This window comes from Chlorocebus sabaeus, chromosome 15 (genome assembly GCF_047675955.1).
Source record: "Chlorocebus sabaeus isolate Y175 chromosome 15, mChlSab1.0.hap1, whole genome shotgun sequence".
Lineage (NCBI taxonomy): Eukaryota > Metazoa > Chordata > Mammalia > Primates > Cercopithecidae > Chlorocebus > Chlorocebus sabaeus.
Window position 1 is genome coordinate 53572993 of NC_132918.1, and position 144179 is coordinate 53717171.

Consider the following 144179-nt stretch of genomic DNA (forward strand, 5'->3'; position numbering starts at 1 on the left):
TTTCCTTTATAAATTACCCAGTCTTGGGTATGTCTTTATTAACAGCATAAGAACAGACTAATACACCTGTTTTCCTCTGTGACTGCCAGCAACATTCAAGATGGTAGATACTCCATCAGCTTGCTTTCATGAGTAAGGAGGCATGGTGCAGAGTTCCCAGCCAACCTGTGATGGACCTGTAATATGAGCAGGCAAAAGACACTTATTATTAAGAACTACTAAGCCTTTGCTGTTTGTGTTACTGCAGTCTAACCTAACTCATCCTAACACATTTCTCCCTGAATAATACAACACATAAAAATTTAAATGTATAATTAATTACTTAGTGGAAATAAAAGAAAATAGAGTCCTTTTTAAGACAAGCAATTATAGTCATGTGCCAGGTGATGACATTTCAGTCAACTGCATATATGAGGGGTCTTAAAAATTTATGACAATGTGTATTATGAAAAAACTATGCATGGACAATTTTTTGTAACCAAATAAACTTGTGCTAATTTGTTATAACATGTCTAAATAGTATCTAGTTTGAGGAACTGAAAATAATAAGACCTCAGTTTGAAAAGATCTTCTATCAGAAAAACATGAGTTCTGTTAAAATTGGAGCAAAAACAAACACCAAATTTATGGTGAAATTTGGGTGGAAGAATGGTGAAATTGTTATTCATTTATGAAAAGTTTATGGGCACAATGCCCCAAAGAAATCAGCAGTTTACAAATGCATACCTCATTTTAGGAAGGGATGAGACAATGTTGAAGATGAAGCCTGCAGCAGCAGACCATCCACATGAATTTGTGAGGAAAAAATTCACCTTGTTTGTGCCCTAATTGAAGAAGACTGATGATTAACTGCACAACAATAGCAAATACAATCGACATCTCAGTCAGTTCAGCTTACACAATTCTGTCTGAAAAATTAAAGTTGAGCAAACTTTCCACTCGATGGGTTCCAAGACCATTGCACCCAGATTAGCTGCAGACAAGAGCAGAGCTTTCAATACAAATTTTAAAGGAGTGAGATTGAGATCCTCAAGCATTTCTTGGAAGAGTTGTAACAAGAAATGAAACATGGCTTTACCAGTACAATCCTGAAGACACAGCACAATCAAAGCCATGGCTACCAAGAGGTAGAAGTGGTCCAGTCAAAGCAAAAGTAGATTAGTCAAGAGCAAACATCACAGCAACTGTTTTGTGGGCTGCTCAAGACAGTTTGCTTGTTGACTTTCTGGAGGGCCAAGGAAAAATAACACCTACTTATGAGGGTGTTTTGAGAAAGTATCCAAAGCTTTAGCAGTAAACAATCAGGAAACCTTTACCAGAGAGTCCTTCTCTACCATGACAATGCTCCTGCTTATTCCTCTTACCAAACAAGGACAATTTTGTGAGAATTTTGATGAGAAATCATTTGACATCCACCTTACACTCTTGTCTTGTCTCCTTCTGCTTTCTTTTGATTTCCTAATTTAAAAAAATATTTAAGGAGCATTCATTTTTCTTCAGTTAGTAATGTGAAAACATTGCATTGACATGGCTAAATTCCCAGTTCTTTAGGGATGAACTAAATGGCTGATATCATTGATTACAAAAGTGTCTTGAACTTGACAGACCTTATATTGAGAATTAAAGTTTATATTTCTATTTTATCTTTTTATGCCATCTTTCACAAAATGTTGAATTCCCCTCCAAAACAATGGTCCCATAAGATTATAATGGAGCTAAAAAATTCCAACTGCTGAAGTCATAGCCATTGTGACATTGTAGCACAACACATTACGTTTTCTATGTTTAGATACACAAATACCATTGTGTTACACTTGCCTACAGTATTCACTACAGTAACATGCTGTACAGGTTTGTAGCTAGCAGCAATAGGCTGTAGTATATTGTATGGTGTATAGTAGGGTATACCATCCAGGTTTGTGTAAGCATACTGTATGACGTTCCCACAATGATGAAATTGCCTAATGAGGCATGTCTCATAACATCTCTGTTGTTAAACAATGCATAACTGTATCCTTGTCATATAAGTACAAATGGAATTCAAATTTATTAAATTATTCCCTGGGGGGTTGGTGGTCTTGCCTTCTATTTTATGGTCATCAGAGAATTCTAAAGCTTGGGATAATTCAGGGGATGTTCTGGTCTGTGATGTTAAAAAGGCCAAAGAAGAAATACAAACTTGGCCTCTTTAAGCACCGGACTGCATCAGACTGCAAAAACAGAAATGCTATAAAGCTCAAAGCAGTAAGGACTCAATTCATGATTAATTGTGTATAAGAGAGGAAAACAAGAAAATTCAGAGCAAGGCTGGTGGCCCTAATAGAGTCATGGTCCCAATAGACAGGATCAAATGAGAATTGAAGAACATGGCAGAATCCCAGCAGGCAGCAGGAAGCAGGCAGAAGTCTGGTCTCTTTTGCTTTCTTTTGAACCGGGCTAAGAAGCAGAGTAAAAACTGAATGCAAGGTAGTTGAAGAAACCAAGGTGAGCAGGCTAGATACTCCAGGTAAAAGCAGCCCTGTAAACAGATGAAGTGAGGCAGTTGACCCAAAAGAAGTGAAAGGCCCTGAGGGATTCTGTTTAAGAAAACAGTGATACAACTTCATGTTCTGCCACATACCAGGAGCAACTCAACCAGGGACTTCTCCTCCTCAGACCAGAGGCAGGGAAGTTGAATCTTGAGTGCCAGTAATCAGTTCATGAGGAAATAATCACAGGTGGTGATGAGGTACTGCTAAAGTTGAAAGGAAAGGCCCTATTAATCACTTTTTATATCAACAAGTTTCTATCTCTTTTCAGAGGAGGGGGGCTGTATCATGTAATGCTAGGTTTAAGAATTTGCTCTCCCTGGGTTAGGATCCTTCTCTGTTGGTGAACTTGACCAAGGTTCCCAACCTCTCTGACCCCCGGTTTCCTTCTCTATCCCCTCAAAGGATTAAATTGGATGAAAGGGAGTGTTCTTGCTGGCCAGAAGTGAGAATTGCATACTTTTAGATTGATGGTGACATCCTGTCTATGAACCCTCCTATACAATCTATTTGCATTTGAAGGATGTCTGCATTTGATTGGCAGAGAAAGAAAGAGAAAGAAGGAGTTTTTCAGTGAAGAGGTCCTAAGGGGAGAAGAACACAGGGAGTTTGGCGTGGGCGTATGGGTAGAGATGGTTTCTGTTCTCTGCTGGTCTTGAGGGTGGTAAGAAAAGGGTACTGGAGGAACTGCATGTAGGAAATCTGTTCAGGACAGAACAACCAATTTTCTGGATGTGGGTGACCAAGTGAAACCTAAAGTAGTGGCAAGGGGACCACTCTCTTCCTGTAAATCCCCATGCCCACTCTACCACATTTGTATTCACAGGATGGTAAACTTCAGAAGTTCAGACCACACAGACAACATATATAAATCACTAGGGCTGTGACTTCTGTAGTAGTTGCTCAAAAATTATGTGTTCCATTTAATTAGATCTTCCTTCAGGAAGTATTCCTTTTGAAATCTGGGCTTGGTGTCTTACAAAGTTTCTGATTTCTTAAAAATCAATCACGTGTATTTATCTAGAAAATCAAACACTAACAGATCTTGGGAACATCCCTAACTACTTTCAATTGTCTCATTCTGTAGCAGTTCTAACAGGAGAGAATTAGGACCACAGTGTGATGTTTTCTAAAACCAGTGTATGTCTAGGTTCCAGGCTGGCTGCTTAAGAACTATTTAGGAAATTTGTCAAACTTGGAGGTTGTAAAGCTCTACCTTGAAAAAATTTAGATTCAACAAGTCTAGAAGATTTCACAAGTCATTCTGGCCCAACAACCAGTGTCCCAAGCAATTTCCTTGTCCACCTATGACAATCAATAGAATTACAGACTTAGAAAAATGGGGAAAATATCCTAGGGATTTAACTTGCAAATCCAATCCATTTCAACAAAATGAAGGGAAGAAATGAGAGTTCAAATAAGTGAAAGGAAAGAAATTGTTTATGTATGAACATCTTGTTGACTCTTGATCTTGTTTCTGTTCTTCCTGAGGCTTACTGAACTGAACAAAACTCAACAATGTGTGTGATGGTGCAAATGTCAGCACTAGGGAATCACATAGGTAATATATTCTCACAAGAAATAAGACAGTTTATATAGGGACAACTCTCTAAAATCCAATGACGGTTTGAAGAAAAACTTGCACATGAAGTTTCTAGTTGTTTCATAATTAATCACCACATATTCTCTTAAAAAATATTTGTTGAGTACCTATTAAGTGCCAAGAACTGTTCTAAGCACGACAGCAAATAAGACAGAAAAAACTCACTATTTACAGATCTTACATTTTAGTAGAGGGAGACACACAATAAGCAAATAAGTGAAATAAATAGTTTACTAGATAGTGATGAGTAGTGTGGAGGAAAAGCAGGGAAGGAGAATGGGACATTCTGAGGAGGGTGTTGCAATTTTAAGCTAAGTAGTCAAGAATGGCCCACACTGAAAAGGTGATATTTGAGCACAGTAAAACACAAAAGAGGTCAGAGAGTAAGCCTCTGGTATCTGGCAGGGGACTGGGAGGGGAGGGCATATATGGCAGAAGCATTTCTGGAGTCTTTGAGGGATGGCAAAGAGAACAGTGTAGTTAAAGAGGACCTTATGAGAGGAGAATATGTGAGGAGAATAACAATAGATGATGAAATCAGAGAGTTATGGGAGTTAAATTGTTTAAGGTCTTGTAGGACAGTGTAAAGACTTTGGCTTTTACTCTGAGTAGGATGGGAAGCCCTTGGAGTGTCTTGTACTCAGATGCAGCATGATCCAATTTAGGTGTTCACATGATCACCTTGGAAGCTCTCTGGGGACTACTCCAAAAAGGGAAAGAGAGGGAAGAAGGAGTAATTTTTTAAATGCTTTGGGAAGAGATTGCAGTGATCTGGGTGAAAAGTAATGTTGGCTTTTACTGGGTAGTGGAAGTGGAAAAGGTGAGAAACAATCAGATTCTGGATACATTTAAAGGTAGAGTGAAAAGATGTGTCAAGGAAGTAACTAAAAGGAGGAGTCAAAGACGATCACAAGATGTCTGGCCTAACCAATTAAAAGAATTGGTTGCAAATAACTAAGATGGAAAATAATAGAGTCAAGTGTGAGGTTTGGAAATATCAGTAAGTCTCTCTATTATGACATAAGTTAATCAAGAGTTTATGCTATTGTCTGAAAGGAATAAGGAAAATAAACATTAGTCATATGTCCGTGGTTATTTTAAGATTAGAAATACTCTGTACATGCAGAAAAAATGTCTAGATAAGCAACTACTAATAATGGTCCCTTGTTAAGAATAGAAAAGGGAGAGTTCAAAAAATTTTCTTTTTTACTTTTGTATTCCTTAAATGTTTTACTATGAACATGTTTAAATTTTTTAAATTATATGTCAACATCACTCGACAATAACCAATAAGGAACCATTGATACATACAACAATATGAATGACTCTCAAAAATAGCATGTTAAATGAAAGAAGTCAGGCACAAAAGAGTAAACACTTTATTATGATTCCATTTATATTCATTTAATGTTAGACAAAACTAATTTATAGTGATAGAACTCAGAATTATGGTTGATTGTGCAATGGACAGGGTAAGAAATTGACTGGAAAGGTCAAGAGGAAATTTTAAACTAGACTCACGTTAATGTTTTTAAAATATTTCCTGGGAGTAATTGCATAAAGTACAAACATAGACGTTACTCTTTAGTCCACTAATCACTACATAATGTACATTATGGTCAGGAACCAATTAGATAACTTTTTTCAAAATCTGTCTGATTGGTCACAAAGACAGCAAAACACACAGACAGTAATTCAAGTAGCTGTATTGCCTTCTAGCTTCCTATCTGACGTTTTACAAAAATGGATAATTGAAGAGGAATTGGCCAAAAAAGACAAAAGTGAAAAACAGGAAATGGAAAGTAGTAACACTGGAGGTTAAATTTAAATCAAACATAAACAGAGTTATAGAAGACATAGCTAACTATAGGAATGATGACACTGCTGCCATTCAAGAAACTCTAGACATGCTGCCAGTGGAACTTGATGGCAACTTAGGGATACAAATAGGTCTTTGTGATGAAAAGGATGAAGATGTCCCAGAAGAACATCCCAGCAAAATCTTCACACTAAAGGAATTCTCAGAGATATTTTAAGACATTGAAAACAAAAAAGATAAGATATTAGGAGCTGATCCAAACTTAGAAAGGAGTATGTCAATTTGCCTAGGCATCAAAAAGATTCTCCCTTTGCATTTTAAGAAGTAAAGCACCATTCAAACTTCTCTTGATAGTTCTTTAGAAATAAATGAAACACTTTAAATGTTTCTAATGTTTTAAATTATAGAATAAATATTAGTTTTACTATTTTTTATTTCTCTATACATTTATAAACAACAGTAAGAGAGCTTTTAGTGTTTTGGCAACAATTTTTAGAGATCACGGAACAAACACATTTTTTCCATTGATAATTAAAGTAAACTGTGTAATTGAAGCATGCACAGTCACTTTTCGATCCCATGCTACCATGCGAAATGGGAACTACTTGTACTAGTATAACTTTTAAAAGATACACATTAAATTTTATTTATTGCTTAATCAACTTTAGACAGTATCTCTTGATACTCTAATTTGTGTTTAATGATGAAATTAATGTTCTTGTACTGTGCTCTACCTCTGTTCCTCCTCCTTCCTGGAATTCTGTTTTACCACTTCTTTTCAATTGTAAGAATAATATACTAGTAATTTGAATTTGTCCCTTATAGATTTTAAAATTGACAGCCAATAAATAATATTTCATTATTTTATTTTCTATTTTTTAAAAATTATACTTTAAGTTCTAGGGTACATGTGCACAACCTGCAGGTTTGATACATAGGTATACATGTGCCATGTTGGTTTGCTGCACCCATCAACTCATGATTTACATTAAGTATTTCTCCTAATGCTATTCCTCCCCCAGCCTCCCACCCCTCAACAGGACCCGGTGTCTGATGTTCCCCAGCCTGTGTCCAAGTGATCTCATTGTTCAATTCCCACCTATGAGTAAGAACATGCGGTGTTTGGTTTTCTGTCCTTGTGATAATTTGCTGAGAATGATGGTTTCCAGCTTCATCCATGTGCCTGCAAAGGACATGAACTCATCCTTTTTTATGGCTGCGTAGTATTCCATGGTGTGTATGTGACATATTTTCTTAATCCAGTCTATCATTAATGGACATTTGGGTTGGTTCCAAGTCTTTGCTATTGTGAATAGTGCCGCAATAAATGTACATGTGCATGTGTGTTTATAGTAGCATGATTTATAATCTTTTTGGCGTATACCCACTAATGCACTGTCTTCCACAATGGTTGAACTAATTTAGACTCCACCAAGAGTGTAAAAGCGTTCCTATTTTTCCATATCCTCTCCAGCACCTGTTGTTTCCCAACTTTTTAATGATCGCCTTTCTAACTGGTGTGAGATGGTATCTCATTGTGGTTTTGATTTGCATTTCTCTGATGCCGAGTGATGATGAGCATTTTTTCATGTGTCTGTTGGCTGCATAAATGTCTTCTTTTGAGAAGTGTCTGTTCATATCCTTTGCCCACTTTTTGATGGGGTTGTTTCTTTCTTTCTTGTAAATTTGATTGAGTTCTTTGTAGATGCTGGATATTAGCCCTTTGTCAGATGGGTAGATTGCAAAATTTTCTCCCATTCTGTAGGTTGCCTGTCCACGCTGATGGTAGCTTACTTGACATGCAGAAGCTCTTTAGTTTAATTAGATCCCATTGGTCTATTTTGGTTTCTGTTGCCATTGCTTTTGGTGCTTTAGTCATGAAGTCCTTGCCTGTGCCTATGTCCTGAAGGGTATTGCCTAGGTTTTCTTCTAGGGTTTTTATGGTTTTAGGTCTAACATTTAAGTCTTTAATCCATCTTGAATTAATTTTTGTATAAGGTGTAAGGAAGGGATCCAGTTTCAGCTTTCTACATATGGTTAGCCAGTTTTCCCAGCACCATTTATTAGATAGGGAATCCTTTCCCCATTTCTCGTTTTTGTCAGGTTTGTCAAAGACAAGATGGTTATAGATGTGTGGTGTTATTTCTGAGGCCTCTGTACTGTTCCATTGGTCCATATCTCTCTTTTGGTACCACTATCATGCTGTTTTAGTTACTGTAGCCTTGTAGTATAGTTTGAAGTCAGGTAGCATGATGCCTCCAGCTTTGTTCTTTTTGCTTAGGATTGTCTTGACAATGCAGGCTCTTTTTTGATTCCATATGAACTTTAAAGTAGTTTTTTCCAATTCTGTGAAGAAAGTCATTGGTAGCTTGATGGGGATGGCATTGAATCTATAAATTACTTGGACAATATGGCCATTTTCACAATATTGATTCTTCGTATCCATGAGCATGGAATGTTCTTCCATTTGTTCATGTCTTCTTTTATTTTGTTGAGCAGTGGTTTGTAGCTCTCCTTGAAGAGGTACTTCACATCCCTTGTAAGTTGTGTTCCTAGGTATTCTATTCTCTTTGTAGCCATTGTGAATGGGAGTTCACTCATGATTTGGCTCTCTGTTTGTCTGTTATTGGTGTGTAGGAATGCTTGTGATTTTTGCACGTTGATTTTGTATTCTGAGACTTTGCTGAAGTTGCTTATCAGCTTAAGGAGATTTTGGGCTGAGATAATGGAGTTTTCTAAATAAACAATCATGTCATCTGAAAACAGGGACAATTTGACTTCCTCTTTTCCTAATTGAATACCCTTTACATCTTTCTCTTGCCTGATTGCCCTGGCCAGAACTTCCAGCACTATGTTGAATAGGAGTGGTGAGAGAGGGCATCCTTGTCTTGTGCTGGTTTTCAAAGGGAATGCTTCCAGTTTTTGTCCATTCAGTATGATATTGGCTGTGGGTTTGTCATAAATAGCTCTTATTACTTTAAGATACATTCCATCAGTCCCTAGTTTATTAAGGGTTTTTAGCATGAAGTGCTGTTGAATTTTGTCGAAGGCCTTTTCTACATCTATTGAGATAATCATGTAGTTTTTGTCTTTGGTTCTGTTTATATGCTGGGTTATGTTTATCGATTGGCATATGTTGAACCAGCTTTGCATCCCAGGGATGAAGTCGACCTGATCATGGTGGATAAGCTTTTTGATGTGCTGCTGGATTCAGTTTGCCAGTATTTTATTGAGGATTTTTGCATCAATATTCATCAGGGATATTCATCTAAAATTCTCTTTTATATTTATAGTGTCTCTGCCAGGCTTTGGTATGAGGATGATGTTGGCCTCATAAAATGAGTTAGGGAGGATTCCCTCTTTTTCTATTGATGGGAATGGTTTCAAAAGGAATGGTACCAGTTCCTCTTTGTATCTCTGGTTGAATTCAACTGTGAATCCGTCTGGTCCTGGACCTTTTTTGGTTGGTAGGCTATTAATTATTGCTTCAATTTCAGACCCCATTATTTATCTATTCAGAGATTCAACTTCTTCCTGGTGTAGTCTTGGGAGGTTGTCCCAATTCTATGTGTCCCAAATATGTGTCCAGGAATTTATCCATTTCTTCTAGATTTTCTAGTTTATTTGTGTAGAGGTGTTTATAGTATTCTCTGATGGTGGTTTGTATTTCTGTGGGATCGGTGGTGATATCCGCTTTTTCATTTTTTATGGTGTCTATTTGATTCTTCTCTCTTTTATTCTTTATTAGTCTTGCTAGCAGTCTATCAATTTGTTGATCTTTTCAAAAAGCCAGCTCCTGGATTCATTGATTTTTTGAAGGGTTTTTTGTGTCTCTATCTCTTTCAGTTCTGCTCTGATCTTAGTTATTTCTTGCCTTCTGCTACCTTTGAATGTGTTTGCTCTTGCTTCTCTAGTTCTTTTAATTGTGATGTTAGTGTGTCAATTTTAGATCTTTCCTGCTTTCTCTTGTGGGCATTTAGTCCTATAAATTTCCCTCTACACATCGCTTTAAATGTGTCCCAGAGATTCTGGTATGTTGTATCTTTGTTCTCACTGGTTTCAAAGAACATCTTTATTTCTGCCTTCATTTCGTTATTTACCCAGTAGTCATTCAGGGGCAAGTTGTGCAGTTTCCATGCAGTTGTGCAGTTTTAGTGAGTTTCTTAACCCTGAGTTCTAATTTGATTGCACTGTGGTCTGAGAGACAGTTTCTTGTGATTTCTGTTCTTTTACATTTGCTGAGGTGTGCTTTACTTCCAATTATGTGGTCAATTTTAGAATAAGTGCAATGTGGTGCTGAGAAGAATGTATACTCTGCTGATTTGGTGTGGAGAGTAGATGTCTATAGGTCTGCTTAGTGTGGAACTGACTTCAAGTCCTGGATATCCTTGTTAGGCTTCTCTCTCGTTGATCTGTCTAATATTGACAGTGGGGTGTTAAAGTCTCCCATTATTATTGTATGGGAGTCTAAGTCTCTTTGTAGGTCTCTAAGGACTTGCTTTATGAATCTGGGTGCTCCTGTATTGGGTGCATATATATTTAGGATAGTTAGCTCTTCTTGTTGAATTGATCCCTTAACCATTATGTAATGGCCTTCTTTGTCTCTTTTGATCTTTGTTGATTTAAAACCTGCCTTGCTAGGTTGGGGAGTTTCTCCTAGATAATATCCTGAAGAGTGTTTTCCAACTTGACTTCATTCTCCCCATCACTTTCAGGTACACCAATCAAACATAGATTTGGTCTTTTCACATAGTCCCATATTTCTTGGAGGCTTTGTTCGTTTCCTTTTACTCTTTTTTCTCTAACCTTGTCTTCTCACTTTATTTCATTAATTTGATCTTCAATCACTGATACCCTTTCTTTCACTTGATTGACCTGGTTATTGAAGCCTGTGCATGCATCATGAAGTTCTCATGCCATGGTTTTCAGCTCCATCAGGTCATTTAAGGTCTTCTCTACACTGTTTATTCTAGTTAGCCTTTCGTCTAACCTGTTTTCAAGGTTTTTAGCTTCCTTGAGATGAGTTTGAACATGCTCCTTTAGCTCACAGAAGTTTGTTATTATTGACCTTTTGAAACCTACTTCTGTCAACTCGTCAAAGTCATTCTCTGCTCAGCTTTGTTTTGTTGCTGGTGAGGAGCTTCTGTCCTTTGGAGGAGAAGAGGTGCTCTGATTTTTAGAATTTTCAGCTTTCCTGCTCTGGTTTCTCCCCATCTTTGTGGTTTTATCTACCTTTGGTCTTTGATGTAGGTGACTTACAGATGGGGTTTTGATGTAGATGTCCTTTTTGTTGATGTTGATGCTATTCTTTTCTGTTTGTTAGTTTTTGTCCTAACAGTCAGGTCCCTCAGCTGCAGGTATGTTGGAGTTTGCTGGAGGTCCACCCCAGACCCTGTCTGCCTGGGTAACACCAGCAGAGGGTGCAAAACAGCAAATATTGCTGATCCTTCCTCTGGAAGCTTCCTACCAGAGGGGCACCTGCTTATATGAGGTGTCTGTTGGCCCCTACTGGGAGGTGTCTCTCAGTTAGCCTGCACAAGAATCAGGGACCCAGTTGAGGAGGCAATCTCTCCATTCTCAGAGCTCAAACACCGTGTTGGGAGAACCACTGTTCTCTTCAGAGCTGTCAGACTGGGACATTTAAGTCTGCAGAAGTTGTCTGCTACCTTTTGTTCCGCTAAGCCCTGCCCACATAGGTGGAATCTAGAGGCAATAGGCCTTGCTGAGCTGCAGTGGGCTCCATCCAGTTTGAGCTTCCTGGCCGCTTTGTTTACCTACTCAAGACTCAGAAATGGCAGATGCCCCTCCCACAACCAGGCTGCCGCCTTGCAGTTTGATCTCAGACTGCTGCGCTAGCAGTGAGCAAGGCTCCATGGGTGTGGGACCCGCCAAGCCAGGCACAGGAAGGAATCTCCTTCTCTGCTGGTTGCTAAGACCTTGGAAAAGCACAGTATTTGGGTGGGAGTGTCCCGTTTTTCCAGGTAGTCTGTCATGGCTTCCCTTGGCTAGGAAAGGGAAATCCCCTGACCCCTTGCATTTCCTGGGTGAGGCAATGCCACGCCCTGCTTCAACTTGCCCTCCATTGGCTGCACCCACTGTCCAACCAGTCAATGAGATGAACCAGATACCTCAGTTGGAAATGCAGAAGTCACTTGTCTTCTGCATTGATCACGCTGGGAGCTGCAGACTGGAGCTGTTCCTATTCAGCCATCTTGGACCATTAGAGTTTTTAATTCCATTTCTTTTTGTAACTGAGAAAAGAGATACAACATCTACATATCATAAGAATTCTCTTGCTTCTTAATCACAGTGTTTGCTCAACAGAGTTCACTTCCATATTGAAGACAACAGTTTTGGAGCCCTCTGACTTCGTACTCTAATTTGGATCAATTGATTTCTGATCTGCTGCATGACCATCATGCTGGAATATTTACCTTGAGCTAACTCCACAGTTTCTTGGAACTGTCTCACTTCCTTTTGCTGAACTACAGCCTCTTGTTTTTTGTTTGTTTGTTTTTTAAGAAAAAATGCATGGAATGATTATTTTGCAAGGTATAGAATTCTGATTCAACATGATTTTCTTTCTGAATATAAAGGTAATGCTTCATTGCCTTGTAAATTCAATATTACTGATGGCAGTAGGACTTTCATAGATAATATACTCTTATTCTATTTGAAAGCTTTCAGGGTTTTTATCCTTGAGCTGCTCATATATAATCAAGACACATGTGGTTATCCTGCTTAGCACTCAGATATCCTCTCAATGAAAGCTTGTCTTTCTTCGACTCTGAGATATTATTTTCTTATTATTTCTTTTAGTATTTCTTCCTACATGTGTATCTTCTTAATTTTTTTCTTTATGGAATTCCTAATAAATAGATATTGCCTTTCCTGGACTGGTCTTTTTTGTCATTTAACTTTTCCCTAGTACTTTTACCTGTCCATATCCTTCAAGTATTTTTAGCTGTTCTATATTCTACAAGATTTAATCTATTTTTTATTCCAGGATTTCTATTAATTTATGTTTATTTTTATTCAGATATAACTTGCATAACATAAAGTGCAACATTTTTAAGTATATGTAGGTTTATGTGTATACACCTATGAAACAATTGCTCAGTTATAAAACATATTCGGTATCCTAGTAGATGCCTTTCTGGTTCTACCAGTTGATGCTTCTAAAAGTAACTACTGTCCTGGCTTTTGTCACCATAGATTAGTTTTGCCTATTTTAAACTTCATATAAATTGAATCATAGTGCGTAAGGCAGAATAATGCCCTTTCTTCCACCCCAAATAAAGATGCCCAAGTCCTAATCATTGAAACCTGTGACTATATTGCCTTACATGGCAAAAAAAAAAAAAAAAAAAAAAAAAACAGACTGTAGATTTGATTAAGAATCATTAAGAATTTTGAGATGGAGGAATTACCCTGGATTGTCTGGGTGGGCCCAGTGTGATCACAGGGGCCCATATGAAAGAAAGCAGGAGGCAGGAGAGTTAAAGAAGGAGAGATGACGACAGGCACAGATATTGAAAAGGAGGAGAGGGAGAGAGAGAAGGTGATTGGAAGATGCTATGCTGCAGGCTTTGAAGGTGGCAGAAGGGGCCAGGAGCCTAGAAACTGGGAAAGGTAAGGGAACGAATCCTCCCCTCCCGCCTCCAGAAGAAACAGAACCCTGTTGACACCTTAATTTTAGCCCACCAAAACTGATTTTGGACTTCTGACTCTAGAACTGTAAGATAATGAATTTGTGTTGTTTTAAACCACTTAGTTTGTGGTAATTTGTTAAAGCAGAAATAGAAAACTAATATATACAGTATGTATTGTGACTGGCTTCTATTGCTTAACATTATATCCGTAAGATTCATCTATGTTGCTACACATATCAATAGATTTCATAGTTGTGAACATATCACAATTGACTTATCTATTATATGGATCATAGACATAGGCTGCTTTCAGTCATTAATCATTATGAATACAATTGTTATAAACATTCTTGTACATATATTTTCATGGTTAGAAAAGGTAAACAAGGCCAGGCACAATGGCTCATGCCTGTAATCCCAGCACTTTTGGGGACCAGGGCGAGAAGATCACTTGAACCTGAGAGTTTGAGATCAGCCTCAGCCAGGGCAACATAGTGAGACTCTGTCTCTATAAAAAATAAATTAAAAAAAAAATAGGCATGGTGGCATGCACCTGTAGTTGCAGCTACTCAGGAAGCTGAGGCAGGAGGATCACTTGAGACCCCGGAAGACTGAGTTGGCAGTGAGCCATTGAAGACAACAGTTATTGCGCCACTACACTCCAGCCTAGGTGACAAAGAAAGACCCTGTCTCAACAACAACAACAAAAAAAGGCAAATTTTGTTGGTTATATATGCCCAGAAGTGAAATCAATGAGTTATAGGGTATGCAGTATGAAGACAAGGTATGCAGTATTTGATAGTAGATAAACACTGCTGAGGAGTTTTCCAAAATGATTTTTTTCAATTTTTGTCACTCTAACAATGTATGAATTACAATTGCCCTACATCCTCATTGACCATGGGATTTGTCATTATTTCTATATCATCCATCCTCACAGGATATAGTCAAATTTTATAAGTTTTGTATATGCATGCATTCATGAAACTCTCAAGATAATGGAGATGCATTCATGAAACTCTCAAGATAATGAAGATCTCCATTACTCTCAAAAGTGTCCTTGCTCCTTTCCAATCCCTTACTCTACTCCTCCCTGCCCATAATCCACCCCGTTCCGAGATAATCACTGATTTTTCTTTCCATCACTATAGATTAGTATGCATTTTCCAGAATTTTCAATAAATGGAATCAGATGTAGATAGTCTTTTCTTTCTAGTTTTTTTCATCCATATTTATTACATGGATATTCATCCTTATTATAGTATGTTTCAATAGTTGATTTGTTTTTGTAGGTCAATAATATTCCATAATTTGGATGTATCATAATTTTTTTATCCATTCAACTATTGATAGATGTCTAGGTTGTTCCCAATGTGGGACTATTACAAAGAGAGCTGCAAAGTCTTGTATACTTTTGAATATACGGTTTCACTCTTGGGTAAATACCTAGGAGTGGAATAACTATATCATATGGTAGGTGAATGTTTAGCTTTTGAAGAAACCAAGTTTGTTTTCCAAATTGGTTGTGCCATTTTCTATTCCCATCAGCAGTTTATGAGGGTTCTAATTGCTCACATTTTTGCCAATACTTGGCATGGGCAGTCTTTTTAATTTCAGCCATTCTAATGAGTGTGAAATGATATCACCTTCTGGTTTTAATCTGCATTTCCCTGATGACACATGATGCTGTGCATCTTTCCATGTGCTTATTTGCTATCCATATAACTTCCATGGCGAAGTGCCTATTCAAATGTTTAGCCCATTAATTACTTTTTTATTTTGTTTTTTGAGTTTTTAATATTCTGATAAAGTTCTTTATCCGATATATGTATTAAAAATATTTCCTTCTAGTCTGTGGCTTGTATTGTCATTCTCTTAACAGTATCTTTCAAAGGTACAGCATCTTAATTTTGATGACATTCTGTTTATCAATTTGTTTTTTATTGGATTATGCTTTTGGCATGGTATCTAAGGAGTATTTGTTTAATCCAAGGTCAAAAAGGTTTTTTTTTTAATATATATTTTCTCCTGGAAACCTGATAGATTCATGCTTTAAATTTAGGTATATGGTTCATTTTGAATTAATTTTTGAATTATTGTGAGATGTGATTTGAAGTATTTATTTGCATATTATAAACAATTGTTTCAGCACCATTTGTTGAAGAGACAAAATCTTTTCTCATTGTATTGTCTTTGCACCTTTGTCCAAAATCCATATATGGTTAGTTATGAATTTTAACGTTTAAAAATTTAGAAAAAAATTTTTTAAAAACCCGTATACATCCACATATGTGTGAGTCTATATTTCTGGACTCTCTGTTATGTACCAATATTCTATTTGTCTATCCTGATATCAATATCACACTGTCTTAATTAATGTAGTTTTATAATATGCCTTGAAATGAGATCTCATTTCTCCTCTGATTGTGTTCTTATTTTTAAAAGTTGATTTGCTTCTTCTATGTTCTTCACATTTCTACATGAATTTCATATTTGATTTGTCTATTTCTACCAAAAAAAAAAAAAGCCTGCTGGGATTCTGACTTGGATTGCACTGAATCTGTAGATCAAGTTGGAGAAAAGTGACAGCATTATCAAGTCTTCCAACCCATAAATTCAGTAGATCCTCCCATTTGTTTATGGTTTTAATTAATAAAAGCCTTTATGGAATCTTCTTATTAATTTCTTTCAGGAATGATTTTTAGTTTCCAGAGTATAGGCTTTGAACATCTTTTGTCAGATTTATTCTTAAGTAACTCCTATTTGTTCATGCTTTTGCAAAAGGTATATTTATTTCAATTGCTCATTGTTTATTGCTAATTATATGGAATACAATTGATTTTTATATATTGATCTTGTATCATACAATCTTGCTTGATGCACTTATTAGGTGTAGCAGCTTTTTCTGTAGATTCAATCAGATTTTCTACATAGATGATGTCATCTGTGAATTAAAAACAGCTTTATTTCTTTCCTTCTCATCTAGATGCCTTTTATTTCTTTTTCTTGCCTTATTGTGACCCTTTAGTACAGTGTTGAATGGAAGTGCTGGGAGTAGACATCCTTGTCTTTTCCTTAACCTTAGATGGGGTGGGGGTTGAGGGGGAAGAATCACTTGGTATTTAACCATAAAGAATAATGTTAGCTGTAGGTTTCTGGTTGAAGGCTTTTATCAGTTCAAAGATGTTTCCTTCTATTCCTACTTTGCTGGAAATTTTTATTGTGAATTATTTTAAATACTATCAAGTGCTTTTCATGTCTGTTGAGATAATCATATGGTTTTTCTCTTTTAGTTTTTTAATTTAGTAAATTATTTTGGTTCATTTTCAAATGTTAAACCAAACTTACATTCCTGGAGTATGCTATGATTGGTCATAATATATTATGCTTTTTGTATATTATTGGATTCGAAATGCTAAAGTTTTGTTTAGAATTTTTATCCTCTGTCCAGTTCACGTGGTATATTTTTCTATAATTTTCTTTCCTTGTATTGTCCTTTTCATGTTTTAGGGGGCAGAGTAAGGCTGGCCTTATAAAATTAATTGGAAAGAATTTCCTTCTTTTCAGTTTTCTGGAAAGGTTCATGTAGAATAGGTATTATATGTTTGGTATATGGTGTAATTACCTGAGTCTGAAGTTTTCTTCATAGGAGAATTTTAAACTACAAATTCAGTTTAGTCAATAGATACACAGTTATTTATGTTCTCTATTTTTTCTTGAATGAACTTTGGCAGTTTTCATCTTTCAAATAATTTTTCCACTTCACCTAAATTGTTGGATTTTTTGGCAAAGCTTTTCACAATATTCCTTTATTATCTTTTTTAATATCCATAGAATCTTTAATAATATACTCTCTATCATTCCTAATATTTTAAAATTTGTTTTTCTTTTCCTTTTGATAAGTCTGGCTAGCAATTTATTAATTTTAATCAATCTTCTCAAAGAATCAGATTTTGATTTTCTTGATTTTCTGTATTTTTCTCTTTTCTATTTCATTTGATTCCTAATCTGAGCTTTATTATTTTACTTCTTCTACTTACTTTGAGTTTATTTTGCTCTTATTTTTCTAGCATTTTAAGGAAGAAGTATAGTCATTGATTTGAGACCTTTCTTCTGCCTACTTTGAGTTCACCTTGCTCTTCATTTACTAGTTTCTTTAGGTGAAAGATGAAGTTATTAATTTGACACCTTTCTTAGTTTCTTTTGTAGGCATTAAGTGCAATAAATATTGCCTAACTGCTCTGACTAGGACATGCAGTACCATGTTGAATAGGAGTGGTGAAAGTGGGCATCTTTGTCTTTTTCCAGTTATTAGAGGAAAAACTTTCAACTTTTCCCCATTTAGGATGATGTTAGCTGTGGGTTTGTCATATGTAGACTTTATTACTTTAAGGTATGATCCTTCTATGCCTAGTGTGTTGAGAGTTTTTATCATGAACGGATATTGAATTTTATCAAATGCTTTTTCTGCATCTATTGAGATGATCATATGGTTTTTGTCCTTAATTTGATGATGTGATGTATCACTTTTATTGATCTGTGTATGTTGGACAATTCTTGTTTCCTTGGGATAAATCCCACTTGATCATGTGTATTATCTTTTTTATGTGCTGTTGGATTCAGTTTGCTAGTATTTTGTTGAGGATTTTTGTATCTATATTCCTGAGGGATACTTGGCTGTAGTTTTTTGTTGTATCTTTTTCTGGTTTTGGTATCAGACTAATGCTGTTTCATAAAATGAATCAGGGAGAATCCCCTCCTCTTCAATATTTTGGAATCATCTGAGGAGGATTGACATTGGTTCTTCTTTGTATGTTTGGTAGAATTCTGTAGTGAAAACATCTAGTTCTGGACTTTTCTTTTGGGGATTTTTTTTTATTACTAATTCAGTCTCACTGCTCATTATTGGTCTGTTCAGGTTTTCTATTTCTTCCTGATTCAACCTTGGTAGATTTTATGTGTACAGGAATGTATCCATTTCCCTTAGGTTTTCCAGTTTGTTAGTGTACAGTTACTCACAATAGTCTCTGGTGATCTTTTGTATTTCTCTTATATCAGTTATGTTTCCTTTTTCATTTTTAATTTTGTTTATTTAAATAATCCCTCTTCTTTTCTTGGTTATTCTAGTAAGCAGTTTATCATTTTGGCTTTTGTATTAGTTCATTTTCTGATAAAGACATACCCAAGACTGGGAAGAAAAAGAGGTTTAATTGGACTTACAGTTCCACATGGCTGGGGAGGCCACAGAATCATGACAGGAGGCGAAAGGCATTTCTTACACGGCAGCAGAAAGAGAAAAATGAGGAGGAAGCAAAAGTAGAAAACCCTGATAAACCCATCAGATCTCATGAGAGGTATTCACTATCACAGGAATAGGACAGGAAAGACCGGCCCCTGTGATTCAATTAACTCCCACTGGGTCCCTTCCACAGCACGTGGAAATTCTGGGAGACAAAATTCAAGTTGAGATTTTGGTGGGGATGCAGCCAAACCATATCAGCTATTTTTTGGAAGCACCAACTTTTTGTTTTGTTGATGATTTGTATTTTTGTTTTTTAGTCTTTATTTTAGTTTACTTCTGCTCTGATCTTTATTATTTCTTTTCTTCTGTTAATTTGATGTTCTTGCTTTTCCAGTTCCTTGAAGCCTTGAAGTACGTCATTAGATTGTTTACTTGAATTCTTTCTGTTTGTTGTTGTTGTTGTTGTTGTTTGTTTTTTGGTTTTTGGTATTTTTTGACGGAATCTCACTCTGTCGCCCACGCTGGAGTCCAGTGGCCGATCTCCCCTCACTGCAAGCTCTGCCTCCCAGATTCACGCCATTCTCCTGCCTCAGCCTCCCGAATAGCTGGGACTACAGGCGCCCGTCACCACGCCCGGCTAACTTTTTGTAATTTTTAGTAGAGACAGAGTTTCACCGTATTAGCCAGGATGGTCTCGATCTCCTGACCTCGTGATCTGCCCGCCTGGGCCTCCCAAAGTGCTGTGATTACAGGCGTGAACCACCGCGCCCTGTCCTGGGTTTTATGTAGGCATTTATTACTATAATCGTTCCTCTTAGCACTGTTTTTGCTGTGTCCCATAAGTGTTGAGATGTCATTTTCATCTGTTTTCATTTTCTTTTGTTTCAGGAAATTTTCAAACTTCCATTTTAATTTCTTTATTGATCTGATGTTCATTCAGGAACATGTTGTTTAATTTCCATGGATTTGTATAGTTTTCAAAGCTCCTCTTGGTTTTGATATTTAGTTTTATTCCATTGTGGTCTGATAAGGTGATTGATATGACTTTGATTTTCAAAAAGTTGTTGTGACTTGTTTTGTCACCTAACATGTGGTCAGTCCTAGAGAATGATCTATGTGCTGATGAGAAGAATGTATATTCTCCAGTTGCTGAAATGAAGTGTTTTGTAAATGTATATTAGATCCTTTTGTTCTAAACTACAGTTTAAGTTCAATGTTTCTCTATTTTCTGTCTACATGATCTGTCTAATGCTGAGAGTGGAGTATTGACATCTGCAACTATTATTGTATTGAATTCTATCTCTTTCTTTAGCTCCAGCAATTTTTATTTCTGAATGTGGGTGCTCCAGTGCTCGGTGCATGTATGTTTAGAATTGTTACATTCTCTTGCTGGTTGATCCCTTTATCATTATATAATGACCTTCTTTGTCTTTTTTTTACTCTTTTTGATTTAATCTGTTTTATCTGACATAACTACTGCTGCTTGCTTTTGGTTTCCATTTGCATGGAATATCTTTTTCCATCCCTTTACTTTCAGTTTATATATGCTCCTTAACAAGTAAAGTGCATTTCTTGTAGGCAGCATATAGTTGTACCTTTTTTTAAAATCCATTCAACTAGTCTATATCTTCTAAGGAGAGAAGTTAGCCTGTTTGCATTCAGGGTCGTTATTGATATGTGAGGGATTTTTTCCTCCCAAATTGTTATCTGTTTCATGGTTGTTTTGTATATTCTTTTTCCTTTCTGATTCTCTTATTTCTTGTCCTTGTGGTTTGCTGATTTTCTGTGGTGGTACCATTGAGTTTTTTCTCTAGTGCATTTGTGTGTTTGCTGCAACGAGGAGTTTTAAATTTTCATGTGTTTTCATGATGGTAACTGTAGTCTTTTCACTTACAGGTTTAGGACTCCATTGAGCATTTATTGTAAGGCAGGTCTATCATTTATGAAGAATACTTGTGTTGTATACAATATCTTTGGCTGGCAGAGATTTTTTCTTTCAGCAATTTGAATGTATTTTGTCATTCTCTCCTGGCCTGTAAGACTTCTGCTGAGAAGTTCACTGTTAGTCTAATGGGGGCTCCTTTACAGGTAACTAGATTCTTTTCTATTGATGATTTTAGAATTTTCTCCTTGTCATTGAATTTAGGCTGTTTGACTATAATGTGCCATAGAGAAGACCTTTTTGCATTGTATCTAATTGGGGGTTGCTGGGTCCCCTATATTTGGATGTCTGAATCTCTTGCTAGACTTGGGAAGTTTTTGTCTATTATTTCATTAAATAAGTTTTCAAATTATTTCATTCTTTCCTCACCTTTGGGGCTGCCAATAATGTATATACTTGGTCACTTTATAGTGTCCCATATCTCATAAGTCTTCACTCATCCTTTTTTATTATTTTTTCTTTATTTTGTCTGAGTGGTTATTTCAAAAGACCTGTCTTCAAGTTCTGAAATTCTCTCTTCTGCTTGGTCTAGTCTATTGTTGAAGTTTTCTAGTGCTTTTTGTTTTTCATTTAAGGAATTTTTCAGTTCCAAAGTTTCTTTTTGATTCTTTTTTAATATATATCTCTGTTTGGTGTATTTCTCATTCATATCCTGTGTTCTTTTTCCGATTTCATTGTATTGTTTTTTGAAATTCTATTGTACCCCACTGAGCTTCTTTGGTATTATAATTCTGAATTCTTTTTCCAAGATTTCATGAATTTATTTTTTACTGGGATCTCTTGTTGTGGAATTGTGTTCCTTTGGTGGTATCATATTTCCTTGCTTTTTCATGCTTCTTGTGTTTCTTACATTGATATCTGTGCACCTGGTGTAACAGTCACTTTTTCCTGTTTTTTTGGATTTGCTGCTTTCATAGGGGAGGGCTTTTTCCGGAAGATGTATCAAATAAGTTGGTTGGGTAGGACCTTTTGCTTTGATTCTGGATGTGTACAGTAGTGTAGTCTCCGTATGATTTATTTGGTGGTAAACAGCACCATTGGCATCAGATTTCCTTGGTGGCTTTGGATGCAGTTATTAGTGGAGGCTCTATTGAGCTTTTATGGTGATAGAGATGCCTGGTGGGTCAGTCTTCAGACTCCTGTTGTGGTAGCAGTGGTCTAAGCATGCCTAATCTTGGGTCACAGGACAGCATCACTGCCTCCAGTGTTAGTGGAATCAGATGGGTGAATTCTTGGACCTCCGGGTAGCTTGCTCAGATGCAGGTATTAGCAGTGGTGGACCAGCTGGATGAGCAAGTTCTTGGGTCCCTGGGAAGTCAGTGTCATGTGGGCAATGGCAATAGAAGTGGCAGGAAAACCCTCTGTATTCTGAGAACTGCACACTGATTTTGGCAGTGGATATGGTGCAGGGTTGCCATCCACAGCCCCAGACACAAAACTCTCTGGTTCTCCTGCTCACTACTGCTCCATGCAGAGGTGCAGAGGTGGGGAGGGACCCCACCCTTTGCACATGAGTCCAGGCATGAAGGCCACATTGCCAGTGGGAGCACAGTGACCACTCACAGTCCCAGACAGGCAGCCCTCTGGCTCACCTGCCCCCACAGCAGTAACAGAGGCTGTGCCCATAGCAGTGTGTCCAGGGGGAAAAGGGGTTCCACTCTATGTGCATGAGACTGAGCACAGTGACTGTTCTGCCAGCGGGAGGGGATCATACTCTGCTTGTGAGGTTGATCATAGAGTTTGTGCCACTTCTGGGGGTGGGGTCACTTCTCACAGCCCCATACAGGGAGCTCGCAGGCTCTGGAAAACATGCATTTTGTATTCTTTTTTCCCAGGGGCTGCCTTTTTGGTGTGCTGCACTGTCCTTTCCCTAGGAAGCAGTATTCCCTGTGGGCTAGAGTACCAGGGACCCCACAGCACCTTTGGGTCTAACCAGTGCTATACCACTATAGCCCTCCAGGTGGACACAGGAAGATGTCAGTAGGGGCTCACAGGGTATGGAGATTTAAGGGTTGTGGTTCCCAGGATATGAAGCAGACCCGTGATGGCTATGCTCTCACAATGGTGCCCAGCTGCAGCTGCTTAGGTTTGGGTGGAGGGGGTGTTGAGTGACTCAACACAAGTTCCCTGTCTGGTGCAATGCCCTCAGAGTCTTCAGATCATCACTCATGCTACTGTCATGGTTTGTGTGGGTAAAGCAGCTCTCTTATGGTATGGATTGCAGCAGTCTTTGGTGGGGATGTGGACCATGAAATTCCCTCACTTACCCTTTCCCTGCAATAATGAGCTCCTCACGGCTCCCAGCCAACATGCTTGCTTCCCTCTTCTGTGCCTCAGGTGTTTCCTGAATGCTAGTGTTCTCTCTTAAATGTTCTATTTGAAGTATAATTAACTATTCATAATTTTGTTTCTTCTTTCTGGAGAGAGCAGGTGTCTGGTGTCTCTAGTCAGCCATCTTGAACTGGGACCTCAGATGACTATAATCAAAACAACTATTTTTTAAACTTCCTGAAAGAGTTGCTACAATTACTCCCATTTTTAAAGTGGGGACAGTAAGACCTAAAGAAGGTCATACAACAAGCAGGGGCCAAAACCATGACTTCAATCCAGGTCTCTGTGAGTGAGGTTTTGCCTTGTTAAGTACAGCATTGTATTCTTTTTGAATACAGACATACAGATACAGTTTTCTTATATTATACCTCCATCTTGATGCCAAGGAGCCTTGAGAGAGGACATGGTTAAGGATTCAGAAGATTGAGAGGACAGTGCCTGTATTGGGTTCTTGAGTGAGCAGAGAGAAATGGAAAACAGAGTAATTGTAAATTTCAATTTTTCCCACCATAACTATTCTTGTATGAGAGTTGGGTTAGGGCAGGATGCATTTGACCATCCTGGCTTTTCCTACAGGAGTTTCCTCATTCCTTACCTTGCCTGTTGCTCATGGCTTCCTCCACCACAAAGCATGGAATAGTATCCTTGGTGCTGTCCCATATTAGTAGAATTCATTCAGTTTCTTCCAAAATGGCTCAACAGCAGTGCACTGGATTGAATAATGTTTCCCCAAAATTACTGTCCACCCAAAACCAGTGAATGTGACTTTATTTGGAAATAGAGTCTTTACAGATGTAATCAAATTAAGAAGAGATCATACTGAATTAGGGTGGACCCTAACCTAGTCAGTGAGTGTTGTCATTATAAGAAAAGGGGAATCTGGACACAAACAGAAGATAGATGACCATGTGAAGATGGAGGAAGAGATTGGAATTATGCTGCCAAAAAACAGGGAACACTAAGGATTGCTGGCTACCATCAGAAGCTAGAAGAGGAAAGAAAGTCTTCTTCCCTGGAGCCTTCAGGAAGGGCATGCTCTGCTGACACCTTTATTTTAGACTTCTGGCCTCCAGAACTGTAGGAGAATAAATTTCTGCTGTTTTAAACTCCTTAGTTTATGGCATTTTTTTAGGAAGCTAATAGAAGCAGAAAACCTACCATTCCTCACCAATCTACTGCCCCGATGTCCCTATTCATCTAGCTCGGCTACATGAATAACGGTTCTTTCTAAATTCAGGAAAAGTACAAAACTCCATTTTTTGAGAGACTTGCATGTCAAGGGTTCTTTAACTGTCCAAAAGAGACATTAAATGGTTAAACAACTAGAAAGATAACTACATTTCAATAATTCTACACTTAGCTTTATATAAATTTTTCAGACTGAGTACAGTCACATGCATGAGCACATGCAAATATACACCATTTTGAACTCCTTTTCTTCTTCAAACTCTGAGGATTGAAATAATAAAGTCACATTTATTCTTACACCTTTAAATGATAGTTCTCAGAATAAACATGCAAGTTACCTTACTATTTCTTTTATTTTCTTTTTTGGTAATTATTCTTTGGCTAAAACATTTCAAAAATGTTGCAACAAAATGCAAAAAGAAAATTCTTCTTTGAGGGTTATTCTTAAATGAAACTCTCTGGACCTTTAAAATTTGCATAATGAAATTTATTTAATGAAATGAACCTGTTTTCCCTTGAATCACTAATTCTAGTACCCATATGACTAGTCTTTCCCATTTCTTCCAGTGTTTTTGATACGGACAGGAGGCAGGGAAATACTGGGTAGAAAAAGGCAGTCCCTGCGAGGACCTCATCCTCAAGCCTGGAACCACACCCCAAAGTGAGAATTTTACATTCCTGTTTTCCCACTTGAATGTTGCTTTTTCCAAAACCACTCTGGCCTGCCCTGCCCCGCCCCCATCCTGTACCCATAAAAACCCCAGGCTCCACTGGCAGAGGAGTGGCAGAGAAGGAGAGAAGGGAAGAAGCAGCCAGACGTCAGAGAGAAGCAGCTTGACTTCAGAGGGACAGCTTGATGGCGGGACTTTGGAGAAGAGCCTGGGTGGGGACAGCCAGACTCCAAGGGAGTACCAACTTCCTGGTCCTTCCTGTTGCATCCCCTTTCCAGTTCCTTTCCCATTGAAAGCCACTTTCATTTTTGGCAATAAAATCCTCTGTATTCACCACCCTTCAATTCATTCATGCAACCTGATTCTGCCTGGACACCAAACAAGAGCTCAGGAGTCATGAGTGTGGATGTTTGAGCAGTTTAACACTTAAACCATCTGCGGATGGCAAAGCTAAAAGAGCACTGCAATACATGGCCTCTTGGGCTCCAGGGGTCGTGAGTACCCTGCTAGACACTATCCTGGGGCCACACAGAGTTCTGCTCCTGAGGGCACCCAGCACTTGTCCCACACCCTGCACCCACTCACCTGTGTGCTCCCCCTCCCACAAGGGACTAAGAGCTGCAGTCTGAGTAAGTAAGGCACCCCTGTAGCGAGGCCTGTGAAGAGGTCAGGGAAAATTGCCTGTTCACTTTTATTTATAAATTTCCTCTATATACTTGGTTTTCCACTTCTCTTCATAAGATATTTAAACTTTCTTGGTATCTGCATTTCTATACTTGATTTTTGCTCTTACCAGCCTCCTGGGACCCTCTTTTTTACTCTTTATAGCATTTCCACATTGTGTGCAGTCCTTTGGTTTCATAACTTGTTTTGTTTTTAGCAACCATTGTTTATTTCTTTTAAATTTATCAACTCATTCAAGCCTCCTTCAGGAGTTGGTCCTGCCTCTCACTTAGCTTTTCAGCTGGTGTTGCAGAATTACTTAGTTGAATTGGGGTCACTGCATTTACTTAGATTTGCTCATTGTTTTCTAAGCTTACACTGGGGGTTATTGATTTTCTTTTTATCAGACAATGCTGTTGTTTTTCTGTTGCAGTAGCCAGGAGAAAGAATTTGGACCTGTTTTTAATCCACCATCTTTCAGAAAGTCTCCTGTCATGGTTGAACCTTTTGTGCCAGTCAAAACTCTTGCTCTTGACATTTCTTCATCTCCTTAAATATCTTTTCATATGCCAAGTGTCTTGTAAGTTTAGCTTTGCATAAATTTTTATATCAATTTTTTTGTTCTAAATAAGTCATTCGTTGTTATACCAACATAATTACTATTTTTGCTTCTTATAATAGCTAGCACAAGGTTGCCTCATCTACGTAAATTTATTTCAAAAACTTTTTAAAGTATTATCTTTATTAAAGAAAACTTGAAAAAAATCTTTGTATATACTTTTATAATGATACTATGCATAAACACACTTTAAATGGCCAGGTAATAGTCCATTAAGAGTTGGCACCATTTCTCCAGTTAGACATTTAGTTTGTATAATTGGCATGTACTGTTTTGGTCTGCTGAACATCCTTTCCTTCTTCTTCAGGTAATTACACCCTCTTACTCAACCTTCTCTTTGGAAAATTGTCCTTCCTTTTCCTCACATATCGTTCTGATAGTACCAATCATAGAACATTGGCTCCATCCTGACTAATGGGAAGGCATACGTCTCAGGCCAGGTAATCATAATTCCTGTGGTACTTTGGACCCAGTACCAAGAGTTCCCTTGTGACTTTGGTCTTTTCCACACTATATCACCTAAGATACATTTGCTGTTAGTGACAGGCACCCTAACTAGCAATGATTTTAACCTTAGGGGCCTTAATATTTATTTACTTTTTATTAAGTAAAAAAAAAAACTTTCATTAAGTAAGTAAATGTTAATGCTCCTAAGGTTAAAACCATTGTGTTCCCCAAAAAGTTATGCTGAAGTCTTAACTCTCAGTACATATTAGTGTGACATTATTTGGAAATAGGGTCTTTGAAGATGTAATCAAGTCACTATAAGGTCATTAGGGTGGGCCCTGATCCAATATAACTGGTGCCCTTATAGGATGAAAAAATGCCTTGGAGAGACAGAGACACACAGGAAGAATATTATGTGATACCAGAAACAGATTAGAGTGATGCAGCTGCAAGTCAAGGAATAACAAGGATCAAAGGAAGCCACCAGAAAATAGGAAGAGGCAAGGAAGCATTCTCCCCTACAGATTCTCCCTTTCAGAGGCAGCAATGCCCTGCTGACACCTTCATTTTGGACTTTTAGCTTCCTGGACTGTGAGAGAATAAATGTCTGTTATTTTAAGCAACCCGGTTTGCGGTACTTTGTTGTGGCAGGCCCAGGAAACTAATATAGTAATGCATTAAGGTCTCACAAAATCCACAAGAAACAGAAAAGAAAACCTGTTGTTGTAAGTGCATTGAGACAAACTGGTCAATGAAAGCAGAGGCCACAAAACCTAGTATTCATTCATTTAAAAATATTATTTAATGCTTATTATGTGCCAGGAAATGCAAGGTGGCAAAAGGCAGCATGACCCAAATAATGCAGTGCACAAACTTTGCTATAAGCATTACTACTATTAATGTGGTTTTAAACAGGTGTCACCATTTATTGAATACTTATTACATGCCCAACCCTATGTTTATTCTTTTCAAGACATTATCTCAGTCAGTTATCTCAACAACCCTATGAAACAGTACTGTTATGCTGATATTCCACATTCCTAACAACAGGGAAACTGAAGCTCTCAACAAATGATTCATTTTATGTCTTGTTAAGTTAGAACTGCACGTACAAGGGAACCTAGTGACAGCCACTGGCACCTCAGTTTTTAGGAAAAGCCCAGATACATCTCCATGCTTCATGATTAATATAGCTGATCCATTTGATCCTTCTCAATGCATCAAAGACTCACAACAAACTTCTCTGCCTGCTGTGGGCACGGCCCAAGACTTTGGGTTCTGCATGTCGCACACCATGGGATCACAGTCTGTGTCCACAGTCAGTCATTCTGACAGCAGACTCCACAGCAAATTCCTTTTGCAGGCCTGCATGGGGACCAAGCCTCCATCACTTGCTGGTCAACTGAAGTTTATAAGCATTCCACAATTTATACTGGCATTAATAACAGAGTCTAAAACCTTCCAGTCCCCAGTGATTGCATAACTAAATGCAGATTATGGTAAATATTGTCTCATATACATAGGTATATGAAAGCAACAATTAAAATGTATTTTGAAATTAAAAATGTCTCAAGGTGTTTATGCTTTCGAGTTGAAGAATGCCTACCAAACTATGATACACGCACTAATAGAAGATACTAATTGGAGTCTCCCCAGAATGGGTTCTCTATTTAAATATAACTTGGAAACACTACATAATAGAGGCTCTTTAAAGTACTGCTCTCAAGAAACCAATTTAACAAAGCTTAGCTCAGCATTTTTCATGCTTGTTTTCACTTAGATATGTGTGTGTCTCTCTCTTTCTCTGAATTATGTGAATTATACATTAATGTCCTTTGGCACAATGTTGCAGGACATTAGTTATGAATTACTAAGTTAAAGTGCATTGTAAAAGTTTCCCTAAGATGCTCACATGAAAATAATGAGCAAGATAATGGTGGGGAGCATTCTAGGAACAAGGATCTGGCCACACATTGCAAAATCTGGGTAAAGGTTCATTGGGAGGAGGATGGGTCCTTAATGATATCCAACAGGTGTGACCATATTATTTTTGTTACAGTATCGTAAATAAAAATAGTATCACATTATGACATTTTTTGTAACTTATGGTCTTGAATTTTAGCAACTCTAAAAATTTTTGAAAAAATACAATTTCTCTCTTAGAAAGGAACTCCTTAACTAAGCATACTGCCACAACCTCGTGTAGGTGTCTCACAACCATGGGTTGCAAATGATAAGGCATAAAGCAAAGGCTTAGTTGAAGTAACCACAAACACTTCTTCCCCATTTAATATTGTGTTAGTCCATTTTCACACTGCTATAAAGAAATACCCAAGACTGGGTGATTTATAAAGATAAAAGGCTTAATTGACTCAGTTCTACACGGCTGGGGAGGCCTCAGGAAACTTACAATCATGGCAGATGGGGAAGAGGCACCTTCTTCACAAGGTGGCAGGTGAAAGAACTGTGTGAAGAAGAAACTGTCAAACACTTATAAAATTATCAGATCTCATGAGAACTCACTCACTATCCTGAGAACAGCATGAAGGAAACAAACCCCATGATCCAATCACCTCCGTCCCTCAACACACAGGTATTACAATTTGAGATGAGATTTTGGGTGGGGACACAGAGCCAAACCATATCAAATTAAAGATATAAGTCTTATAAGTCTTCGTTAATATAATTTAGTGAAAACTATTCAACTAGGCAGTTCAAGGGGGCTTCACTGAGGAGGTGGCAGTGGAGCTAAGCCTCGAAGGATGAGTGAGAGTTTCCCAGTAGGAGAAGAGGAAAGAACGTATTTAAAGGCACAAAGGCCTAAAAGATGACAGCAAGCTCAGAGACCGGTAATTAGCTCTGTAGGGTTGAGGCATGGATTGATAGGTGTATAGGATGGGGGTGGACACTGGGAGTGAGGTTGAAGGGTAGGTTGATGTAAGCTTAAAAAGCCTACTATAGGATCCAGATCCACCATTAAATTGGCTGTGTGATCTTTGTTTATGTATCATCTACCTTTTGAATTGGCTATGTGATCTTTGTTTATATGTCACCTACCATTTCCAGACCTCGTATATTTAGTTAAAAGCACAAATTTTGGAGAAAGATTCTCAGGCTTTAACACATATTCATTCTATGATCTTAGACCAGTTACTTAACCTCTCTTTGCTTCAGTTTCAACTTCTTTAAAATAGATGAAACACTGTTGAAAGGATTAAATGTAGTAATACATGTGCTTGACACAAGATAAACATATGTCAACGTTTGTAATTGTCGTTGATGACGTTATTGCATTATCATTATTATTATATTCATCATTTGAAAGGATATGCTGAGATGGTGTATGTGAATGTGTTTGGTAAGCTTGAAAGCAGAATATAATTATCATGCCAAATAATCTGTTCATTATCTTATATATCAGTGCATCTTCATCAAAGCTGCCTGCTGGACCAGCACAAATGTCTGCACAGACAGTACAGTGCAAACATCCAGAGACACCATTCACTTAAGTCAGGAGCGACGGAAATGTTCTCAGCATTGGTGGGAGTGTTGGTCACACACGTATATACGTATGTCCAAAAGCTAATAAAACTGTTCACTTAAGTCCTGCTTATTTAAAAAAAAAAAAATTTAATCACAGCTTAGAGCCATAAGCACTTCCTGGAAGTTCAGGCTTGCTTCAGATCAAAGCAGCCTCTGGGCTGCTCACTTTGAGTGGCTATCCTCATGACCCTCTGGTGGAAAGACCTTAAATGACCTTTTTCTCTCCATTTCTATCAGGTCTCTGTCTCTCCAGGCAAAGAAATGAAGCAGGAAAACCCATCTTTTTGTTCCTAGGTAAGAAGAGGTTTGGCTCAATCTATTCCTTTGAATCTCCCCTCTTTTCACAGTTGGCTGGTGGTATTTAGTCTGTCTCATTCACCTTAGGACAAGCTGTAAGTTCCCAAATTGTCTCAGGTTTCAGGATGGTTTTTTGAAAAGTCCATTTCTCTTTTTAAAAAACAACACCTTAGAAAATCCAAGAAATTTATTTTTAACAGATTTTTGAAGTACTGTAAATCGCCAGTACTTTCCAGCAGGGCACAATGTAAGACTCGACCATCATTATCAGTCAAGGTACTGGGTCTGCAGTGAGCCGGGCACTGAACAAAGCAAGAGGCACAAATTAAGGACGTTTTCCGGGCTAAGCCCCTGGTGGGCAGGAGCCCCATCTGGCTAAATTGCTTTGTGCCACACAGAAGAGAAGAAACGAGTGGTTTTTTGTATTAGTGATGGCTGTATGCTTGTAGCAGGCCTAAAGAAGTGAGCAAAGGCCAGAGTTGTCTGGGGTGTTTGACAGAAGGTTTTCTTGGGGCTAACTGAAGACCTAAATCCTCAAGCAGGTTGAAATTTCCTGGCAAAGGAATCAGGAAAAAAAGATGAGAATTACCTCTGAGTTCCAAATGCCTCACAGAATACACACTGATTTGTTTATGATTCTTGAAAGACACACCACCAACTCCTAATGGTTCCAGAAAAACTGGGAACAAGTGTCGGTTATAGAGAGATGTGGGTAAGCAGCTCCCCACACCCAAAGCCCCAGAAGAAGACCACCGTTCCTCTTTCCATCTACCCAGCCCTCTTTCATCCAAGCTGCATTTTCCTGACTACACCCCAGTATGTTTGAAGAGAGATCACCAAGCAAAACGGTTGTGTGGGTCTTCCTTTCTCCTTTTCTTCTCTCCCTCTTCCCTTCTCCCTCCCTCCCTCTATTTCTCTCTCTCTCTCTCTCCTCTCCTCTCTCTCTAAACCTTTTACACTGCAGTTGAACAAGCCCCTGGATAAAGACTTTATCCAAAAACCCCCTCTTTAAAGTTATTTCAAATTTCTCTGCAAGGCTTTCAGAAATCTGTTTGTTTGAGGGCAGAATTAGATGTGACCGGCGTTTTATTGTGACATAAAACCATATTTCTTCCCTGGAAGATTAAAAAATAAAATCGGTTAATAAGAAAAGCTGTCAGCAACAGAAAATGGCTGACATAATCCGTTTATCCTCCGAGCAATAAAGATATTGGTCCTTGGGAGTCTATCCTCTCTCTCATGTTATTTCGCCCAAAACATTATCTTCCCAGCATTCTGATGGATTAAGAAGTCATATGGGAGATAGCAGGGAAATGACAGATACAAAAAAATATATAATATCCTTTCATTTCCCCTCCTCCCTCCACACTCACTCATATTCCCCCTCTCCTTTTCTCCCTCCCCCCACCCAAAACACACACACACACTTTATTTTCTTCTCTTTTCCCTCTCCCTGACACCCTCCCATTTTTCTCACTCTTTGGAAAAGAAATAGATCTTCTTTTACCCACAATCCAATACTCTGATAATCCTAATAGGGGTGATGATGCAAAGTGGCTCCGAAGTCCATTCCTGCAGTGTGGGCGTGTGTATGTATGTGTGTGTGTGTGTGTGTGTGCCAGTGTCAGTGTGGGTGTTTGTATTTATGTGTGTGTGTGTTGCTTGCACACATCTACATAAACACAGTCAAAAGAAGAGATGAACCCTTGATAAGGGTGTTGAACACCTAGCAGGAAAGAGAGTTAAGCACATTTAGCCACACTACTAGATTTTTAATCTAGGATTTCTGACAATAGCATAAATTTCAGCAACAAGGCTGAAAGCAGCAAAGCTAAAGGAAACAATAAAAGGAGCTTTGGGGAGGCTACAATTAAAATATTGTTTGGGTTTTAAGAGATTGATAAAACCGTAAAGAAAAGGAAAAAGAAAAAGCACTGTGTGGCCAAACTTGTTTTCCTCGTTTCTCAATCAATGATGCCATCACCCATTTTTCCTCATGTACGTGCAGACTTTTCCACACGAAATTTTCCTTCTATTGTTCTAGGGAAAAGATTCTTGAGATTATCCATTAGAACCCTCAGAATACTTTTTAAACTGTCTTACAAATAATCCCCCCTTCCTGGGATGTAAGGGAGAGATAACGGGAATGCAAATAGAAATTGGACAATGTCTCTAAAAGGTGCTCTTCTCTCCCCACTCCCCCTTTTTTGGGGCATAACTGACAAATAAAAATTGTATATGGCTGAAGTGTGTAATGTGATGATTTGATATACATGTACATTGTGAAATGATTACTACACTCAGCTTAATTAAAGCACCTTCTTCTGTTCAGCAAGTTATTCTTTTTTCCACCTGAGTCTCACTACTCTCCTTTCTAACTCCCCACTTCTCTCAGGTGAAAAATGAGCACTTAGGCGAGTCCTATGAATTTTTGTCAAACAACTAAATGTTTAGAGTCACACTGGCCAAGCTTTAGTTATGCTTCATGGGAATTTGACCAAATGAGTTTACTGCTGGCTGGCATGTGTGCTCTGCTAGGTAAGATGACAGGAAGCTGTAGAAAGAATAATATATACCAAGAAGGAGATAGTGAACTCAGTAAATGATTATGGAATGGAGCATTTCTGGAAATGATTTTCAATGTGTCCATGAAAGTAAACAATTATGTATGCGTGTGTGTATGTATGTGTATGCATATATATATATATCATAAATGTCTATAAATAACATAAATATACCCACAATTATTTTTAAGTTTTACCAGTCCATCCTTGCCCAAGTTACCAGAATCAGAAAATAATAAAATGCACCATTTGTCTAAGAGCTAATCCTCAGGTGTGTCTGCACATGTGTGCAGGAGTGAGAATGGACCAAGCTGACCAAGTTAAAGGTAAGCGAGGAGGTGATGTGAGGGAGAAGGATAATGTGGTTTGAACATTTCACTCCACAAATTACTCCTTTTTTCTTCGCTAAAGCATTTGACAATTTGCAAATGACATAATGGAAATGCCATCAGCGTGCTGGAAAATAATTTTTATTTCCTTCAATTCATATACTTCTACTTATTCATATCTTCCTGCAGCAAAAGTCTTTTGAGACCATATTTTTCTATACATTTTGGAAGCAAGTTGCTACTGAAGGCTTTAATTGCATTGTACAAGATACACTCACATAAAAATAATGATACCTACTCAAAACAAATATACACATTTTATTATAGCAAAATATCTTTATTTAAATGGCTATAAAACCAAATGTTGAGCAAATGTCTACAGCAATTAAAAACAGAGTAGATTCATGAACCACAATTAGTGAAGCTAAATATTTAACTGAAGAAGAGGATGGTCTCAATTATGAGATTTTAGTGCATAAAAGCTGCTTGAATTTTAAGTGTGCTTGAATTCTATAGCATGAAGCTGGGATCATCAAATATTCTCATGTGATAGTATTGATGATTGAAACAGAAACTCTGAATTAAATTCCTCGTTGACAAGCTACTATGCCTAAAACACAATTCATTTGTTACTTCATTGAGTATGTTATTGTCATTGTGTTAAACCAGGCATCATAAATCATTCTAATGCAAGGTTTAACATGGCCATAAGCCACTGCTAGGAATTGACTAGGAATTAGCTTGGAATTGATTACAATCCCTGGATTATACACTTTGCCTGTAACATTTATTCATTCTTCATTCAACAAACATTTATTGAGTGTTCACTGTACACTAGGTGCTATGCCGAGCAGTAGGGATCTGCAGATAAACAGGACAAGATCACTGACCTCTGAATGCCACAAACTGGCAGGAGGGACAGACTAGAGACAGGTAATGACACCTCAGTTTGTTGGTTGCTCTGGTAGAGGAGATGAAGGGCTGGGGGCACAGGGGTCATCTAACAGAGATGAGAGCTTCCATCTCAGCTTGGGGATAGTCGCATGAAAGCCTTTTCTTTACACACCACTAGCCTTCTCAAGTCTCCACCACCATCCTGATTTTGAGATACAGATGCCAGTGTCTCCTCCCAGAGCCCTTCCAGGACTTTCCTGCAGGGAAGTTTACAGGAAGTCACTCTGGTGAACACATACTGTACCTCTGTTGTGGTTTACCTGCTCGTCACTTGTCTAACCAAATAGCCCTAAAATAATGACAAACAAAATGTAAGATGAGGCAGGTTAAACATAAATATTGATATCCTTCCTAAAATTACTTTAAAAATTGAAAGTATGCCAGATTATTTTTGTTACAAAAATTATAAACACCAAGACATTTCTAATACCTGGGTTGAATCCGTCATAACACTGATAACACTATATGGAAATTCGAATATATCTCTCTCTCTCCTTCTGACACTGAGATCCTTGGGAACCAGAATGGCTCATGGTAGGTGATCTATAAATGTCTGTCATATTCAGTCAAATGCAACAGTTTTCTAATTAATGGAAAGTATGAGCCACCAATGTTGAAAAAGAATCAGTTTGTCAAAAACAGTTACTTTGTTCCAATGACTGCCATAGTAAGATTGCCAGGCAGTTGGTCTATGTATGTAACTCTTGATCTGTATTTGGTTCTATTTAATTAAAGTATTCAGTTTTACAGAAGGTTACCAAAATACTTTGTGTTACAAATTCAGACAAGTAATTTTAGAATACAATATAATTCACCTAATACTAAAATAAATGGGCAGGATTAAATCTCTGATGGTTTAGGAGGCAAGTCCTTGTAAAGACCAAGTATCACTTGCTTAGAGAGTGTGCAAATGCCAGTTAACAACATGTTTTCCATAAGTTATCAATGGAGTAAAAGACTATTTGAAAATGAAACCCCAGATTTGTTCAGGTCTACCTGTCTTCTTCTGGGAGCTGGTTGGCAATTTCTTTTCTTAGGAAACTTCCTGATAATATGAATTTGACTGAGCACACCCAGTAGTATATAGATAACTGTATGCTTTTATGAAGAAAGTATTAATACTATGATCTGGAAACTCTACTAAGCATTCATTTAGTCCTTACCACAATGCTGTGAGTTGGTCACTATAATCATAGCCAATTTACAAACAAGGAAACTAAGACTTCTCAGAGCCAGACCTGGGATGCTATCTGTCAGATGTCAATGTTCTGACTCTTAATTACCATTCCATACTATCTTCACTGAGCTGATTTGCAGAAATATTATGTAAACCTTGCAGAATGTAATAGTTTCTTCCAGGTTGCATAAAACTTGAGAGGAAAAATGTGAATGCTATCCTCAGAGCCTTCTCTCAGTGATTTGGCTTCAATTTTTTTTCTGTCTTGATGTCTCAAGGTCTTTGTCATCCACTTTCTTTGCTAATCTATCGGTGTTCTTTTTTTCTACCCTGCCATCAAGCAAAGGCCAGTCCTTACCCCTGGTCAGTCAGTAAGGACCTGCCATATGTCTAGCTCTGTGATTGGTGGCACAGGGAATCAAGATAAATGTTGAGGGAAAAAAAAAAGTCTAAGTGAGCTGCAGTTCTAAAAAAACATTCCAGATCATGGATATAAAGCTGAAATGAGGAAACATGGAAACAAGGTTTGTTTCCAAGGTTGCGATTGGACCTTATCTATATGCCTTCTCTCTTCCTCTCCTTTATTTTTATAATTATTTGCTTTAACTAGCTTTTGCAGCTAACTGAAAACTCCTGATAAATAAGCTTCTATATGTACAGCTAGACAAATGTTAAGGGCCTGAGGCCAGTCGGAGGAAAATTACTAGAGGCCTTAATGAAGACACAAAGAAACTTCCAAAAGTGTCATGAGTGGATTTGAAAAGTGAGAAGAAAGTATTTTATGATAAATTTTTAATATATTTTATTCAAATACGTTTTAAGTAGAAAAAGTACACATAATTTTAAAAGTCTTCCAGAAATAGGCTCAAAAGAACTGTTGGATGTCTGATATTAAAAAACAGTGCATTCTGTATAGATTTAACTAACTTACAAGATAATTTCCAGCTTGAAAGAGATAAGTAAGTAAGTCATTGCCACATTTTTAAAAAAAATATCCTGAGGTGACCTAGACAAGATGGCCAAATAAGAACAGTTTCAGTCTACAGCTCCCAGCAAGATTGATGCAGAAGGTGGGTAATTTCTACATTTCCAACTGAAGTACCCAGCTCATCTCACTGGGACTGGTTAGAGAGCGGGTGCATCCCATAGAGGGTGAGCAGAAGCAAGGCAGGGCATTGGCTCACCCAGTAATTGCAGGGGTTGGGGAACTCCCTCCCCTAGCCAAGGGAAGCATGAGAGACTGTGCCATGAGGAATGATGCATTCCAGCCCAAATACTATGCTTTTCCCACAGTCTTTGCAACCCACAGACCAGGAGATTCGCTCAAGTGCCTACACAACCAGGGCCCTGGGTTTCAAGCACAAAACTGGGCAGCTGTTTGGGCAGACACCGAGCTAGCTGCAGGAGTTTTTTTCATACCCCAGTGGCGCCTGGAATGCCAGCAAGACAGAACCGTTTACTCCCCTGGAAAGGAGGCTGAAGCCAGGAAGCAAACTGGTCTAGCTCAGCAGATCCCACCCCAATGGAGCCCAGCAAGCTAAAATCCACTGGCTTGAAATTCTCACTGCCAGCACAGCAGTCTGAAGTCAACCTGGGACACATGAGCTTGGTACAGGGAGGGGTGTCTGCCATTACTGAGGCTTGAGTAGGCAGTTTTCCCTCACAGCATAAACAAAGCCACCAGGAAGTTCAAACTGGGTGAAGACCACTGCAGCTTGGCAAAGCCAGTGTAGTAGGACTGTCCCTCTAGATTGCTCCTCTCTGGGCAGGGTAGCCCCAGTCAGGGGCTTGTAAATAAAACTCCTATCTCCCTGGGACACCGCACCTGGGGAAAGGGGTGGCTGTGGGCACAGCTTCAACAGATTTAAACATTCCTGCCAGCCAACTCTATAGGGAGCAGTGGATCTCCCAGCACAGTGCTCGAGCTCTGCTAAGGGACAGACTGCCTCCTCAAGTGGGTCCCTGATGCCTATGCCCCCTGACTGGTAGATACCTTCCAGAAGGGGTCAACAGACACCTCATACAGGAGAGCTCTGGCTGACATATGGCAGGTGCCCTCTGGGACAAAGCTTCCAGAGGAAAGAACAGGCAACAAATTGCTGTTCTGTAGACTTCGCTGGTGATACCCAGGCAAACAGGGTCTGGAGTGGACCCCCAGCAATCTCCAGCAAACCTGCAGCAGAGGGTCCTGACTGTTAGAAAGAAAAGTAACAAACAGAAAGGAATAACATCAACATTCAACATCAATAAAAAGGATGTCCACACAAAAATCCCATCCAAAGGTCACCAACATCAAAAACCAAAGGTAGATAAATCCATGAAGATGAGGAAAAACCAATGCAAAAAGGCTGAGAATTCCAAAAACCAGAATGCCTCTTCTCCTCCAAAGAATCACAACTCCTCACCAACAAGGGAACAAAACTGGATGGAGAATGAGTTTCACAAATAGAAGTAGGCTTCAGAAGGTGGGTAATAACAAACTCTTCCCAGCTAAAGGAGCATGTTCTAACTCAATGCAAGGAAGCTAAGAACCTTGAAAAAAGGTTGGAGGAATGGCTCACTAGAATAACCCAGTTAGAGAAGAATATAAATGACCTGATAGAGCTGAAAAATACAGTATGACAATGTCATGAAGCATACACAAGTATCAATAGCCAAATCAATCTAGCAGAAGAAAGAATATCTGTGATTGAATACCAACTTAATGAAAAATACAGCATGAAGACAAGATTAGAGAAAAAACAATGAAAAGGAATGAACAAAACCTCCAAGAAATATGGAAGTATGTGAAATGACCAAACCTATGTTTGATTGGTGTACCTGAAAGTGACCGGGAGAATGGAACCAAGTTGAAAAACACTCATCAGGATATTATCCAGCAGAACTTGCCCAACCTAGCAAGACAAGCCAACATTCAAATTCAGGAAATACAGAGAACACCACAAAGATACTCCTCGAGAATAGCAACACCAAGACACATAATTGTCAGATTCACCAAGGTTGAAATAAGGAAATTAAGGGCAGCCAGAGAGAAAGGTTGGGTTACCCACAAAGGGAAGTCCATCAGACTGACAGTGGATCTCTCTGAAGAAACCTGACAAGCCAGAAGAGAGTGGGGGTCAATTATCAACATTCCTTAAAAAAAAATTTCAACCCAGAATTTCATATTCAGATAAACTAAGCTTCATAAGCGAAGGAGAAATAAAATCCTTTACAGACAAGCAAATGCTGAGAGAATTTGTCACCACCAGGCCTGTATTACAAGAGCTCCTGAATTGGAAACACTAAATATGGAAAGAAAAGTACCAGCTACTGCAAAACCATACCAAAATGGAAAGACCATCGATACTATGAAGAAATTGAATCAACTAACAGGCAAAATAACCAGCTAGCATCATAGTGACAGGATCAAATTCACATACAACAATGTTAACCTTAAATGTAAACTGGCTAAATGCCCCAATTAAAAGACACAGACTGGCAAATTGGATAAAGAGTCAAGACCCATCAGTGTGCTATATTCAGGAGACCCATCTCATGTGCAAAGACACACATAGGCTCAAAGTAAAGGGATGTAGGAGTTTGTTTGTTTGTTTTTGTATTATACTTTAAGTTCCAGGGTACATGTACACAACATGCAGGTTTGATACATAGGTATACATGTGCCATGTTGGTTTGCTGCACCCATCAACTCATCATTTACATTAGGTATTTCTCCTAATGCTATCCCTTCCCTAGCCCCCCACCCCACAACAGGCTCTGGCGTGTGGTGTTCCCCACCTTGTGTCCAAGTGTTCTCATCGGTCAGTTCCCACCTATGAGTGAGAACATGCGGTGTTTGGTTTTCTGCCCTTGTGATAGTTTGTTGAGAATGATGCTTTCCAGTTTCATCCATGTCCCTGCAAAGGACATGAGTTCATCCTTTTTTATGGTTGCATAGTATTCCATGGCATATATGTGACACATTTTCTTTGTCAAGTCTATCATTGAAAGACACTTGGGTTGGTTCCAATCTTTGCTATTGTGAATAGTGCCACAATAAATGTATGTGTACATGTGTCTTTACAGTAGTATGATTTATAATCCTTTGAGTATACACCCAGTAATGGGATTGCTGGGTCAAATAGTATATCTAGTTCTAGATCCTTGAGGAGTCACCACACTGTCTTCCACAATGGTTGAACTAATTTACACTCCCACCAACAGTGTAAAAGTGTTTCTATTTCTCCACATGCTCTCCAGCATCTGTTGTTTCCTGACTTTTTAATGATTGCTATTCTAATTAGCATGAGATGGTATCTCATGGTGGTTTTGATTTGCTTTTCTCTGATGACCAGTGATGATGAGCATTTTTTCATGTGTCTGTTGGCTGCATAGATGTCTTCTTTTGAGAAGTGTCTGTTCATATCCTTCACCCACTTTTTTAATGGGGTAGTTTGTTTTTTCTTTCTCTTGCCTGATTGCCCTGGCCAGAACATATCTCGTCTGGTTTCAGTTTCACAGCTACACAGCAATTTTGCCTCAAGGTGAATAATGCCTCAAGTCTCACCCACATCTGATTTTGAAATTTAGATGTGACCTTAGACTTTAGAATTGATGCTAGAATGAGTAACGACTTTGGGGGCTGTTGGGATACAATTAATATACCTTTCATGAAAGAAGGACATACATTTTGGGATAGTGGGAGTGGAATCTTATGGACTGAAATTTTGTGACCTTTCAAAATTCCTATGTTGAAGCCCTAAACCCTAGGGTGGCTGTATTTGGAGAAGGAATCTCTAAGGAAGTAATTAAGATTCAATGAGGTCATAAGGGTGGGGCTCTGATCCAATAAAATCAGTGTTCTTATAAAAAGAGACAATAGAGAGGTCACTTTGTCCACAAACGTGCACTGAAGAAAAGTCATGTGACAACATGGTCCCAACAGCTGTCTATCAGCAAGCTCAGAAGGGAGACTTCACCAAAAACCAAATTTTCCAGCACTTTGGCCTTGGACTTCCCAGTCTCCAAAACTGTGTGAGATAAATTTCTGTTCTTTAAGTACTCAGTCTGTGGTATTTTGTTATGGCAACTCAAGCTGACTAATGTACCATGTTAAATGGCAACAAGATTCACACACAGTGCAAGTTTGTGGAGGTTTGGGGACCTGAGAGGGAGTAAAGAACAAGGTCTATTTATTCAATGAGGTGATTCCAGGAAAGAAAGAAAGTAAAAGTGAGACACCTCTGAATTCATGCAGGTATGTGCCTTTGGCTTCCAATGGTGTTTTTTTTTTTTTTTTTTTTTTTTTTTTTTTTTTTTTTAATAGACCGTCTTTCTACGCTACATTTCTTCTTGCTTCTGCCATGTCCATCTCCCATTACTATGCTCTTTAGTCTGCATTGTTTTAACTCAGAGAGACTTTTAGGTCAAAATTAAAGAATTAGAGACATGGTGGCTCACTTCTATAATCCCAGCACTTCGGGAGGCCAAGGCAGAGTTCAAGAACAGCCTGGCAAACATTGTGAAACCTCGTCTCCACTAAAAATACAAAAATTAGCCGGGAATGGTGGTAACTGCCTGTGAGGCAGGAGAATCGCTAGAACCTAGGAGGCAGAGGTTGCAGTGAGCTGAGAGCACGCCATTGCACTCCAGCTTGGGTGACAGAGCAAGACTCCGTCTCAAAAAATAAATAATAAAAAATGAAAGAAAGAATTAGCATAGGCATAAACTTCACTCTCTATTTCAAACACTGGAATGACTAAAAAATATTTACAGGCTAAAAGACACACTCACTGAATTGACACAAAACGAAGTTTGACATTACCAAATGTAAGAGAGAATGTAAAGCCATAAGATTTCTTTACACATTGTCTGTGTGAGTGTAATTTGGGGCAACCAACATTTTGGCATTACCCCCAAAGTTGAACACTCATATTCCCTATAACCCACTGATTCTATTCTTAAACATATATGAGAAACTTTGGCAGATGTATAACAGAATAATTTTATAGAAACACTGTTCATAGTTCTCAGTAGCAAAATCTTAGAAGCAACTCATATGTCATTGATAACAGAGTGGATGAATAAACAATGGTATATTTACAAAATGGATTATTATACAATGGTCCGAACAAATGAACTACAGTGACTCAAAATGATACAGGTGGATCTTACATATTTAGTAGAAAGTGAAAAAGTTAGTCCCAAAGGATTATACACACTAATAAAATTTGGGGGGATGTAAAAAATAATTAAAATAAAAATATGCTTTATAAGATATGTATATGTCCATTAAAATTATATATAAAAAGGAAGGGAATAATGACTACAGGATTCAGAAATATGAGTGGAGGAAAGTGGATGTATTGTGAGGAAAACAATATTGCTAGATGTACATTATTGTCAAACACAGCTTTGTGGTGAGCAGAAAAGAAGGAAGGAAAGAAGAGAGAGAGAAAAAGGGAAAGGGATAGGAAGGGAAAGAAAGAAAAGATGAAATACATAAATACACAAACACACACGCATAAAAAATAAATACATACATATATAAACATAAGTGGTCCAAGGAGGAAAGTGTGTCATGAACCAAGCACTATGGTTAATCTAATTCTGTACAACTGAATTTTTTAAAAAAGGGAAATAAACAGCTATGTTCGAAAATAAGAGGAAAATCAAAATTAAGAGACTTGCAGATCAAAATAATGAGGGAACCCATAGCATGTCATCAGCCATAGAAATGGCACATCCATCAGCAAATGGAAGCGCCAATAGGTCCACCTACCTATCGATCAGGTGTTTCCGGCACCTGTAGTCCACATGTCCACAGCCGAGAAAGGAGTCTTGCTATGGGTCAGGGTCCAGAACTGCTCTATCTACACAGGGTCAGACTCCAGCTCTAACTTAAGGCGTAGTTTACAGCTATGATCCCCAGCTCCCCTGAAGCATTTCCTAGAATTTTTAACGCCAATGTATCCTGTAAATTTCTGAGAGGCAATTATAGAGCACAGTTTCCCTTATTTGACCACAGAATTCCTGTTGTAGCACTAGTATTAATATTTATTGGAAAAAGTTGGTTAATGCTTTCTTGTAGTGTCAGCCCATCAGAGGCACTTCAGGGAATGTGATTAGCTGTGAGAAGGAGAGACTTGTGATTCACCCCACAGAGTTCACCAGCCGTGGTGTTTACTATTTATCTTCAGGGATTGGCACATAGTAGATGCTCATTAAATATTCATTGAATGAATGAATGCAAAATGAGTAAATGATAAAAAAAGAAGAGGTCAAGAGCTAAGAGAAGTAGACAAGAAAAATATTCAAGGTATAAAGACTGAAGTGAAGAACAAGGAGATCTAGTTTGAATCCGGACTCCGCCTCACTCCAGTTATATAACCCTAAGGAAATTCCTCAACCTTCTAATCTATAAAATGGGGGTATCCTTACATTGCTGGTATATTGAGTGACATATATGCAATCAGATATGTAAAGCATAATTCTTGGCGCATTGAAGGCCAATTAAATTTCAATTTGTAAAAATTATTTCCAGTGAGTTGAAGAAGAAAGAGTAGCAGTGGCTAGAAGGTCATCTGTTAAATAAGAAGAGTACCAATGTTGTGGAGCCAGAAAGGAGAACATTAAGGTGACAATTAGTACTATCAGATGTTCCAGGGAACTGGAAACACACTGATGGAATATGAAGATATTTTCTATTTCTACTTAAAGGCTCAACTAGGTTCTATTTAATGTGATTTTGAAGTTATATTCTGGCACAAGGAGGAGTTTCTTTGGTAACCTCAATTCTTACCAGAGAGCAATTTCATGACTAATGTTTTGAATATGAGTAGTTGTCAGGAAATAATTAGAATGAAAAATGACTAGAAAACACCCAGAATCTAGATTCCTAGTATAATGAATAACTTAGCACAACTCAGAAGTTAGCTGGTAAGAAAAACAGTTGTGGTGGAGTGTTTGAAGCAGCACAGATATGTGTGTCTGCATTCTCCACCATTTTTTGTTTAGAAGGGAGGGTTTGTAATAGTCTCTTAGGTGTATCCTCACTCTGAGACCACAGTTTATGAATATCCTGGGTAAGAAGCTATGCAGAAAACTTCCCTCCAACATCAGCTAGCTTGCTGCGGAAGCCCATTATCTAAGAATAGTCTCTAGGCCTATCTTCTGAGCAGTGTTGACTGGAATCTTGTGCATTGCTGTGTTGCCCTATCAGCAACACCTTGCCTCCTCTGATTAATATCATGCTCACTTGCCTTGGAAGTTACTTATCACAGAGTTGCTTGGGGAAGATTTTGTTCATCCTTAATCAGAAACTAATATTAGTGGACAAGATAGCAGAATGCATATAGAGTTGTATGGAATGTGCTTTAGAGTATACGTTTTCTTTTCTTTTTTAAAAATTTTATTTTATCACGCCTGTAATCCCAGCACTTTGGGAGGCCGAGGCGGGCGGATCACAAGGTCAGGAGATCGAGACCACAGTGAAACCCCATCTCTACTAAAAATACAAAAAATTAGCCGGGCGCGGTGGCGGGCGCCTGTAGTCCCAGCTACTCAGGAGGCTGAGGCAGGAGAATGGCGTGAACCCGGGAGGCGGAGCTTGCAGTGAGCCGAGATCGCGCCACTGCACTCCAGGCTGGGCGACAGAGGAGACTCCGTCTCAAAAAAAAATAAAAAAAAATAAAAAAATAAAAATTTTATTTTATTTTATTTTAAGTTCCAGGATACATGTGCAGGATTTACAGGTTAGTTGCATAGGTAAACATGTGCCACGGTGGTTTGCTGCACCTATCAACACATCATCTAGGTATTAAGCCCCACATGCATTAGCTATTTATCCTGATGCTCTCCCTCTCCCCACCCCCACAACAGGTCCCAGTGTGTGTTGTTCTGCTCCCTGTGTCCATGTGATCTCATGGATCCCACTTACCAGTGAGAATATGCAGTGTTTGGTTTTCTGCTCCTGTGTTAATTTTCTGAGGATAATGGCTTCCAACTCCATCCATGTCCCTGCAAAGGACATGATCTCGTTCCTTTTTATGGCTGCATAAAAAGTATTCCGTGGTGTATATGTACCACATTTTCTTTCTCCAGTCTATCATTGATGGGCATTTGGGTTGATTCCATGTATTTGTTATTGTGACCAGTGCTCCAATGAACATATATGTGCATGTATCTTTATAATAGAATGATTTACATCCCTTTGAGTATACACACAGTAATGAGATTGCTGGGTCAAATGGTATTTCTGGTTCCAGGCCTTTGAGAAATCACCACACTATCTTCCACAATGGTTGAACTAATTTACATTCCCACCAACAGTGTAAATCATTCCTATTTCTCCATAACTTCACCAGCATCTGTTGTTTCTTAACATTTTAATAATAGCCATTCTGACTGGCATGAAATGGTATCTCATCGTGGTTTTGATTTGCATTTCTCTAATGATCAGTGACACTGACCTTTTTCTTCGTATGTTTGTTGGCCGCATAAATGTTTTCTTTTGAAAAGTGTCTGCTCATGTCCCTTGCCTACTTTTTAATGGGGTTTTGTTTGGTTGGTTGGTTGGTTGGTTAGTTGGTTGGTTGGTTTAGTTTTTTTTTTTTTTTTTTTTTTTTTTTTGAGACGGAGTCTCGCTCTGTCGCCCAGGCTGGAGTGCAGTGGCGCAATCTCGGCTCACTGCAAGCTCCGCCTCCCGGGTTCACGCCATTCTCCTACCTCAGCCTCCCCAGTAGCTGGGACTACAGGCGCCCGCCACTGCGCCCGGCTAATTTTTTTCTATTTTTTAGTAGAGACGGGGTTTCACCATGGTCTCGATCTCCTGACCTTGTGATCCGCCCGCCTCGGCCTCCCAAAGTGCTGGGATTACAGGCGTGAGCCACCGCGCCCGGCTGGTTTAGTTTTTGTAACTTTAAGTTCCTTGTAGATTCTGGATATTACATCTTTGTCAGATTGATAGATGGCAAAATTTTTCTCCCATTCTGTAGGTTGCCTCTTCACTCTGATGATAGTTTCTTTTGCTATGCAGAAGTTCTTTAGTTTAATTAGATCCCATCTGTACATTTTTGCTTTTGTCGCAATTGCTTTTCATGTTTTCATCATGAAATCTTTGCCCATGCCTATGTCCTAAATGCTACTGCCTAGATTTTCTTCTATGGTTTTTGTAAGTTTGGGTTTTACCTTTAAATCTTTAATCTATCTTGAGTTAATTTTTGTATAAGGTGTAAGGAAGAGGTCCAGTTTCAATTTTCTGCATATGGCTAGTTAGTTTTCTCAGCATCATTTATTAAGTAGGGAATCCTTTCCCCATTGTTTCTTTTTGTCAGATTTTTCAAAGACCAGATGGTTGTAGATGTGCATTCTTATTTCTAAATTCTCTATTCTATTCCTTTGGTCTTGGTGTCTGTTTTTGTACCAGTACCATGTTGTTTTGGTTACAGTAGCCCTGTAGTATAGTTTGAAATTGGGTAGTGTGATGCCTCCTGCTTGTTCTTTTTGCTTAATATTGTCTTGGCTCTACAGGCTCCTTTTTGGTTCCACATTAACTTTAAAAGTTTTTTCTAATTCTGTGAAGAATGTCAATGGTGTTTTATGGGAATGGCATTGAATCTATAAATTACTTTGGGTACTATGGCCATTTTCACAATATTGATTCTTCCTACCATGAATGTGGAATATTTTTCCATTTGTTTGTATCCTCTCATTTCTTTGAGCAGTGGTTTGTAGTTCTTCCTGAAGATGTCCTTCACTTCCCTTCTTAGCAGTTTTCCTAGGTGTTTTATTCTTTTTGTAGCAATTTTGAATGGGAATTCATTTATGATTCAGCTCTCTGCTTCTCTGGTGTTGACATATAGGGATCCTTGTGATTTTTGCACATTGATTTTGTATCCTGAGACTTTGCAGAAGTTGTTTATTAGCTTAAGAAACCTTTGGGCTAAGATAATGGGGTTTTCTAGATATAGGATTATGTCATCTGAAAACAGAGACAGTTTGACTTCCTCTCTTCCTCTTTGAATTCTTTCTTTCTCTTGTTTGGTTGACCTGGCCAGCACTCCCAATACTATGTTGAATAGGAGTGGTGAAAGAGGGCATCCTTGTCTTGTGTCAATACACATTTTCTTATGTGGTGTGAGAAGCTATTATTTGAAAATATATAGTGTGAATGCAAGTTATTCATTAAAAATTAAAATAATAAACAGAGAAAAAATGTAAAATCTCATTTCACCACCACCACATCCCTATTGCTGCCACTTCTCCACTTTTATCCCTCTCTGCTCCCAAGAAGTAGTCATAGTGTATGAGCCACTGGTGGACCTCTCTGTTATCATGTCCTGACTTCTAACATTGATGCCAAAGAAGAGGATACATGGTGTGGCTCAGGCTGGGCCACTTACAGTGTCACATCCCCCAATCACAGGGATTACTTCAGAAGTAGGCATGCGCTCCAAATAGGGCCATTCAGAGTTTGTTTCTGGGAATGATGTGTGGGTGAAAGATAGAAGCCTTCTTCTTTTTTTAACTTTTATTTTAAGTTCAAGGATACACGTGCAGGATGTGCAGGTTTGTTATATAGGTAAAGGTGTGCCATGATGGTTTGCTGCACAGATCACCCTAACACCCAGGTGTTAAGCCCAGTATCCATTAGTTTTTCTTTCTGATGCTCTCTCTCTTCCCATCCCCACCCTCCAATAGGCCCCAGTGTGTGTTGTTCCCCTCCAGGTGTCCATGTATTCTCATCATTCAGTTCCCACTTATAAGTGAGAATACATGGTAGTTGGTTTTTGTTCCTGCATTAGTTTGCTAAGGATAATGACCTCCAGCTCCATCCAAGTCCATGCAAAAGACCTAGTCTCATTCCTTTCTATGGCTGCGTGATATTCCATGGTATATACATACCACATATTCTTTCTCTAGTCTATCAATGATGGGCATTTAGGTTGATGCCATGTCTTTGCTATTGTAAGCACTGCTGCAGTGAACACATGCGTGCATGTGTCTTTATAATAGAATGATTTACATTCCTTTGAGTATATGCCCAGTAATGGGATTGCTGAATCAAATTGTATTTCTGCTTCTAGGTCTTTGAGGAATTGCCACACTGCCTTCCACATGGTTGAACTAATTTACATTCCCACCAACAGTGTAAAAGTGTTCCTTTTCCTCCACATCCTCACCAGCATCTGTAGTTTTTTTACTTTTTAATAGTAGCCATTCTGACTGGTGTGAGATGGTATCTCATTGTAGTTTTGATTTGCATTTCCCTAATGATCAGTAATGTTGGGCTTTTTTCCATATGTTTGTTGACCACATGTATGTCTTCTTTTGAGGAGTGTCCATTCATGTCCTTTGCCCACTTTTTAATGGGGTTGTTTGTTTGTTTGTTTTGTAAATTTGTTTCAGTTCCTTATAAATACTGGATATTCTGCCTTTGTCAGATAGCAAAATTTTTCTCCCATTCTGTAGGTTGCCTGTTGATAGTTTCTTTTGCTGTGCAGAAGCTCTTGAGTTTAATTAGTTCCCATTTGTCAAATTTTTCTTTTGTTGCAATTGCTTTTGGCATCTTCAACATGAAATCTTTGCGAAGTCTCAGGATACAAAATCGATGTGCAAAAATCACTAACATTTCTATGCACCAACAATAGACAAGCAGAGAGGCGAATCACAAATGAACCCACATTCACAATTGATATAAAAAGAATAAAATACCTATCAATACAGCTAACAAGGGAAGTGAAGGACCTCTTCAAGGAGAACTACAAGCCACTGCTCAAAGAAATCAGAGAAGACACAAACAAATTTAAAAAATCCATGCTCATGGATAGGAAGAATCAATATTTTGAAAATGGCCATACTGCCCAAAGTAATTTATATATTCAGTGCTATTCCCATTAAACTCCATTGACATTCTTCACAGAATCAGAAAAAAAAAAACTATTTTAAAATTCATATGGAACCAAAAAGATCCCAAATTGCCAAGACAATTCTAAGCAAAAAGAACAAAGCTAAAGACATCACACTACCCTACTTCAAACTATACAGTAGGGCTACCATAACCAAAACAGCATGGTACTGGTACAAGAACAGAGGCATAGACCAATGAACAGAATAGAGAATGCAGAACTGCACAGCTACGACCATCTGATCTTTGAAAAAAACTGACAAAAAGAAGCAATAGGACTGGATTCTGGGACAAGATGGCCGAATAGGAAAAGCTTCAGTCTATAGCTCCCAGCAAGACCAATACAGAAGGCAGGTGATTTCTGCATTTCCAACTGAGGTAACCAGTTCATCTCATTGGGACTGGTTAGACGGTGGGTGCAGCCCATGGAGGGCGAGCAGAGGCAAGGTGAGGCGTTGCCTCACCCGGGAAGTGCAAAGGGTCGGGGAACTCCCTCCCCTAGCCAAGGGAAGCCATGAGGGACTGTGCCATGAGGAAGGGTGCTATCTGGCCCAGATACTATGTTTTTCCCACCATCTTCACAACCCGCAGACCAAGATACTCCCTCGGGGGCCTACACCACTGGGGTCCTGGGTTTCAAGCACAAAACTGGGCAGACGTTTGGGCAGACACAGAGCTAGCTTCAGGAGGTTTTTTTTGTTTTTTATTTTTTGTTTTGTTTTTTTTGTTTTTATTGTACCCCAGTGGCGCCTGGAACATAAGTGAGACAAAACTGTTCACTCCCCTGGAAAGGGGGCTGAAGCCAGGGAGCCAAGTGGTCTTGCTCAGCAGAACCCACCTGAACAGAACCCAACAAACTAAGATCCACTGGCTTAAAATTCTGGCTGCCAGCACAGCAGTCTGAAGTTGACCTGGGACGCTCCAGCTTGGTTGGGGGAGGAGGGTCTGCCATTACTGAGGCTTGAGTAGGTGATTTTCCCCTCACAGTGTAAACAAAGTCACAGCCTGGAATTTTCCACTGGGCAGAGACCTCCCCAGCACCACAAAGCCACTGTAGACAGAACGCCTGTCTAGATTCCTTCTCTCTGGGCAGGGCATCTCTGAAAGAAAGGCAGCAACCCCAGTCAGGGACTTATAGATAAAACTCCCAATTCCCTGGGACACAGCACATGGGGGAAAAGGCGGCTGTGGGCGCAGCTTCAGCAGACTTAATCATTCCTGCCTTCTGGCTCTGAAGAGGGCAGCAGATCTCTCAGCACAGTGCTCAAGCTCTGCTAAGGGACAGACTGCCTTCTCAAGTGGGTCCCTGACCCCTGTGCCTCCTGATGGAAAGATACCTTCCAGCAGAGGTCAACAGACACCTCATACAGCACAGCAGCAGCTGGCATCTGGCAGCTGCCCCTCTGGGACGAAGCTTCCAGAGAAAGAGGCAGGCAGAATCTTTGCTGTTCTGTAGCCTCCACTGATGATACCCAGGCAAACGGTCTGTAGTGGACCTCCAGCAAACTCCAGCAGACCTGTAGAAGAGAGGCCCAACAGTTAGAAGGAAAACTAACACACAAAAAGCAATAGCATCAACATCAACAAGAAGGACACCCACACAAAAACCTCATACAAAGGTCACCAACATCAAAGACCAAAGGAAGATAAATCCATGAAGATGAGGAAAAAGAAACACAAAAAAGCTGAAAATTCAAAAAACCAGAATGACTCTTCTCCTCCAAAGAATCACAACTCCTCACCAGCAAGTGAACAAAACTAGATGGAGAATGAGTTTGACGAATTGACAGAACTAGGCTTCAGAACATGGGTAATAACAAACTCCTCTGAGCTAAAGGAACATGTTCTAACTCAATGCAAGGAAGCTAAGAACCTTGAAAAAAGGTTAAAGGAATTGTAAACTACAATAACCAGTTTAGAGAAGAACATAAACGACCTGATGGAACTGAAAAACACAGCACACAAACTTCATGAAGCATACACAAGTATCAATAGCTGAATCGATCAAGTGGAAGAAAGAATATCAGAGATTGAAGAGCAACTTAATGAAATAAAGCCAGAAGACAAGATTAGAGAAAAAAAATGAAAATAAACAAATAAAGACTCCAAGAAATATGGCACTATGAGAAACAACCAAACCTATGTTTGACTGGTGTACCTGAAAGTGACAGGGAGAATGGAACCAAGTAGAAAAGCACTCTTCAGGACATTATGCAGCAGAACTTCCCCAACCAAACAAGATAGGCGAACATTCAAATTCAGGTAATACAGAGTACACCACAAAGATACTCCTCTAGAAGAGCAACTCCAAGACACATAACCATCAGATTCACCAAGGTTGAAATGAAGGAAAAAATGTTAAGGGTAGCCTGAGAGAAAGGTTGGGTTACCCACAAAGGGAAGTCCATCAGACTAACAGCAGATCTCTCTGCAGAAACCCTACAAGTCAGAAGAGAGTGAAGGCCAATATTCAACATTCTTAAAGAAAACAGTTTGCAACCCAGAATTTCATATCCAGCCAAACTAAGCTTCATAAGTGAAGGAAAAATAAAATCCTTTACAGACAAGAAAATCCTGTGAGATTTTGTCACCACCAGGCCTGCATTACAAGAGCTCCTGAAGGAAGCACTAAATATGGAAAGGAAAAGCCAATATCAGCCACTGCGAAAACATACCAAATTGTAAAGACCATCAACACTATGAAGAGACAGCATCAACTAACAGGCAAAATAACCAGCTAACGTCTTAATGACAGGATAAAATTCATACATAACAATATTAATCTTAAATATAAATGGGCTAAATGTCCCAGTTAAAAGACACAGAATAACAAATTGGATGCAGTCAAGACCCATTGGTGTGCTGTATTTAGGAGACCCATCTCATGTGCAAAGACACACATAAGTTCAAAATAAAGGGATGGAGGAATATTTACCAAGCAAATGGAAAGCAAAAAGAAAAGCAGGAGTTGCAATCCTAGTCTCTGATAAAACAGACTTTAAACCAACAAAGATCAAAAAAGACAAAGAAGGGCATTACATAATGGTAAAGGGATCAATGCAACAAGAAGCGCTAACTCTCCTAAATATATGTGCACCCAATACTGGAGGACCCAGATTTATAGAGCAAGTTCTTAGAGGCCTACAAAGAGATGTAGACTCTCACGCAGTAATAGTGGGAGACTTTAACACTCCACTGTCAATATTAGACAGACCAAGGAGATAAAAAATTAACAAGGATATTCAGGACTTGAACTCAGCTCTGGATCAAGCAGAACTAGTAGACATCTACAGAACCCTCCACCCCAAATAAACAGAATATACATTCTTCACAGCACCTCATAGTACTTATTCTAAAATTGACCACATAATTGGAAGTAAAACACTCCTCAGCAAATGCAAAAGAACGGAAACCGTAACAAACAATCTCTCAGACCACAGTGCAATCAAATTAGAACTCAGGATTAAGAAACTCACTCAAAACTGCACAACTATCTGGAAACTGAACAACCCCACTCCTAAATGACTACTGGGTAAATAACGAAATTGAGGCAGAAATAAATAAGTTCTTTCAGGCACAGTTAAAGCAGTGTTTAGAGGAAAATTGTTAACACTAAATGTCCACATGAGAAAGTGGGAAAGATCTAAAATTGACACCCTAACATCACAATTAAAAGAACTAGAGAAGCAAGAGCAAACAAATTAAAAAGCTAGCAGAAGACAAGAAATAACTAAGATCAGAGCAGAACTGAAGGAGATAGACACACAAAAAACCCTTCAAAAAATCAATGAATACAGGAGCTGGTTTTTTTAAAAGAAAGAATGAAACTGAACAGAGTTTTGTTAGACCATCTAATTAGATAGACTGCCATCCAGACTAACAAAGAAGAAAAGAGAGAAGAATCAGACACAACCAAAATTGATAAAAGGGATATTACTGCTGATCCCACAGAAATACAAACTATCATCAGAGAATACTATAAACGCCTCTATGCAAATAAGCTAGAACATCTAGAAGAAATGGATAAATTCCTGGACACATACACCCTCCCAAGACTAAACCAAGAAGAAATAGAATCCTTGAATAGACCAATAACACGTTCTGAAATTGAGGCAGTAATTAATAGCCTACCAACCAAAAAAACTCTAGGACCAGATGAACTCATGGCCAAATTCCACCAGAAGCACAAAGAGGAGCTGGTACCATTCCTTCTGAAACTATTCCAAATAATAGAAAAAGAGAGACTCCTTCCTAACTCATTTTATGAGGCCACATCATCCTGACCCCGAAACCTGGCAGAGACACAACAAAAAAAGAAATCATTTTTTCTGATGAACATTGACGTGAAAATCCTCAATAAAATACTGGCAAACCAAATCCAGCAGCACATCAAAAAGCTTATCCACCATGATCAGTTCGGCTTCATCCCTGAGATGCAAGGCTGGTTCAACATATGCAAACCAATAAGCATAATCCATCACATAAACAGAACCAATGACAAAAACCACATGATTATCTCAACAGATGAAGAAAAGATCATCCTCAAAATTCAACACTCCTTCATGCCAAAAACACTCAATAAACTAGGTATTAATGGAACATGTCTCAAAATAATAAATGGTATTTTTGACAAACCCGCAGTCAATATCATACTGAATGGGCAAAAACTGCAAGCATTGCCTTTGAGAACCGGCACAAGACAAGGATGCCTTCTCTTACCACTCCTATTCAACATACTGTTGGAGGCTCTGTTGGAGGGCAATCAGGCAAGAAAAAGATATAAAGCATATTCAAATAGGAAGAGAGGAAGTCAAATTGTCTCTGTTTTTAGATGACATGATTGTAGATTTAGAAAACCCCATTGTCTCAGCCCAAAAACTTCAGTTGATAAGCAAATTTGGCAAAGTCTCAGGATACAAAATCAATGTGCAAAAATCACAAGCATTCCTATACACAAATAATAGGCAGAGAGCCAAATTATGCGTAAACTCTCATTCACAATTGCTAAAAACAGAATAAAGTACCTAGGAATACAACTTACAAGGGATGTGAAGGACCTCTTGATGGAGAACTGCAAACCACTGCTCAAGGAAATAAGAGAGGACAGAAACAAATGGAGAACATTCCATGCTCATGGGTATGAAGAATCAATATGGTGAAAATGGCCATACTGCCTAAGGTAATTTATAAATTCAATGCTATCTCCATCAGGCTACCATTGACTTTCTTCACAGAATTAGAAAAATTTGCTTTAAATTTCATATGGAACTGAAAAAGAGCCCGTATAACCAAGACAATCCTAAGCAAAAAGACAAAGCTGGAGACATCACGCTACCTGACTTCAAACTATACTACAAGGCTACAGTAACCAAAACAGCATGGTACTGGTACCAAAACAGATATATAGACCAATGGAGCAGAACAGGGGGCCTCAGAAATAATGCCACATATCTATGACCATCTGATCTTTGACAAACCTGACAAAAACAATCTATGGGGAAAGGATTCCCTATTTAAAAAATGGTTTTGGGAAAACTGGCTAGCCATATGCAGAACACTGAAACTGGACTTCTTCCTTACACTTTATACAAAAATTAAGATGGATTAAACTCTTAAACATAAGACCTGAAACCATAAAAACCCTAGAAGAAAACCTAGGCAATACTATTCAGGACATAGGCAAGAGCAAAGACTTCATGACTAAAACACCAAAAGTAATTGCAAAAAAGAAGCCAAAATTGACAAACGGAACCTATTAAACTAAAGAACTTCTGAACAGTCAAAGAAATGATCATCAGAGTGAACAGGCAATTTACAGAATGGGAGAAAATTGTTGCCATCTATCCATCTGACAAAGGGCTAATTAATATTCTGAATCCACAAGGAACTTAAACAAATTTACACAGAAAAAAACAAACAACCCCATCAAAAAGTGGGCAAAGGATACAAACAGACACTTCTCAAAAGAAGACAGTTATGCAGCCAACAAACATATGAAAAAAACAAGCTCATCATCACTGGTCATTAGAGAAATGCAAATCAAAACCACAATGAGATACCATCTCATGCCAGTTAGAATGGTGATCATTAAAAAGTCAGGAAACAATAGATGCTGGAGAGGATGTGGAGAAATAGAAACACTTTTACACTGTTGGTGAGAGTGTAAATTAGTTCAACCATTGTGGATGACAGTGTGGTGATTCCTCAAGGATCTAGAAATACCATTTCACCCAGCAATCCCGTTACTGGGTATATACCCAAAAGATTATAAATCATTCTACTATAAAAATATGCACACATATGTTTATTGCAGCACTATTCACAATAGCAAAGACTTGGGACCAACACAAATGCTCATCCATGATATACTGGATAAAGAAAATGTGGCACATGTACACCATGGAATACTATGCAGCCACAATAAAGAGTGAGTTCATGTCCTTTGCAGGGACATGGATGAAACTGGAAACCATCATTCTCAGCAAACTAACACAGGAACAAAAAACCAAACTCCATATGTTCTCACTCCTAACGGGGAGTTGAACAATCAGAACAAATGAGCACAGGGAGGGAAACATCACACACAAATGGGCAAGGGAGGGACAGCATTACGAGAAATACCTAATGTAGATGATGGGTTGATGGGTGCAGGAAATCACCATGGCACATGTATACCTATGTAACAAACCTGCATGTTTTGCACATGTATTCCAGAACTTAAAGTATAATAAAATAAAAATAAAGAGTAATAGGCTGTAAAGTGTAAATAGGTTTAAAATATGATACATTATTATATATTGCTTGAACGAGTAAAATGACTACATCTGTAGACCACAATAAGAGATAATTATATAGCTATCCTATGGAAAAACAAAGAAACTATACAAAGAGACACATTCAAGGACACTATTAATAAATTAACATGGAATTTTTAAAAAATGTTTAGATAACCCATGAAAGGCAGAAAAAAGAAAACAGAGTAGCAAAGAAGAGAGAGAACCAACACACAACAAAAATAAAACAGCAAACTCATACCCTAACTTACCAATAATTACATTAAATGTAAATGGTTTAAATACCATCACATTACAACTAAAAGACAGAGATTATCAGAATGTAGTAAAAACATGATCCACAAGTATATTATCTACAAGAGACTAACTTCAAATATGATATAGACAGGTTAAGGTAAAAGGATAAAGATATGTCATGAAAACATTAATGAAAGAAAAGTAAGAGAGGCTAAATTAATTTCAGATAAAAAATTTCAGAACAAATAAAATTACTAGAGATAGAAAGGGACAATATATAAGAATAAAAGAGTCATCCAACAAAAAGACAGCAATCCTAAATCTATATGTACCAAAAAATAGACCCAAAACATGTAAGTAAAACCTGATAAATATTAAAAGAGAAATAAACTAATTCACAATTATATTTGGGGAAGGTAAAACCCCTCTATTAGCAATTGATAGAATCTCTGTACAAAAATTTAACAAGACTATTAAATAGCTCAATAATAGTAAAAACCAACAGAATCTAATTGAAATTTATAAAATAAGCAAGTGTCAAAAAGACCCAACAAGAACAAAATACACATTCTTTTTAAGTGCATACAAAATATAAACTAAGATAGATTATATCCTTGGCCACAATACAAACCTCAACAAACTTTTTAAAAATTAGAATGATACAAAAGCTGTTTCTGATCACAATGAATTGAAACTCAAATTTTAAAGCGGAAGGATAATAAGAAAAGTTCCAAGTTCTTGGGAACTAAATGATACACTTCTATATAATTCATCCATCAAAGCAGACATCTCAAGAAGAATACGTTGAACTCAATGAAAATGAAATACAAATTTTCCATAGTTGTGGGATACAGCAAAAGCAGTGCTGAAAGGGAAATTTACAGCACTAAATGCATACGTTGGAAATCAGGAAGAGTTTCAAATAGGTAACTGATGCTTCCATCTCAAGGAACTAAAAATCTAAGAGCAGTTAAACACAAAGCAAGTAAAAGAAGAAATAATAAATATAAGAGTAGAAATTAATAAAACCAAAAACAGGAAAGCAGTAGAAAAATCAATGAAAGCAAAAGTTGGATCTTTTAAAAGACTGGTAAAATTCATAAGCCTTAGCAAGACTGCTAAAGAAAAAGAAGAGTGATGACATAAATTACTAATATCAAAATTGAAACTGGGGACCCTGCAAACATCAAGGGGTTATAAGGGAATATTATTAATTAATAACTCTTCACCTACGAAATTGACAACTTAGATGAAATGGACCAATTCCTCAAAAAGTATAAGCCACCATAAATTATCCAATATAACACAGATCACTCAAATATTACATAATTTGCCCATTTAAAGTGCACAGTTTAATGACTTTTGGTGGATTAATTGAGTTTTACATCCATCACCATGATCAATTTAAGAACATTTGTATTACTTCAGGAAAAAAACTCCATTCACTTTAACTATCATGCCCTCCCATCTCCCAATCCTATGTAGGCCTAGGATATTACTAATACACAGTCTACTACTACTATCTTCTGTATCTATAGCTTTGCCTATTCTGGACACTTCATATAAACAGAATTGTATAACATGGTCCTTTGTGACTTGCCTCTTTCAGTTAGCATAATGTTGTCAAGGCTCACTAGTATTTAATTTCTTTTTATCACTAAATACTATTTCATTTTATGGGTATATCACATTTTACTTATTCATTCATCTGTTGATTGACATTTGGGATGTTTCAAATTTGGGGATATTATTAATAATGCCACCATGAACATTCATGCATAAGCGTTTGTGTGGACATGTGTTCTCATTTCTTGGAAGTATATCCTTAGTGGTGGAATTACCAGATCATTTGGTCATTCCATGTTTAGTCATTTGAAGAACTGCCAGATTGCTTCCCAATGCAGCTGCATCATTTTACATTCCCACCAGCAGTGTAAGAGGGTTCCGATTTTTCTAACACTTGTTATTATGTGTCTTCTTTACTATAGCCATTTTAGTGAGTATGAATTGAAATTAGCAATTCTCTGGTGGCTAATGATATTGACAATTTCTCATATAATTGGCCATTTGTATATCTTGTTTGGAAAGCTGTCTATTCAAATAGTTTGCTCATTTTTAATTATTCACCTTTTTATTGAATTGCAGTACATTTTTATATATTCTGGATAGTAGACTCTTCAGATGTATGAACTGCAAATATCTTCTCCAATTTTGTGGTTTATCTTCATTTATGTGATAATGTCCTTTGAAGTACAAAAGTTTTTAATTCTGCTAAAATCCAATTCATCTATATGACCTTGGTTTCTTATGCTTTTGCTGTTGTATCTAAGAAAGTATTACGTCAATCAAAGTCACAAAGATTTACACCTATGATTTCTTCTAAGAGTTACAAAACTCTCTGCTCTGACATATAAGTCTTTGATTCACTTTTAGTTAACTTTTGTACATGGTGTGAGGTAGTGGTCCAACTTCATTCTTTTGCATGTGGATATGTCCCACCAACACTTGTTGAAAGACTATTCTTTTCCCCGTTGAATTGTCTCAGCACACTTGTTGAAAATCAGTCAACCATAGATTCATGTTTTTGTTTTCTGGCTTCTCAGTTCCATTCCATTTACTCGTATGTCTTTTCTTATGCCAATCCTACATTGTCTTGATTACTGTAACTTTGTAGTGAGTTTTGAAACCAGGAAATATGAATCTTCCAACTTTGTTCTTTGTCAATTATTTTCCTGGCTACTCTGAGTCCCATGAATTTTCATATAAATTTTAGAATCTGCTTGTGCATTTCTGCAAAGAAGCCAACTGGGATTTTAATAGGTACTGTATCAAATTTGTGTATCAGTTCAGGGGTGGATAAGCATTTTAAAAATATTAAGACCACATTTCATTGGTAGAGAAAATGATTACGGTTTTGAATGCATTCTTTTTTTATATATATACTTTAAGGACTAGGGTACATGTGCACAACGTGCAGGTTTGTTACATATGTATACATGTGCCATATTGGTGTGCTGCACCCATTAACTCGTCATTGACATTAAGTATATCTCCTAATGCTATCCCTCCCCCCTTCCCCCTTTCCTCTCCGCACAATAGGCCCCGGTGTGTGATGTTCCCCTTCCTGTGTCCAAGTGATCTCATTGTTCAATTCCCACCTATGAGTGAGAACATGAGGTGTTTGTTTTTCTGTTCTTGCGATAGTTTGCTGAGAATGATGGTTTCCAGCTTCATCCATGTCCCTTCAAAGGACATGAACTCATCCTTTTTTATGGCTGCATAGTATTCCATGGTGTATATGTACCACATTTTCTTAATCCACTCTGTCACTGATGGACATTTGGGTTTCCAAGTCTTTGCTATTGTGAATTGTGCTGCAATAAACATACATGTGCATGTGTCTTTATAGCAGCATGATTTATAACCCTTTGGGTATATACCCAGTAATGGAATGGCTGGGTCAAATGGTATTTCTAGTTCTAGATCCTTGAGGATCTAGCACAGCTAGTACTAATAATGTGGCTTTAGTTTTAACCCACAAGAAAGTAATAGATTTTATCATTGCAAAAATACTGGCAGTACCTTTAAATTTTATTTGAAGATTGTACTTTCGTTTGAGTTTCTATTTTAAGAAATTTTGAAAATCTGTTCACAATAATAAAGAATATGAAAACATTATCCTCAATCACATGGAATGTAGAAGTGAAATCTCCCAAATCTACTCTATTAAATGATTTTAAAAAATTGATAGCATATTGTTATATTAAAGGAAGTTTGAAATTAATTTGAGCAATTCCAGAAGGCAATATTTTATTTGATATTTTAAAGCATTTAAGCCTTCCTTGAATAAGTCTGACTTTGCAGTATGGTGAAGAATAAAGATGTAAAAAAGTAATAAATATAAATAAATTTGCTGTGCAATTCAGTGTTTATGCATATGGATACTTTTTATTTTTTCACTTGTCTTTTTAGTGAGAGTTTACATGCATTATTTAAATAAAGATAACCTTCAGATATTGGAAGAATAAAGACAATGCTAAATTTTACACTTGGACAAGTAAAGTAGACATTTTATTACTGCTAAGAATTTTCAAATTAAAAGGACAAATTTAGCGCAAATTCAACATTTATGAATAGCTTTTAAAGTCGCGTTATTCGTCTTTGATTTCACAGTATGTACATACTCATCACATGCAATTTGAAAACACTGAAAATTATAAATAATCATTAAAATCAACCACAGTAGAAGCTCTCAGAAATTACTACAGTTATATTGATAATGTTTATTCTTAGACTCTTTTCTCTATTCATATATCCTTTTATTATATCCACAAATTGAAGTTAATTTGTTTTGTAATCTACTTCACTCACATTTCAATATTGCCAATTTTTTTGGAGAACACATCATTAAATATTTTTTACAAGCTGAAAAAAAAATTAAGTCCTCCAATCCACTAAAATGGGATATGTTTTATGTTAGCAATGTTTTATCATTTTCGTAGTATAAGTTTTACTTCTTTTGTTAAGTTTATTCCTATTTTATTCTTTTCACGCTATTATAAATAAAATTGTTTTCTTCATTTTATTCCTTGTTTGCTTACTTCTATTACATAGGAATAGAGTTAATTTATGTATACTGATCTTGGATCTTGCAAATTTGTTAAACTCATATATTATTTTTGTTTTTTTAAAGATACCTCAGGATTTTCTACATACAATATCATATCATCTGGAAATAGAGGTAACTTTATTTCTTTTGTTCCAATCTAGAAGACTTCTATTTCTTTCTCCTGCCTCCTTCTTTTTATTGCACTTACTAAAACGTTTCTCCAGCACAATGATGAACATAAGTAGTGAGAATGGACATCATTGTCTCCTTCCTGATCATAGGAGGAAAACATTCAGCCTTTCATCTTTAAATATAACATTAGCTGTGGAATTTTCATAGATTCCCTTTACCTGGTTGAGGAAATACACTCATACTCCTAGTTTGTTGAGTGTTTTTTTTTAATCATAAAAGCGTGTTGAATTTTGCCAATGTTCATTCTGCATCAATTTTATTATCTTGTGTTTTTTGTTTTTTATTGTATTAATGTGGTGTATTGAATTAATTGATTTTCAGATTTTAAACCAGCTTTGTGCTCCTGGAATAAACATAAGCAGTATCCAGGAAATAGTCACCATGGGCCTGGGGTAGTGGTGGCCACAGGGAGAGACTCCTTCCTGCTTGAGAAAAGGAGAAGAAAAAGGAAAGAGGACTTTATCTTGCAACTTGGCTTACCAGATCAACCACAGTAAAACAAAGCACCATGCATATTCCTATTCCTAAAGCAGTCAATTCTAGGACCCAGTTCCTGGAGGGCATTTCTAGACCCATCCTGGGCCAGAAGGGAACCTGTTGCCCTAAAAGGAAAGAAACAGGCTTGGCAGGCCTTTGCTTTAGTCAGTCACTTACTGACTAAAGAGTCTGTGAGTCCTGAATAAACATTAAGTGGTAACCAAGAAATAGTCACCACAGGCCTTGGGTGAGACACAGTACTGTGCTGGCTTCAGGTGAGACTCAGTATTGTGCCAGCTTCAGGTGTGATCCAGCACAGTCCCAGTAGGGTAGCCATGGAAGTTCTTGCATCATCCCTCCTCCAAATCCAGACAGCTCTGCATGAAGACAAAAATTCCATTTCTTTGGGAGTAAGTAATGGAAGAGAATAAGAGACTATGCCTGGTAATCCAGGGAATTCTCTTAGATCTTACCCAAGACCACCAAGGTGGTACCTCTACAAGTCTGCAAAAATAACAGTATTAGTAGGCTGAGGATGCCCCCAATGCAGTACAGCTGTAGTGATCAAAGATCTATATCATAATACTAATTCCCTTTGAATACCTGGAAAGCCTTCTCATGAAGGGTAGGTACAAACAAACCCAGACTGCAAACATTAGAATAAATACCTAACTCTTCAATGCCTAGACATTGACAAACATCCACAAGCCTCAAGAGCATCCAGGAAAATATGACCTCACCAAACAAACTAAATAAAGCACCAATGATCAATCTCACTCTGTCCCAGAGTGACAGAGATACGTGACTTTTCAGACAAAGAATTCAAAATAGCTGTTTTGATACAGATTATGGAATTGCATGTGCATTAAAAAAAATAAAAAGAAAAATCGAAAAAAAACCAAAATAGCTGTGTTGAGGAAAATTAAACAAAATTCAAGATAACGCAGAGAAATAACTCAGAATCCTATAAGATAAATTGAACAAAGACATTAAAATAATTTTTAACAACCAAGTAGAAATGCTGGAGCTAAACAATTCAATCAAAAACTGAAGAATGTATCAGAGTCTCATGACAGTAGAATTGATCAGGCAGAGGAAATAATAAGGGAGCTTAAAGGCAGACTATTTGAAAATACACAGTCAGAGAAGACAAAAAGAAAAGGAATAAAAAACAATGAGCACACCTACAGGATATACAAAATACCCACAAAAGGGCAAATCTAAGAGTTACTGTCCTTAAAGAGACAGAGAAAGAGATGTGGTGGAAAGTTTATTTAAAGAGATAATAATAGAGGACTTTCCAAACCTAAAAAAAAGACATCAACATTCAAGTACAAGAAGGTTATAAAACATCAAGGAGATTTAACTCAAACAAAACTACCTCAAGGCATTTAATAATCAAACTCCCAAAGATCAAGAATAAAGAAAGGATACTAAAAGCAGCAAGAAAAAATAAACAAATAACATACAATGAAGCTCCAATATGTCTTGCAGCAGACTTTTCAGTGGAAACGCTACAGGCCAGGAGAGAGTGGCATGACATATTTAAAGTGCTGAAGAAAAAAAAAAGTCTTTTATCAAAAAATATTATGTCCTGAGAAATATCCTTCAAATGTTAAAGAGAAATAAAGACTATCCCAGACAAACAATAGCTGAGATTTCATTAACATCAGACCTCTCTTATAAGAAATGGTAAATAGAGTTCTACAATATGAAAGAAAAAGACATTAACAAGCAATTAAAAATCATCTGAATGTACAAAACTCACTGGGAATAGTAAGTACACAGACAAATACAGACTATTACAACACTAATTTTATTCTGTAAGGAAGACTAAAAGATGAACCTATCAAAAATAATTGTTACAACAATTTTTTAAGACATAGACAATAAAATAAGATATAAATAGAAACAGAAAAAGTTAAAAAACAGGAGGATGAAGTTAATGCATGGAGCCCTTATTAATTAGTTTTTCCTGCTTGTTTGTTTTTGCCATCAAAGTTTTCATCAGTTTAAAATAATAGGTTATAAGATATTTGTGCAAGCCTCATGGTAACCTCAAATTTAAAAACCTACAACAGATACACACACAAAGAAAGTACAAAATTAAAACATACCACCAGAGAAAATCACTTTCATAAAAAGGAAGACAGAAAGGAAAGAAAAAAGAGAAGACCACAAAACAACCAAAAAACATATAACAACATGGCAGTAATAGGCCCTTACTTAACAATAATACTGAATGTAAATGGACTAAATTCTCCAATCAAAAGACACAGAGTGGCTGAATGGATTTTTAAAAAACAATACTGCCTACAAGAAGCTACACTTCACCTATAAAGACACAAACAAACTGATAATATGGAAATGGAAAAAATAATCCATGCAAATGGAAACTGCAGGACAGCAAGAGTAGCTATACTTATATTAGAAAAAAGGATTTCAAGACAAAAACCATAAAAACAGACAAAGAAAGTCAGCATATAATAATAAAAGGATCAATTGAGCAAAAGGTTATAACAATAGTAAATATATATGCACCCAACACTGGAGCACCCATATATATAAAGCAAATATTAGCACTAAAGAGAGAGATATACCCCAAAAGAATAATAGCTGGAGTTACCAACACTCCATTTTCAGCATTGAACAGATCATCAAGAGAGAAAATTAACAAGGAAACATCAGACTTAATCTGCATTATATAACAAATGGACCTAATAGATATTTACAGAACATTTCATCCAATGGCTGCAGGATACACATTCTTCTCCTCAGCACATGGATCATTCTCAAGGATAGACCACATGTTAAGCCACAAAACAAGAATTTAAAAAAATTTTTTTAATAGAATTTTATTAAGTACCTTCTCTGACCTCAATGGAATAAGTAGAAATCAATAATAAGAAGAACATTGGAAACTATACAACCACAAGGAAATTAAACTATATGTTTCTGAATGACCAGTGGGTCAATGAAGCAATTAAGAAGGAAATTTTTTAATGTCTTGAAATAAATAAAAATGGACAAAAAACATAACAAAATCTATGGAAAGCAATAAAAGCAGAGCTAAGAGAAATGTTGATAGCAATAAGTACCTATATCAGTAAAGTACAAAAACGTCAAATATAAACAACCTAACAATGCATCTTTAAAAACTAGAAAAGCAAGAGCAAACCAAACCCAAAATTAGCAGAAGAAAAGAAATAATAAAGATCAGAGCAGAAATAAATGAAATTGAAGACAAAAAATAGAAAATATCAAGAAAATGAAAAGTTGGTTTTTTAAAAGATAAACAAAATTGACCAACCTTTAGCTGGACTAAGAGAGAAGACCCAAATTTTAAAAAAAAAAAAATCAGAGATGAAAAAGGAAACATTTAACTGATATTGTCAAAATTCAAAGGATCATTAAAGACTATTATGAACGACTATATGCCAATAAGTCAGAAAACCTGGAAGTCATGGATGAATTCCTACACACACACAATTTACAAAGATTGAGCCATGAAGAAATCCAAGACCTGAATAAATCAATAACAAGCAATGAGATCAAAACCATAATAAAAAGTCCCCCTGCAAAGAAAAGCCCAGGACCCTATGGTTTCACTGCTGAAATTTACCAAACATTTAAAGAAGAACTAATACCAATTCTGCTCAAACTATTCTGAAAAATAGTGGAGGAAGGAATACTTCCCAACTCATTCTATGAGGCCAGTAATACAAAAACCAGCCAAAGACATATCAAAAACAGAAAACTACAGACCAATATCTCTGATGAACATTGATGCAAAAATAAAAAATACCATCAAATTGAATTCAACAACACAGTAAAATGATCATTCATCATGACCAAGTGGGATTTATTCCTAGGGTGCAAGGATAGTTCAACATATGCAAATCAATCAATGTGACACATCATATTAGCAGAATGAAGGACAAAAACCATATGATCATTTTAAATAATGCTGAAGAAAGTATTTGACAAAATTTAACATCCCTTCATGATCAATATCCTCAAATAACTGGGTATAAAAGGAATATACCACAACACAATAAAAGCCATATATGACAGACTCACAGTTAATATCATACTAAATGGGGAAAAATTGAAAACATCTCCTCTAAGATCTTTGAATACCTGGAAACAAGACAAGGATGCTCACTATCACCACTTCTTTTCAATGTAATACTGGAAGCCCTAGCTATAGCAATCAGACAAAAGAAAGAAATAAAGAGCATCCAAATGGGAAAGAAGAGGCCAGACTATCCTTGTTTGCAGATGATATAATCTGATATTTGAAAAAACCTAAAAACTCCACCAAAAAACTACTACTACCGATAAACACATTCAGTAAAGTTGCAGGATACAAAATTAACATACAAAAATCTGTAGCATTTCTATGTACCAACAGCAAACAATCTGAAAAAGAAATCAAGAAATAAACCCCATTTACAATAGTTACAAATAAAATTTAATATCTAGGAATAAACTTAACCAAAGAAGTGAAAAATCTGTACAATAAACATTAACTATAAAACATTGATGACAGAAATTGAAGAGGACACACACAAAAAAATGGAATGATATTTCATGTTTATGATTGGAAGAATCAATATTGTTAAGATGCCCATACTACCCAAAGCAATCTACAGATTCAATGCAATCCCTGTCAGAATACCAGTAACATTCTTCACAGAAATAGAAAAAAAATCATAAAACTTACATGGAATCACAAAAGACCCAGAATAGCCAAACCTATCCTAAGCAAAAATAATAAAACTGGAGGAATCACATTACCTTATTTCAAATTATATTACAGAGCTATAGTAAATGAAACAGCATGGTACTGGCATACAAACAGACATCTAGAACAATGGAACAGAATAGAGAAACCAAAAATAAATCCATATATCTACAGTGAACTCATTTTCAACAAAGATGCCAAGAATATTCACTGGGGAAAGGACAGTCTCTTCAATAAATGGTGCTAAGAAAACTGGATATCCATATACAAAAGAAAGAAACTAGACCCCTATCTTGCACCATATACAAAAATCAAATCAAAATGGATTAAAGACTTTTAGAAAGGGTCTAAGACCATTTTAAATGGATCTAAGACCTCAAACTATGAAACTACTATACAAAAATTTTGGCGAAACTCTCCAGGACATTGGTCTGGGCAAGTATTTCTTGAGTAAAAGCAGAGACCACCAAAGCAATAATGGACAAATGGAATCACATCAAGTTGAAAAGCTTCTGCACAACAAAGAAATCAACAAAGTGAAGGGACAACCCACAGAATGGGAGAAAATATTTGCAAACCATCTATCTGACAAGAGATTAATAACCAGAACATATGAGGAACTCAATTCAATAGGAAAAAAAATCTAACAATGTGACTTAAAAATGGGGAAAAGATGTTAATAGACATTTCTCAAAAGAAGATGTATAAACGGCAAAATATATAAAAAGTTGCTCAAAATCATTGATCATCAAAGAAAGGCAAATCAAAACTACAACGTGGTATCATCTCACCCCAATTAAAATGGTTTTTATCCAAAAGACAGGCAAGAATAAATGCTAGCAAGGATGTAGAGAAAAGGGAACCCTTGTACACTATTGGTGAGAATGTAAATTAGGAAAGCCACAATGGAGAACAGTATGGATATTTCTCAAGAAACTAAAAATGGAACTACCATATGATCTAGCAATCCCACTGCTATGTATAGACTTAAGAGAATGGAAATTAGCATATTGAAAAGATATCTGCACTCCCATTTTATTTGCAGCACTATTCACAACAGCCAAGATTTGGAATCAATCAAAGTATCTATCAATGAATGGATGAAGAAAATGTGGTACACATATATAATGGAGTGCTATTCATTCATAAAAAGGAATGAGATCCTGTGATTTGCAACAATGTGGATGGAACTGGAGGACACTATGTTAAGTGAAATAAGCCAGGCATAGGAAGACAAACTTCACATGTTCTCACACATTTGTGGGAGCTAAAAACTAAAACAATCTAGTTCACTGAGATAGAGAGTAGAATGATAGTTACCAGAGGCTGAGAAGGTTAGTGGGGAAGGAGAGAAAAAGTGAGGATGTTTAAAGGGTACAAAAAAAAAAAAAAAAAGAATGAATGAATAAGGTATAGTATTTGATAGCACAATGGGGTGACTACAGTCAACAATAATTTATTGTACATTTTAAAATTACTAAATCAGTATAATAGGATTATTTGTAACCCTGAGAAATGATAAATGCTTGAAGTGATGGATACCCCATTTACCTTGATGTGATTATTACACATGGTATGCCTGTATCCTATAAACATATATACCTACTATGTACCCAGAAAAATCAAAAATAAAAACTTTAGAAAAAATAAAGCTAAAGAACCAGGGAGAATAAAATTTTAAAAAGAGTATCTATCCCACAGATGGTGGGTAGAATGCTCGTATATGTTTTCATTCCCTATAACTTTGCTGATTTTTTTGACATGTTTATTAAAATGAATTATTCAGAGATATGTCATAATTACTCATTTTGATCATGGATGTGCCCAATTCTCATAGTCCTATAAAATTTGTGCATTGTATTTTGCTTCTATATTATTAAGTGCATAAAATTTAACATTATTATGTATTCATTATGAGTTAAACATTTTATTATATCAGCTTTATTCTGATGTTTTCTTTCTTCTTACCTTCAACTTGTTTATCCTTGTGTTTTACCTGTGTCTTTTATAACAGTGTAGATGAGTTTTATTTTTTATTCAAGCTAAAGAATATTTATTTATATATGTATTTATTTATTTATAAGGATGTATCTCTCTGTCACCCAGACTGGAGTACAGTGGTGCATCACAACTCACTGCAGCCTCAAAGTCCAGTGCTTAAGCAATCCTCCTGCCTCAGCTTCCCAAGTAGGTGGGACTACAAGCACGCCACCACACCTGGCTAATTATTTTTGTTTTTAGAAATGGGGTCTCACTCTTGCCCAGGCTGGTCTCAAACTCCTGGTCTCAAGCATTTAGTCCTTTTGGTTTGAATGTAGTTACTGATACGTTTGCGTCAAATTTACCATAACTGCTATTTCCTCTTTCTCTTCTTTTCTGTGTTTTAAAGTAGCTTCTGAGTGTTTTTATTCAATTTTTGCCTCTATTATCTTGGAAATTATAGACTGCTTTACTATTGTAATGATAACAGTAGAAATTACCACATGCATCCTTAAGTGACATTGTAAGTGTCTAATATTAATTGGTATTTTACTCTCTACCCAGGCAATACAAGCAAAATCGTTTGAAATCTTTAGTTCCGTTTGCATACCCTTCCTGACATATATAGCATTATTATCATGCATGTTAATGTTCTCTATATTTTAAACCTAATAAGACATTATAATTATTTGACATAGTCATTGTTCATTTCTATTTACCTACATCATTTTCACTACACATCATTATTCCATTATTTCCATGCTTCCATCTAGAATAATTTTCTTTTTCTGCCTGAAGAGCACCTTTACTGCTAGCTCTCCCTGTGACAAATTATCAGATTTTATTTGTTTGAAAATGTCTTTATTTTCCTTTCATTCTTGAAAGACTTTTTGGCTAGATATTGAATTCTAGGTTGACGTGTCTTTTCTTTCACACTTTGATGTCATTTCACTGTCTTTTGGTTTAAATTGTTTCTATTAAGTGGTTAGCTGTCAGTCTAATTTTTTTCCTTGGAAAATAATCTGTTCTTTTTCCTCTGATAGCTTGTGTGTTTTTAGTTGTTTTTGATTTTACGCATTTTTACTATACGCCCAGGCATACATTTCTTTTTGCCTGGTTCAGGCTTTGGAGGCCACCTTAAATCTGTGGCTCAAAGTCTTTCACTAGTTTTTGACAAGCTCTCTTCCATTACTTTCTTCTGACCTATTATCTTGATCCTCGCCTTCTCAGACTCCAGTGACATATATGTTAGAACCTCTCCCTGTATTTGTATCTCTTATAATCTCTTCTGTGTATCCTATAATTTTGTATTTCTATGTTTCGTTAGGGCTGTTGTCTTCTGACCCATTTCCCCATCCGTGGATTCTTCTCTTAAGTATGCAGAATCTGATATAAAACTTATTCAATGAGTTCTTCAACTTGATTGTTATATTTTTTCAGCTCTATAATTTTTATTTGGTACTGTTTTGTGTGATTTCAGTTCTCTGTGAAAAAAAAAAATCTTATTTCTTATTTTCTTATATATACTAAACACAGTTATTTTAAAGTCTGTGTCTGGTACTGCACCACATATTCTACAGAGCCAGGCACTGTAACACAAGTTCTATAAACACTCTCTCACAATAACTCTAATGGATTATTCTCCACAGAAGAATAAACTGAGGCTTATCGAGATTATACACTTACTTAAAAGTAGAGCCAAGAACCAAACTCAAATACTCCAAACTTCAAAATTCATGCTCTTAACCATTTCATTACAGGGTTATGATAGTCTCAAATAACTGACTAAACCAGAGTCCAAATATTGTAGAATTAATTTATTTCCCTATCAGAGCAAGATTTCTCTCTTCTAGTGACAGGTTCTCCCGCAAACCCTGTCACAATATTCATCCTGAATTTTCTTGATGTATCTTTCCACATTTATTAATTAATTCATTCAACACTCAATAAGTAGTTTTGAGTATTTTTCACATGGTTCTAGGCACTAGAGATATATGATAAACAAGGTATATGTGGTTTCTGACTCACGGAACTTTCATTCTAGCGGGAGATAACAAACAGTAAGCATGCAAACAAATACATCAGAAAGCAATGAAGCCAATGAGGAAGTGGTCTAGATATAATATAGTAAACTTTGATATTGGATGTTGACTTTAGCTAGGTGGTCAAGGTAGACTTCTCAGAGGAAGTGACACTTGAGCTGCAAATCTGAATAAGAGAAGCATTCCATGCAGAAGGAAGAGCAAGCACAAAGCCCCCATGTTTGAGATATAACTAGCATAGTTAAAGGACAGAAGGACATTGGTTGTGGCTGAGCCTCGTGAATAAACAGAGTAGTAGAACATGAGATAGAAAAGTTGGAAGGTATGAAAATCAAGACATTATTACAGTATTTCAGGTAAAAAGTGATGGTAACAACTTTCATCTCTAGCCATATGAAAGTAATTGTGACCATATTTACCCTTCTACTACAAGCCTTTTAAAAAACAGGAAAAATATATGAAACAGGTGTTTGCAGACATTAGAGAACAAGCAGCCCAAAATTGTGATTTGTGAAAGAGGGAAAACGGAGAAGATGAGTTCTATGATACTCCAGCATTTTGCCTGAAAACACATTCCAGACCACAAGGCAGCAAATACAAGCCAAGCACATGGTCTCACAGAGTTGAGAAGATAAATAGGAGTTAAGGGAGACTGAGGTGGCTGGAAGTTGCAGGAGAGAGTTTCAGAAAGGAGAGAGCTCTTCAGGAAAAAAAAGATACCCAGAAATCTCCAGGGAGAACCTGGAGACCCTTTAAAACTACATTTTAAATAAGCCCCTCCTTCTCTAGTTGATATTTGTGCATGCTAAAATTTGAGGATCACTTCTAGAAACCTAAGAAACCAGAATGTTGAAGAAATGGATATAATGTCCTTAAGGAAATAGGCTGCATTTCTTATTGCCACATGATGTGGAGATGAATTTTACTACTGCAAATATATACTAAACTCCCTGTTTTAGCTGAAGACAAAAGGAGTCAGGAGACTCTCTCTTGACTTACGGGATTTAAGATTTCACACGGTGGAAGAAACAATCTGGCAAAGATGCTGTTCTTGACTCTCTCTGGCTTCTTTTTCAAAGCCATCACACTGATTCAGGTTTTAATCTTCTCAGCATGGAACATGTGTTTATCGGGGCAGATTTTTGCATTTCCCAGGTGTGAGTGCAAGCTTGTTTCCTTATTGGTTGGATGAGTGATTGAATAAATGGATTAATAAAGCCAGTGAGACCAGGATCTCGAAATAAGTCATTTCCATCTCTACTCTCATAGGGTTGGGTAAGGAAGTCAGCCTTATCAACTTCTGGTCTTTGGGAACTCCCTAGGAGCCCCTCATAGTTTATCATCCACTCTTTCCAGCCAGCCCTGGTTGAAGGCAGAAAATGACCCAACATTCTGCATGACCTGGTCAAGGCCACACCCTGAGGCAGGGGATACGGCTGAGAAATTTTGCTTTGACTGTCACTATGCCAAGGACCCAGCATCCTGACAAGGTTTGGGATCAAATTTGGTTTTGAAAAGAGCAAAGAGAACAACATAATTTAAAAATCAAAGAAATTCATTTTAGTAGTAAAAGGTTAACAGCCTTTAGGAGGAACAATTTTTAATCACCCTTGTCTAGACTCTATCACTGGAATCACCAGCCACCGAGTGAAATATGGCCCAACTGCCGCCACCAAACAGCTCCTAAAGACTGTTGTATTTAATCATGTCTGTGCACCACTTATGGATTTTCATTATGATTCCCGATGCTGTTGCGCTGGGTAAAATATTAATATCCATAGTAATGATGCATGAAGCTTGGAGTGTAATTTCTTCACTCTTCTTGTCTGATATTAAATTGTTACCACTTTATCATTTGTGTAGAACTGCACGTTTCAATTAATCTTTCCATATCAGCAGCCCTGATTAATATAGATCATGATTCATAAGCTTATCGTCACTATAGTTTTAACAGATCATTTATAAAGATCTTAAATTTCAGGGTCTGGGAGGTGCAGCTGCTGTGTCCAATGTGCCTCTTTATTCTCTGTTCCAACAGTGCTGCTATACACCGGCTGTCACCTCCTGTTGAATAATTAATTTCACGAACCAAATTTACCCAAGGAAAAACACCAGAATGAAGGGACTGGCAATTGGCAGGGCACTGGTAGTGTTTGTTCACCTTTCCGTGCCCAGCCCGGATGTTGCCTGCCCTTCATAGACCGGAACTGCTGCTTTGGGGGATTAACCACAGGTGTGTATGGGCTTCTGCTGGCTGCAGAGGGCAATCTCAGCTAGCACAGCCATCCCAGGACAGTTGTTGAGATTTGATGGAGCACTGGATAACTTCCTAGGCAGCTGCTGCTGCTCACATGGCCCACAGACACAGGGTTCATCATTGAGAGAACCTGGGAGCCATTGCACTGCCTCTCAACCAACTTGAAGCAGAAGCAGAACCATGCAGAGCCCCTGGAGAACAGCCCCCTCTCTTTGGACAGAATAAGAGAGGACAGGAAATAAAGGAGACCTTACTGACTTTGTTGGGCCTGCATTTGAAGCTTAATTCCCATGGCTCAAATTGCTCAAAGACTTCAGGTACAAGAGAAAACATCTGGATGTAAATTTAAAAAAAAAAAAAAACTATTATGGTAACTGGTCTGGTAACAACTAACGTGGCAACATTTATTGACTTCAAAATCTTAATACGTTGTTTCAACCTCATTCAAATCGGGTAATTTTTTAAAAGTATTCTGAGTAAATTTGTGCTCTTCGGTTTGATCAAATTTGTACATCTTTTATTGTACATCTTCTATGTGAAAGACATTATCCTAAGTCCTAAGGTTTGGGGCTATGTCTTCGTTTGGGTCCCCCAGAAGCAAACTCTAGGACAAGAATTCAGGAGCAAGTCATTTATTTGGGAGGGGATCCTGGGAAACATCACTGTGGGAGTGAGGAGCTGCGGCATGGAGGAGAAGCAGCAGCAGAGGCTGTGCTGTCAAGTAAGTTACCACTGTGGACACCTGGGGCACTCTGGGAGACCATAGAACTTGCCTCACAGATGTTCAATGGTGGGCGAGGAACCCAAGTTATTTACTTAGCAAGTCCCTGTCTGTCACTAGAGGGACTGATTTCTATGGCATTAACTCTCCTACACTCACTCCTGACTTGCCCTGCGTGTCAGCAGAGTGATTTCTGCAGCCAGAAATAAAAGCTCTCAGATGGAGAGTGCAAAGCATCCCTGGCAAGCAGGCTTGACATTTAGAGGTGAGGGTCAAGAGAAGAAAAGCAGAGCCAACACCATTTTCTACAGTGACCCTCTAATCCCAAGCATGTGTTTACTCATTAATTCAAAAAATATTCAGAGTTGTCCTCTTATCTACAACGGTCCACACAAGAGATAGCAGTTGCTGAAAAAAGAAGTCCACTGAAGTTGTGAGGCTTTAAAAAAAGTTATGTAAATAGATCTTACATGTTTTATTTCAATTAAAACACACAAATGTGCATTTATTCACTATTGTTTTGCTGCTGGGTCAGAATCTTTTCTTTCAGTGTGCAAGTGCTAAAGGAGCTCTGCCTTTCCTTTCCTGTGCAAACACCCACAGTTTCTAGTTACACCTTCTATGAGTTACAGCAATAACTTAAAGTCATTTTTAAGACATCTAAGTGCAGAAACTTTGGAGATGTTTATGTTTCTCAATCTTTTATAGTAATTTTACCCACATGTAATTCAACAGCTATTTTTTAGTGACTCACCTTTATCAAATCCAAAGCATTCAATTTAATGTTCAAAGAACCAACAGTTCCTCTTGTCACACTTACCATCACTTTATGTAATGTTTAATTCAATTTCATGGTTACATTATTAAGCACAGCTATTATAAAACAGATTTATAAACCAAGACAATGAACACCTGGTAAGGATACAGCTGGAGCTGTGGATACCCAAGAGTATGGCCTTCTGTTGGTGAGCACTACTAGTGCATCCCAGGCAAGTCTACAAGGTTGACTCATCTGGTCCTCCCAGTTACCTATGGATGAGTGGGGGACTGCGGTTATGCCTGCTTCACAGAAGAGGGTTTCCAGGCATACTTGCTCAGGGCCACACAGCCAGAAAATGACAGAGCTGGGTTTCTAACCCACAGTGTCTGATCCTAGAATCCCAGGTCTTAACCACAATGCCACACTGCCCTGCCTAGAGAGTGACATTTTACCTGGGTAATAAGGATTTATCTTCTACACTGTGATATTTGGAAAGTGAGGAGGCCACTATTGATAATAACACCCAACCCACAGATGTAAAACAATACAGTCCTTGGTAAGCCAGGACATCTGGCCACTCTGTTTTTTAATCCTTGAGTGCTCAGTATGTCATGGGTCCTGGCCAGAGTGTTAGTCAGGGGAAGAATTGAAGCGGTGGGCAGTTAAGGAAGTGTTAAGGGTAGGGGAGGTGCAGCACAGAGGAGAGGGCCTCACAAAGCTTACCAATTAAAACGGAAATAAAGTATGACTGCCTTAGTTATACTATAAGGTACCACAAGTCTTTGTATATAAAGGGGTCAAGAGACATTGGAAATTTAAAATTGTCATGACAGCCAGGCACAGTGGGATTACACTTGTAATCCCAACACTTTGGGAGGCCAAGGCAGGCAGAGGGCTTGAATTCAAGAGTTCAACACCAGCCTGGACAACATGGCAAAACCCCTCTATGAAAAATACAAAACTTAGCTGGATGTGGTGGTTGCTTGTAGTCCCAGCTACTTGGGAAGCTGAGGTGGGAAGATCTCTTGAACCTAGGAGGTTGACGCTGCAGTAAGCCAAGATCACGCCACTGCACTCCAGCCTGGGTGACAGAGGAGACCCTGTCTCAAAAAATAAACGAATAAATAAATAAAAATATCATGAGTGTTCAGAGAAGGGAGAGCAATTTTTCAACTCAGGAATCGAGAAGCCTTTATAGAGAAAGCGGTACTTAAGCTGGTCATTGAATATGGGTAGGTAGATTTGGAGTTGTAAAGGAAGTGACCTTCTAGGAGGAGGAAAAAGAAGCAAAGGTAAAGAGGCAGGAAGCCAAGGGGTACATCAAAGCTTGTGAAGTAATTCTGTTTGCCTGACAAGTGACTGAACTTTATGGACAGTGGGACGAAGGACTGGAAATTGCAGCCAAATCACAAGTGAACGTCTGGATTTACTTCTGATATGGATAGCAAGCCACGGTATGTTTTTAAACTAGTAGATAACACAAGAAGCCCCAGAGCCTGGCCTGGCCACATAAAGTGTAGGTTGTGTAGCGTTCTATCTGGGGTTCAGTCTCTCTTCCCTTTACTTCTCTGTGACCTGAGACGGGTCTCATCTCTGGGTCTCAGTGATAGCATGTGTAATATGGGGATAATAATGGTACCTACCTCTTAGGATTGTGCAGATTAAATTCGTTTATACATTTATAAAGAGCTTAAAACAGTATACAGAAGACGGGCTTTATAAGTATTAGCTATTATTAGTATGATTGAAGTTGAGCTTCAGAGAGTTTAAGCCGGTGGCAGAGGAGGGTGGCTGGCAATAGGAGGAAAGGAAGAGAGGCCATGAGAAACTGAAGTGAGGAAGACAGGCAATGGAGACAGAATGTGTGTTGCTCACAACCATTTGGGGATTTTGAATCTTCTCCTTCCTACAACCACCCCCTCTCCTCTCTCAGCCTCCAGGTTCCCCTGTGTGCCTCCCAGGCAGCTCTGGGCAGGTGGTCCACACAAGACTCTCACATATGATGCTTCATCACTGAACAGGGCACCCAGCCTCCCTGACGCCCATTTTTACTCTTCCCATTCCTGTGAAAATGGGAACTAAAGCTGCCATAGTAGCTCTTCAGTAAAGACCCTTCTTTCCCATAGCCGCACAACACAATCATATGCCACAAGTTTTTAACGTTGCACATCATTTTATGATTCACATCACATTTTTCTATGGAATGTTGACTCGCCTTATTCACTTGTATGTCCTCAGTGCTTAGCACAGAGCTTGGAAAAGAGTGAATGGTCTGGGACTGTTTACCATCCGAATGAAACAACCAGTGGAATAATGAGTGGGAATTATCTCTTCCTCCATTTTTCTCTCTCTTTGTTAAGCAAAGTGTTCTAATCTAAAGACTTGGAAGAAAGTCAGATACATAGCAATTGCTCAATAAGGGTAGTTAGTATATTTTATACTTAATCCTACTATACTGTTGTTCACAGTCTGCCCTGCTTAGGGCCTGGTGTGAGTATAGGGAGAAGGAAGCTCCTTGGGAGGAGGGCTTGGGTCCCCTTCCCACGTGAATCCCCTACTCAGTTCAGAAGACGTACTTGATTCATGTCCATTCAATTAAATTGGTTGAGCTTCAAATCCATCTGATTTGGGTTCAGGGGAGGTTAACAAATTTCTCAGTAATTGATGGCCCCCTCTTCCCCAATCACTGCACTGAACCTTTGACTTCTCAATCAGATACCTGTACCTAGAGCTTCGCCGTAATGGAGTGTGACCAGATGGTCCACAGGGTTGGGCCAATCCATCTGCCTCTGAGGATCAATTTCCCAGACTACTTCTTTACAATCACATCACAGACTTCACTGGGTTAATGAGGTTGTAGAGACAGCCTTATAGGTGACTGTACCATACCCTTGCAGAATGGCCATCATTTTGGGAATAACAGAAATGCTTTAAGAACAGGATTGTCCATTTATAAAATGCGGTAAATTATGTCTGTGTCTAACTTACAGGAATAACAAATAAGCTAATTAGATAATTGGAAGTTTTGTTGGGTTCTTTCAAAAGTAAAGCATTAAAAAAGAAACTCCTGTTGCTGAAATTATTATTCAGAATGAACTTCTTAAAACTCTAGTCTCTTGTATTCTTGGCCACACCAAGAATACAAGTGTGATATTGTAGTTTTCATTAATTAGTATTGTACTAATGCAGTCTCTGAAAAGCTAAATTAGTAAAAATTCTGAATTCTACAGGTTTAGAAAGGAAATACATTATTAATATTATTTAAATGCAGACTAAAAGAGCTAAGGAAGAAGAGTAATGTTGCTAGAAGGAAGCATTATAAGATACCATTTAGATTTGGTGAGACTTGGGGTCTTAATTCCAGCTGACTCCTCTGAGCTTCAGTTTCTTCAACATGTGAGAGAAATGGACCCGGTCATCCCCAAATTCCCTTCCCCTGTGATCAGGATAGTAACTCTTGCTTTGCAAATATGTTAAGAGACTTTTTAAATCCTTATTTCAATTTATTGTCGTAAGTAAATTAAACATTTGTCTGATATTTAATTACACTATTGTTTGTTTTATAAATCCTTTTTTCATGGCGAAGTATTTCTGTACCTTAACCCAGCCTGACTCATTACACACCATATAACCCACAATTCATTACTGTGACATGTAAACGGCTACTGATATTCAAAGCAATAGTCCAGGACCCTCATCCCTGTCTTGAATCTAGCTTCCCGTTGATCTTACTATCTCTGTCCAATTTGGAATACTGTCTGTCTCAATGTTTCCATTTGGTCTCATAATTTAGAGGTAAGATAGTTTGCTATACAATGTTATGGCCAGAGTCCTAGGAACACTGAAATCCTTTTCTGCCTTTCTATGTGATATGGTTTGGCTCTGTGTCCCCACCCAAATCTCATCAATCTCATCTCGAATTGTAATCTCCATAATCCCCACGTGTCAAGGAAGGGACCTGATGGGAGGCGACTGGATCATAGGGGTGGTTTCCCCCATGCTGTTCTCGTGATAGTGGGTGAGTTCTTAGGAAACCTGGTGATTCTATAAGTGACAGTTCCTCTTTCACATGCTCTCTTTCACCCACTGCCATGCTTCCTTCTTCCCCTCCTGCCATGACTGTAAGTTTCCCAAGGTCTCCCCAGCCTGTTGTCTAACTTACAGGAATTATTCCTAATTCCTAACTTATAGGAATTATTCCTGTTATTCCTGAAAGTTGGACACTGTGAGTCAAACCTCCTTTGTTTACAAATTACCCAGTCTCAGGTGGTATCTTTATAGCAGTGTGAAAACAAACTAATACACTATCCTTGCCAGAGGGTTCCCAAGGGAGCAGTGACAGAATAGGAATCCTTATTTTTAACAGCTTTATTGAAGTATAACTGATATACTCCCCCCAAAAAACCTGTGTATGTTTAATGGATACATTTGATGAGTTTGGAGTACTTAGTAATAATTAAGTCCTTAGTAATAGCTAAGCCAGCAACTGCTAAATATAGGTCTCCCTTGTGATGCTTGGTTTAAGAAAGCAGATTTTTGGTTGGAGAAATGGAGAGAGAGGGACACTAAGCCCCAAGACAGGCCCTGCATCCGCTACACAACCACTAGTTTAGACTGAACGGTAGACTCATGAGAATGGTTGGCTCATCCAAGGAGGTCATGTGCTGCTTCCATCTGAGGATCAGCTAGGCAGGGGTGCCAGCCTTTGAAGCACTATAATCCCATCCACCAGGAATGCAGGTCCAATCAGACAGACCTGTCTCACCTATCCAGTTGGCAATTTCTTTTCTCCTATGGTGGAGGTAGTATTCTCCTATAGATAGGTAGACCTATCCAGTTGGCAATTTCTTTTCTTCTATGGTGGAGGACCAAGGTGGGGAAGCAAGGTGGAAGTAAGAGCGGAAGGAGATTGAAGGGTCTCTTCTACCTACACTTCCCATGTTTGTGGTTAAGCCTCTGCTCTTCCCAGTGGACTTTAACTGACTCTTACCTCTGGTTCTCAGGACCTCCTATCAGAGCCCCCTTCTTGATTCCAATTCCTACAAACCCCTTGGCTGGTACCTTGGCTGTGTCAACCCCGAGCGTGAATGTTGTTTTAGGTCTTCACCTCCCACTTTCAAGATATGTAACATAAGAGTGAAGATTCCTTAGTGCCTAAGAAAGGGATTTTAAGAGAGATTTAATAACTACATGAGACTTTGGGAAAATTTAACTACAAGAGAAAATATGTGTGTTAATGTGTGTATGTGGATATATAGAGACAGAATATTTATTTTTTAAAAAAAGGAGAGTACCACTTGACATAAATAAGAACACTATAACAACCACAAAAGTTTCATGATTAAGAGAACAATTTTCATTTGTTTCCAATGCCCCAGGATAAATCAGGGCCAATTTATCAAATTCCAGGTCTGAATTTCTTTACCCCCTCTCCTCCTACTTAAAAGATACCCAGCCTCAAACCCATCTAACTCAAGACTATTTGGGTCTTTTAGAATTATAATTTTGCTTCTTTATGTCTTTATTGCTCCTTTGATAGAGAAATTGAAAAAAAGAAAAAGATATGAAGGAGAACAACAAAAAGCTATAATTATGAAGATTCAATTTAATTTTAAAGCTTGTGGACAGAAAAGAAGAAGCCAGAAAAGAAGGAACCAAATTAATTTAGCAGGGAAGCATTGCATGAAATATTGTTGAAGTTTAATAACCATGCAAAGACAGATGATATGTGTGGAAAAATTAGTTGTAGGACCTCATAATAGTCTATTAATATTTCCTACAGGCACAAAACCTTTTCCTGAATAATTGTGACAAAGTAATCTTTTGAAAAAGAGAGAGTTGAAAAAAGAATCTTCAAAAGGGCACAGTGATGATGAAGGCGCTGGAAGGAGAAGGAGACTCTATGTCAGTCAGGAAATCTGCAGGTATGTTTGATTTAACTCACCATGGCAAGACAACAGAAATCAAGCTCACAGATGACCAGAAATCATGTGGAGGGCACACACATGGGCACAATTGCACTGCAGAACTGTAAAACAAGTAGTATGGCTTTTAGACATAACTTAGTTGATTTCATAGATCTTTATGAAAATTATTTAGTATTCCTGCCTATGAGGTCAATATGGTTGAATTCTCAATCATGCAGATGAAAAAACTAAGATGCATAACAATAGAGTCACTGGTTCCAGAGGCCCCCAGGAGATGCAGGGGAGAAAAGGGAGGCCCCTGCCTCAGAGAGTGCAGTGGGCCTGGCTGCTTCCCCTTGACCCAGGGAAATGGAATGGCAGCTTCTGGCTTTGTCTTCCTTGCAGAGGCCTAACCCTCCTTCTGATTTTACAAAGTCTGAGCTCCCAAGAGGAAAGCATGTGAATTCCTTTTTTTCTGATTTCACAATATAGTTTATTTTATACATCCCAAATTCTGGAAATTATTAGTCTAGTGAAGACTCAATATATTTATTAATTAAATTGGGTTGCATTTGGGGAAGGAAAAGAGGTAAAGGTAAGGGATGTAATATTTGTCAATAATCTATTCTTTCCAAAGGGTGAAAATGTATTACTTTCTCTAATTATTACAACAAATTTTCAAAGCAGTTGGCATTATGCCTATTATGCAGAAGAGGCTTCTAATTTCACCTCATTCTGGCAACTGGCAGAGTTAAGGGGTTAAACCAAACACACTACCTCCAAAAAAAAGGTCTTTGCCTGTGAAAGGATTGATTACGTTTGTTCCCGTTTTCCTCCTACAAACGTCTCTCCTGTTCTTTATTGACTCACAGAGGCTGCCTCTGTTGCTGGAAACTTGGTCCCAGTTGTTAAAATTACCTCTATTGAGGACATGGCTTGTGTTGAGGGACCACATTTCTTCTCTCTGGAGCATGGTCCTGCCATAATTTAGCCTCTCCATTGCATAGGTCCTGATGACTTGGGTTATGTAGGATAAGGGTCATGATCAATGAAAAGTTCAGTTTATGAAAAGTCTGCAGGACTTCATGGACAACTGAGAACTCACTTATTCCAGAATAAGATGATCAGAATATCTGAAACATGAACACGTCAGATAAAATAGTTGAAAATCTGACAGGAAACACTGAAGAATTTTGGATGGCATATGGGTGGGGTAGGGCTCCATTTATTACAACTCTCATCTTTGGATAAGCACCATATTAAGACTTTTAAGGAGCAAAACTATTCCTCCAGGTTTCTACCTAGTGGTAAGGGGTAGAACAGGTTAACACTCTATTTTGTTTTAGCCATATTGAGCCAAAGTATGTGTGTATGACTGGGATAATGGGACACACATCAGCATCTTCTCAGAGGGCCATGGTGGCTATGGCACATAATGCATTGGACTGTGGAGGGTTATTTACATAATTTGGGTTTGATTGATATGATCAAGGCCAGCACCAAATAGTAACTTTCACTTCTTTTGCTCCTTATGATGGGCCACACCAAGACCCATCCTCTCCACCTTGAGCTCTTCAGTACATTATTCTTGGTCCAACATATCAAAGTGGTGGTCATAGGTACTAATCCTGTGCAGGATTATACTTGCAGCTCAGGAATCATGAAAAGCTTCATAGGCTCCTCTTCCCATTCCCAAGTCCTCTCTTTTCATAGAAATATTGAGACATTTCCTTGGACTATAGAAAGCAAGGTATATCCCTAGTTCAGACGTGTCTCTGCAAATCAAGAAGTGACTGTTTCAGGCCAGACAAAGACAATAAGCATTCATTAGGAATGAACACTCCCAGAAGCCAGGTGACAGCCACATGGTATGTGAGGTATGATAAAGCTAGGAACTTATCCTAGAAGCTCAAGGATTTCTACTGATGAGACAGCAATAATAATATGGTTGTTTGAGACTATGTTGTGGAGGGTCATCCCTGGGGAGCTCCAAAGGGTCAAATCCTGATTTGGGGGTATAAAGTTCAAATGTTGCAGCCAAGGCCCCTGTATTAGCTTATTCTCATGCTGCTAATAAAGACATATTGGGTATAAGACTGGATAATTTATAAAGGAAAGAGGTTTAATTGACTCAGAGTTCACCATGGCTGGAGAGGCCTCAGGAAACATATAATCATGGTGGAAGGGGAAGCAAACATGTCCTTCTTCACACAACAGCAGGAAGGAGAAGTGCCAAGCAAAAGGGGGAAAAGTCCCTTAAAAAACCATCAGATCTTGTAAGAACTCACTATCATGAGAACAGCATGAGAGTAAATGCCTCCATGATTAAATTACCTCCCACTAGGTCCCTCCCATAACGTGGGAATTACGGAAACTATAATTCAAGATGAGATTTGGGTGGGAACATGGCCAAACCAGATTATTCTGCCATGGCCCCTCCCAAATCTCATCTCATAACATTTTAAAACACAATCATGCCCTTCCAGCAGTCCTCCAAAGTCTTAATTTATTTCAGTATTAACTCAAAACTCCAAGTTCAAAGTCTCATCTGAGACATGCAAGCCCCTTTCATCTATGAACCTATAAAATCAAAAGCACGTTAGTTACTTTCTACATACAATGGAGGGGACATTGGGTATTGGGTAAATTGGGTAAATACACCTATTCCCAATGGGAGAAATTGGCCAAAACAAAAGGGCTACAGGCCCCATGCAAGTCTGAAATCCAATAGAGCAGTAATTAAACATTGAAGTTCCAAAATGACCTCCTTTGACTCCATATCTCACATCCAAATCATGCTGATACAAGAGGTGGGCTCCCCTGGCCTTGAGAAACTCCACCCCTGCGGCTTTGCAGGGTACAGCCCCCATCCCAGCTGCTTTCATAGGCTCCTGTTGAGTGTCTATGGCTTTTCCAGGTACATGGTACAAGCTGTCAGTGGAGCTACCATTCTGGGGTCTGGATGACAGTGGCTTTCTTCTCATAGCTCCACTAGTCAGTGCCCCATTGGGGGCTCCAACATCCCATTTCCCTTCCACACAGCCTTAGCAGAGGTTCTCCATGAGGGCCCCACCCCTGTAGCAAACTTCTGCCTGAACATCAAGGCGTTTCTATACAGCCTCTGAAATCTAGACAGAGGTTCCCAAACCTCAATTCTTGTCTTTTGCACACCCACAGGACCAACATCACGTAGAAGCTGCCAAGGCTGGGTGCTTGCACTCTCTGAGGGAGCATCCTGAGCTGTACCTTGGCCCCTTTTAGCTATGACTGGAGTGGCTGGGATGCAGTTCTGAGACTGCTCACAGCAGGGGCGCCCTGGACCCAGCTCAGGAAGCCATTTTTGTTCCTAGTCTGGGCCTGTCATGGGAGGAGCTGCTTTGAAGACCTCTGACATGCCCTGGAAACATATTTCTTATTTTCTTAGTGATTAACGTTTGGCCTCTCATTACTTATGCAAATTTCTGCAGCCAACTTGAATTTCCCCTCAAAAATGGGTTTTTCTTTCTTGTTGCATTGTCAGACTGCAAATTTTCTGAACTTTCATGCTTTGTCACCTCTTGACTGTTTTGCCGCTTGGAAATTTCTTCTGCCAGATACCTTAAATCATCTCTCTCAAGTTCAAAGTTCCACAGATCTCTAGGGCAGGGGCAAAATGCCAGCAGTCTCTTTGCTAAAGCATAACAAGGATCACCATTGCTCCACTTCCCAACAAGTTACTCATCTCCGTCTAAGACCACCTCAGTCTGGACTTTATTGTCCATCTCACTGCCAGCACTTTGGGCAAAGCCATTCTCCAAGTCTCTAGAAAGTTCCAAACTTTCCCACGTTTTCCTGTGTTCTTCTGAGCCCTCCAAACTGTTCCAACTTCTGCCTGTTACCCAGTTCCAAAGTCACTTCCACATTTTTGGGTATCTTTACAGCAGCACCATACTCCTGGTGCCAATTTACTGTATTAGTCCATTCCCATGCTGCTATAAGAATATATCTGAGACTGGGTAATTTACGAATGAAAGAGGTTTGACTGACTCACAGTTCAGCATGGCTGGGGAGGCCTCAGGAAACTTACAATCATGGGAGCATGGGAAAAAACACATCCTTCTTCACATGGCAGCAGGAAGGAGAAGTGCCAAGTAAAAGGGGGAAAACCCTCTTATAAAACCATCAGGTCTCATGAGAACTCACTCACTATCATGAGAACAGCATGAGGCTAAATGCTCCCATGATTAAATTACCTTCCACACTGTCTTCCCAGGACACATGGGGATCATGAGAACTACAATTCAAATAAGATTTGGGTGGGAACACATCCAAACCATATCAGCCACCATTACCTTCTTTACAGTTTTCCTTCTAGCAGGAAGGGGACACAGGACTTTTATATCTTATCTAATTTCTGGCTTGCTTTCTTATATTCCACTTCTTCATAAAAATTATTTTAGCCATGCCTACAATTAGAAACAGCATGTTTGACCATACTCCCAATTTCATTCACCAGTTTTATAGGATCTATTAATTAGTTCATTCTCCAGACACTGATTAAGCACCTGTATTCTGTGACTGCTCAATGTTGAAATGAATAACTTAGTCTTTGGGTTTCAAGATTATCTATCTCCATGTATGCCTATGTAATAATCCTGCACGTTCTGCACATGTATCCCAGAACTTAAAGTATAATAAAAATTTAAAAATTTAAAAAATACACGTGAAGACCTACATTTTATTTTAACTAAAATATATAAACATACATTAAAATGCGCCATCTTTTCATTAGTTCACTGATTATTATGAGGACCTTGGCTTTCTTGTAATAAACCATAATCAACAGGTACAGTTTCTTTAAAGCAAGGCAAATCTTTACTTCAACTAAAAAAGCAATCTAAGAGAAAAAAAGAGATTATCTATCTCAGGACTTAAGACTATATTCAGAAAATTAGACACAAAAACACTCAGGATTTTCTAGCCCAAAAATTCTTTATGACTAATAATGTAGAACAACACACACGTTAAATTATAAATGTATTAAACCTTCTTTTGCCTTTTCTTATTAATTTTTCCCTTTCATCAGCCAGTTGGAAAATCCATGGCCATTTTTAATTATTATAAAATTGGAGACCAGATATTTGAGGGAATATTTGTATTTTACAGACCCCTACCTCAGACATAGATACATAGCCTGCAAATAACCCATAACTCCCCAGCTTCTGAAAGAACATACTCACTTCCGCTGTCCTCATCCTGGCCATTCTGAACTGCAACCCAGCTATGATAAACTGATGACACCATCTGCTGTTTGGAGCAGGGAACAGTAATGCTCACAGTAGTTTTGATAATTAAAACTTAATTTAATTGAATCTGTCTTCCCTACTTCCTTGGCTTTTCTACTCAACCAGAAATGTGCACATGCTGAATCCCTTTTTTCTCTGTCTCTCAGTGCTCCCCTGCTTTTTGTTAGTAAGTTAGTGAGCTAGTTTGTTTACACATATTCTGATATATAGTATCAGGAAATATTTTTCACGCGTATATACCAACATCTGCTTTAATAGCTTTGCTCATATTGTCCCCCTCTTAGGAAAGTCTCCACCTAATTTCTCATGATCTTCCTCACTGATTTTCTCTTAATTTTCTTTGGTCTATACTGGAATTAGAAATCTTCTGCTTATTATTATTTTTAAATATGAGACTATTTCTAGTGATGCATCCATGTCTAGAGAAAGAAAAGCCAGGAGTTGCCCACCAGGTGCAAATCAAGGCAAGTTTAGTTCTCCATGCAGAAGGTCTGCCCTTTCTCGTCCATTCCCACCTCAACACTTTTGCTACTGCTGTTCCTTGTTCCAAGAAAGTCCTCCTCTCCTCTTTAATTCCGTAAAGTCTTCAGTTTCCCGCCTGACTTCCTCTAGGAAGTCCTACTTATTTCAGACCCCCTCCTTCTCTGAAACCCAATGCTTTAATCACTGTATTCGTTTCCTAGGGCTACTTTAACAAATTACCAGAAACCAGATGGCTTAAAACAAAAGAAATTTATTTTCTCACCATTCTGGAAGCCAGATGTCCAAACTCACGGTGACAGTAGGGGTACACTCCCTTCCAAGGCTCTGCGAGAGAATCCTTCCTTGCCTCTTCCAGCTGCTGGTGGCTTCTGGTCTTCCTTGGCTTGAAGCAGCCTGACTTCAGGCTCTAACTCCCACTTCACACAGCCTTCTCTCCTATCTGTGTTCTCTTCTTTTCTTAAAAGGACACCAGGTATCAGATCTAGGTCCCACCCTAAGCCAACATGATCTTATCACTAATCTTACCTTAATTACATATGCAAGGACATTTATTCCAAATAAGATCCCCTTTTGAGATTCTGGATAAATATGAGTTCTTTTGGGAGACACCATGCAGTTCATTACAATCATATACTGTTTTGGCTTTATTTTAAATCTGTTTGCCTTGTTTTCAGAATAAAATTGCTAATTGTTTAAGAGACTTTTGAATCTCTGGTAGTAACTAAAGCAGAGGATAAACTTAGATTTTTTAAAATTATTTTAAATTTTATTAAGAAACATTTAGTTGTGTGTGTGTATTGTTGTTGTTGTTGTTAGTACTTCACTCTTTTTTTTTTTTTTTTTTTTTTTGAGACAGGTCTCACTCTGCCAGCCAGGCTGGAATGAAGTAGCATAATCATGGTTCCCTGCAGCCTCAAACTCCTGGGCTCAAGCAAGCCTCCCTCCTTAGCACCCTGAGGAGCTGGTACTACAGGCGCATGCTGCCACACCCAACTAATTTTTCTAATTTTTGTAGAGTCTGACTGGATCTCACTATGTTGCCCAGGCTGATCTCAAACTCCTGGCCTCAAGCAATCCTCCAGCCTTGGCCTCCCAAAGTCCTGGGATTACAGGTGTGAGCCACTACAACTGACAGTACTTTCTTATAGAAGATTTTAAATTGATTTCTGATTTCTATTGAAATCTATTTCCTTGAAACTTCCTTTCATTACCTTGTACATTTTACCTCATGTAACTTGATGATTCTCCCTGTAGGTCTCATAATTTTATACTTCCAGAATTGAAAATATCTTCCTTATAGTCATAAACATACCTTGAAATTGTCCATGTGTTTGTCTTCACAGAAAATCATTCTAAACTATCCACAGAGACCCAGATACTCCCAACATTTCAGAGGATCTCCCATTTTCTCTCCCTTGAGCCTATGATTACTCTCTTTTTCCATCACTGTGAGTGTCCTCATACAGTGCTTGAAGGTAACGAAGATGCAGACAATGCTGTTTTCTTTCTGTCTCTTGGGGACATACTAAGCTTTTTCTTTTTTTTTTTTTTTTTTTTTTTTTAAGAGAGATGGAGTCTTGCTATGTTGCTCAGGCTGGCATCAAATTCCCGGGGTTCAAGCTATCCTCCCTCCTCAGCTTCCCAAGTAGCTGGGACTACAGCTGGGCATCATTGCACTCAGCTCATACTAAGCACTTTTGAAAGGTATGCTAAACTGGAATGCCACAGCAACTCTGTCTTTCTAATTCTCATTTATCCTCCAATACTTAGCTCATGTGCCCATCTCTCGTGTAAACATGTCCTGGTTCTTGTCAATGGAAGTTGTCTCTTCCTCCTCTGTGACCCTCTTGTGATGGGCTTTGCCCCTAGCATTTAATACATACCCCTTCATTAGGAAACTACTGGGTACATAGCTCTTTCCCACCAGACTATAAAGTCCATAAAGGCAGAGGGTCATGTCTTATGATCACCTCCTGAACTTGCACAGTTTGTGTTCCCAACATGCTGAAAGGTGTTCAGTGAAGCTTTGTATATGTTTAAATATCTTTAGATGTAACTCCTCTAGCATTTTAGTGATGCTAACTTTTACTTACAGCCTATAACCAAGCCATGGCTGGACATGACTCTAAATGGACAACTGTCCCTCTGCTATAGTGGCTATGGTAAGCTAAATAAAACAATTACGTCTAAGACACATCTTAAAAGCAAAAGAAAAGTAGAAACCTCTAGGATGAAGAAATTGTGAATAGTATAGTCTCGAAAGTAAAAAATAAATCAAAATAGAGAGATTTTGTCTCAATTTGGAAGTTATTGCCATCCTCTAGCAGCACTATCCAAATACAGAAGGTCTGTAGAGCAGGAGAGTCCTGTGTTCAAATCACTGCTTGGATGCTTACTATGTGTATGAACTTGAGCAATTATATTTAACTTCCCTGGGTTTCAATTTCCTCCTCTGTAAAATAAGAATGATTACCTCATGGGGTCACTTGGAGGACTGAATTAAATGAGATACGTTTACATAATGAGAAGCACAGTGCCTGGCTGATAGTGGATATCGACAAATGGCAGCCATGGATGTTTCATAGACAAAGAAAAGGCTCAGTTTCTGCAGAGAGCATGAATAAAAGCTGCTCTGCGAGCACTGCTAGAAGTATGTCCTTTCTATGAAGTGGTTTAGTGTTGAATTTTATCAGACCTATCACTGGGGGATGGCACCAGATTTGCATTTTTGTGTAACATATGAAAGATTTTTTCCAAAAAAATATTCTTAAGATTCCAAGGTGTAGTGGTAAATCAGTGATAAAATGTTTAAGTCTCATATACCCACAAATGAGAATGATGATGGAATAATATCCCATCGAGTCACTCATTTAACTAAGATTCACCAAGTGTCTGATGTGTATGAGAGCCTCTGCTAATCACTAGGAGAAATGAACCAGACCAGCCACTGCCCTCAGGGGTTCACCGTCTACTCAGAAACAAAAAAGAATGCAATAGTCTTGTGTTAAGGGCGTGGAAGTAGCTGTATCTGCCGTCCATGGTTTTCTTTGCCCAGAGCACAGTCTTCCTGCTTCTGGAAAATATTCTACTCTAAACTGTATGCTTACCAGGGGAGCAGCTGTCATACATATTCCACCTTTGTGTCAGTTAGATTTGTTGTATAACAAAACACCCAAAAGTTAGAGGCTTAAAAAAACAACCATTTATGTGCTTATGAGTTGGCTTTTTGGTCTGGACTTATCTACATGGTTCTTCTGATCTCAGCTGAATAGACTGATGGCACTGATGACCCACTGGGCAGCTCTGCTTCTTGTGATTGGTTGGTTGTCAATTGGGGTAACAAGGATGACTAAGCCACATATCTCTCATTATCACACAGGCTAGCCCAGACTTTTTCACGTGGTGGTGGCAGGTCTCTGCGAAAGAGTGAAATTGTGCATGATCTTTTGAGGTCAAGCCTTGGAACTGGCACCACGTCACTCCTGCTGCATTCTTTTGACACCCAGTCAAGGACTAAGTCCAACCTAGATTCAAGTGGTGGGGAAGTAGACTCCACCTCTTGATGGAAGGAGGTACAAAGTCTCAAGGAGGGAAAGATCATGGTCACCTCTGCAATCTCCCTTCCTGGCCAAACTGGAGGGAGCATGCTCAGACTTGGCCAATCCTAGTACCTTTGATGCCTCTGTATCCCCCAACCAGGCCTCGCTTTCTTGGCTCAGGAATAGACATCTGATAACTACTAGATTAATCAGATATCTTCTTGCTCAGGACTTTTCCCTTTGGGGTCAGAGAGCCCAATTATCAGTTTGTCTCTGGTGGGGAAAATATGAAACTAGAGCTATCGGCAATGTGTTTGTCCATCTTACAACCCTACCTTTGATGCAGAAAAATCCTACCATCAGCTGCTGCTATGGTCTGAATGTTCGTGTGTTCCCCCAAAAGGTATATGTTGAAATCCTAATTCCCAAGGCGATTGGGGCTTTTGGGGAGGTGACTAGGTCATGGGGGTGGAGCCCTCATAAACAGGATTAAGCCCCTTTAAAAGAAGCTCCAGAGAGCTGCCTTGCCTCTTCTACCACATGAGGACACAGCAAGAAGGCACCATCTATGAACCAGGAGGAGGGCACTCATCAGACTTGGAACGCGCTAGTCTTGATCTTGAACTCTACAGCCTCCAAAACTATAAGTAATAAATTTCTGTTGTTCATAAGGTACTCTCTCTATGATATTTTATTATAGTAGCCCCAACAGACAAAGATAGTTGGAAAGAAGGAACTCAACATTTTCAAAGAAGCAGAGGCAAAAGGAAGAGAATTTTAAGGATATGCCAATTGTCTGGTTAGATTCCTTGAGACCTAGCAGCCTATGTCTTTTCTGTGATTACCAAGCCTTGTAATCAGTTGACATTCTGTACCAAGCTAGGTTCTGCCACTGAGGGAAGACAGAGACAACCATATGGAAAAGAAGAGTAAGCCAAGGAGGGTACAGTGTTCAGACAAGTGAAGGTGTCCACTGAATGAAATTTCAAAACAAGGAACAGAAAAAGCAAACAGAGATGAGTAAATAATAACCATGTCTGAAGCATATGAATGACTTTGCTTTAGGCTAAGTTTTAGAGGAGGAAGAGAAAAAGATGAGACAGAAAAAGCAGTTGGATCAGAATCTGCAGAGTCTTAATGATATAATAAAGAATTTGAACTTTGTTTTATACATGGTAGGAGATTTTGAACAGGGAATGTCACAGTTGAAGGAGAGTTTGAGGAGGAGCAATCTTGTGATGATTGGCACAATGGATTTTAAGAACAGAAAATGAATTTGGGGATAAAGCCTGCGACAATCATTTGGGGCTGAAGAAAAGAGGAGGAAGAAATAAACAAGGGGTATGCAAGAAGGAAAGAAAAAAAAAGCCGGGAATTGGAAACAAACTGAACCTATAGACAGTGGATGGCGACATGAACAGCCGAGAAGGCTTGCCATACAGTGTTGGATCAGAGATGGGGGATGTTTACAACAGCAGAATAATTTATATGATACTTTCAGCAGGAGCACAGAAAAGAGGTTGGGGCCACAAGAATTATCTATCAGTTACCAAATATCAATGGAAGACCTCCTATGTATTCCACAGTGAAAGGTGCTGGGAACACCACCAATGCACCTAAATGTCTTATGGACTTGCATTCTAATAAGGACTTTTGAAGTGCTGGAAGCAAAAGAAATCTACAAAAGAGGTGTCCTTCTAAACTCACAAACACAGCATATCATATGGGGAGGGATGCGGTTTTGATCCTCCATAAGTGATTGAGAAAGAGAACTTGGAATTAATTGGCCCAAGCCTCCTCCCCACAAACCTGGGTGCTTTCCACTGGTTAATCCCCTCTCACCTGCCCAGCATCTCGCTTTCCTTTCACTTCCCCTGAGCAATTCATTTATGGCTCCTGTTTTCCACACAATTGGAGAAAATTCAACATTTGTACTTGTCAACTCAGTAGCCATATTCAAATCACTATCAGAAGACAGAGTTACAAAAATCTTTAATACCTCCAACCAGACCAATGATAGCAGCATGAAGGAAATCCTTTGTTGAGGAGGGAAGAACACGATTCACCAAGATTGAGAACCGAGTGCTGCCTCTTAACAAGATTTATGTCAGCACTCCGAACCCAGGGATGGAGCAGATTCCTAAAGCAACTGGAAGCCAACTGGGAGATATCTGCATGGGAGAGGCTGGGAGGCAGGTGGGGGTACCAAAGGCAACATGGGCCAGGCAGAAATGGAATTCTTTGCTTTCATGTCCCTTTTGTCTACCTATTTTCATCTTTATAGAACAGTCCCTTCCCTGTCCTTCCCAATTCCCCATTTTCTTTTCTTTTTTCCTTTCTTTAAATGCAGTCTAATCCCAAGTGTGAACTGATGTAGTTTGTGTGTTAGGGGAAAAAAATCTCTCTCTTTTTCTGCCTTTTTTTTTCCTTCTTCTTCCCCTGGCCCAGTTCATTATTTTTCTTTCTTGTCACTCAGTGTGATAGGTTGAACAGAAGTGCACAGATGAGCACTGAAAACGGTGTCACAAGGCCTTAATCTAGTCTTTAATGCCTGACTTCAGAGATGTCATTTATCTTCTAACTGCAGCAGGCATCCACCAACTTTATCTCTAATAATATATTGATGGATTAAAAGGGTCGGGCAGGAGACCGGGCTGGAAAAATTGCTTATTGACATCAAAATACAGTGCCCTCAACCTGATAAACATGGAGGGCTCGTGTATCTCCCAGAATAGTTGGCGTAGCTATAATTTTTTTTCTAACATGTTTCCCCCAGGTTCATGGGGTGGTCCAGTAAAATAAACAAATACTAAACATTATTTCTATGCTGACATGGCCAAGGAACACGTGAGGTATTTTAGGAACACATTTTTAATGTCAGATTTATAAATATACCTCCCTTATTTATGACATGTTATAGCATATTCTATGACAACTTGAAACAGGCACCTATAGTCTTGGCAGCATTCAAATATTCTCCATGCAGTTTGTTGGAGCAAAAGCTCCCGGTAGCACCTGATTATGCTTTTGGACGGCCGGTAAAGCAAGGCTATTTCAGCAGAGAGATGAGGCCAGTAATCTCAGAATGTAAATGAAGAGAGCCTTTGGAAAGGTTTCCTTTGTTTATTGTTCTCTTCATTTTATTGTTTGGTTGGCAGCAGCATGTTTCCCTGCTTTCCCCACACGGGCTGTGTCTACACAAGTCACTTTTAGAATAAACCAAACAATAATCGTAGACTTCTAACTCCTAGTCAGTGGGTAATTCCTAAACTGACTATTTTCAAAATTACCCGTTGTTGAACTGAATTTTGTCTAATTTTTTTCTCACCCTATGAATTAGTTGGCATGCGAAGGTACTCTCCCAGGGAATTATTGTTGTTAATTTTGTAATCATTAATGTTGACTTTCACCTGATTTTCAAATGAAAGTGACTTCTTAAGTTCAATTTGCTTGTTTGGAAAGTAAGCTCTAAAAATGCCTTTCTCAGTACTAGGAGTGGGAAGGTGACCTATTTTAGCTTCCTCAAAAATACCTTCATATTTTATGTTTTTTCCTGAGTACAAATATAAGATCATAAAGGTTGTCTGGCCAACTTGCTTCTAAAGAAATTCACAGGAACTACACATTATTCCAGCATTTTGTTGATTTCGTAGGAAATGTTATTCTGTTGTGCTCTTGCTGATGATGACGGCACCTTATTCAGAACCATTCAGGACAGGATCCTGGACATCAGTGTCCAGAGCTTAGAGGTGCCTACACAGAAAATCTCTCCACAGTCAGCTCCTGAATGTTCAGGCACACCTGAAGCCAAGCTAACTGCTGTCTACTCACTGTTGCTGTGCTGCCCAGGACAAGGGACTGAACCTCTCTTGCAGCAGTTTCCTCACCTGGAAAATGGAGATAAAAGTTGTAGCTATTCCATAGGGCAGTTGTGAGGTTTAAATGTGTTCATATATTAAAAGTGGTTACAATAGTGTCTGGTACATGGTGAATACTCAGTAAACCTTATCTATTACTATTATCATCATCTTTAAACTCATTATTGGGCTTGTAATGACATCTCATCCCAAAGGAAGAATGACTTAAGATATAGCCAGGAAAGGAGGGTGTCTACTAGAACAAAACATGTTAAGAAGAGGGGAGAAAAAAAGCTGAGGCCAAGGAAAATGCCAAAATGAAACAACCCAAAAGCTGGCAAAAACCCTAAAGGAGTCATTAGCTACAGGGTAGCAAAGCTCTTGTCAACAGATGAGAAGAAAAGAAGCACTAATACGTACATATTCTACACCTGGCATCAGAGTCCTCTGACCTCTTCCTGTAAAGATTCCTGGCCAAATTATAGAATACACTGAGGGGAAGGGGATTTGTTACATAAAATCCTGCTACTAAAGTGAGAGTTTTTAAAGTGACAGATTATGGAACAGATTGAGAAAAAAATAAATTGGGGAAGTAGAATGGAGCCCATTCCAGAATGACCTATCAATCTTCCTTGTATGCTTTGAAATAGGCTCTGTATCTAAGAAATGTCTTCTGTAGTAAGAATACTGCAATTAGCACTGGTAAGTTGAGTACATGGAGATAATTCAAAATGCAAAATATAAAAGCTAAGAATCCGAAACTAATCACTTAAAGGCTCCTCTACACAGAACATTGAAGGCAGGATTAAGGATCAATGTATCTGAAGTACAAAAGCTGAATTCGGAGTAAAAGTAATAATGGACAAGATTGACAAGGCACTGACCATTTACCAGGGCCAAGTCCAGGTCTGTCTTACTCTAAAGCCATGTTCTTTATTTCAACATTTCCACTCTAAGCTGTATTCAGACTTTGACTGCAGAAAGCAAGGGAAAATAGCGAGACTGCCAAGGTTCTAAGCTGTTGGGTTTTATGAGCAAAGGGGAAGGGAACTCAAAGTTTCATATTCCTCCACCAGGGAAGACAACTGTTGGCTGACAGCTCCCAAACTTAAAAATTCTAATCTAGAGATTTACTCCTTCCACCTCTGTTTTCAACTGCTCTGGGGATAAAGGAATTATCAATTCTTAGTGCTATCATCAAATGGGGTCAGCTTAAGGTAAGACAATAAAAAAAGGGCACATAACCTGGAAACCCTGTTAAAATATGAAAGGGTCCATCTACTCCCACGATTCACTGTTTACCCAGAAAATTGCATTCTTACAATTTCTGTTTAAATTTATATTTTCAATATTTATTAAATTCAGCCATCACACCTTTCTCCAACAATTTAACTTGTATGACTTCCTCTCTGGTTAATGGAATCAAGCAAAAAAGCAAAGAGAAGATAAATACAAATCCAAGTTCCTTCCAGTTTGGGTTTTGTCAGCATGGTCCAAAGAGAAGCCAGCCTTGTGGGTTAATATAACACTATAGGCAAGGTGCCAAGTGTTTCTGTACATAATTCACCTTGAATTCTTACCACAACTCTGTAAGATGGGCATTATTCTGAGGAAATCAAAGCTCAAAAAGAATGAGTAGCTGGCCCAAGGCCATACAACAAGTAAACAGCAAGGTTTTTTAAGATTCAAACCCAAGCCTTTCTGACTGCTAAGTCTAATGCTCCTTACTATTTGCTGTGCTACATCATGGTTGGTGGCATTTATCTGTACTTTGGGATGCAGCAAGACCATAGGAGAGGAGAGCATATCATCTTTCCTGCCTAATAAGCTCTATCTATGGAAAGAAGCACATAATATCAAGGTTCAAAGTTATTTCTTTGGTTTCACGCCATGACCTTTTATAAAACTCAGTTCTAATTAGCAGGATTTCCCATGACTATAGAATGTTTCTTTCTTTTAAATTCATGTATGTTGCCCAGAGACCCCTAGTGTTGCTGGAACTTCATTTTGATATCCAGATGGTCGTCACCACTTTTGGAAGCTCCCAAGGACTGAACTCTCATATAACTAGAGCTGCCACTTTCTTTTGCATGTTCAGCAGTGTCACTGATGATAGCTCAATTTTCAGAGAGTATAAATCACTATGGAAAAATCTATCTCTCCCTACCTGATTGTATGAGTCGCCCCTTCATTGGAGCGCAAAGCACACTTGAGGGCTGGTCATGAAGAGCAGGAGGACAAACAGTGACCATAACTGCAAGGGAGGACTAAGTCAGTGCAGAAAAAAAAGGGTGTTGACAGGGCACCTGGTAGAGAGGAGGGAACCAGGCACAAAGGCTGGATGGACCAGAACAGACTCTCATTGAACTATGAAGGATCAGGTAAAACACAAGGTTGCTGTATGTCAGAATACAGCCTGATGAGATTAAAAGGTCAGTGTTGAGATTAGTAGGGCAAACAAAATGAATACAGAATAGTAAAGACTAACAAACAACAATAAATATATTAACCCACAGGAAAAAAAGAAGAAAAGAGGTCTACACTAGTGCTGTAACATCAAAACCAAAGCAAAAGAAACAAAGAATTCTGGAGAGGAACAGAAAGGCAAAATATAGTTGGACACCTTTGTGAGCTCTCCAGAACACCCTTTGGGGCTCCTTCCCCTTTGCAGGAGAGCTGGTGGAAACATTCCTCTTAGCTTCTGTCTGGGAGGTTCACTCCACAGCCTCTTGCCACAGCAATCTCCTCACCCAGTGGCCAGCCCTTGTAGGCGACATCTGGCAAAATATTCAGTCAAGGATACTTGCACAGTGTCTATTTGATCCACGTGAATTTGACCCACCAAATAGTGGAGAGCGCTCCCAGCTCCTCCTTGAAGCCGCCATGCTGCTCCACTCTGCCATCATTCTCAGGTCTTCAGGTTCTCTTCACCTGCTGCTCAGGTAGGCACAGAGACACATCATATCTGCCACCCAACTGGGGAATGGGGTGCCAATGATACTTAGTGCTTCCCCCATCCCCTGGTTCTGAGGGGCAGGGAAGGACTTTCTACTACACTGATGACTCATGGCTCCCATCATTTCCTTCTCATCTTTACATTCTGATTGTATAGTGAAACTCCTGGGTATGTGTGGACGTAGCAGAGTCAATTAGACTATCCTTTAATAAACCAATTGCTAGAGGCTGTCTTTAGAATGTGGGATACTTGATGCCTCCTTATTCTCAATTTTTATCCTTTCATGACCATCCGAGGGCAAACACAAGTCCCAGTGAACTTCCTACACACACAATTACTTTGCACTATAAAAAAAGTTTAACAAGAACATGAATGCATTTTTTGAAAAGTGTAAACAGGAATATATATTGCAGTAAATTGCTAAGCCTGCTACAGAGAGACTACAATAAATTTTTAAAGCTTATTAAAGAGAAATTAAGGAACATGGAGAGCAGAAGAAAGTACAAATGCACCTGATAAGAGCACTAAGAGGAAAAGGTGGGAGGGTAAAGGAGGTAGAGTGGAGGAAAGGAAATATAGGGGGAAGATGGCTAAGAATTTTTCCAGAATTGATTAAAGACGAGACTCTTCAGATTAAGGTATTACAATTAATACCAAACAAGGTAAATGAAAATATATCCGTTCCAGGCACACCTTAATGAAACTATAGTAAACCTGAAACTAAAAGAATATCTTAAAGCAATCAGAAAGAAAAGAGAGTTTACCTATAAAGGAATAGATATATTTTAATGGCAAACTACTCATTAGCAACAATAGAGGCTAATGAAATACTGTCTTCAATGTGCTGGGAGAAAATCATCATTAATTTGCAACTTTTTGCCCAAACTATCATTTAAAGTAAAGATTAAAAAATGTATTTTCAAACAAACAAGAAAATGAAAGAATTTATCCTTCCTAGATCCTCACTAAAGAATTATTAAGCAATATAAATAAAGATATAGTGGCAAAAATAAAAGATATATGTTCAAAACCATGCTGACAAAATAAATTAAAAGATGTATGTACAAAGCTTTTAGTTTCAACATTATGTGGAATGGGGAAAGACTAGAAATAGCCCAAATCCCATCAGTGGAAAATTTATTGAGTAAGCTATGGTACATCCATGCAATGGAATACTATGCAGCCACAAAAAGGAATGGGGAATGTTTTAATATACTATATACTAATATACTATGGAGACACTCTCAAGATATATTGTTAATTGGAAAAAGATGGGAGAAATATTTATAATGGCTACCATTTATACCATTTATAATGGCTACCATTTATATAAGTGAAGGTATACAAATATACATGTTTGCTGATATTAAAATGCAAAGAAGGATAAATCATAACTTTTTTTTTTGTGACAGAGTCTTGCTTTGTCACACAGGTTGGAGTGCAATGGTGCAAACTCGGCTCACTGCAACCTCCATCTCCCAGGTTCAAGCAGTTCTCCTGCCTCAGTCTCCCAAGTAGCTGGGATTACAGGCATGCGCCACCATGCCTGGCTAATTTTGTATTTTTAGTAGAGACAGGGTTTCTCCATGTTGGTCAGGCTGGTCAAACTCTCGATCTCAGGTGATCCGCCCACCTCAGCCTCCCAAAGTGCTGGGATTACAGGCATGAGCCACCACGCCCAGCCAATCATAACTTTCTTAATAATTCGCTATATAAGAGGGGAGAGAATTGGGTGGTGGACAAGGATTGAAGCTGAACTCCCTTGAATACAACTTGTTTTGCAAATTTAGCATGGAAACCATGCAAATATTTTACCTAAGATAAAATTAAGGAAATAAGAAATTCAAAGTTTTTGGCATAATGACTAAGAAAAGTTATTCCAAATAATGTTAAAATACAGTAATTTCACCATATCTCCCTTCAGGGATAAAGTCTAAGAACAGGAAAAAAAAAAAAAAAAACTTGGAAAAAAACTTACATAGTTTTTAAGAAGCATGTTATTGGTAATAACACTAATATTATTAATATGAGACAGTTGTGTAGTATTATGGGAAAATTTAAATAAGTGATTATACCAGCATTGCTGAGAACCAGGATTTTCAGTATCATTGAAAGGAAATGCAAATGTTGGATCACTAAAGTAAAATTTCTGTAGGCCTGAAAGTTCTGAATTTGAATAGGAGATATTAATATGAACTCATGATGTATTTTATCTTTTAAAGTAGCACATATTTTCTAACTTACGACATTGAAAGTCCAAAAATGATAATAGTTCAGTAGCAGTAAACACCACTAATACCTAAACTGTTATCTAAAAGTCATTTTCCACCAAAAGGGACCAAGGATCCTTAAGGAGATAGTTAATTTCAGGTCTGGGCCAGTGATGTGATTTGGCTGTGTCTCCCCATCCAAATCTCATGTTGAATTACAATTCCCAACGTTGGGGGATGGACCTGGTTGGAGGTGATTGCATCATTGGGGCAGATTTCCTCCATGCTGTTTTCATGATAGTGAATGAGTTCTCAGGAAATCTGATGGTTTAAAGTATGTGGCACTTCCCCCTTTGTTCTCTTTCTCCTGATGCTATGTCAAGAAAGGGCTTGCTTCCCCTTCACCTTCCACCATGATTGTAAGTTTTCTGAGGCCTCCCAGTCATGTGTCCTTTTAAGCCTGCAGAACTGAGTCAGTTAAACCTCTTTTCTTCATAAATCACCCAGTCTCAGGTAGTTCTTTATGGTAGTGTGAAAACAGACTAACACAGGCAGGAAATGTACAAATGTGACCTTAAAGCAGTTTGTCAAACCAGACAGCAAAGAAGCTATCAGAATTTATCCAGACCATTCTCAAGGGTCTACTGAGTCAAACTGAAGAGATTCCCACCGGCCAAAACTGGGACAATTTGAGCATGCGCACAATAACCACAATAGGTGAAACATATCAAATATATGTACTTATATGACTCATATTCATAATAAAACTTTAAAACAAAACTACACAACTCAGTGAATACTTTCAGAAGATGCTAGGAAACCAATTGATTGTTTTGAAAATGGTAGTAGAATGTAACCTGTACCTCAGGGTAACAAAGCAGTTGAGGAAAGGAAGTTTATTTTGATAGACATTCCAGTTTAAAAAAAGAAGAAGAAGAAGAAATAACATAATTTAACATAATTAAATTATCAGTTTTGTAACTCTTCATGAATTGATGGATCTGGCAAGTGATCATCAATGTCACTAACCAGAAATTATGTGCCACCCCATGGAAGAACACAACACCACCCACAAGGTATTCTTGCGAAAAATACATAAATAAATAAATTAACACTTTTAATAGGAACTTGAAACAAGCCTCTACAGCAAAATACTAATTTACAGGAAAATAGAATATGTGAAATTCTACAAAAGAAATGGCCCCCTTCTTCAGTTAAAGAATAAAAATTTCCTAGTAAAAAATGGAAGGAGAACCTTTAAATCAAAAGAGACTTAACAAGATAGAAATTTTACCTCAGAAAAATTACTGTAAGAAAGATATTTTAAAAGCAGATCAGCCAACAACACCACACACTTCTTATTTGGATTCAATTCAAGCACTATAAAAGTAATATATATGTCATAATTGTATGACAATCAGAGTAATGTCATCATTGTCTAGATATTTAATGATATCAAGTTTTTTCTAAAATTTAGATGTGATCATGGCTTTATAGTTAAGTTCAAAAATCATTTTTTATCCTTTAGATTTAGAGATACATAATAAAATACTGCAAGTGAAATAATATGATGAGGTTTGCCTCAAAAACAATCTGGTTTGGGTGGAGGTATACATTAAACTATGTATTAATAATAAATGGTGGGCAAAAGGTTTATTCAACTACTCTCTTTACATTTGTAGTTGCTTAACATTTTCATAATAAAAAATATTTTAAAAATACAAAGAAAATTTAACATAGTCTGATGCCTGAAGTCCAGCCGGTAGACTTGACTTCCCCATCTCTTCCTATCAAATGAAGACGTGTCACAACACTAGTTTTGATAAGCCAATGGGTGAGAAGAAGTAGACATTTTGACTGACAACTTTCCTTTCTAATAAACCATAAAATTGCACCTAGGGGAAAAATTATCTTAGAGCTATAGCTGGGGGACTGACATTTGTAAGTTATCTAACCAACAGAAACTGAACACTTCTTTCTCTAGACATTGTTCTGGAAGGATGAATGGTCCAGAACCATCAGCAACCAACTCACTTACTCTATTATATCTTTTCCTGTTAAATCTAGTATGTAAGTTTATTTCTTTAAGGAAAAAAATCATATTTTAATTACTTTTCTCAATTTGTCACACATTACTGAAAAGTTTATCAAGGACTTGCAAATGGATATCACTAGCAGAGCCAAAGAGGAAGTGGATAAGCATTGTGGATAGGAACTAGGGCTTATTCCACCAGACTAGTAGGATTTCTAATTCCTCTTTCCCATGCAATGTACCCACTACATAATAACTACATTATGGGGTTGTTATTTGGGGAGTTAAATGAATTAGTACCTGCAAAGCACTTATAAAAATGGTGCCTGGCACATAGCAAACACTCAATATACATTTTTTAATACCATAAAACATTCAGATGACTTGTTCAGATGTAAATAATGAAATATTTTTGTATTCTAGGCTGGTGGTTCTCAACAAGGAGAGATTTCGCCTCCCAGGGACATTTGGCAACGTCTGGAGGTATTTTTGTTCGTTTCAAATGGAACTGTGCTCCTGCCAGCTGGTGGAAAGAGCCAATGGATGCCAGTAAACATTATACCACACACAGGTCAGCCTCTCAAAATTATCCAGCCCAAAATATCAGTAGTGACAAGGTTGAGAAATCCTGTTCTATGCCCACTCACCTAAGGAAAACACATTTGGTAGGAGTAAGTAAATACCTTTTCATATTAAGTTTCTCTTCATTGCTTTGATTACTTCTCCATCACTGAAAGTACAAATCAGGCATCTATAATGTCCCCATTTTACATACACACTAAAAAATATAGTGAATATCTTATCTGTATTAATATATTTGTTATTTTCAAAAACAGAATAAAAAATATGGTTCAAAAGAGTATTTAAGAAGATGAGCTCCACAATCCATTTGAGTTCAGTTTAAACACATTGAATCTCAGTCCTGCTATTTACTAACTCTAACATTAAACTAGTTAGTTAGCCAAGACTCAGATCTGTACTTCTTGAACAGGATGAAATAATAGTTCCTAACTTACAAGATTATTGTGCTAAATGAGATAATCCATGTAAATCAATCAATACTGTATCTAGCAAAAAAAAAAAAAAAAGCAAATATATATTGTTATTACCATAGAACTTTAAATGCAAGCTAAAGAAAATAAAAGCTATATCTCAATACTACTGAATAATACACTTAGAAATAGTTAAGATGGATTCCTGGACAAGCTGGCCCAATAGGAACATCTCCAGTCTGCAGCTCCCAACGAGATCAAGGCAGAAGGTGGGTGATTTTTGCATTTCCAACTGAGGTACCTGGCTTACCTCACTGGGACTGGTTAGACAGTAGGTGCAGCCCACAGAGGGTGAGCAGAAGCAGAGCGGGGCATTGCCTCACCTGGGAAGCACAAGGGGTCAAGGAACTCCCTGTCCTAACCAAAAGAAGTCGTGAGAGACTGTGCTGTGACTGATGGTGCTATCCGGCCCAGATACTATGCTTTTCCCATATCACCGCAACCCGCCAACTAGGAGATTCCCTCAGGTACCTACACCACCAGGGCCCTGGGTTTCACACACAAAAATGGGCAGCCATTTGGGCAGATACCAAGCTAGCTGCAGGAATTTTTTTTCATACCCCAGTGGCACCTGGAATGCCAGCAAGACAGAACCCTTCACTCTCTTAGAAAAGGGGCTGAAGCCAGAGAGCCAAGTGGTCTAGCCCAGCAGATACCACTCCCAAGAAGGCCTTCAGGCTAAGGTCCACTGACTTGAAATTCTCGCTGCCAGCACAGCAGTTTGAAGTTGATCTGGGATGCTTGAGATTGGTGGGTATCTGCAATTACTGATGCTTGAGTAGGTGGTTTTCCCCTCGGAGCCTACTGCAACTCAGCAAAACCTCTGTAGCCACACTGCCTCTCTAAATTCCTCCTCTCTGGGTGGGGCATCTCTGAAAGAAAGGCAGCAGCCCCGGTCAGGGGCTTATAGATAAAACTCCCATCTCCCTGGGACAGAGCACCTAGGGGAAGTGGCGGCTGTGGGTGCAGCTTCAACAGACTTAGACGTTCCTGCCTGACAGCTCTGAAGAGAGCAGCAGATCCCGCAGCACAGTTCTTGAACTCTGCCAAGGGACAGACTGCCTCCTTAAGTGGGTCCCTGACTCCCATGCTTCCTGACTGGGAGACATCTCCCAGGAGGGATTGATAGACACTTCATATAGGAGAGCTCTGGCTGGCATCTGGCAGGTGCCCATCTGAAACAAAGCTTTCAGAGGAAGGAGCAGGCAGCAATCTTTGCTGTTCTGCAGCCTCTGCTGGTGATACCAAGGCAAACAGGGTCTGGAGTGGACCTCCAGCAAACTCCAGCAGACCTGAAGCAGAGGGCCTGACTGTTAGAAGGAAAACTAACAAACAGAAAAGAATAGCATCAACATCAACAAAAAGGACATCCACACATAAACCACATACGAAGGTTGCCAACATCAAAGACCAAAGGTAGATAAATCCACTAAGATGAGGAAAACAAAGATGCAAAAAAGCTGAAAATTCCAAAAACCAGAATGCCTCCTTTCCTCCAAAGGATCACAACTCCTCTCCAGCAAGGGAACAAAACTGGTTGGAGAATGAGTTTCACAAATTGACAAACTAGGCTTCAGAAGGTGTGTGATAACAAACTCCTCCGAGCTAAAGGCGCATGTTCTAACCCAATGCAAGAAAGCTAAGAACCTTGAAAAAAGGTTAGAGGAATTACTAACTGAATAACCAGTTTAGAAAAGAACATAATTGACCTGATAAAGCTGAAAAACACAGCACCGGAAGTTTGTGAAGCATACAGAAGTATCAGTAGTCAAATTGATCAAGTGGAAGAAAGGATATCACAGATTGAAGATCAACTTAATGAATAAAGCATGAAGATAAGATTAGAGAAAAAAGAATGAAAATGAACAAACAAAGCCTCCAAGAAATATGGAATTACATGAAAAGACCAAACCTACGTATGATTGTTGTACCTGAAAGTGATGGGGAAAATGGAACCAAGTTAAAAAAACACTCTTCAGGATATTATCCAGGAGAACTACACCAATCTAGCAAGATAGGCCAACTTCAAATTCAGGAAATACAGAGGACACCACAAAGATACTCCTCAAGAGGAGCAACCCCAAGACACATAATTGTCAGATTCACCAAGGTTGAAATGAAGGAAAAAAATGTTAAAGGCAGCCAGAGAGAAAGGTCGGGTTACCCATAAAGGGAAGCCCATCACACTAACAGTGGATCTCTGCAGAAACCATACAAGCCAGAAGACAGTGGGGCCAATGTTCAACATTCTTAAAGAAAAGAAGTTTCAACCTAGAATTTCCCACACAATGGGAGACTTTAACATGCCACTGTCAATATTAGACAGATCAATGAGGTAGAAGGTTAAAAAGGATATCCAGGACCTGAACTCAGCTCTGCCCAAGCAGACCTAATAGACATCTACAGAACTCTCCACCCCAAATCAACAGAATATACATTCTTCTCAGCACCACATCGCACTTATTCTAAAATTGACCACATAATTAGAAGTAAAACACTCCTCAGCAAATGCAAAAGAATGGAAATCATAACAAATAGTCTCTCAGACCACAATGCAACCAAATTACAACTCAGGATAAAGAAACTCACTCAAAATCGCACAACTACATGGAAACTGAACAACCTGCTCCTGAGAGACTACTGGGTAAATAACAAAATTAAGGCAGAAATAAATAAGTTATTTGAAACCAATAAGAACAAAGATACAACATACCAGAATCTCTGGGACATAGCTAAAGCAGTGTTTAGAGGGAAATTTATAGCACTAAATGCCCACAGGAGAAAACAGGAAAGATCTAAAATCGACACCCCAATATTACAATCAAAAGAACTAGAGAAGCAAGAGCAAACAAACTCAAAAGCTAGCAGAAGAAAAGAAATAACTAAGATCAGAGCAGAACTGAAGGAGATAGAGACACGAAAACCCCTTCAAAGAATCAATGAATCCATGAGTTGGTTTTTTGAAAGGATTAACAAAATAGACCACTAGCAAGACTAATAAACAAGAAAAGAGGGAAAAGTCAAATAGACACAATAAAAAAATGACAAAGGGGAGATCACCACTGATCCCACAGAAATACAAACTACCATTAGAGAATACTATAAACACCTCTACACAAATAAACTAGAAAATCTAGAAAAAATGGATAAATTCCTGGACACCCACACCCTACCAAGAATAAACCAGGAAGAGGTCAAATCCCTGACATAAAATAAACCACGAAAGTGGCTTTAGTATTTCTGAATACACAATAGCTAAGACCCAAACTGGGATTAGATACCCCACTATGCTTAGCCCTAAACCTCAGTAGTTAAATTAACAAAACTGCTTGCCAGAACACTACAAGCAATAGCTTAAAACTCAAAGGACTTGGCAGTGTTTTATATCCCTCTAGAGGAACCTGTTCTATAATCGATAAACCCCGATTCACCTCACCATCTCTTGCTTAGCTTATATACCGCCATCTTCAGCAAACCCTACTAAAGGTTGCAAAGTAAGCATGAGTATCTTCATAAAAACCTTAGGTCAAGGTGTAACCCATGAGATGGTAAGAAACGGGCTATGTTTTCTACCCCTAGAAAACCCCACGACAACCCTTATGAAACCTAAGGGCCCAAGGAGGATTTAGCAGTAAATTAAGAGCAGAGTGCTTAATTGAATATGGCCATCAAGCATGCACACACCACCTGTCACCCTCCTCAAGAATATTTTAAGGATTAACTAAACCCTCTATGTATTTATATAGAGGAGATAAGTCATAACATGGTAAGTGTACTGGAAAGTGCACTTGGACGAACCAAGGCCAATAACAAGTTCTGAAATTGAGGCAGTAATTAGTAGCCTACCAACCAAAAAAAGCCCAGGATGAGACAGATTCACAGCCAAATTCTACCAGAGGTACAAAGAGGAGCTGGTACCATTCCTTCTGAAAGCAGTCCAAATAGTAGAAAAAGAGGGACTCCTCCCTAACTCATTTTATGAGGCCAGCATCATCCTGATACCAAAACCTGGCAGAGACACAACAAAAAAGAAAATTTCAGGCCAATATCCCTGATGAACATCGATGTGAAAATCCTCAATAAAATACTAGCAAACCAAATCCAGCAGCACATCAAAAAGCTCATCCACCACAATCAAGTTGGCTTCATCCCTGGGATGCAAGGCTGGTTCACCATACACAAATCAATAAACGTAATCCATCATATAAACAGAACCAATGACAAAAACATCATGATTATCTCAATAGATGCAGAAAAGGCCTTCGACAAAATTCAACCACGCTTCATGCTAAAAACTCTCAATAAACTAGGTATCGAAGCTATGTATCTCAAAATAATGAATGGCATTTTTGACAAACCCACAGCCAATGTCATACTGAATGGGCAAAAGCTGCAAGCATTGCCTTTGAAAATCGGCACAAGACAAGCATGCCCACTCTCACTATTCCTATTAAACATAATATTGGAAGTTCTGGCCAGGGCAATAAGGCAAGAGAAAGAAATAAAGCATATTCAAATAGAAAGAGAGAAAGTCAAGTTTTCTCTGTTTGTAGATGACATAACTGTATACTTAGAAAACCCCATTGTCTCAGGCCAAAATCTCCTTAAGCTGATAAGCAACTTCAGCAAAGTCTCAGGATACAAAATCAATGTGCAAAAATCACAAGCATTCCTATACACAAATAATAGACAAACAGAGAGCCAAATCCTGAGTGAACTTTCATTCACAATTGCTAAAAAGAGAATAAAATACCTAGGAATACAACTTACAAGGGATGTGAAGGACCTTGTCAAGGAGAACTACAAACCACTGCTCAATGAAATAAAAGAGGACACAAAGAAATGGAAGAACATTCCATGCTCATGGATAGGAAGAATCAATATCGTGAAAATGGCCATACTGCCCAAAGTAGTTCATAGATCCAGTGCTATCCCCATCAAGCTACCATTGACTTTCTTTACAGAATTAGAAAAATCTACCTCAGATTTCATATGGAACCAAAAAAGAGCCTGTATAGCCAAGAAAATCCTAAGTAAAAAGAACAAAGCTGGAGGCATCTTGCTACCTGACTTCAAACTATACTACAGGGCTATAGTAACCAAAAAAGCATAGTACTGGTACCAAAACAAACATAAAGACCAATGAAACATAATGGAGACCTCAGAAATAACGCCACACATCTACAACCATCTGATCTTTGACAAACCTGATGAAAACAAACAATGGGGAAAGGATTCCCTATTTAATAAATGGTGTTGGGAACACTGGCTAGCCATATGCAGGAAACTGAAACTGGACCTCTTCCTTACACCTTATACAAAAATTAACTCAAAATGGTTTAAAGACTTAAACGTAAGACCTAAAACCATAAAAACCCTAGAAGAAAACCTAGGCGATACCTTTCAGGACATAGGCAGGGGTAAAGACTTCATGACTGAAACTTCAAAAGCAATTGCAACAAAAGCCAAAATTGACAAATGGGATCTAATTAAACTAAAGAACTTCTTCACAGCAAAAGAAACTATCATCAGAGTGAACAAGCATCCTACAGAATGGGAGAAAATTTTTGCAATCTACCCACCTGACAAAGGGCTAATATCCAGAATCTACAAGGAACTTAAACAAATTTACAAGAAAAGAAAAAACATCAAAAAGTGGGCAAAGAATATGAACAGATACTTCTCAAAAGAAGACATTTATGCAGCCAACAAACATATGAAAAAAAGTTCATCATCACTGGTCATTAGAGAAATGCAAATCAAAACCACAATGAGATACAATCTCACACCAGTTAGAATGGTGATCATTAAAAAGTCAGGAAACAACAGATGTTGGAGAGGATGTGGAGAAACAGGAACGCTTTTGCACTGTTGGTGGGAGTGTAAATTACTTCAGTCACTGTGGAAGATGGTGTGGCAATTCCTCAATGATCTAGAATCAGAAATACCATTTCACCCTGCAATCCCATTACTGGGTATATATCTAAAGGAGTATAAATCATTCCATTATAAAGACACATGCACACGTACCTTTATTGCAGCACTATTCAAAATAGCAAAGACTTGGAATCAACCCAAAGATAGACTGGATAAAGAAAATGTGGCACATATACACCATGGAATACTATGCAGCCATAAAAAAGAATGAGTTCATGTCCTTTGCAGGGACATGGACGAAGTTGGAAACCATCATTCTCAGCAAACTAACACAGAAACAGAAAACCAAATACCGCATGTTCTCACTCATAAGTGGGAGTTCAACAATGAGAATGCATGGACACAGGGAGGGGAACATCACACAGGGAGGCCTGTTGGGGGCTGGGAGGCTAGGGGAAGGATAGCATTAGGAGAAATACCTAATGTAGATGACGGGTTGATGGGTGCAGCAAGCCACCATGGCACGTGGATACCTATGTAACAAACCTGCACATTTTGCACATGTATCCAGAACTTAAAGTATAATAATAATAATAATAATAAAGATAGCTGGCCCAGAAAAATCCAACTATTTCAATGGTGAGCAACAAAAAAGGGAATTGATATAGCATCAAAAGAAAGATATTGGAAGAAGAAATGCAGAAAAGAGAATCAAAAGTTAGCAACATACAAAGAATCCTCATAATAAAAAATGTTCCCCAAAACAGAGGAAATTTGTAAATATTTCAATCATCTATTGCTGTGTAACAAATTACCTAAAGCTTGATGGGTTAAAACAACAACTACTTACATCTTATATTTTTATGGGGCAGGAAATCAGACAGGACTCAGCTGGGCGATTCTTCCACTCCACATCTTTTCAACTGGAGTCACTTGGTAGTTTTCAACTGGTGGTTTGGTTGGTCTGAAGATCTAAGTAGGCTTCACTCACATGCCTGGCACTCTGTCAGTAATGTTTGGAAGCCTGGGCTCAGCTGAGCTACTTTTTTACTTTATATAGTCTCAAAGCCTCCTCACATAGCCTCTCCACCATGGTGATCTCAGGATAGTCAGCGTTCTTACATGGGAGCTCAACATTCCAAGAGAAAGACAGTAGAAGTTCACGGTTTCTTAAGGCCTGGGTACTGAAACAAGCATAGCTAGTTTCTCTGCTGTACTCTATTTAGCAAAGCAGTCACAGATGTCACCTGAATTCAAGGCAAGAGGACATAGATCCCACCTCGTTGAGAGGAGAGTCACAGAGTTTGCAGCTATCTTTAATCCACCACTGTAATCAGGACTTTCGCCATGAACTATAAATAAATAAATAGCCTTTATGAAGGAAGGAATGCTACAGAAAGATATGTAAGAATCAGGGAGAAGATGGTAAGACAACAAGGGGATAGGAAAGGTAAGCTGGCACAACCCCACTCCCCCCAAAAAGAAGTAGAAGTCAAAAATAAAACCATCATATATCCCAAGGGTTAGATTCTTCAAAAAACACTGTAAAGCAATGTTTCTCGTACCTAAAATGCATGAGACTCAGCTGGGGATTTTGTTGAAACACAGATTCAAATTCAGTAGGTCTGTAATAGGGCCTGAGAGTCTGCATTTCTAGCAAACTCCCAGCTAGTGTTTATCAGTGGATGACACTTTGAAGTAGAAAGGCCCTATGGGATGTAGAAAAAAAGAATAAGAAACCACATTACTTGAAAATAAAGGAAGAGTTTTTAAAATTACAGGTTAAGTGACAGAAGCAGATGAGCAAAACAAATTCAACTTACAAATAACAAAACCAAGAAAACACTAAAACAAATATGGGAATTAGAGTCACTTAATTGGGACCCTAATTCCTAATTTGGACCCTAATTTTATGGGACTCCTGTGTCCCAATAAAGTAGAAAAGATTTTTTTAAAAAATGAAAAATGGGAAGGAAGAGTGAAGGGGAAGTGGGAGGTATAATAATAAATAATAGTAATAAATACCTTGAATTCTGAATCTGTAATCGCCGGAAGTCAAAGGATATTGTTCAGAGCTGGTAGATCAGTAACAGAAGCATAAGCACATGTAGTAATACAAAGGTAAACACTAAGATACTAAATACAACACAGAGGGGAAGGAAGAGGAAAAAGCAAATTTGATCTTTCCAATATCAAGAAATGGTAGAGCTTATCAACAGTTGCAATGAAATGCCTAGGTGCGCTGAGACAGTGATACCCTTAGGCCCTAGTGCCCCTGGAGAGCTTGAGACCACAGAAGAAACCCACCCTCACCCAGGCCAGCCACCTTCAGATGTCTCATCCATTAACCAAAATGTGTCATGCAAAATACCATCTTTTAGGTATGCCATGATGTGAACTAGGCTGTGAAGCACTGAATTATGGAACTAAATATTTTATAAGTAGTCATAATTATGAAGATAACCATTAGAATAAAACTACAACTTTTTATATGCTAGAAGAATTAAACGCATGAGACACACACACCCACTCACACATGCATAAGGAGAGAGCAAAGCAAGTAACAGATCCAGTGAACAATTTAAACTGTCTATATAAATAATATAACAAAACAACAAAAGTAACACCAAAAACATCTGTCTTACCAATTAATGTAAATAAACTTGAGTCATTTATTTTTAAAAACAACTTTAGATTGGATCACAAAACAAAACCTAACTCCAAGCTTTATATAGGAAGCACTCCTAAAACAAAGCAATTCAAGCAGGTTGAAAACAAAAGAATGGGTAAATGTGTACTAGGCAAATGTAAACAAAAAAAGAACATTATACTTGATGTTAATATCAAGCAAGACAGAATTCAGACTACAAAGCACTAAATATGTCCAAAACAAGGCATTTTATGATGCCAAAGAATGCAATTCACAATGCAAATTAAACATTTATTTAATATCTAGGCAGTAGTAGTCATAAATATTCAAAAATATACTAGTACTTGTAGATTTTGATTCAGCTGAGTTCGTGAATATTATGGAGATAGAAAAGGAAAAAAATCAAAGACTTAATTAACAAGATATAGTTAATCTGTATTGAACGTTGCACCTTGAAAGTATACTACACTTATTTTCTTTTTTTTTTATTTTTTTTATTTTTATTTTTTAATTTATTTATTATTATTAAACTTTAAGTTGTGGGGTACATGTGCACAACGTGCAGGTTTGCTACATATGTATACTTGTGCCATGTTGGTGTGCTGCACCCATCAACTCGTCATTTACATCAGGTATAACTCCCAATGCAATCCCTCCCCCCTCCCCCCTCCCCATGATAGGCCCCGGTGTGTGATGTTCCCCTTCCCGAGTCCAAGTGATCTCATTGTTCAGTTCCCGCCTATGAGTGAGAACATGCGGTGTTTGGTTTTCTGTTCTTGTGATAGTTTGCTAAGAATGATGGTTTCCAGCTGCATCCATGTCCCTACAAAGGACACAAACTCATCCTTTTTTATGGCTGCATAGTATTCCATGGTGTATACGTGCCACATTTTCTTAATCCAATCTGTCACTGATGGACATTTGGGTTGATTCCAAGTCTTTGCACAATGAGATACCATCTCACACCAGTTAGAATGGCGATCATTCAAAAGTCAGGAAACAACAGGTGCTGGAGAGGATGTGGAGAAATAGGAACACTTTTACACTGTTGGTGGGATTGTAAACTAGTTCAACCATTATGGAAAACAGTATGGCGATTCCTCAAGGATCTAGAACTAGATGTACCATATGACCCAGCCATCCCATTACTGGGTATATACCCAAAGGATTATAAATTATGCTGCTATAAAGACACATGCACACGTATGTTTATTGCAGCACTATACACTTATTTTCAAGTGTCCGTGGAACATATTCTTATATAGGAACATGCATTAAGCCACAAAGAAAACTTTAAGAATCCCCAGAAAGTAGGAAAAGTATAGAAAAATTTTCTGACCACTACGTAATAAACTAGAAATTCAAAAACAAAAGTGGAAAACAAAAAGACATTTCTATCTAAACATTTTTAAACTCTCCATTAATCAACTCTTGGGTTAAAAAAGAAATATAAACCCAAACCAGAGGACTTTTGTAAAACAATGATGATAAAAGCACTGTATTTCAGAACCTATGATGAACAGGTAAAATCGGGCCCAGAGGAAAATTGATAGCCTTTAATACATTAATTAAAAAGATGAAAAATAAATGGATTTAGAGTCTAACTCAAACAGTTAGAAAAAAAGGTAATAACAAAATAAACCAAAAAGGGAGAAGTAAGCAGTTAAATGAAGAAATCAATGAGTTTGAAAACAATAAAAAGAAAGTAATACTAATGAATACAAAAGCTGACTTTAAAATAAAAATATCCCTAAGTTGAGTAAATTACTAGCTGACCTAATCAAGATAAAAAGTACAATTGTGGAAATGTTTAAAATAATAAAATGAAAACAAATAGGAAAATAAGGGAAATTAAAAGAACCTTAAAGAATAGTCAACTCTGAAAACCAATTAGAAAACCGGGCTGGATTAAATAGCTAACTTTTAGGAAAATACAATTTACTAAAATGTGCCCAATAAGCGATAGAAAATCTAAACTAACTGACCTCTAGAGAAGAAAAAGAAAAGCTGTCAAAGAGCTATGTTCCCACACCCCATCCCCACCCCAACACACACAGAAAAGCAGCAGGCCCAGGAGTTTCAAGGGAATTCAGTCAAACTTTAAAGAAGTCCATACCAATACCAATCTAGGTTGTTTTAAATGACAGGAAAAGTTCCAAATTCTTTTTAAAATTTGAGTATAACATTGATGTCAAACCTGTCAATGATTTCCCACACATAAAATAAATAGTATTGCAATCTCACAAGATTGTAAAAAATCTTCCATGTAATTTTTTCAAATAGGATATTCAGAGAAGAATGCTTTAACACCAACTGAGTTTTATTCAAGAAATGCAAGGATAGTTCAACATTAGGAATCCATTAATACAAGTCATTATATTGCTCTAGAGGTAATAGGATTATAATTCATTATATTAATAGTTCTATGGAGAAAAATCACATAACCCTCATATTTGACAAAATTTAGGAACTACTTTTATTAAAAATCTCAATAAAATTGAAATATATTAATAATATCATTGTTAATTTCTTAACACAATACAATATAACCATTTAATCTTAGCAGCAAAAACAGCATGCTTACAAAAGAAAAACACTAAAGCGTTAGTTTGGAATCTTGGCTGCACATGGAATCGCTTGGAAAGCTTTAAACAATGCCAATACTTGAGTCCTGCTTCCAGAGGTTTTGGTTAGTCAGTCCAGGGTGAGGCCTAAACATTAGGATTTTTAAAAGCTCCCAAGTTATTCTAAGGTGCAGCCAAGGTTGAGAACCACTGCACTAAAGTTATTTCCTTTATAATCAGAAACAAAGTCAGGGATACCTTCTGTTAACATCATTATTTAATATAATAGTGGAGGTAAAATTGTACGATTAATGTTGTATTGGAGGTCAATGCAATCGTATAGGAGATAATTATAAAATTTCGAAAGAAGAAGTTAAACATATCACTATTTCAGATTATACATTCGGGGAGGTAAAAAAATTCAAGAATCTCATCTTGAATTAAAATACTACTGCAGGCAACAAGAAACTTCTTTGAGATAGTTGAGTACAAATAATACATAGCAATAAATAGTTTTCAAAAACCACAATGGATATAAGATATAATGAAAGGCAATGACCTATTTATATTAGCAACAAAAATGTAAGTATCTAGCAAAAAACAAATAGAAATGTACAAATCCTATAGGGAGAAAACTTGAAAACACTACGAAGGATACAAAGGAGGACTTGAACAAATTGAAAGATATATCATTACTGGATAGAAATGCTCAGCATCATAAAAACATCAATTCTCTAATTTGATTTACAAATTTAATGTCATGTCAATGAATAGGCCAATATCTTTAAACTAGGTCAATTTATTCAAACATTCATATGGAAAAGAAATAAAGATTAGCCAAGATAAATCAGAAGAATACAGTAAAAGGCTTACTAACCTTAACAAATATTAAAACATATAGTAAAGCCTCAATAATTAAAACTATGGTGCATGCATAAACAAACTAACCAATGGAACTGAGGAGAGACCATAGAAATAGACCCAAGTATACACAAAAATTTAGTACATGGCAAGGGTGGCATCTCAATGGGAATAAGATGGACTATTTTTTTATTTATTCATTCATTCATTCATTTTAGAGACAGGGTCTTACTCCATCACTCAGGCTGGAGTACAGGGGCATGATCATAGCTCACTGCAGCCTCCTGGGTTCAAGTGATCCTCCCACCTCAGCCTCCGAAGCAGCTGGGATTACAGGCATGAGCCATGGCACCTGGCAAGATGGGCTATTCAACAGAAGATATTTGGCAAACTGGGAGGTCACCTGGAGAAAAATTTGTTTATCTATATCTCACACTGTATAGCAGGATAAATTCTAAATGCATAAATGATTTAAATAATAAAAATAAAAGGGCACTAGAATAAAACACAGGGGAATTCCTTCATTATCCTGGAATGAGGATAACTTCCTAAGACTCAAAATCAAGAAGCCATTTTAAAAGTGAGAAAAACTGACTCCATAAAAATAAAAAGAGACTTTAGATAAAGAACATATAAAGCCAAAAGACAATGGAAAATCGGAAAAATATGTTACAAAAACATTTGTGATACATAAAAAGCTAAACTACTAATACATAAAGTATTTCTGGAAATCAATAAGAAAAAGATTATCAACATAGAAACAGGCAAAGGATAAGAACAGACCAGTCTCCCAAAAAGGAATTCAAACGACTCTTAACTATGTAAAAAACGCTTGATCCTACACACAATAATAATAATACAAATGAAAACTACATTCAGACATCCTATTTCATTTATTAGATTGACAAAATCCAAAAGGTAGTAACACATTTTATTGGAAAAGCCATGGGGAAAAATAAGCAGTCTCACAGACAATTGGTGAAAATATACATTGGAATACCTATGGAAGGCATTTTGGCAATATTCATCAAACTTACAAACGCATACAACTTTTGACCCAGCAATTCCAATTCTAGAGATCTATCTTGTGGATATACTTGTACACAAATATGAAGTGTACTAGGCTCTTCTATGCAACATGTTTTATAATAGCAAAAGATTGTGTACTGCATAGTGCCCATCAATAGGGAATTGGTTAAATAAATATGGCATTCAATGGAATGCTGTGTAGTTCTCAAAAAGAGGAGGCATTCTATAAAATGCTGAAGTAGCTGAAGAAGAATCCTAGTTTATATATTTTAAATGAAAAAATCTAGGGTAGAACAGCATATATTACATGCAACCTTTTATTTTTAAAAAGAAGTGAGAATGTATATTATTTTTTGTTTAATTATTTACAAAATACGTTCTAGAAGAAAATATTTAAAAAAACTAAGAATAGTTACATGTTTGGGATGATAATAAAGACCTGAGTGTATGGAAGATAATGAAAGGGAGATATTTGTGTGTGTGTATGTGTTGTGTATACACACACGTAAACATATATATGTATAATATAAATATTATCAATTCAAATCATATTTTTAAGAGAATAGACTGAGGGTAGTGAGGCACAGAGAAGAAAGTTTTGCCTGAAGATGAAAAACTACATGGTTGCTTTATACTCTGGATATTTAAAAGAAAGCCTTCCTATGGACCACAATGAATAGCTCTCTCCCTTAAGATGTTAGGTTCTTGGTGTTTAAACGATAACTAAGTCACAGCAATTAATAAATGTGTTTCCCCATAGGGGTAAAAATATTATGATCTGTTATTTTTTTCCTCCAGCTCATTATTTACCCTATGAGAAAACACACAATAAAATAGTATATAGCAAATTTTTGCAATTCTAACCATGTATAGAACTATGTATTTGTTGTCAAAAACATACTGAAAGATAATTAAGAATTTATCTCTTGAATTCTGACATAGAGGAAAGAACACTTTATATGAGGATATGAAGATAGGTGTGAAGATTCTAAAGGTAAATGTCGGTTAATTCTGAAAGCTTAAATATTCCTATTTCTGTAAAATTTTACTTTTGTATCTAATTATACTTTCTTTTCTTAGATGGAAGTTTCTCTTTCGGGGGTGATTCTGAACCGACTGTGAAAAGAAAGAAGGACTAGATAAGAAAGTCTTAATATTTCTATTCCTGTGCAATAATTTGAAAAGAAATGAATAAATACACATATGTTCTTATGTGTGGGGCTGGGATGCAAGAGTATAGTTCACTATTAGAAAATATGTCAGTATGTGAAGGAAAGACATTGCCTGGAGCTAAACTGTCAGCAGTGAACTACAGCTGGCCTTAAAGGAGAGACAAGAAGAGGTGGAAAGCAAACCCACAGGACCAGGCTGCTGCCATGAGGGGGCATCGTTAGTCTGGGACAGCTTGGTTGCTGCCTTTAATGACGGGAAAAATCAGAGTAGCTTCTGAGAGCAAGAAAGAAAGGCAGGGAGAATGTTAGGCGTTATTGTACTCTAAAGTCAGAGTCCTATCTTCAAAGGGTATCTCCATTGGCACTAATAAAATGAAATTACTTAAAAGCATATATTTATTTAATAACAAAACTCAATGTGTGAATAAATATGTATTCCACATAAAAGAAAAAAGAGAAAATCTCACCAGTCAAAACAAATCACTGCTAAATTTTAATTGCATTGCCTCATACTGTGCTGACAGGAAAAGGCAGAAGGCAGTACATTGCTGTCAAATTATGCCAGAAACTGCCTGATTTCTGTCATAAAAGACAGATTATTTTTTTAATGTGCAATTCAATTATTCAAAGTTCAACATGCCTACTATAGTACTCAATAAATGTTGGTTGACAATCATGATTTTCTGTGTTTCAGGTTTGGAATTTGGGGCTATTTTTAAATAAACCTTTTAAAGCATAGGAGCTTGTGTTTCGTTGTGACGTTTTGCTTCCTTATTTCATATTTAATGTAATCATTGTCCCTTGATTTTAAGCTGTGGTTATTTTCTGGGCTTATTCAAGCTCCATTAACAGTTTTGGAATATTGCTCTTTTATTGATTTACCCGAATCAGTATTTCTTGTATATATCCTCAATTTAAAAGGTTGACAAAGTCTCCAGAGATATATCACAGCTCATTTAACCAGGATTTTAAGTGAAATCAAAGGTGGTTTTAGCAGCACACAATAGTCACAGGTATACATTTATCCTACAATATGTTAATGGGCAAGTGATTAAGCTGCAGATATCCTAGGAGTCCTCACCATTATTTATATATGAATCTGCATGAGTTACAACTTCAGCTATTCCTCTCTTTCAACATAATGTTTCTCTATGCGTGGTTCTTATAGGCATGAAGCACACTTGGCCATTTCATACTATATGTATCTTCTGGATTTATCCCTTGTCACTGTACAATTAGGTTGCAGTAAAACTGGTGTTACATTTGCAGTATCTAAGTGATGCAACGTACTTTAACTAAACTAGAGGTATAAATTACTCTGCACCAGCTGAAAACAGTCTGGCAGAAGAAAGGAAAGGATAGGATTATCTTTGAAATTCCTCACTTGCTATTTCTGACCTTTCCCACATCAACATTTTAAAGGTACTTTCTCTGATTGCACAAAGATAAGTAGCTCCACCAAGATGGAGCTGATGATCTGAGGCAGTTTGGAGTAACATAGAGAAACTTTTGAAATATACTCAAAAGGATCATATTTAAGTATTCATCACATAACTATATATTAAATATATATAATTTTACATTGTAAATACCTACTCTGTGATGTCCACAGTTTGGGGGGATTTCTAAACATTATCTCAAATCCTTGTAATACTGAGATTTGGACAATTGATAGATGGGGAAACTGAGACTTAGAGAGTTAGATAATTTCCCCCAGAGTGTCACTGTTATAAGGAGTGGCAAAGATTGAAATCCAGACATTTTTCATTCTAAAGCCTGAGGTATTGGCACTCAAACCATGTTGTATGAACATGGAAGATTACACTATTGACTTCAGAATTTGGGAAGATGCTTTCATTTCTTTGAAACAGCTTTTACGTTTCGCCTCCCATCACCCGTCTCAGAACCACCATCAGCCTAATCTCGTTCCCCTTTATCTCACTTATAGATGGTCACACTGTGAGAAAGCAAGGAGCTTAAGACGCTAATATATCTGCATTAATATAGTCTCTATTACTTTGAAGGAGGTAGTTACCTCCTCAGAGCCTCATTTGCAAAGTACAGATAAAAGCAAAGTGATCAGGGATATTAAATGAAATCACATTTGTGGATTGTAGTCTATCTTCAATAATGGTTTCCCGCTTTCCTTCCTTTCTACAACAGTTGCCTTGATGGTATTTGGGGCACTAGGTTATTTTCCGCCCCTAGTCTCCACTCAACCTGCATCATCACGAAATTAAGTTCTGTAATGAAAAGAAGCCTTGAGCAGCAGGTGTAAATTGGAGTGATACCTAATTTACTGAGTTTTGTGGCACGCTACATCACTTCTCTGACTGTTTACCAGATATAGACACTCCTCTGTGGCAAATAAATTCATAAATTTGTTTCTTGGATATCTTCCAGTAGGAGACCAATTTACATGGGACTCTCAAAATAACCACCACACATTCTCAAGGGTTCCTCAGAGCCACTTTTAGCAATCAAGAAACCAGGGCACCATGGATAAGGTCAGGGGTGAAAACTGGGCAGTGGAGTCACAAGAGGAAGCTTCCTCTGCTATTCAGGACTGCCTAGGTTGCAAGGGGCCAGAACAATCCAAACCAACTGTAAAACATGAACTAACAAAAAAGGGATTTATTATGTCATTAATTAAAGATGCATGTGTGGCTGGATAGGAGCTCAAAGGATATCTTTATGACCTTGTTTCTCCCTTCCAGGTCAGCTCTCTGTTGGCACAGATCTCAGAATGGTTCTTCCTCATTGGTGCAAAGTAACCACAGCAGTTCTACTCATGCCTTTTCAGTTCAATGGAAGCAGAACACTTGTCTCTGTTCTAGCATTCTCATAATTCATATATTATAACATGCTATGTACTATAAGGAGATTAAGCTTCTGATTAGGTCCACCCTTGACACAACCTGATGTGCTGATTATCTTGGGCCTGGATCACTTATTCTGTCCTGGAGACAAGGATCAAGTCCTATTTACACCTAGGAGTGAGGAATCTCACCAAAAATTAGAGATATTAAATACTACCCACAATGCTGTGCATCATTTAAAGGTTAGAAATGACTGTGGTACCTGGCCTATCCCTTCATTCAGAACAGTCATTCCTTGACTCCAGAACTATGGGAAAATGAATTTCTGTTACTATTTTTTTTTTAAAGGACAAAAATTCTTCCTATAGCACCATTCTTGCTGTCTAACTTCCACATCCAGAGAAGGCAGTCTGTCAACTTAAATCTGTGTCCAGCTGGTGTACATATGGAGTTCACGTGGGGAAGAGTACACGGGATGTAGCTTCCTAAGTCAGCTCAGGTATTCCTGTTTCCAAAGCCTAGGAGAGCTTTCTGCACAGCCATCTGCAGGGAAACTGTATCAGGCAGACCTGTGTGGCCCAGACACCAAGAGACATCAGATAAGAAAAAGAAAAGCCCTTTCTCACCAACTATTTCAGGTTGGTGGAGCCTCCGGGTGGTGAAAATGAGCCAGCACTAATGGCTTTGCTAATCAGAAACAGTGACCGAGATAAAATCTTAATTTTCTATTCCCTAGACCTTGTAGTGTTGTATCATATATTCATGAACTAACAATTTTATAAAATCATAAACAATGGGAAACTAGGACTAAAAATGACCCTCCTTTACCTGGTGAAAAAGCAGAGACCCAGAGAGGAATAAATTATCACTTGGGATCACACAGCAAGTTGAATGACACATTCAAAAAAAATTAAATCTAAATTCTATATTTCAAATTTTCTAGGGTAAGAAAACTATATTTATTTGTATATTTGCATGATGGTTTCATAGTCATAATTACATAAAATTATGAGTTATTATAATTTTAGTGTAATAATGTGCCATTCCAGAAATACTTTAGCTAATTTGTCAACTTGGGGTTTCCTGGATCATGCAAGAAGTATAAATTTGAAACCCAAACACATCCTAAAACTTGGTGGCTTAAAACAATTACTTGTTTTTGCTACCTAGAGCATAGGTCAAAATTAAGAAGTTTGATGTGGATTGTCTCCCTTTGATGTGGAAAGATTGCCTTTTTTCTAGTTTTCTTTTTGACCAAGGTGGCATTTGGAGGATCCTACCTTTTTGCAATCTTCTCACCCTGCCACTCTCCACCCTGCATGGACCTAAAGAGTTGCTCCCACATAGTGCCCATCTCCTTCTCTGTTTTCTATTTTCTTTTAAATTTTTGGCCTATGCAATTTTCTTTTACCTTATTTGAATCTCAAGTGTGCATTTGAAAGGCTTTTTATTATATTTAATTGAAAAAGTTTAGGTATTTTGTGTTGGAAGGATTTATCAGAATTTCAAATCTGTCCACAGACAATATTTATTTTCACTCTGTTTATTTTAATAAAGTACATTAATTAATACCAGAATCTACTGGGCATATTTTGTAATTGAATGAGTCTTTCCTTTGTAAGGAAAAGTGGATATAGAAGAGTCATGACTGAATTATGTTCGTCTGTATTTGGAAAAGCTTAGGAGGCTGAGTAGGAAGAAACCTTGAGGAATTTTGAGAAACCCTCGAGAATGTGTGGTGGTTATTTTGAGAGTCACATGTTGTTCTCCTGCTGGAAGAGTATCCAAGAAACAAAAGTCCACAGGTCTTATTGGGGTACACTTTCTTGACCCCCACCTGTCCCCACAGAAATGGGCCTATATCAGATATCTATTGCTATATAACAAAAAAATCTCAAAAATCTCAAAAAGTAACCTCAAAAATCTAGTGACTGAAACAATTACTTATTTGCACACATTTCTGTGGGTCACAGTTTTGGTTTGGCTTAGCAGTTATGCTGGCCTCACCTGGAGTCACTCAGGTAGCTGCTGTCAGGCAATTGACTTGTACTGGGTGGTCTAAGAAGTGAAAACCAAAAATAAAATCTTAAATCCCCCCACAAACTGAATAGACTGCCTCTTGGCCAAAGGAACTCCAGGAAACCCAGAAAGAAATCTGAAAAACTGAATTTCTGGCCATGATGGGTAGGGAATTCACCCACTACCTGATGTTCATCTCCAATTAAATGATCTAGAGCAGAGGTTCTCAATTTTAAGCATTCACCAAAATTACCTGAAAGACATGTTAAAACCCTGATTGCTGGGTCCCACCTCCATAGTTTATGATTGAGTAGATCTAAGGTGGGACCTAAGAATTTGAATTTCTACGACATTCCCAGATGATGATGATGCTGGCTGAGGACCACACATTGAAACCACTGACCTAGAGGCACTTCAGTTCAGCCTGTAAAAAACTAATCATCCTTTTCCAAGACATTCTTCCTGAATTTCATATAAAGGGAATAGCATGATCCAGGTGGTCAAATTAGAAACCAATTGGAATTAAGGATAATAAGCAGTGGGAGTACAGGATCAAGTTGTTCTGGTTACTGTTTCTTCCTTCTGTTTTCCCAGATGCTTCAGTCCTCATCAATTTCATTATCTATTAAACAGAGCCACCTTGTGATAACCTCTAATACATTTTGCCTTAAAATTATTTGATTTCCTCCCTTCCCCTGGCCGAATGAGAGGACCAAGTAATTTTGTTATGAACCTAGCATATTAATAAGAAAGCAGAAACAAGTTTTGCTACTGGAATCAAGATGTTTAATAAGGCCTGTATCCTTTGATACTTGTGAATGAAGTGTCAGAAGATGACAATGTCACACAAGGAGAAGATAGGAGGGCTCTTCCAAGTTTAAAGGTGAAAGTTTCACCAGGGAACCAATTTCTCCTGTCCTTTCTTATAATAGTGCTTCATCTTCTTCCACATTTCAAGGGTTGTCACAGTGTTGAGGAGGGGTTAAACCTAGGAGTCTTGCTTTCTTGAATAAGGCTAGTTTAGACTTACTTTTACAAAGCTTGGCTGGAGACATCCATGCCTTACTGCCCATGATATCTAGCCAAGAAAAATTATATGAATCTCTCAGATTTCAAGAATCAGATTGATTCGTAAGTTTCCCAGCACTCTAACGTCTCCAGCAACAGAAAAGAGAGCACTGGATCTCTCTCACCTGGGCTATTTCACCAGTTTCTCCTTAATTACTCCCTTATTTCTACTCCCCACCCCGCATCTGTCTCCTACTGGTCATCAGACTGTTCCACCTAAAACCCAGATCTGATCATGGCATTCCCCTACTTTAGAATTTATAAGGCTAACCATTGCCTGCAGGAGAGCACAGCCAAGAGTTTGTTGTCATTGTTTAATGGAAGAGAAGCTGTGGCCACAGTAAAAGGGCCATTAATTCCATCCAAAGAATTAAGGCTTTTATCATATAGATAATAAGCCATAGAAGGTTTAAAACAAAGGAATAACACATGGGATTTGCTATTGTTTTCATGCTATTTTCACTCTGATATTAGTATAAAAGGTTAATTTGGAATGGAAAGATGAGGCATCAGAAGACTGGGGACAGGAAAATAGTTTGGAAGCTATTTTGTTAGCAAAAGTCAGAGATGATGAGAAACTGAGTAGTATCTAATCTTTAAGAAATATTGCTGTTTTGGCTTTGGTGGTGGTGGTAGTTAAATGAATGAACCAATTTTGAAACTATGTAAATTTCAGCTGGCATGATTGTTGGGATGATGAAGATATAATAGCCTGGTTCTTCTCTGTACTCTTGACTGAGATAAGATCATCCAACTAACTATATTAGCATTTCATAAGCTGTTGGGAGAGCTTGGGCCATCAGCTGAGCTGAGCTTCCTAAGTCCCCCAACATCCAGGATTAAATCAAATGCATCACAGTGATCAGCATGGCCTTTGGGCTTGTCACACTTAACAGCATTTTTTACCTCTCTGTCCTGAGAATTAGATCTTCCCCATGAAGGCAATCATATGCATTTAACACTGGTATGATAAATTCCTTCTTATTTGGTTTTTAAAATTAAGGAAACGGAGTAAGGCAGCAATTCTAGATTGTGTGAGGAAATGTGATAATGATTGGCCTTGTGGGCTCTGGCTCATTTTCTCCTGCCCCTGACTCCCAGTACAAAGTTCTCTCTACTTGATCATGTTACAAGTGGTGGTGGGCATCTAAAATGAGTACAGCTGGGCAGAGGAAGCTGAAATAAAATGTCCTATGGGGAAATGTTTTGTTTTCTAACTCTCAAACTCTTAAGACAATTTTGTAATATAAAATAAATTAGATTAAACATCGAAATATTTGCCCTAAAGCAATTACAGAATACAAACAAAACATAAAAGAATAAAATATTTTAGCACCCCAGCAGAGCTCACAGAGGCCTCACCTACAGTACATACCTATTAAATATTAGAATATCTAAATCATGGATAGAAAATGTATAATAAATAATTAGGAAAATAACCTGAATAAAGCCCATGGCCCCATGTAGTTCATTCTTTGTACTATATAAACTGTTTTAAACTTTGCTAAGTATCTCAAAAAATGTCAAAGGGAGATGTGCAATTTAATTAAAGTATAAAAATTTAAACTTCTCTGTCTGCAGGACTGCCTTTCTCGGTGTCCTTCACATAGGGCACAGCTGGTCCTCAAGTATTTCTTTCAGTTTTGCTCTCAACATCCAACCTTTCAACATGCTCACTGATACCAAGTGACCATTATCTACAATCTCTGTATCCCTCTCTCTGTCTCTTTCAAACTATGGTCTCTTTCAGGTCCTTATTATGCTTTCCCTCTAGTTTCTCTGATTTCTTTAATTTAAAAAGATCTCTTGCTTTATTTTTTTTTACCTGGATTCTGTGCAACAAGGAAGAAAATTCTTTCTTCTCAGAAGCAAAAGGCAAAAGAGGAGACGGCAAGAAGCAATACAGTTATTTTTGTCCCTGTTATACATTAACATTTTTGTCTCTTATAGGAAAAACCAAGAGTAATATGAAATATATTATTAATTTTGACATCAGAATTAGGCAGTGGTTAGAAACATGAGCTCCAGAATCAGAAAAACCTGTGTTCAGATTCTGATTCTGCCACTTATTCCTTTCCTAGGTCTGGGAATCCACATTTGCAAAATGGCAATAAGGTATATGAGGATTGAATTGGATAATTTATGTAAAGCATTTAATATAGTTCCTGGCAAGTTTTATTATAATTATTCATTCTTATCTTGGGGGAAGATAGTCCCTAAGGAACAGGAATTCAGCCCAGAACAATCCTTCCTGTTGGCACAAGACATTTAATAACCCAGAAAACAAGTTACTTCTCCATCCTCTCCCCCACAGAAGTAAATGCCATTTTCTCCCTATGTCACAATGTATTCCTGCCTTTTCTTGTGGTCACATGGCTCAGCAGGGTTCCTGGCAACTCAATACACATCAATGAATTGATTAATGGACTAGTGAAGCAATGAATATCACAGGAACACCAGATACAAACAAGCTAGCAAAGAGCCTGCGAGTATTCCTAGGGACAGAATGAAGTGTGTGCTCCTCTTCAGTTACCCTTGGACCAACTATATCACAGTTTCTGACTGTGAGAAGCTCTCATGAATTGTCCTTCCTCATCAGTTGGCAAAGTAAGTGGTTCATTTGTTCGTTTGTTGAGCATTTTTTGCGCTCCCATTGAATGACAAACATTGTGCTGGGTACACAGAGGAAAAGACAGGGTCCTAACTTTAGGGATGTTTTCTTCAACAGGACAGGGACTATCATAGACCAGTACTTCTCAAACTCAAATGTGCAAACAAGTCACCTGGGGAGTCTTGTGAAAATGCAGATTTTGACTCTACAGTTCTAATAAGCTCCCAAGTTACATCCACACTGCTCAAACTGCCTCTAACTTTGCTACTCAAAGTTTTAAGCCTCAGTCCAAGAGATGTGTAAGTTGTCAATTTAAGGACTCTGGTGCCTGTTAATCCAGTCGAATTACGAATTAGCTCCCTCGTGTTATTTTGTAAAGATTCCCATATATACCTGGGTCCATCTGATGATTCTGCTGGATCTCAAAGGCAGGAATGAGAACTGCATATGTGAGAATGTCCTTTAGTGTTAGAAGGGAGGAACCCAAAGGTATCAAGTTTGTTTGACTTGCCAAAAAACTTCCTGAAATCTCAGCAAATTCCCTATTTTAAATGTTTCCCTGTCACTTCGCATAGTGCCCTGCTGAGGAAGTCTGGAGGTGGAGGAAAACCGTATGAAGAGCTTGGGTACAACAGGTACCATGCACACAACAGGTCTCCATGCAAACCAGATTCCACCTCTCCTTACCTATGTAACTTGGCACGAATCAGAAACCTCATGTTTTAGTCTCTAAACCTCTAAAATGGGAAGGCTTATCATTCCTAGCTCATAGGCATTTTGTATTACGTGAGACGGTCTGCAGAAAGCCCCTTGAACAGGGCCTGCAGTGACGATTAAATGGTATGTGTTATTATTATTGTTATTAGTAAAACTGAGAGCCATAATAAATATTTTTTATCAGTGCTTTGTCAAAGCATGCTGGAGAAAGATAAATCTAAATTAGAGCTATTCTTTTACTCATGTAGTTTAAAATCAGATCCATAATGCTGTGTGAACACAGGTATTTTGTAGTTTGGTCTCTCTGTTAACATGAGAAAAAAGATGATCAAAAAAGGAGAGAAAAAACAATCACTATTTGAAAGTGAATGAAGGGCGCCCCCCTCCTTCTCAGCCCTTTTTTCTTACTCTGACATCTCAGTGTGTTTTTTTCTTTTAGCTGTGAGTTCTGGGATAGGTGATAACTGCCAGTAATAGGATTAGCATTGATTTCTTTAACAAGAACAGAGATGTGGCAGTCCCAGCCATTTCCTGAACTGCCAGCTTTGAAATATCAAAAAAATAGAGAGAAGAAAAAAGAAAGGAAATAAACAAAAAGGAAAAAATCTGTAGGGGGAGGAAATACAGCTTTTAGAGAAAAGGAAGTGTGTGTGAATCTGACCATGTGTGTCTGAGCATGGACATATGGACACCCGTGTGCACATAGAGGGATATAGGAACACTCAGAACACATGCAGATCATGAGAATGTTTTTGTTGTTCTATGATAAAGGATTAAAAGCTTTGTTTCTGTTCTGCTTCAAAAAACGGTTTTAACATTCATTTGGCTTTCTTTTTCTTTCACTGTTAACACATTTACCAGTTGATCTTTCAGAGCTATCCTTGAATCCTGACTTTTTTAACCTTGAAATTCAAACAAAGAAAATAAGTGTCTCAGAGAAAGACTGCAGTAGGCCCTGCCAGACTCCCTTCCAGAATTCCATTTCTCTGAGACTACAGGAGACCAAAATACAGGGTTACCATTTCCAAATCTCATCCAAGAGTCTCCTTACAAACAGCTGGTGGGCCCCCTGCAGGAGGGGACCCAGATTTTCACTTCCCAGCCAGGTGTTTGGGAGTCTGGCCCCTTTCCAAAATATGCCAAACACAGAGCCAAGCAAGGCACTGCCCACCATTTTCTGGTGCTAGAACCAAAGAGGAAAAAGCACCAGAACAAAGGGTGGGCTTCATCCACATTCTTTAGCTACTTTGAAAGCCACTAGGCCACGCATGGTGGCTCATGACTATAATCCTAGCATTTTGGGAGGCTAAGGCAGAAGGATCCCTTGAGCCTAGGAGTTCAAGGCTGCACTGAGCTGTGATTGTGTTACTGCACTCCAGCCTGGGTAACAGAGCAAGACCCTGATTCAAAAACAAATAAATAAATACATAAATAAGCAAAACTAGTGTAAAGTAGGGTAAGGTCAAGATACCAAGTCAACACATCTGTCAGTTTTTGAGGCTCAAAATTTAGAAATGGGCAATTTGCTGGAGGAAAGAATTAGAGGAAGGGGTAGCGAAAGATGGTTCTCTTGCCCTGGATGTCTTTTGGGTTGGATGTGTATCCAAATCACTACAGTGAATTCAAAAAGAAAAGGAAACTGATCAGTTTAAGGAAGAAACCCATTAAATCAGTTGATTGAGGATTTTATATAGCAGATTATTTTATCAGTTATGACATCACTTATGATGATTATCTTTATTAGCTACTATTAATTGAGTAAGAATTATACACCAGGAACTGTATGAAGTCCTCTGTAATACACTCATTAGCTCTTTTAGTCCTCACAAGAAGAGAGAAACATCAACCTCATCTTACAGATCAAGAAAGTTAAACTCAGATAAGTTAAATGACTTGCCCAGCATCACACAGCAATGAAGTAACAAAGCCTGCATTTAACCCCAAATCTGAACAATTCCAATGTCTAGTGTCTCTTTAATTCTACTGAGTTCGCAGTTAAAACTCTCTCAAACTACTGTTCCTGTAAGGGTACTACATTTCATTTTCTAAGACACTACTGAGAGTTATTTCCCTGTATTTATTTATTCATTCACTCACCATTCAATCAACATTGGGCACCTGCTGTATGTCATCAACACAGCTAGGCCACTGAACTCAAGATGAATTAGTCAAGGTCCCTGAAAAATGCTCAGAGCTACATAGAGCACACTGACCCAAGAAAAGGTCAGAGCAGAAAAGAACTCCCTCACAAAGGAAAAAAACTACCTTCACAAAGATGAGATTCTACCTAAACTTGAGGGTTGAAAAAGGAATTTATAGAATATACATGTCATAAGTCATTTCTTAGCTGTCTGTAACCAGCAACTTCAAAACTTCCAAAGACAAGAGTCCTACTGCACCACGTATAGACAACACCTTATCAACCAGTTGAAAAATCAAATATTAACTTAAGCAGTTATTTTACCAACATAAATTGTTAAGTAATTATTTTGTTACTTATTCTTGCCAAAATGATATATAATTTTTTCAAGATAGCATTTATTCCTTTCTTTCTGATTGTGAAGGTAATGCTTGTTCTTTGAAAAAAGAATAGAAAAATAATATCAGTTAATATATATTATCATATACATGAAAATTTAAATTATTCATAATCCTACTACCTAAAGTCATCCATAAACATTTTAGAGTATCTTTTAAGTATATTCCTATGTAGTTAGCTATTTTCCCATAATATTATATTTATAATATGTATATGGCTTTTTGGTGTTTTTACTCATTTCTGACTTCACAATGACTCTCTAGCATTTTCCTGTGTGGTTAAACATTCTCTGACAGCATAACTTCTGACAGCTGCCTACCATCCCACCCAGTATATGCCTATTCCATTTCTTCTCTGTAGAACATATAGATAGTTTCTGTTTTGTGCTTGTTTGTAAACTACACCACAAAGAATTTCTTTGGACATAGATCCTTGTTTGCATCTTTAATTATTTCCTAAAGATAAATTCCCAAAGGTATTATTACCTCATCAAAAGTTTAAAACCATTTTAAAGTTTTTGGCATTTATTATTTCTAAATGTATCTTCAGAAATACAGAATCAATTTAGCTTCCCACAGAAGTGCATAAGGGTGCCCATCTGCTTCTCACCAATACTGGATATTTCCGTTTAAACCACTTTAAAAGTATTTCCCAATTAAGTAGACAGAAAATTGTATCTTGTTTTTATTTGCTTATCACTGAATACTGATGATGTTAGGCATTTTTCAGACATTTATTATCCACTTGTATTTTTTCTTTTGTCATTTATTCATGTCTTTTGCCCATTTTTCAATTGCTAGGCTTTATCTTCTTCTTATTGATTTGTAGGCGTTCCTTACAGATTAAGGCTATTAACCCTTTGTCTGTCAGAGGTGCTGGCACAGTCTTAAACACCAGCTCACAAGTATCATAGTTTCTATTATTTAAAATTCAACTCAGACTTCCCCAAACCTAAAGAAGCCAGCCACACTCTGTGCCTTGGCTCTGAAGCACACACAGACTGTTTTTCCTATGGCTCTCCAAGCCTGCACATACACTCTAGAGCAGATAGTTATTTGCATCTTAGTTTGCTCATTGTTTCATTTGTTCTAAGCTTGTCCCCATCCTACACCAACTGTTCCAAAACTGCTTAAAAACTTCGTTGAAGATAATAAACTGTCCAAATCATCTCTATCTCCTTTCTTTCTCTATTTAGCAGTCCTTTTTGTTTTTGTTTTCATTGTTTTGTTTTCATCTTCACACTGTTCACTCTCTAGCCTACATACCAGATATCATGATTTTCAAGCATATCTCTAGGAATTTGGCTCTGATTTTTGCATAATCTACAATTTTAAAGTAGGATCTTCTAAGACTGGCATCAGAGACACAAAAATGTAAGAATGATCACTCTCACGAATAACATTCATTTCTTTATTAGCCTAAATTATACCACCTGTGACTTCTCAGAAAAAAAAAACACACACACACACACAAATATTTTTCTCTCTTATAGAGAAGGAGACAGGAAGATATGAGTGGCAACACCTTGCGGTGATTGTGACTTTCCATGAACTCTCTCTGATCCCCTTGTTAGGGTGATAAATAGAAAGAATGGGAGATGATCCTACTTAATAGTGGCCCAATCACTTTGGATTATTGCTGCCAAATAAAATACAGGTCACCCAGTTAAATTTGAACTTCAAATAAAAGTAAATAATTTTTAATAGAAGTATCTTTTATACTTCTGAAATTCAAATTTAACTGGTGTTAGGTATTTTTACTTGCTAAATCTGTCAACCCTGAGTTGGAGAAAAGCCCACTGGGGACTGGGAATTTGTTCAGGAGATACCTATATAGACTTACCCTCTGAGGAAGATTAAGAAGGGAATTTAAGTTAAGAGTGAGTTGAGACAGAGGCTATTGGAACTTATGTATTGGACCTATTGGCAGACATTACATTTAAAACAATCTCTTTTTCCTAAAGGGAGAAACTGTTGTTATAGAAGGAAATTAAGAAAGAATAAAGAAAAGGAAAGAAAGAAAGAGAGAGAGAGAAAGAAAGAAAGAAAGAAAGAAAGAAAGAAAGAAAGAAAGAAAGAAAGAAGGAAGGAAGGAAGGAAGGAAGGAAGGAAGGAAGGAAGGAAGGAAGGAAGGAAGGAAGGAAGGAAAAAAGGAAGGAAGGAAGGAAGGAAGGAAGGAAGGAAGGAAGGAAGGAAGGAAGGAAGGAAGGAAGGAAGAAAGGAAAAAAAGAAGGAAGGAAGGAAGGAAGGAAGGAAGGAAGGAAGGAAGGAAGGAAGGAAGGAAGGAAGGAAGGAAGGAAGGGAAGGAAGGAAGGAAGGAAGGAAGGAAGGAAGGAAGGAAGGAAGGAAGGAAGGAAGGAAGGAAGGAAAGGAAGGAAGGAAGGAAGGAAGGAAGGAAGGAAGGAAGGAAGGAAGGAAGGAAGGAAAGAAGGAAGGGAGGGAGGGAGGGAGGGAAGGCATCCTCAAGGTCCAAAGCAAGACAGGACTATGAAAATGACTCCCTGTAGGACCGAGAATATATTCCTAGAAACTTGCTCAACATTCTTATTGGATACAAGATTGAACCTCAATGGAAGAGAAACAGAAACTCATAATGCACAAACGAATCCAGAGGAGATAAAAAGGGAGATAGGTGAGGTGAGGAATTATTGAAAAGCTATCAAAAATTAATTAGCAGCATTTTCTCCTTTGATACAATAAAAAGTAGAACTATTTCTTTTAAAATATTAAGTTATTCATATAGAAGGAAAACTTGAGAAGTTCTCTTAGAATGTGGAGGAAGCACAAAAATTTTACATTTTAAATTTCAAAAATAAAAAATAACTAAAAGACTATAATCGGATTGTCTGTAACACAAAAGATAAATGCTTGAGGGGATAGATACCCCATCATCCATGATGTGATTATTACAATTGCATGCCTATGTTAAAACATCTCATGTACCCCATAAATATACACATCTACTATGTACCCAAAAAATAAAAAATTTTAAAAATGTAGAGGAAACATGAAAAATAAAATAAAATAGAAAATTACTGTTCCTTTGAAGCCAGAAATTGAATAAGCAACATCAGAATCATAAGTGTTATAGGAATAATAGGAGCAGCTAACATAAAAATAGAGTTGAAGTTTCTGGCTTCAGGTAAGATGAAGCAAGCACTCTCTACCTTGTTCTCCCATTGAATGCAGCTTTACAACCTGGACAATTGCATGGAGAAGCCATTTAAAAACTAAATAGTAGCAGGTTGACCAGAATCAAAGAATCACTGAAGAAGCAGTGAAGTTATATTTTTGTTCCACTGATTTCCCCCCATCTCATCTCAATTTAGTCCAAAACCTAAAAGTGGACACTCAGGTACAGAGAAACCTCCATGAGTAGCTGTCTAGTTCTGGCTCCAGGAGTGGAAAAGGGAACTCTCAATGTTCAGATAGAGTGTGGAAATCCAGGCTTTATTTTTCCTCTTTCTATTCTTGAGCATCTCTGCCTCCAAGGAAGCCCATGTTGGCAGCAGCAAAGGCAGCAACAGAAGTCCTTAGGAGCCAAAACCGAGAGGATGGTAATCTTCTCCTACTAATGGTGGTGTGTTCCCAAGAGGATGGGACAAACTCCCAACATCTCTCTCTCTCTCTCTCTCTCTCTCTCTCTCTCTCTCTCTCTCTCTCTCTGTCTCTGTCTCTCCAAGGACCCCTCTCCCACATTGTCACCTGGTTCTGGACATAGGAGCAGTATCATAGGAAGGCAGCAGACAGGATAAATAAAGCCCCAGCTTTCTGGGTGCAGGACTGAAAAAAGGAGCCTCAGAGAACAAGAAAGTACCAGAAAGATGGCCAAGACAGAGGAGCTTGGGAAAGCAAACCCATATAGTTACTCACCTTTAAGCATGCTTGAATCTAATTCTAAACAGCATACCAAAGAATTTGGGAATTGGACAGATAGACCATCACCTAGACCTCGGATTAGCCTCTGGGTGGCACACACATAGGTCAAATTCACTAAAGGCTTTGACATTTTAACAAATATTGAAACCACAACCTACAGAAGGTAGATTGGAACTAACAGCCTGAACCTATCCTGAACCTTGTATCTTGCCTGCAAGAACAAAATATTGGCAATCTCCACAGGATTTACGAAGAGTCACAGAGTCTTATATTCAAAACATCTAGGATACAATGCAAAATTATTCAGCATATGATAAACAAGGAAAATCTCAAAGACAATCAAAGACCCCGACATTAAGATGACATGGATGTTAGAAATACCTGACAAAGCCTTTAGAGCAGCTGCTTTATGTTTTTTAAAAAAGAATCTCCAAAAACTAATCATAGTTTTCCTTGGAACAAATGGAAAAATAAAAAGTCTCAGCAAAGAAACAAGATAGAAAGAAAAGCCAAATGAAAATTTTAAAATTTAAAAATAATATAACTGAAATTAAAAACTCACTGAGTGGGTTCAGTAGCACAATGGAGATAACAGAGTAAAGGGTCATAAAACTTGAAGACAGTTCAATAGAAATTATCTAATCAGAACAACAAAGAGAAAAATAGATTTAAAAAAATAAAGAGAACCTCAGGAGATTTGGGACAAAATAAAAGTTCCCAGAGGAGAGGAGAGAGAGTGAAGTGTTAATAAAGGAATAAAAGAAAACCAGATAAGTGAAGAGGCACACCATATTAATGGATTGGAAGATTCAAATAACAAAGATAGTAATCTGCCCCAAAATAGATTTATCACAATTGTAATCAAATCAAAATCCCAGTAGTCATCTTTGTAGATATAAACAAGCTGACTCTAAAATATATTTTAAAAGGCAAATATTTCAGAATAAATTTTAAATTAAAAAAAAAATGAATCTGAAGAGACTCATACTAGCCAATTTTAAAACTTGATACAAAGCTAGAGAAGTCAATACAATGCCGCAGTGGCAAAGAGATAAACATATAACTCAATTGAACTGACTAAAAAGTCCAGGAATACACTCAAACAAAGAAGCTAAATTGCTCTGGTCCCACCTAACAAATCTTAAAAACAAGACCTCAAAAGATCAAAGTGTTTAACTGATCTGAATCTCAAACAAAATTTAAGAATATGTCTAGCACTGAACAAGATAAAATACATAATGTCTGTCATCAAATCAAAACTTACCATGCATGAAAATGAAAAATTATCACGTATTCAGGAAAATACAACTCAAATGAGGAGAAAAATTTATCAATCAACACCAACTTATACCGATCATAGACCCTGGAGTCAGGAGTAAAATATGTTAACATGGTTTTTATTCTACACATCAAAAACCTAAGTAGAAACATAGAGAATTTTTTAAAAGATCCAAGTCAAATTTCTTAAGAGAGTAACAGCAATGTCTAAGATCACAGAAAGAGGGCGAGAGGTCAGGGGTGGGGGGATTAACAGCAGAGGCAAGGATTAGTAGGCTTAAAAACATAACAGTAGAAACTATTCCAAATGAGTACAAAGATAAAATAATAATAATTTCTAAAATGGCATCAGTGAGCTGAAGGACACATTCAGGAGCCTATTCATATGTGTAACTGGAGTCCATCAAAATAGGAGTGGGAGAAGAAAAAATATTTGAAGATATAGGGTCTGAAAATTTTCCAGATTTGATAAAAACTATAAACTCACACATACAAAAAGCTCAATAAATCCAAGCACAAAAAACATGAAGAAAACTACATCAAGTCACTTCATAATCAGATTGCTGAAAATTAATCATAAAGAGGAAGTTAAAAAAAAAAAGCCAGAGGAAAAAAAATCACATACAAAGGAATAAAATTAAGGATGACAGCAGATTTCTTAACAGAAACAATATAAGCAACAAGATAGTGCATCAATCTTTAAAGCACTAAAGGAAAATAAATCTACTTAGAATGGTATATCCAGCAAGAATATCTTTCCAAAAAAGTGGATTTGAAAAAGGGAAAATAGGAAAAACAGATTGTTGAGAAAAAAAGGCTGAAATGATTAATAGCCAACAGACCTGCACTACCAAGAATAAAACTGTAAAAGAAATCCTTTACACAGAAAGAAAATAAACCACATGGAAAGACGAATCTGCACAAGAAATAAAACACATATGTCCACACAAATATTTGTGTATAAATGTTCATGATAGCTTTATTTGTAATCGTTGAGAACTAGAAACAACCCAAATTTCCACTGGCAGGTGAATGGATACATACACACTGATATATTTATACAATGAAATATTACTTTTAAAGAAATGAACTAGTGATACACACAACCACATGAATGAATCTCAAAATAACCATGCTAAGTGAAAGAATCAAGACAACAAAAGAGTAAATACTATATAATTACATTTATATAAAATTCTGGATAATATAATTGATCTGACTGGAGATGGGGGCAGGGTGAGGTAGGAAGGGATGAAAAGGAAAAATTTTAAATAGCCACAAGGAAACATTTGGAGAAGAGGGATATAGTCATTATTTTCATTGTGGTGGTGTTTTCATGGGTATATACATATGTCAAACTTATCAAATTGTGAGCTTTAAATATGGGCAGTTTATTGTATGCCAATTAAAACCTCATAAAGCTCGTTTTAAAAGAGAGAGAGAGGTCTGATATTTCCCACTGAGTGGTGGATTCTTAGTCATTTCCATTTAACAAAAAACTGACATTGAGATCATCAAATTTGCCCTAAAGATGTAGACATGTCATCATGCAAGTTCCCTGACAAAGAAAATGACTATTCTATGCTGTCCTGCTTTTTTAAAAGGTAGTAGAGGGGGAAAACATTTTATTCAGTAATTTTTCAGGTATAGGACCCCAATTGTATAACTATAGGACTCATTTTTAACCAAGTTGTTAACTAAAATAGATCACTAGCTAAACTTTTCATAATTATGAAGCATAACAAAAGTCTATCTGAACTCTGCAACAAATTTGTGATTAGAGTATTATTAGACCCCTTCTATCTATGATTAAATAGAGACTCAGAGAGGCTGCATTGGCAAGTTAGCCCAAGATCACACAGCTAGTAAATGGCAGTCAGAACTCTTATACAGGCCTCCATACTCAGAATTATTTTTTCCTACCCAACAAATTGCCGACTTTACCTATTGATTAGAATCTCTCCTCCAAGACCTGTGATAGCAAGGCCATCACCTTGGACCAAGGATTTCAGTATACTCACTGAAGTTTTATGTTCCTGGCATTCATAGGGGAACAATTAATCCACTACATCTCTCGTAGTAGATACAGCTGTACCTCATTTGGCTCTGCTTCCACAATGTGTCCCAAGTCTCTGTCTCCAGTATACCACCCCAGTTCAAGCACAATCATCACTTGCCTGCATGACTTATCTTTGTCTATGACATGACTTGCATGGTTTTTTCCTGATTAGTCATTTGTCTTTTTTTTGAGATGGAGTTTCGTTCTTGTAGCCCAGGAGGGAGTGCAATGACACAATCTTGGCTCACTGCAACCTCTGCCTCCCAGGTACAAGCAATTCTCCTGCCTCAGTCAATTCCATGCCACTCACCCACCACCATGCCAGCCAATTTTTGTATTATTAGTAGAGATGGGATACCCACCACCATGCCAGCAAATTTTTGTATTATTAGTAGAGATGGGTTTTCACCACGTTGATTAGGCTGGTCTCAAACTCCTGACGTCAAGTGATCCACCTGCCTCGGCCTCCCAATGCTGGGATTACAGGTGTGAGCCACCAAGCCCAGCCTGTCATTTGTCTTTAAACTTACTATGTTTTGGAGTTATATTTCTTCCTTTTCATCCACAAGTATTTTATTCTTACACAGTCAAATTTATCAATATTTTCTTTTGTGGCTTTCGGATTTCAAGTCATATTTAGAAAAACCTTCCCTAATTGTTGATTTTGAGTATATAAAGCTGCAAGTCCGAACAGGATCTCAAAAGGGCATTCCATTTGTTACAGACAAATTGCAAAGCATGCCATACTGCATCAGCACTATCACATGTAAGTAAAGCTGGCACCACAGCGGCAACATCATGCTGCTACCCCAACATGTGCTCTCAGTTATCTCCAAAGTTGGATGTTTACATACAGCTTATGTTTTAAGACTCCTTAACAAACAGAGTTGCCCCAAAGGATACACCTATATTCCAATGTCTCAACCTTCAAACTGAACTTTAAGAAGCAATTTTCAAAATCCAGTAGACTATGTAGAGCATGATTCTTGTGTATAGGTGATCAAACCTTAAGCTGCCATCATAAATCTTTGACTTTAAAGGTACTTCAAAGTACTTGAATACATAGGCATTTATCTATAACCAAAAAACCCCGCTATTATTAACTACATCAATTTTAAGATGTTCTAGCTAATTCTTTCTTTCTTTCTTTCTTTCTTTTTTTTTTTTTTTTTTTTTTTTTTTTTTTGAGACAGAGTCTCACTCTGTTGCCCAGGCTGAAGTGCAGAGCTCACTGCAAGCTCTGCCTCCCGGGTTCATGCCATTCTCCTGCCTCAGCCTCCTGAGTAGCTGGGACGACAGTCACCTGCCACCATGCCCAACTAATTTTTTTGTATTTTTAGTGGAGACGGGGTTTCACCGTGTTAGCCAGGATGGTCTCAATCTCCTGACCTCATGATCTGCCCACCTCGGCCTCCCAAAGTGTTGGGATTATAGGCGTGAGCCACCGTGCCGGGCCATAAATAGCTAATTCTTTACAGAAAATACATAATATCTTGATTCAAGCAAACTAAAAAAAAATGTTAAAATGTGAATATGAACTAAATATTTCATAATATTAGATTTTTGTCCATTTATTTAATTTTTGAATGGTAGTGGTAATATTGGTTTTTTAAATAGTTCTTAGCTGGTGGAGAAATATACTAAAATATTTATGGATAAAATTATATAATGTCTAGGATTTGCTTAAATATATCCAGAGATGGATGGACTTAAAAGGATACACTGTAAGTTAGTTTTTCTGTTACTTGCAGTTAAACACTTTCTAGCTGTTCTAATCTGTTATGTAACATTTCATGTATAATAAATTTATGTTCTCTATGAAGCAATGTTGACATCTGTTGCTAACTGAAAATTTTCATTAATTTGAATTGGAGAACAAAATGCCATTTAAAAAAATTCTACCCATATTTCCTCAGCACAGTTGGATTATTTCACCAAAGTATCAGAAAGCTATTTAACACTAGTTTTAAAGTAATCCTTACAAAGTGAAATGAATTATTGTTGAATTAATAAATTCATTAATTAAAGACTGATTAATACTTTTTTTCCGGCCCTACTTCCACCACTGCCAATTGTACTTTTATTTAAGCTCATGACTTCTGTCAGTCATGAGTCCCAGCCTCCCTCGGTAAAATGTCAAATGCACATATGTCAAGAGCTCTAACAACTAGCCAGACACAGGACATAGTTCCATAGCTGAAACTGCTCTTCTTCCCCCAAGGCCAGCTAAATTCAGTCTTAAAGGTCAGGTCAAAGTTTCATTCTCTTCAAGAAGTCCCCCTAAACTGGGCAAGATGCAAGACTTCCCATCTATTCCAAATGTAATCAGTTCCAGTGTGTATTCAAATAGAATTTTAGCTACATGTCAAAACTAAATATTACCCAATACTCACAGTAGGGAAAAGCCATCACCAAATTCTTTGTTATTTATTTTCACTTAAAGGTTAAACATCTGTATGTTTCAAGTAAGATAGCATGACTTGATTAAAAGAAATAGTGCTATAATGGACACGTAGCAGAGTATCTAGCACATTTGTGGGTATTTAACAAATATTTGATAAATTAATTTATTAAATGCACTAATTAATAATTAATAGGTATATAGAGTTCACAACAGATTTCATTTTATATCAGGAGCTTCTTTGGCAAAGCTCCTTTGCCAAGTGTCGACCGACACTTTGGTAAATAATAGTATCTACCTTGTAGGGTTGTAGTCAGGACTAAAAGAAATTACAATATGCTGACAGGCACAGGCACAGTAGTCCTTTTTTATTTACAGGGGATACGTCTCAAGATATGATCTGGATTTGGTCCAGTCCAATAAATACTTTGGGGAAAATCACTTTCCCCCATAGAGTCTCTGTTTTCTCATCTGCAAAGCTGAAATCATGCCTACTTCATTGTAAAGAATTAAATGACATAACCTAAGTAAGAACACCTTTCCAATGTAAAAATACCTTGCACGCTGGATGTTGTTTTTCATCTTGTATCAATAGCTTCATTCATTCAAAATATACTCAGTTCATTTTTGCCTGCTCTAGGAACTGTGCAAACTCTAAAGGCAAGACATGGGAATTAATAACACACAGTAGCTACAGTTTAATACATTTTTATTTAGTTTTATTTTTAGGGACAGGGTCTCACCATGTTGCCCAGGCTACAGTGCGGTGGCTATTCACAGATGTGATTAAGAGCAATACAGCCTTGTACTCCTGGCCTCAAGCAATCCTCCCACTTCAGCCTCCCAAGTCGCTGCTTTTAGAGGTGCAGACCACCATGCCCAGCAATACATATTTTGTTCAGTATGTTATTTGTTGACTGATAAATTAATATTGCTGATAATATTTGGACTGGAGAACTTAGATCCAATTTGAAAGATATATAATATGCTGTATTTCATTTCATCATGATAGGCATATGTCTTCCACTCCTCTGTGCACTCCAAGTGAGTGCTCTCCTCTATCATAGTACTGAACATACTGTACTGTCATCATGAGTTTACTTCCTGTAAACTCCCCGCTCTAGACTGTGACTTCCTTGCAGGTAGACGTATGGTTGTTTTTGTTTTTGTTTGTATCTGCAGTATTGCACAGAGTATTGCATAAAGTAGGTACTTGGTAAACTTAGCATTCTTACTAGCTAAGAACAACCAACTGAGCATGGACGTGGGGGAGAAGAAATGTCACAATTCAATTAAATCCTTCAACCAGAAACCTTGTGAACAACGTTCTCTTTTGTACTAGCACTTGGGTGTGTACCACCGCTCCTTACATACACAAGTATATACGTTTGCACGTAGGCTAACAGGTCAGCATTTGCTGGGGACATTACATTTTAAAATATTAGGTAGCTATTTAGTAAATGACAACTTCTGATGTCCTAAACTTCCAGGAAGGGTTAGTATACCTCAAAGAAATAATCAGTGTAACCTTCCAACCAGTAAAATCAAGCCCCTTATATTCTGTTTAATTTCCTAGGAGTTTTTATATACATATATATGTTCAACACACATAACCCCTCACACGTATACCAGCACTATATTTTTTTTACAACATAGGGTTTTCTAGGATTGAGTAGTTTTAAACAACAGTATTTTATTATTTTAAGCACACCCACTGTGGAAACATTCTCGGGGCTCACAGCTTCTGCTATTGGAACATTTGTTTTTTATTCTGAATATTTCAGCACATCTATTTACCTGGCACTATATTTAGTACCACAGTGCCAAGATGGCATATATAAAGATTCAATTGCAATTCCCATCTGATGTCCCTTCCCTCTCCTTTTTACCCCCTTTTTTATGTCCACACTCTGAATTCAGCACAAAGTTGGTGTGTTTAATTTAAAAAGAAGTAAAACGCTCCAGGAGACGCCTCAGACCACTGCAAATCACCTACTTTATAGAGGCAGTAAAATTGTGTATCGGATTAGAAGTGATGCTGATCTGAAATTTATGATAACTTTTAATGGCATTATAATTTTTTTCCCTGTGCGCTCCATAACTGCGTCGTTTCAATGCACAGTGCAGTGAGATGAAATTTGTAAGGGAAGAACATTACCCAGGCAAGCCCAAGGAAAAAAAAAAAAAAGCCAGTGGAATAATGTAACAGCCCCACACAGGCAGATGCAAGCTATTCTTTCCATGCACTATGGAAAGGCAGAGGCACAAACTCCAAAACGACTCTTTGAAATTAAAGTCAACCCAAGGCCCAGAATTTGTGGATAAAACTAGGAAATGTGGCAGAAACAACCTCCAAAGAAACCTAGGGTAGGTGTCTTCCTGGTACCACCCCACCACTTCTGGGACTCTTCACATCTTTCAGCTGAGAGATTCCCACTTGGGCATCCTGAAGTAGTTTTCTGGAACGAACAGCTCTCTCCCAGGCTAGGTTTATTGCATAATTTTCCTTGGGACAGTTTAACTCCCCCTTTGTTCCAAAAGATCATGAAGGGACATTCTTGGTGTCACAGGCTGAAAAAACTTGTAAACCACTGAGAAGTGCAACTGATAAAATGATGTTGAAGGAGAGAAAACAGGGACTCAGTAACAGAGGGAGAGAGAAAAATAGGAGAACAGAATAATCATGTTCATATTAAGCTCTAATTTAAAATATGAGAGGAAATCTCTCCACAAAAGCCACCAAAGGGGAAGCCTTCCTTTCAATGTCAAATCCCCTCTTCAACTCATTTCTTCGGAAGTCATTCAGCCTCAACCTGAATACTTCCAAAGACAAGAGGCTCACTACCAATCAAGGCAGTTCCCAATTTTATTTATAAATTTATCAAATATATTCGGCATAGTGCCAGGCACTAAGTGTTATGCTATTGTTGAAATACTTTTAAAGCTCTTTTAAACAATAATAAGCATTATTATGTTTTCTGATTAGAGAAACAATATAGGTTTAATATAGAAAATTAAATCTCCAAAATGTATTATATAAAACATCATCTGTGTAGTATTCTTGCCAAAACTGTTTAACATTAATCTAATAATGACAACAAAATTTGAAAATTATTCAGAGAAGACTACTTTCAACGGTCCAAAAATGTCAACATTGTGAAAGAAAAAAAAGGTAGGACTATTTTAAAGGAAATTAGATACATGACAATAAATATAATACATGAAACTCAATTAGCTCTTCAATGAAAATTAAAAGGTTACAATGGACATTTGGGGGACCATGGGAGAATTTGAAAATAGACTAGTTCTTAGATAAAATTACTAGATGAATATTAAATTTTGGTGTGTGATAATGTTACTGTGGCTTAGTAGGGATATGAACTTCTTCTTACTATACACATGCTGAAAGATTAAGGGGCAAAATATCAGGTCTGCCCCCTACTTCCAAATAGTGAAGCAAAGACAGATAAGGCCAACACAACAATATGTTAACAATTGGTGAATCTGGGTGAATAGTTAACAGGGATTCATTATCTGTCAACATTTGTAGCTTAGAATTTTTTCAAAATAAGAAGCTGGGGGAAAACATCTAAAAAACCGAATGCTGGTTATCTCTGGATAGAGTGTGTTTAATGTTCTTTCTTTTCTTATTCTATGTTTTCCAAATATTTCTGTAATAAGAAAGTCCTTGTTTTATATTGGATAAAAATGTGTCTATCCATGCAATTTCCTCCAACTCTGATCACGGCAGCAGGATGATGCACCAGAAAGGGTAGGGCATAGAGCATCAGAAGGCCAGGTTCTTGCCCAGAACTTTGCATTCTGCGCTTGCTTCTTCATATGTAAAATCAACCCACCCTGTAGGGTTTTGGTGAGACTCAACATGGAAAACAAATAAGAGTTATTTTTTTTTAGGCTGTTGCACTAATTTTCCCCAGTAATGGAGCTACTCATTTCTTAAACTTTTTACTCCACAAAGTTTCTTTTTTAAGGAACATTTTTTCCCATTTCCTTGAGCATATTTTCCCTAGGCCTTTTGACCGGAATTGAATTCAGAGGAGCAGATCCTCTCACAGCCATCTCCACTCCCTAAGCGATTAAACTGCAGATTATGCCAAGAATTTAACAGACATCCAGTTTCTAGCAAAGGTGGGGAAGCCCTCAACCCTGCACTTACTGGCCTCAGGTCCCATATTTCAAGCCTCGCCCCGCAGACTCTCTTTCACTGGCTGAGCTGCAGTGTCGGCTATAAAAACTCTGCTCCTCTCTCCTGAGGAAGGAACTTCCCTGGAAGTTCCTCTTCAGTTTACCCAAGATTTCTTGGAGGAGTAGCCTTTCTCAAGAAACTGCAAGGCTCCGCCTCTTCCTTTTCTCAATGCCATCTGGTTCTGTCAATCCTGTGGCACTAAGCAACAGGTCTCAACTATGTCTAGTGGAATGCCTTTACTCTTCCACGTTAAATTTGTGTGTGTTTCCTCTCTTGCCCAGGCCTTACAAAAACTGTGTTTTTTCCAATCCATTTCCCAGAGAATTCAAATAAGAGAAAATAAGAATATATCACAACTAAGGAACATTTTGGTCATCTGGTCCTACTCCTTCATTTTAAGGAAGTGAAGTGAAACCAAGATCCAGAGGGGAAAAATCGGTTATACAAGGTTATTTAACAAATTCATTCTAAAACCTGAGTTAAAACTCTACATCTGACTTCCCATGATATACTCCTTCCATTGAACCATGTTGCTTTTTCCTTAGGGACCATACACACGGTCCTTCTGAGTATTCCAAGCTTGCCTAGGTGTTCTCTCTCTCTCTCTCCTAGTACTCAGGCTGAAAGTCTCTGTAGCAAACTTGTGGGTCATTAATTAAACACAGACTTAGAATGTGTCCTTGGTCATTATCCATCAATTCTCAAATGGGTTGGGAAAGCAAATTATTCTCTTTGATATCACCTATAATCTAGTCTTTACTGACCATGACCTTCTTTCTTTTAACAGACCAACATAGAGGAAGAAAATTATCTCTCTACTCCCAAGACTTTCAACTGCCTACCCAGAATTTGCAAATCCTTTTGAACACCCTGTTTCCCTTTCTTCTTCCCAAAATGTCCTTCCCTCTTCCCAGCTTCCACCTGGTATTTCTCTTTATTCTCAGCTATTACCTTTTCTGAAGGACTTCAAGCACCACCTCAAGTGGAACTGACCTCTAGCACTGAACTGTGACATTCCTATACCTCCACTATAACATCAATAACAAGTTTTCTTCTTCTGCAGTTTTTGGTTTTATGTCGTTTTAACCCTGAACACCTTGAAGGCAAAGCTGCTGCCTTATTTGCTTTTGTCTCCCCAGCTCCTGGCACACAGTGGAGGGTAAATTATTATTTGGGAATGAAGGCATGCAAATCAGAAGACTTGGGAGGTGATGTGTGTTTATATCTTAGAAGGCAGCCCACCTCCAACTGAACCACATCCAGGTGTGCATGCCACTGCCCTCACATCTCCCTCAACCTGCAAGACACACTATTTTCCTGGAGTAGTATATATATTCCTGTCACCCCAATGCCTGCCTAGTGTGCCATGTGCCTCTGGAAGGGTGTTATTAGAGGGGCCAAATTCACTCTTCTTGCAAAGACTCTCACGCCTATGTAGCTCTAATGGTGCAGAACTCCTTTCTCCACTGTCATGTATTACCATCATTGATATTGATTTCCCTTCATCCTTACAGACCCTGTTTGTTTCTAACATTCATATGCAATCTTATCTACCATCCTCTCTGGAAAGCCATCATTTATACCTTCAATACTCCACCACAGAGAGAGTTGTTCTTGAGCAGTGAGGCCAACTTGGGCTGCTCGCAACAGACGTAACTGGGGAGGAAAATGCACTCAAACCAGCTTCATCCACTTGCCACCTGTGTGACCTTTGTTAAGTTCTTTAAACTCTGTAACTCAGTTCCCTTTTCTATAAAGTGTTTTTTGGGTTGCTATGGGCATTAAAAAAAGTAGTGCATGTAAAATGATTAGCACAATACCTGGCACATAGTGATTGCAAAATAAATGTTCACTCTTATTACTGTTATCATCCTAAACAGAACACAAAGGTAGCAGGCAACCTGCTAATTCCCAAAAACATTATTTTGCTGCCCTCATTTTCTAAGGCTCTTCATAAACCTTAGATATATTCTTGAAAAACTGTGTTTTGGGCCACAACTCTTAGGGCTTTTTTTTTTTTTTTTTTTTTAAGTCTTCTTGTTTCCTCCTGTTCACTCAGCTACTATCATCTTCTAACCTGCTGAGGAAGACCCCTTGCTCAACAGAAGATGTTTTTCTGAGTCTGCCCGAGAGGGAAAGTAAAGTAGAACAGGAAGGAGAAAGAGGGTCCAAACTGTAAAAGACAATTCAAAAGAGAAGAGTACTGTTGTCCAAAAGTGCCACCACATTCAACCTCCACTGCCCCTCCACAGATCCTGGATCAGAGCAAAACTGACCTTCCAGGTGGCTCAGCATCTCTTCCAAGCAACACCACAACTCCAATACTGAAAACCTCCTTGTCCAGGCCCTTAAGGGCCTCCCTGGAGACTAGTTAATGATGAGCCTGCACCTTGGGTTTACTCTCAATCACTCCTCTTAACCTAATTATATGCCTAGGGGGAAATTCAATGTATTTGATCAAGTCTTGCCAGTATTTTCTTTGTCTAACCCCATTAGTCTCATTGATAGGAAGGGTTCCTAAAGCAATTAAGGCAAGTGCTATCCCCTGAGGGCTCTGGAATAAATATCCCTTCCCCACTCTTCTCAGAGCCTGGTTATCCCCTGTAATAAGCACAAGCAGGGCTGTGCAGAGACCTTCACAGAGGCACAGCGCCCTTTGGTGCCAGCAAATTGCCTCTGACCTCACTTCAATTAATAGTGTTCAGAAACTAGGGTATCTCAGCTAAGAAATGTGGAAGGAAGGCTGCTGTGATATTGTTCCTCACAATTTCCTCTCCCAGGTGTTCACTTCACATACTATTACATTTTATTCAGTCCTGTTACTATCTCTATCCACCTAGAACTCCAATGACCCACAAAATGCCGTCAAAGTCATTGGCCCATTTTGGAAGCCTCTAGTAGCCTATTAGAAATGTCAGTGCACACTCAACAAGCAGCCAGATCCAAATGCGCTGAGGCTTAACCTCATTAGAATGTTTCCACGACACAGGGTCAAACTTATCTTGCCACGGACTTTCTTCCTCTCACCAATCGCTGAGAAACCATTTTCTTTCTAATTAATTTCATCTAGATGAAACCTGCACAAATGTCAGTGCAACAAATTAAGACGTATTGATTATTGACTTTTTAAAAATAGTTAATGGTTCTGTCCAAAGATGGAATATTTTAGGGACATCAGCAAGACATTTTAGCTTAGGCTGGTTTTGGTTTTTTGAACAATGAAAGTATGTTGTAAGCATCTTCCATAGCCTCGTCACTCATTTTTCATCTGAAACTTTATGCTTTTTTACAGTCACAAAATACAAATCACTAGAAAACTGCATCTCATAGTTTAATGAAAGGACAAGTGCTAGTCGGGCATTTATATTTCACATGTGGTACTCTGAAGGTTGTCCATTCTTGTTCCCCTTTTCCTCTCCCTTCAAACATCAGTAGAACACTAAATGTGTTCACCATAACTGTTGCTAGCAAAAAAGAAAAAAAAAAAAGATAAAACTCAAGTTTCTTATCAGAAAGCTTGTTTGCTTGTTGTTTCAAGGTGGAAAAGGGTGAATGCCTTGACCTAGCCCAGGGGTTCCTGGCATGCTGTCACTCACTCACCATGCTTTACCGAATCTTACTGTGTCCTAGGGTAAAGGTCAGAGGCGAATGCCAGACTTGACTGCTACTCTAAAAAGGATGTAATCTAGCTCAGCACATCTTCATAGGCATAAAAAAACGTGAACTATGAAGCTTTCTATGCAATACACATGGTACGACCCACATCCAGTACCACATTTGATTTATAAACTTTCTGTAAAGTAGCATGGGATCTGTTTACTGGTGGCAAAACAGGG